The sequence below is a fragment of the Myxine glutinosa genome, chromosome 1 (genome assembly GCF_964187855.1).
Source record: "Myxine glutinosa chromosome 1, kmMyxGlut1.1, whole genome shotgun sequence".
Lineage (NCBI taxonomy): Eukaryota > Metazoa > Chordata > Myxini > Myxiniformes > Myxinidae > Myxine > Myxine glutinosa.
In genome coordinates this window covers 433,942,408-434,086,586 of record NC_136261.1, presented here as the reverse complement: position 1 = coordinate 434,086,586, position 144,179 = coordinate 433,942,408, and the positions used below count along the sequence as shown (strand labels likewise).

At 45.1% G+C, this 144,179-nt stretch overlaps 1 protein-coding gene and 1 long non-coding RNA gene across 2 annotated transcripts; both read right to left on the bottom strand.

Moving 5' to 3' along the window:
- Positions 1–57,275: 57,275 nt before the first annotated feature.
- Positions 57,276–123,623, bottom strand: LOC144888374 (uncharacterized). The gene is made up of 2 exons (XM_078766107.1): positions 122,745–123,623; positions 57,276–58,957 (listed from the first exon to the last, which is right to left on the bottom strand). Exons 1-2 carry the CDS (start codon positions 123,586–123,588, stop codon positions 57,276–57,278), a joined length of 2,526 nt encoding a protein of 841 aa, XP_078622233.1. The 5' UTR covers positions 123,589–123,623.
- Positions 123,624–123,702: 79 nt separating this feature from the next.
- On the bottom strand, positions 123,703–140,138 carry LOC137419070 (uncharacterized). The gene is made up of 3 exons (XR_013621963.1): positions 140,004–140,138; positions 123,936–124,076; positions 123,703–123,803 (listed from the first exon to the last, which is right to left on the bottom strand). It is a non-coding gene; the product is annotated as an uncharacterized LOC137419070 (long non-coding RNA).
- Positions 140,139–144,179: the final 4,041 nt, after the last annotated feature.

Here is a 144,179-nt window from a genome sequence, read left to right as displayed (position 1 = left end):
CCAAGTCGTGTCCATTTGTTTTAGACCATTTTTTTATTTATACCGTAATTGATTGATTAATTGTGAAGAAAAAAAATAAATATAATAATCGTAAAAGAATTAATTTCTTAATCTAATGACGAACAAGTACAGATACATTTGAAGTACACCGCACCCATGCCAAATAAATAAATAACATCCTCTAGCGCAGCATTGCTGGGGCGCCTTTGGCACCCGGCAATACCGCCATGCAGTGCATAGAGACTGTATGGGGAGGAAGAGGCGTACAATAAATTGATTGATGAATTGCATAATTAAAATAAATAAATAATGATTAGAAAATATTTTCTTAATCAATTGACTAATAGCATACCTAAACTGCCAGTGCTTCATCACAAGCTGCAACTTTTTGAGAATTAATTAATTAAGTCGTTAATCAAAAAAAATATATAACTAATTGATTAATCAATAAATTATTAATCGAGTGATTGATTAATCATGAAATCCAAAATATCCTTTATGGTAAATCACTTGGTCACTATTGTGTCCAAATGTTAACTTCCGAGATCAAAAAGTTCCTGAGATATTGCCCAGATGAGAAAGAAAATAAATAAGTGATTAATAACGAAAATAAATAAATAATAATGGTAAAATAATTAAATTATTAATCAATTGGCCAATAGAATACCTAAACAACCACCGTTTCATCCCTATCTCAAACTTTAAAACATAGGGGTGTTGTGGAATTTTGGACAGTATGTAATTGATGAATCAATAATTCAATGTCCAAACCTTTTGTCAGAAGAAGGATTGACAAATTTTAATTCCCGAGGAGGATATCACTTTTTGTTTACAAGAAGATACATATTAAGAAACAATAAACCCTTTCTTAACCAAGAAGATCATACTGCAAATCACGAAAAGCACATTGCAAGATAAAATACAAAATCCTGGTACAGTATAGATGTACATCAAAGAAAACATCATAAGGATACACCAAATACAGAGTAGCATGCACTGTATACAATATCGACATACAGTATCGACAAACCAAGTGAACAATATCAACATACAGTATTTACAAAATAAGTGAAATCCTCACAGCTGAATTTGTCAGCATGTCTTTTATACCGGCTGGAAACAAAGAAATAAATTGGGAGGAGCAAGTGAAAGGAGGAGCGAAGATGGGATTGGTCGCATAAAGAAAGGGGAGAAGGTATGGGTATGGGTGGGAAAGGTAAGCGTATAGGTGGTAAAGGTGTGGGTGGGAGGGATGAGAGCAGTGAGGATTGATCGAATGACATATGGGTGGGAGGGATAAAGAAATGCAATCTGATAGGTCGAGTGAAATGTTGGGATGGGCAGACTTCCTGCCGAGTGAGTTGGAGATGAGGTCTGCATATCAAATATTCTTAATGAGGCACATCTGTTTCCCATTGTCTTTTGTCAGACCTTGCGGAGCCATAATTCTTTTAATTATCCTTGAAGACTGAGAACATTTGAAGGTCATTCATTGACTATACATTCTTTGTCAAACTGCAAACTCATCTTTCCCTCATAAGTCAAAAGATAATTATAATGAATATACATATTATATAGACCATATGGATATATTGTGTAGTATAAGAAAAAGTATAAAAAGTATAATATATATATATATATATATATATATTGTTGCGGTTTTAGAACCCACACTTTCTTGTAAATATCCCATCACTAAAAGGTTAAAGGTTGCACCCCAAAGTAGGCCACAAGCAGCACGTCGGTCACCATAGGACTTCAGTTATTTCTTAGTATGTGTTAGATAAGGCCGTGTTTCCAATAGTAGAATCTGCGTTGTGTGAATGAAATAACTTGGGTCCCTTCCATCTATCCATCCATCAATTCATCAAACGATCATTCAGCCATCATTTCAACTTCCACTTCAGAGGAGACTTTTCCATTTATTGCGCCATTTTGACCCTTTTGCAATTGACCTTCGCTTTGTTAGCAGCATTCGCTGCCTGTTGAGCAGTTTGCCGTGCCTTGCCCCTGACCTGGCCAGAATGCCACCACCTGGCCAGAACGCCGCCATAAGCCACGAGGTAAGGCCCGAGAGGAAGGGCGGGGCATGAGGCAAGGGAGTGGCCCGTCACCCAGCCGTCAAGGCGTGGCCGGTAAGCCCTCACCAGCCAACCAGGGCTGAGGTAACATCACCAACAGGCGTGGCTTTGGGGCCTGCGGAGAGATATAAAAAGCGAGCGCAAAGCCCTTTCACGGACTTTGACGGGAGAGCGCTTATTGTACGGAACTCGTGCGAGAGTGGCGCTATTGTTGTGGATATGAGGATTGTTTTTTTTGATTGTTTTATTCTGGACCCTCTTGCCTCCAGTCTGTGTATAAAGGTCAAAGGTCGTTCCGTAGTTATTTCATAAACAATCACGTTAGCCAATCATAGATTTCCTCCTTGTTGACAGTTATTTCCTTATTCTGTGTAGTAGGCTAAGGATTTGTTTTCCATTAATTGACACTCCATTGCACAGAATTCAAATAAATAGATCCCCTTTCATTCCCATTCCCAAAGCCTTTCCTGCCAACCGCATTTGCTGCAGCTGTGGGTTGTTGTTTTCACCGCGACTCCATGAGCCACGAGGTAGGCTTGGAGAAGAAGGGGGAGGAGCTGCCGAATCCTGGGCGTGCCCGCCCATCGTCATCAAGGGTGGAGCCAGAGGGCCCGTGCCGACCAATCAAGGCCGAGGCGAGCTCACCGATGGGCGTGTTCTAGCGGCCGGCGGCTTGATCGCCCGCGGCGTTATAAAAAGCGCGCACGGAAGCCTTTGAGTGGTGTCGGTGGAGAGAAGTGCGCGGGAGAGATGAGTTTCTGAGTTCCCCAGAGAGTTGCGCCAGAGACGGCAGAAGAGTCCAGACTGATTAGAAAAGGAGTCCTGAGAAAGCACACGACGTCCCCACGGCAGCAGTTTGAACCACAGGAGCTTGAACCACAGGAGCTTGAACCACAGCAGCTTTGAACCATCGCAGCTTTGACCGCCGCAGCTTGAGCGTTGACGGCAGGTTGCTGTTGAGGAAGGGCGGCGGCTGCTCCCTCCCGGCCCGGCCGTCCTCTGGTCCGAGCTGAAACTTCCTCCCGGTCCAGCCATTCACTCCTGCCTCCATTCCCCATTCGTGTGAGTCTGTCTTTTGTTTGTTCTGTCCTGGGTTAAGTAAGACTGCATAGGTAAGCTAAGTTTTCACTGTGTCCTTCTGGTCCGTCCCTCTTTCTGTCTTTATTTTGTTATCCTTCCTTCTTCCTTGGTTTCTTTCAATCCTGTAAATAGTAATAAATAATAATCGTATTTCAAACCTTTTTGTCTCCTTCTTCTTCTTCACATCCGCGTTGTCTTTGTCTTTTCCCAATTGAACATCTGTGGCACGATTTGGCCAACGTTCAGAATCGGGTCTTAGTCATTGTTAACGGTTTGGGCCGCGGCGCCATCCGCTCGGCAAATCCAGTAACATCTTATCCGCGGTCCGTAACAATTGGTGCCAGGAGCGAGATTCGGACCTGAAGTGCGAATAGCGCGCTCAAAATTACGGGTGGCCCAGAATTTTGTTTTATTTAAAATCTTAAATTTGGAAGTCGTGCCATGGATAGTCAAGGTGGCGGGATGCCGGTGGGGGAACTAGAAGAGGGGTTAGGGGTAACCCATCACCAGAGGGAGGAAATGGAGGAGAGCAATGGTGAGGTGGTTGAGGAGGTGTCAGGTGCACAAAATGGCGCCCTCGTGCACGTGATTACAGCGGCACCAAATTTTGCCGCGCCCATGACCGTAGCAGCGCTGGCGATGGATTGGGGCCTATTCATGCTGCAAATGCGGACCCTCATGGAAGAGAACAGGGGGCTGGGAGACCAAATTGGGGCAATGAGGGACGAAAGGAGGGCTCAGGGAGAAATGTTGGGAAATCGAATTGAAGGGTGTTGTAATAGAATAAAAGGGGACAGATTTAATGACATAACTGCCCAGGCCAAACAAGTAAATGAGGGACTGGCGAGGGACAAGGCCAGGTATGAGGCAAAGCGGGTGGAAGGGGACAGAGACCGCAGGTTGGGCGAGCAGGTCCCACGGGTGCACGAGGAGGTAATGCTGGTCGAGAAGCGCTGGTTGAGCGAGGCGGAGGAAAGCGCGGGTACAATGACGGGTATAGAGATCGTGACCCGGGGTATGGGGCAGCCGGCCACTGCTGAGGTAGGAGAGAAAATTTTATTAAAGCCAGCGGTTGTTGCGGCGAATAAAGAAAAAGCAGTAGTGGGTATAATTAAAATTGAAGAGACGACGGAGGTAGCCCAGGAATCGGAGGAAGGAATGGAAATTGCTCAAAGTCCGAATACACATCACGATGCTGTGCTCATTAATCCTTATTAAGATTTGCAGGTGTTGGTGCAGGGAGGAAGAAGAACCCCGAAGGTGAGACGGGCTGCATGTGGTGCCGGGAGATTTTGTAAGAGGGGGTTTGGCGCGAAGACAATTGTCGCGCGATTGGGGTCAATATGGCACCCGGGCATTGGTGAAGGGTCCCGTGTGAGTGGAAATGGCACGCGGGTGAAAAAAAAGTGTGCGTCAAGGGGTGAGCGTGTTACGAAGCGTGAGTGTGAAACCGAGTGCGAGCGAGAATGCACGTCGGGGTGTACGGAGTGTGACACGGAGAGTGAGTTGGTGATGGCGCAGGTGCGAGAGGGCACATCGGAGCGTGAGTGTGAAACCGAGTGCGAGCGAGAATGCACGTCAGGGTGTACGGAGTGTGACACGGAGAGTAAGGTGGTGGTGGAACGTGTGCGAGAGTGTACACCTGAGTTGGTAGTGGTGCAGGTGCGAGAGGGCACATGGAAGCGCGTGATGGGGTGTGCAAAACAGTGCACACCCATGGTTGTCACAGAGTATGTGACCGAGGAGCGGGTGCGAGGATGCACGCTTGGAATGAGTGTACGAGGAAGCACACCTGAGTTGGTTGTGGTGCGGGTGTGGGAGAGCCCATTTAAGCGCGTGAGTGGGTGGATGCAAGAGTGCACGCCCATGATGAGTGTTACGGAGGATGTAACGGAGGAGAGGTGTGGAACGAGGTGTGTGAACGGCGAGTGTGCGTGAGAGGTGTGGTGTGCAACAGGGAGTGCGGTGGTGGAATGGACGGAGTGTGTGGGATGCACTGGAGGCATTGGAACGCCAGGTTTTGTAAGTGTGAAACGGGTCGCGTATGCAAGTAAAGCATCGACATTGAATGGGTTAGCGTTTAGGGCAACAGATAGCCGACGTGGGCGCTCGGTGCGCGTTGCACTTTGTTGGATGCTGAGCTGCGTGCGCGGCACGCTTTGTTGGATGCTGGGCCTCGCACGGTCGAGTCCGGGCCTTGTCGGGCGAGGCGACCGGTCCGGTTCAAGGGCGAGTAGGAGGAGGCGGAACGGTGCCCCCTGGTAGGGATGTGGTTCCGACCGGGCGAGCCTCAGTCATCGGCCCCGGGACCGCAAGGTACCGAGCCGCGATGATGCGTGGAACCTCGGCCCGAGCATGCCTCCTCCCCAGATTCGTGAATGCCGGACGGATCCAACTGCAGGCGACCAAACCACCCGAATTCATTGCTCGGCTTTGTGAAGCCGAGTTTAATGTCATGACGCAACGAGGCTAGGATATAGCGGACTGTGATGATGGTGATAGTGTTTTTGGATTCGAAATTTTGGGATAGAAAATTTTTGATTAGCTGGAATTTGGTGTGCAAAATTGGTAGTAGAAGATGCCCGATGTGGTGGGATGGCAACTTTGCCATCTCTCACAGCGGGGGCAAAGGAGCACTACTTATGGGGTTTGGCAGTGAAAACTAGCCCGGGAGGGTTAGGATATCGTGTGTAGGGACCTAGAGATGACAATAGGTAACGGTAAGGTTTAGGTAGTGACAATGATACCTGTAGTGGGGACGCAGGTAGATTAGTTTGGATTTTAATGACGAGGGAGCGCAATAAAGTAAGCGACGACTGGGAAGCGCGAGTTTCAGAGGGGAGTAGTTAAATGAGATGATGCCGTGTGGGTGAGGATCGAACGTGTATTGAGCAGGGTATCAGTAAATGATTGTGATTGTGAGTTGTATTGTGATTGCACAGGTGTGCAACTGGACAGGTGTATGGAGCAGTGTTTGAGTGAGTGATAGTGATGTGAGTTGTGCTGACCAAATGGTCCAGGAAGGAAGGAGGGTGCAGGTGGCACCAGGTGATTGCACAGGTGTGCAACTACAGGTGAATGGAGAATGGTTGTGTGGAAGACATGGAGTGTGGAGTATATGGAGTATTGGAATGGATGGTCGTGGAGTGAGTATGGTGGAAACTGTGGAGTGGAGTGGATGGTGCGAAGGTGTGGATGGGAGAAACGAGGATGGATCTCATCACGAATACCCGGGGAGGGTAGTGTAAGTGTTAGGTAGAGGGTACAGGTAAATTGTGGTTGGATATTGGCATCTGTGGTGTGGGTAGTTGCACAGGAGTGTAGTGATGGGTGCATTAGTGTCGTGGAAATGGCTGGGCGTGTAGCCTGTTAGTCTGTGTGTAGCTAAATGGGCACTCCACCACTGTGAGGATGTCGGCCAGGTGAGGCCGCAGGTGGGCTCTGGGAGCCGGTAGAGTTGTTGTGGATGGGTCCCGAGGATCCGGAGGACGGACCCGGGTAGCCCAGTGCCAGAGGGCACCAAGGGGTGACAGAGCCAGGAGGGGCCTTCCCTAATAATTAGATAGGTTAGGTGAGGAGCAGGTAAGCTCGGAGGCAACTACAGTGGTGGAGGTGTGCAGGTGGGTAGACCTGCTGGGAGAGCTACACGACTCAGGCCGGAAATTGTGCAAGGGCCCCGGGAGATGAATCGGGGGAGTGAGACCCCAAATTGAGAAGCACCACAGTTTGGTCAATGGGAATTGGTTTTTAGAACCCATAGTGTAAGTTGGCCAATGGATTGGCAGGGAAGACCCCGGGTAGTGTAAAGTGTGTAATGTCAGTTAGAGGGTAGTTAGGATGGAAATCTCCTCGCACCATCTGCATCCACTCACCTGAGATGACGTACCTCCACACCATGCCAAGGTTGTTTTTATTATTTTTGGTGCAAATGTTTTGGATTGAGAAAACGCATCATGACGTGGGTGTGACATTGTGCTTTGTTGTTCCATCTCTTCCTCCTTATGAGGATTGATGATGAATTCGGTGATGGCAAATTTTGGTTAGAGGGATTATGGTGACGAATTTGGTATAGAAGAGATATGGGGAGACGTGACAGTAGTGACGAATTTGTAATGTGTAGATTGTTGTAAATATGGGGTAAGGGCAAGTTTGGAGTAGGTGACGGGGGGGTGACGTATGGTAGGGACGAGCTTTTCTCTGCTCCGTATCCATACGCACCTTGCCTTGCATTGCCTGTATTGATGTGTACCCTTGTGACCTTACCCCTCGCTCATCTGTCTTTTCCCCCCTTGTCTCCCACATGAGGACTGTGCGCCACTGGGCGCCGAGGGGAGCGTGCGAGAGTCCGCCATTGGGTGCCCGAACCTCTCGCAACCACAGCTGTCTGCATCGATGCACCACCTTATGGACCACATGTCTGTGGCTGAGCACCACTTATGGACCCCATGGGTTGGGGCATGGCCCCTCTGCTGGAACCGGCCATGAAGGCCCGAGATCTTGCTGGCAGACCTTGGTCACAGGGCACCGATGCCCCACAGGTGAAACACACGTAGTCGGCCCTGTGGGCCATAAATAAATAAAATAAAAATGGACACGTTTTGTGCAAGTTTTATGTCCAAATAGGCCGCCAGCAAAGAAGATGAGAACGACTGGAAGATAACATGGCCAGCAGAGGGAGCCGATGAGCAAGACACCACCAAGGGTTTGTTGGTTTATTTTTATTAAGAACTGTGGTGACTGTGCACCGATTGGTGCTTGAGGGTGCTTTGGTGCATTTTTGGGTGCTTTCATGGTGCATCGATGCAGGGCAGACTGTCTCCCCCCCCCCCAAAAGAACGATCACAGGTCATGGGTTGCGTTTTGTAAATAAAGTAGAGTCGTTGCAAATAATGCGCCCCCACCGTAAATGTATAGTTTGAAGACAATTCCGCAATTCGGTTAGCTGTGGGCGTTAGTCTGTTAGGTAGGGTGCAATGGAGCAGCGGGTCATATTTATTTATGTTTTAAAACTGTCACACTCAGGGTCAGGTTAAATGTAGAGGGAACTACACCTACGTGCCACACTAAAAGTAAAGATAAGAGGCCCGGGATGTGCCTAAGAGGAGGAGGGTGCAGTGTTGTGGATATGAGGATTGTGTTTTTTTTATTGTTTTATTCTGGACCCTCCTGCCTCCAGTCTGTGTATAAAGGTCAAAGGTCATTCCGTAGTTATTTCATAAACAATCATGTTAGCCAATCATAGATTTCCTCCTTGTTGACAGTTATTTCCTTATTCTGTGTAGTAGGCTAAGGATTTGTTTTCCATTAATTGACACTCCATTGCACAGAATTCAAATAAATAGATCCCCTTTCATTCCCATTCCTAAAGCCTTTCCTGCCAACCGCATTTGCTGCAGCTGTGGGTTGTTGTTTTCACCGCGACTCCATGAGCCACGAGGTAGGCTTGGAGAAGAAGGGGGAGGAGCTGCTGAATCCTGGGCGTGCCCGCCCATCGTCATCAAGGGTGGAGCCAGAGGGCCCGTGCCGACCAATCAGGGCCGAGGCGAGCTCACCGATGGGCGTGTTCTAGCGGCCGGCGGCTTGATCGCCCGCGGCATTATAAAAAGCGCGCGCGGAAGCCTTTGAGTGGTGTCGGTGGAGAGAAGTGCGCGGGAGAGATGAGTTTCTGAGTCCCCCAGAGAGTTGTGCCAGAGACGGCAGAAGAGTCCAGACTGATTAGAAAAGGAATCCTGAGAAAGCACACGACGTCCCCACGGCAGCAGTTTGAACCACAGGAGCTTGAACCACAGGAGCTTGAACCACAGGAGCTTGAACCACAGCAGCTTTGAACCATCACAGCTTTGACCGCCGCAGCTTGAGCGTTGACGGCAGGTTGCTGTTGAGGAAGGGCGGCGGCTGCTCCCTCCCGGCCCGGCCGTCCTCTGGTCCGAGCTGAACCTTCCTCCCGGTCCAGCCATTCACTCCTGCCTCCATTCCCCATTCGTGTGAGTCTGTCTTTTGTTTGTTCTGTCCTGGGTTAAGTAAGACTGCATAGGTAAGCTAAGTTTTCACTGTGTCCTTCTGGTCCATCCCTCTTTCTGTCTTTATTTTGTTATCCTTCCTTCTTCCTTGGTTTCTTTCAATCCTGTAAATAGTAATAAATAATAATCGTATTTCAAACCTTTTTGCCTCCTTCTTCTTCTTCACATCCGCGTCGTCTTTGTCTTTTCCCAATTGAACATCTGTGGCACGATTTGGCTAACGTTCAGAATTGGGTCTTAGTCATTGTTAACGGTTTGGGCCGAGGCACCATCCGCTCGGCAAATCCAATAACATCTTATCCGCGGTCCGTAACAATGGCTTTGGGGCCCGCGGAGAGATATAAAAAGCGAGCGCAAAGCCCTTTCACGGACTTTGAGGGGAGAGCGCTTATTGTACGGAACTCGTGCGAGAGTGGCGCTATTAACGGACTTGGATGAGAGAGCGCTGTTTGTACGAGACTTGTTGAAGAAGGGCGCGTTTGACTGAGAGAACATTGGGGAGGGAGAGAGAGAGAGAGAGAGAGAGAGAGAGAGAGAGAGAGAGAGACTTTGACTTTGACTTTTACATCCTTTTATTACAAAAATATCAAAAAGTATATTTTGTAAAACGTATAAATACAACCATTTCACAAAGCATTTCACAAATCAGAGGTAAAAAAACAAGCAAAACCATTTAAAAGGGAACATTTACATGAAGACCATTAGTACATCAAGAAAGGGAACAGGAAAAAAAATAATAAAGTGTTTTGCTCCTCACAAAGAAATCATATCGTGCTTGAGGAGTGATCAATCTGTGATCAGCACACCATTTTGCACAGAGCAAAGTGCATTATTCAATGCCCATATACTTTTGAAGATCAATACTTTATCCATATATGTATAGAAACAAAATTCTGTTTTAATCCGGGCAAAAACAAGTCCTTTAAAACAGGCCGGGAGGTTATCTGTACATCTTGTAGGATTTTCAATTTGCATTTTCCTCGTGCGATATATTGCTTTCTTTGCCATGGCAACGAGAAAGTTCGCTAGGGCCACTTCTATTTGGTGTGTGTTTGAGACAAAGCAAAAAATGAAAGAATTCAAAGTAAAGTTTAAAGAAAGCTTCATGCACATTTCATGCAGCAAACCAAATAAAGGAATCAAGCGCGCACATTCAACATAAGCATGTGACACGGTCTCAAGAGCACCACAGAAGGGACAATGCTCAGATATTTCCGAAGAAAAAACATGCAAGAGCTTATTGGTGGGTAATACCCAATGTGCCAGCCTCCACGACAGGTCGGCAGTTTTCTTTGGAATAAGTATGTGATAATAGGCTTTCCAGTTAGGTTGGAAGGGGTATTCTGTAGGCAAGCAATTGTGCCACTTCCTTGACTGCCAAGTTCCTAAGGAGGGCCGGATTGCTTTGACACAGGCCTGGTATATTGCACGATTTTCCAGACCTGCAGATCCAAAACGTATTTTTGGTAAATATTTTATTATTGTGCCACAATTCATTACAGTGGGGGTGACTTCTAAATTTGGGAAACAGAGGCTTGGCTCACAAACAATTAGGCCATCACCAGTGCGAGGAGATTGCTCCCAGTGCACCTTAACTTTGCGGTATACGCTAAGTATTTCGCATAGCACAGCAGATATTATGCGGTTTGACCGCATGCCAACTTTATTTGCAAGTGCTGCAGCACTTAACCATGTCCTTGTCTCAATCATTAGATCAGCAACGTGATGGACACCATTCTGAACAAAATAATCAATAAAAGAGCGTTCCGTTCTTATTCTTTTGAAGAGAGAGTTGTAGAAAAGAGGCTCTCTGAAAAACATCTCTTGGGTGTAGGAAACATAATCACGGTCGACCATGAAAACACGCCAAGCATTCAGAATTATATTGTAAAATGGTGGAAGCAAGGACAGATCAATACATTTCATGTTCATTAGGAATAGACCAAATGAATAGTCTAGCATGCCGGCTTGACGGAGGAGGAGGAGAGCAGTGGACCTCCAGGCTAGGTCTGATGGACCATAGAGAAGCCGCCAGATTGAGGCAATGCCAAATGCCATAGCCCTGCATACGATGTCCACAAGACCATGCCCACCTTCCTCTAAGGGAAGATTCAAGATCTCTGGACGAAGCCAATGTTTTCCACTCCAGAAGAAGTTTATTATTGTCTTCTGTATATTCAGCAGAAAGCGTTCAGGAGGTGGAATGGCTTTGATTCTGTGCCACAGTATAGATGCTGCTAGGTTGTTTATGACCAGGACTCGTCCCCGGTATGAAAGCAAAGCCAGCAAACCTTTCCATTTCCGCAGCTTTTGTTCGAGAGAGTCAGCGAGACCCTCCCAATTTTTCGCTTGTGTTGCTTCATCACCGATGTAAACACCAAGGTACTTCATTCCGTTGAGGGACCAGGTGAGGTGTTTCGGGAGGACAGGCATAGGGCGCTGGCATGGGCCCATCCACATCGCCTGGCACTTGTTCCAGTTTACCAAAGCTGAAGAAGCTGAACCATAATAGTCCAAGCAATCCACCAGTTTCTTTATCTCATCACTATTATGTACGATGGCGCAAATATCGTCAGCATATGCAGAGACTTTCACAGGCCTTGTGAGCAAATTTTTGCATCCGGTTAGGATGCTGCGGACTTTGATTAAAAGAGGCTCAATGGTTAAAGAGTACAGAATACCAGATAAAGGACATCCCTGACGGATACCCCTTCCAACCTTTACAGGTGAAGTTAGCTCAGAGTTTACTCTGAGTATTGAGGAAATGCCATTATAGAGCAGTTTTACCATGGAAAGAAAAACAGGACCAAGTCCAAAACACTCTAGCACCTTGAAAAGATATACATGACTTACACGGTCAAAAGCCTTCTCTTGGTCAAGCACAATCAAACCAAGATTGTCATTTTTTATTTTACACACATCCCAAAGATCTCTTAATAAAAAAATGTTATCGTGTATCTGTCGGTTAGGGATACAGAAAGACTGATCACTTTGAATCAACGATTCTAGGAGTGGGGCGATGCGTCGAGCTAGAACTTTAGAAAATATTTTATAATCTGAAGTTAGGAGAGAGATTGGACGCCAATTATCAATGAGCTGAGGGTCTCCTTTCTTTGGTAATAGACTAATGACTGCTCTACGGCAGCTCATCGGCAAGTCACCACAACGTAATGAACTATTAAAGACCTCCAATAGTTCTGGGCCTAATAAGGGCCAAAAGGATTTATAAAACTCTATTGGGAGGCCGTCCAACCCAGGAGATTTACCCGTAGGTAAAGAAGCAAGGGAAAGTGTAAGCTCTTCCAAGGAAAGTAAGGAGCCAAGCTGATCCCTTTGAGCAGCACTTAGCATGGGTAAGTCAGATGTGAAGTAACTTATTGAGCCATCGTCAACATCATTTGCCATAAACAGGTCTGAAAAGAAGTTATAGACCTCCCTCTTTATATTATCTTGTGACGTCACAGTGTTACCAGTTGAGAGCTTTAAGGTTTCAATTTGCCTTTGATTGGTAGTCTTTTTATCAAAATGGAAAAAAAATTTGGTCGGTGCATCTAAATTATATAGCTGATCCATCCGTAGACGGACCATTGCACCTTTTGCTTGGTATTCGACCAGGCTGTTTAGTAGAGTCTTCTTTTCCATAAGCAAATGATTATTTGTTCTATTGGGGCTATTTGCCACATCAGTTTGCAACTTCATTATTTCCTTTTCTAGTGTGAACCTCTCCCTTTTTACACTGAAAGAAGAGAAGTAATTAAACTGTTGGCAAAAGACAGCGATCTGCGCCTTTGCGTAGTCCCACCACAATATCGGGTTATCAAAATTATTCTTTCTTTCTTTGAGGCTAATCCAAAACACTTTGAAAGCTTCACAAAAAGCAGCATTTTCCAGCAACATGACATTGAACTTCCAATATGGGCTGCCATGTTGCTGCAGAGCAAGCTTAAAGGACAAGGTTACAGCCAGGTGATCAGAAAAAAGAGAAGGCACAATATCAAATTTCAATATCTTGTCAAGCATTACAGTATTGACATAAATTCTGTCTAACCTGGCTAGTGTGTGCATCTGAGACGTACATCTAGACCAAGTAAACTGCCGTTGCATAGGGTGCTGAATACGCCAGACATCTATTAATCCCGTCGTCTTGATGATTTTCTCCAAAGGTATGGCAGATCTAGGATGTGGCTCCGCACTGTTTCTATCTAACGCAGGGTCAAGAGTGCAGTTGAAGTCGCCACTCATTATAAAAGAGCAATTTAAGTCAATTGTACTCAGAAGATCCTCTAGCTTTAGAAAGAAGTTTTGCCTTTCAGCATTCTTACAGGGGGCATATATGTTTACAAAAACAAAGATTTGATTATTGGCAGTGAATTGAAGACAAGCCAGATGTCCGGGAATTATTTCATTATATTGAACTTGTGTGAGTGTTAATGAGGAGGAGACAAAGAAAGCAATTCCAGCAGTGAGACAATTGATATCACTGAAGAACCACTGGCCCTTCATTAGCCTTCTCCATTGGGCTTGGCCATTCAGATCTCCATGCGTTTCTTGCAGTAACAAGACATCCAGGTGCAAACGCCGGGTCAGATCTTTTACCTGAACTTTGCGTTCTAAACTAACACCACCGTTAATGTTTAGACTACCAAAACTAACACTCATTCTTTCGGAAAAAGAAAGAAGATAAATAACTAAATAGATCAAAAAACCCATGGGGACCTCATTTACGAAGCTCCTGCCGAGCTTTCTGGATCATTTTTCTTAGCCGGTGCTTCTGAACATCAGTGAAATTTGGAGTGTCAGGGTTGTGCACAATTTCCTTCAATTTAAAAATCAACATCTGCAGATCAGGGAAATGATCTTTCAGTTCAATGTTCCTTTTCCGATAGGAATCTCTCAAAAAGTCCTGAAGCTCGTCATCCGTAGGGCTGTTTACAGCCTTTAGAATCTGAGAGGACTCCTCTTGACCCTCACCATCAGATTCCTCATATGGGGAATCAATTGGTGTTTCAGCTTCCTGGCGCACATCACATGATTGCTCAGTTTCAATAAAGTAAACTTCTTCAGGAACGTTTTGTGCCAGAGTCACATTTGAAACTTCTTCGGGATGCGAGGTGGGGGGCTCCAAGCATGTTTGTGACATGACCACCATGCTCGATTCAAGGATGTCACTCTCCTCCAGTGGATTTAAATTATCCTCTTTTATTCTCTCTGTGCCCTTATTTTCCTCATTTATTCCTTTTTTAGGGGGAGATTTTAAGTGCTTTTCCTCCTCTTGCGATTGACAGGAGGAAGCTGCACAATGAACGTCCTCGTGTGAGATGACACTGTCTGAAGGATCAGCGACACTCACTGGGATTGGAAAGTTAGAATCCACTTTTTCCTTGATGATGTTTGTACTAGTGGAGGTGTCCTTTTCCTCCAATAAGGCAAACCTGTTTTCACATTGAAATCCAGTGATGGAGTTTTCACTGATTTGCCTTTTCCCAGAAGGTGACGCACTTCTTACAGCCGATTTACGTTTTTTTACTTTGGAAACGGTGACAAACCCCTCATTTGCGCTGTCCATTGATTCAACGGGAGGGGGCGTGTCCACTTGTTTACCTGGTTTATCCTGCACATTTGTCGAGCAGGAAACGTTAACATTAATCTGCGAGTCATTGTTTCCCGTTTCGACCATGTTAGGCTGTTCCTTCTGATTGCGGCAAAACCGTTTCATATGTCCCACTGCACCACAACCAAAGCACTTTAGGGTGTCGGTGGTGATGTATACTTGATAATCGCGGCCATTTGTCGTGAATTTTAAAGCAACATTCAAGGAGGGATATTCCTTTTTGAGAACCATAAAGACCTGCCTACGGAAACTCATCACGTGACTGACACGTTCATCCTTACAGCCCAAAGGGAGCATTATTAATGGGGACACACATTGCCCATATCGCTGCAGCGCTGCAAGGATTGTATCGGTATCGAGAAATGGTGGTGCATTTGAAATAACCACTTTCTGAGCAGGAGTATCCAAGGGATAAACCATAACAAAGTGTCCGGAGTCGAGGGACAAACCTTGTTGTACGATGAGAGCAATGTGCTCTACATCGGACACAAACACGATAACCCGTTTGTTCATACGCGACGCCGCACGTACCTTATCAAACCCGATCATGTTCCCGATCGTGAGAACAATAGCTTCGACTGTAATACCCTCGGGTGGAGAACACGCAATGCCATGCTCACGTGATAATTGCTCAAACGCTGCATATCGCTGCGAGTGAGCAGCCGCCATGTTTGGACACACGAGGCTCGACCTCGTCCTCCCAGCTCGGGAAGAAGAAGTTAGTAATGTACTCCGACTTTCCCAGCTTAGGGAAAGGGAGCGTTAAAAAAACAAACTAAGGAAATATAAGCGGGAAAAAAAGGTTTGAAGTGAAGAAAATAAGTCGGGGGAAAAAACAACAGGGAACCGCCCAAAAACGGCGATTACCTTAACCTGCACAATAAGTGTGCTCTATGGCTCTCTCTCTCGTCTCAACATAGAAGGGGAAACACAGGGAAGCTTTATAAATAGAAACAAGCACACGAAGGAGCGAAATGGGGGGGAGGAGGGGTGGAACAAACAGCCAAGACAGAGCACTCACGACACGAAGCGAGCAGACGCCATGACACTGCACCCAGCGCACCGACATCCGATAGGTGGCGACAGAGAGAGAGAGAGAGAGAGAGAGAGAGAGAGAGAGAGAGAGAGAGAGAGCGTTTGGCACGAGCGTGCATTTATTACGTACGCCATAGGACACCAGCTTCCCCCCGTTATATAAAGTCCGGTCGCGTTCAACTATACGTGGAACTGCCTGCTGGGTTTCGCCGCTGGACCGGAGCCTGGACTGGAGCCCACCCGAGCCCGGTTGCGCTGGTGTCCACCGCCAGACCTTCCATCCACCATCTACAACCCCCGTGTGAGTGTGTATGTTTGTCCTGGGTATTAAGCATAAGACTGTCTAAGGCTGCCCTGTGTCCTGCTTCTTCCTCTTCCTATCTAGTATATTCCTTTCATTTCCTCTTCTCCTTCTTGTACAAATGTAAATAAATTACTTGTTCTTCCTGGTTTTCCTTTCATCCGATCGCATTAGTCTTTTCTTCCATTGAGTAAACGTGGCACGATCGCAACCGCTTAGAATCGGGTTAGTCATTGTTAACGGGCCAAGTCGGCTCGCATCGCTCGGCATATCCACCAACGCCGCGGATCGGGCGGGAGTTATTTCCCTGCTTCGCGGTCGGTATTCGTAATTAGGTATTTGGGACTAAATTGACCAATCACCCTACCTAATACCGACCGGAAGTAACGTATAACTTCCAGGACTCGGGTCGGCCAGATAACAGACAAGGGGATTAACCCCCTCTTGGTAAGGGGAGAGCCGACGTCTGAGATCCGCAACAATTGGTGTCTGGGAGTGGGATTTGGACCCGAACCAAATTTTTTTATATATCTGAAAAATTTGGTCAAAATTACGAGTGGCCGAAATTTTGTTAACATCCAAATTTTAGATCGTGCCATGGATAGCCAAGGCAATCGGATGCCGGTGGGGGTAGATGGAGGAATTGGGGTTAGAGTCAACCCAGGACCCCAGGGAAGAATTGGGAGGAATGGAGGAGGAAATTGAAGAGGGTGCGGCAGTAGGGGTTGCAGGCGCACAAAATGGCGGCGCACAAAATGGTGGCGCCTCGCACATGGCGACGAGGGCCGCGCCCGCTGCGCAAGTGGGAGGGATGGACATGCAGGCCCTCATTGCGCAGCTGCAGGCAGCCATGCAAATGGGGTTGGGAAACCAAATTGAGGGAATGAGAAATGAATTGGGAAACCAAATTGGGGGATTGAGAGATGGGTTGAGTAATTTGGAAAATAGAATGCGGAATGATATGGAAAACCAAATTGGGGGGTTAGAAAGCAAATTGGGGGGCTAGAAAGCAAATTGGGGGGCCAATTGGAGGACGTGGTGGCCAGATGAAAGACATGAAAGAGGGGTTAGTGGGGTTGGAAAATAAGATGGCCACCCAAGAGGATCAACTGGGGAGAATGAAGGACGGGTTTACCAGGTTGGAAAACAAAATGGGGCGCCAATTTAGGGAAATGGGGGATAAATCCGCCCGAGAAATAAAACAAATAGGGGATCAGAAAGAGGAGGTAAGGATTGGGCTCGAAAACAAATTGGACGCCCACAAGGGGGAGCTAGAACAAATGAGGGTGACGTCTGGAAGGGAAATGGGAGAAATGGGGGAGGATATAAGGCGAGGTGTGAGCAAAGAGGTCGCGGGGGTACGCGACGAGGTAAAGCAGTGTGAGGAGCGTGTGGAGAAAGAAGTGAGAAGGAGTACGGCTAGGTTACAAGGGGAAATAGAGGAGTTGATGCGGGAGGTAGTAAAATTGACGGTGGGACAAAAGGAGGTGGGGGAGCAGGTGGACAAGAACACGGCCATAATAGAACTTAAGTCAGCCCAAAAAGAAATTAGGAAAGAACTTGTGGCCACAAAGAAGGAGTGCCAGATGGTGCACGAGGGCCTGACAAAGAGGTTGGACGACGTGGTAGAGACATTGGGGGTAAGGGAACGCGAGGTCAGGACCCATATAGAGACGACAAAAGTGGCTTTAGAAGAAGAAATTGTCGGGGCGCACCGAGAAATAGAAGAGGTGAAACAAAACTTAGAGGAGGTAGAAGAAGGGGTGAGTGAAATTAAAAAGAGACGAAGGGAAACTAAGAAGGAGATAAAGGAGGAGGTGATGGAATTGGTGCAAGATCTGTGCTCACATCGTGATGACGTGCTTGCTAACCAAATAAAGAGTTTGCAGGTGGCGGATGAAGAGCGAAGAGGAAGAAGCACCAAGGTGAGTGGCGATATGCTCGGAAATGTATATTAGTCCTGCGGCATAGCAGACCAATTGTTCAAATTGTTCTAAAAGCACCAAAATTGGCACACATGTAGATTAATATATTCTAAACATTTTTGGATATGGAGGCATTCAAGATTAGCCCTGTGGAAGATATGGCGGCCATTGTTCAAAATGGCCGCCATTTACCATTAGCGTCATTACATAGACTTCATTATGTGTCGTTAGTATGGTGCTAGATGGGCCAAAATTCCTTTTTTTTACATCAGAATTAACATCAATAAGTGTTTAACAGATATTTAGATACAAAATATCTGTTATCTGTTAAATTTAAATATCTGTTAAATAACAGATATTTAACAGATATTTAGTTTAACAGATACAAACCTCTCGATGACATGCATTGTATCCTCTTGGATGCTTGTGGGTGCATTTGCCAGACTCAGCAGGGCATCAGTGAGTTCTGGCAGCGTGTTCCATGTTGCCCAGGCAGATTTCTTCCCATGTCCGACGAAGGCTGACACAGTATCACACCCTGTGATGGCATGAAACATTGGAAGAGTGCATTTTGAATGAATCTTGAATGAATGAAAAGAGAAAGAAAAAAAAAAGAGAAAAAAAAGAAAAAAAAAAGAAAGAAAAGAAAAGAAAAAAAATGAAAAGAGAATCTTGAATGCCTCCATATCCAAAATTGTTCAGAATGTATTAATCTACATGTGTGCCAATTTTGGTGCTTTTAGAACAATTTGAACAATTGGTTTCGTATTTTTTACTATGCCGCTGGGCTATATGGTGTGAGGGGAGGTTCAGCGAGCTTAGGGGTTGGTGTAGACCTGGGCGTTCGTGAGAGGCCCATGACAAGGTATGCGACTGGTCCGGAGTGCATGGAGAAAGAATGTGTGCAGGGGTGTCCGACCGTTGGGAATGCGGTCGGACACCCCTGCACGAACGGTTTGGGGCCGCGTTAACCCATCGGGCGCGACGCACGGGGTCCGACCTTCGGGCACCCATACGGTCCCACTTGCGCCATATGATGGCAAGAGTGATCTGAGGGCGTACATGGCGCAGTTCGATCACGTGTGTAGGAGTAACGGTTGGAACCCGGACAAAGGTGGAGTACACCTTGTGGGGGCACTGCGCGGCGTGGCGGCGGAGGTGCTGACAGCCTTACCACCAGGTGCTATCACCCTGCCAGTCCTCCGTGCGGCCTTAATTAACAGATTCGGCATCGAACAGCAGAGCGAGCTTGTTAAAGCTCAGCTCGCGCAGCGAAAACGCAAGCCCCAGGAGACCATCGGGGAACTTGCATACAACATTCGCCGCGCAGTGGGGATTGCACACACGGACATGGCAGCAAGCTTCCAGGAAAGCCTGGTGCTGGATCATTTTATCCAGGCCTTTCCGGACCCAGAGCTCAGACAATAGCTCGCCATGTGGCGCCCGTAGACCTTGAGCCAGACGGCTGATGCTGCGGCCCGTTGGAAGCAGCGAGGCCCCAGGCCCGGTAAGTGATCGCCATGCAGTGGTGGTGTGCCAGGTAGGGCCTGTGGCTGGTGGCGGCCCCCCAAGGGGGTCTGCCCCCAAAAGGGGCCCTGACCTGGAGAGCATGGTCCAGAGGCTGGTGGACCAGTGCCTGGTGGGACCTGGACCATGGCCGGCGGCTCCAGAGGTGGCACACTGTGAGCCACGATCAAATGCCCCAATTAGGACTTTCAGGGGGGGAAACTTGGAATTTCGGAGGCAAGCACCTTACCAGGTGAGGTGCTATAATTGTAGTCGGCTGGGTCACCGTGCGTGGGAGTGTCGAGCTCCGCGCCAGGATGGACCCCGGCAGCCGAGACCAACAACTCCACCTCTAACGGGTCGGACTAGCGCCCCCCCCCCCCCCCGCCAGGGCCCAGAAAACTAGAATGTGCCGGACATACAGGGCCGTGTTCGGCAGTAGGGGATGGAGAAGTGCCCTCATTAACGCGACAGGTCATTTATTGTGTCCAAATTGGTACAGGTAGTTTGACGATTCGGTGCAAAATTGCCGGCGTGGGGGTAGATGCCGTAGTGGACACAGGAGCTAGCGCCACGATCATCAGCCCTGTGATCCTTGATTCGAGTGCAGATGGCTGGGATAAAATCCAGTGTCTGGAAAATTATAGTTTGCAGCTGGCTACCGGGGTAACGGCCCCGATCACAGGGCGGGGTTTTGTAACCCTCAAGTTGGGGTCGGTAAAGAGGGAAATAGAAGTTTGGGTGGCGGAGGTGTGCAACCCATGCCTAATCGGTTTGGATTTGTTGACTGCCAGCGGTTGTAAAATCGATTTGTGCCGGGGGACTCTGCAAGTGGGAGTAGAAGAGCTGCCATTGGATGGGATGAGCACGGCCGAGAGGACGGAGCTGGAGGCTTCTGCGGCCGTGACCATTCCTCCAAGGGCCGAGGCCGTAGTGCCGGCCCGAGGGCTAGCTCGCCCAACATGGTAGGAGTCCTGCGGCCTGGTCGAACCGGTGGCAGCGCAGTCCATTCCGGGTTTAGTCATGGGCCGCACCCTCGTAAAAACGGGTGGGCCGGTGGTGGCCGTCCGAGTAATTAATATTAGTGCAGAACCACGCACTATAGTAAGGGGAATGAAGATAGCCGGCTGCACCCCAGTTATCGAAGTCGTGCCAGTGAGGGACGGGAACGTCCAGCCGAGCCGGCCCCAGAGGGAGCCTTCAATAAGTATTAGGAATTGGCCCAATCCCATTTGTGAGATGGTAAATCGGAGTAGCGTAGAGTTGGAAGGTACCCAGAGGGAGGCCTTGCACAAATTAATTGAATCCCATTTGGATATCTTCTCCTTGTCCTCCGAGGATATTGGACGTACGGGCCTGGTGAAACATCAGATCCACACCGGTGAGGCCCGGCCTATTCGTCAGCCCGACGGCTCCCTTGGACCAATAGGGAGGAAGCTGATGAACAGGTAGACTAGATGCTCAATGCAGGTATCATTGAGCCCTCGGGAAGTCCTTCGATGTCACCTGTTGTGCTGGTTAAAAAGAAAGATGGGACCATGCGTTTCTGCGTGGACTATCACCAGCTGAACAATGTGACACACAAAGACTCATATCCCCTGCCAAGAATTGATGACACCCTCGATGCCGTTGCGGGCTCAAATTGGTTCTCAACCTTGGACCTCAAGAGTGGGTATTGGCAGGTGGAAATGGATAGGGCGGGGTAGGAGAAAACGGCATTTTCCACAGGTAAGGGGCTGTACCAGTTCACTGCGATGCCGTTTGGTTTGTGTAACGCCCCCGCCACCTTTGAAAGATTGATGGAGCATGTACGAGGCGGCATGCCATGGCAGTCATACCTGGTGTACCTGGATGATGCCCTGGTACACGCTAAAACATTCCCCCAAGCCATAGCTAATTTGGACCAGGTGTTTGGGTGCCTCAGACAGGCAGGGCTGAAATTGAGTCCGAGCAAATGCAAATGCAACTTGTTGCTAGAGAGGTGGCCTATCTAGGTCACGTCATTGGTCTCGAGGGGGTAAAAACAGACACAGGCAATGTGCACAGGTGCACTTTGTTAAAGTGCACAGGTTAAAGAGGTCGGGTCTACAGAGTGTTGTTTACAGAAAATGGGACTAGGGAATGGGGGATTGGGGAGAGTTGGGAAGTATTGAGGAAATAGGGGAATATTTACAAGCGGATATGGATGGATGCAAATCCCATATCCGCAACAATATATATATATATATATATATATATATATATATATATATATATATATATATATGTATGTATGTATATGTATATATATATATATATATATATATATATATATATATATATATATATATATATGGGTCAGAATTTTGAACTAGGTACATTTGGGCCTCCCAGGGGTCCAATTTTTTTTTTTGGAATAGCTAAAAATCACCTTGATATCCTTAAAGCCCTAAGCCTGGGCTATCAAACGCAGCCAAACTGACACCGATCGTCCCAGAGGTTCCGTTTTTATTCATGGTCAAATTTCCCTTCCTTGTTAGCATAAAGTAAGAGATCAAAATAAGATATATGAATTCCTTCCTCTTCTTCCCGAAGATGCTGTTTCGGCTAGTTTTGCGTACTTAACGCACCAGGAGCGTCCCGATCTTTTGAAATGGCATAGAATTCAAGCTAATGTGATGGTCTGATGGTATTTTTCACTTCGATATGCACTTACCTGGCTTACAGGGAGCATGACGTGCGTAATGTAAGAGACCGTTATGGTTTCTAAATTCACACTCTAGCTTGTTGTGTCTCAGAGAAACAAAGGAGGTCAATGATTTTTACAGAGTTAATACATACGTATAAGTGCTGTTTGTTGCGCCCTAAAGAAGAACTATGGAACACCCTGATATGTGTAAAACAGGGCTTATATAAATATATCTTACGTTACGGTTCATCTGCTTCATCCTATATGAGGAGGAGCTGTGACTCAGGAACTGACATGAGTAACACAAAAACACATTCAGTAGAGTAGTTATATAGATCTACTTTTATTCCAGCTGTGAAAAGTATCTGAAAAAGGCTTTTATAATGAATGCATGGCTTTGAAGGGTAACTAAATACTAAAGTAAATGCCCTTTTTCACCATTTTTTGAGGTTCAGAGGCTTATAACATGTAGATAATTGATAAAACGTATATAACACTATAGATTTTCTGAAAGCCGTGATTGTGTTCTACAAAATGACACCTAAATGTACTAATTCAGAACATTTGGGACAAAGTTATATAGGTTTAAAGCAATCAATGTGTGTTTTTTGGGATTTGTACCTCGTTCAAAATTCTGACACATATATACAGACTTGGCATTTAATATGGAATTTTTTTTTTTCTTCACTTGGGTTTACTTTCTGGATTCAGTTTTTTTTTTTTTTTTTTTTGTACACAAGATCGAGGCTCGTGAAAGAGCGAACATTAATCACACAGAAAGACAAACAGACACATAAAACAAATAACATCGGGAGCGGTAGACAAGATGGGGAGAGAGGGGGAAGGACACAAACACAACATTTGAGAGCAGGGACCGAGAGACATGGAGACATCGAGAGATCTGCGGGAGGGAGAGGGCTTTGGGGGGAGGCATGTGAAGGGGGGGAGGCATGTGAAGGGGGGGGGGGGGTGGGAGAGGTATAAACATATGGACACTGCCAGGATTTCCAGGAAAGAAGTTGGAATTTCAAACAAGGTGGATCTGGGGTGAATTAGTGTGGGTAGAAAAGATCACGGTTATGGATGGGGGAAGATAAGAGATGGTGGTGAACAGCTGTTTTAAAGACCTGGAGGGAGGAGAGGGATTGAAGGGAGTGTGGGAGTTTGTTCCACAGGCGGGAGAAAATAGGAATGAAAGAGTGAAGGTGAGCAGAGAGCCGAGATTTCGGCAGTTTAACCATCAGAGGGTTGCTGGCAGATCTTGTGCGACCTGTACGAATATTTGGGGGACAGAGCACAGAGAGAGCTGGGGGAGCAAGGCCGGAGAGGAGTCGGTAGAAGACAGAAAGGCCACCTACCTGCCTGTGGTGAGTGAGTGAAAGGCCCTCAGAGATAGCTTCATCGCGGGAGATTCCAATGATTTTGAAAGCTTTGGATTCAACAGCGTGAAGCCGAGCCAGGTGTGAGGCAGGAGCACCAGCCCCTAGGGGAGAACAGTATTCCATTGAGCTGCGGATGAAAGCCTTGTATGTGGTGAGGAGCTCAGGTGTGCCGAGGAAGGACTTCGCATGACGGAGGATGCCCAGTCGGCGACTGGCTTTGGAGGCCAGCTTGGAAATGTGGTTTTCCCAAGAAAGATCATGGCAGATAGTGAGACCCAAAAGCTTGAGTGACAGAACTTCTTGGAGAGGATTGTTGAGAAAGTAGATGGGAGGGTTGTCCAGTCGATCTTTTCGGAGAGACATAGTAAGAGAGTGAGATTTGTCAGGATTGAAAGACATGTTCCACTTGTTTGACCAGTCTGTGATTTTGTCCAGGTCTTCAGAGAGTGAAGTCTATTCTAGCTTGTTGTGTCTATATAACTAGTAGACAAAGTAGATCTATATAACTACTCTAGTCTTCAGAGGTCTTTGGTAGTACCAAAAACAGTATATCAATCTGGTGAGTTTATTTTACGCTTCGGTGATTTCTTTGTTAAAAGAACCATGTCACTGATTGTCTGTCACAGCAAGAAGTCAATAACAGGATTATATCACAGGTGGCGTGACAAAATGTATGGACAGGTACATTTGACGATTGGCTTCACAATCGGGTATATAAGGGTTGCTGCGTTCTGTATTAGTGGAAAACAACTGCTGCACATCTACAAAAGTTATTGCGGCTTCCTCTGGAGATGGTCCGTCAACTTGACAATGCTGTTTGTCATGGAGTGGTGGCTTTACGAAATTCCGGCATGGAACAGCGTGCTATTGTTCAGCAGTATGGCATCACTCAAGGTCAGGTGTCAAAGATCCTGAAACGAAATGCTCAGAGGGGTGTCCCTACTCCAATACCGAGGCCAGGACGTCCCCGCAGAACCACAAGGAGGGATGATCACCAGCTGCACCGGTTAGTCCGCAATGTTCGTACCAAGTCATCTAATCGGCTTAGGGTTGAGTGGCAGCAACTGACAAATGTGCCTGTATCCAGAAGGCTAGTCAACCAACGACTGGTTCAAGCAGGCTATCGTGCCAAGCGTTCCCTGAGAAAGCCATGCCTGACCAGACAACACAGCCAGCGCCAATTTCAGTGGGCCAGGGAGCACCGTCAATGGCAGCCAGGACACTGGAACCACGTGATCTTCAGTGATGAGTCAAGATTTCTGGTCTATCGTCGAGATGGCCATGTCCGAGTGCCCAGACAAGTGCATGAAGCCTACAATGAAGATTGTATAGTGCCAAGAGTCCAAGCTGGAGGTGGTGAGGTGACCGTTTGGGCTGCTTTTCATGCTGGTGGCAAAACTGACCTGGTTGTTCTGAATGGAAACCTGAACCAGTTCAAGTACAGGGCCATTCTGGAAAAAACATTGCTTCCATTTGCTCGTGCAGCCTTTCGAGGAAACTTTCTCTTCCAAGATGACAATGCACGGCCTCATCGTGCTCGCATGATCCAACACTTTCTTGCTGACTGTGATGTAGAGCATATGGAGTGGCCTGCTAAGTCCCCGGATATGAATCCGATAGAGAAATTGTGGGCAGAATTATCGTGACAAATCGACAACTTGGACCAGCAGCCCACCTCTGTGCATGAATTGCAGCAGGCTATTGTCACTGCATGGCAAGCGATTCCTGTCCAAACCTTGGCAAATCTCGTTAACAGCATGACTCAACGTGTACGTGCTCTCCTGAATGCTCGTGGGGGTTACACGAAGTACTGAACTGTCATTTTTACTCTCCGTAATCCCAGTCGTAATTTAAGTTTTGTTTTTGTTAAAAAAATTTTTGGCTGATGTGCAAAATAAAGAGATACTTCTGGAAAACGTACAGAAGTTTAACACAGTACTGTCCGTGAATTGAGTTCGATATCAGTTTACATCACTTTCAAGGATCAATTCATTTGCTTCGAAATGTCAAATGTGGTTTTTGTTTCTTTTAAAGGTCACGTTAACAAAATCTCTAATAATTTCAACATAATTCCAATGAACTTTTTGTTCTAAGTCATCTTGAAAAGTAAGTTCACCCCCACAAAAAAAATATTCCATATTAAATGCCAAGTCTGTATATATATATATATATATATATCTGTGAAGAATCAGCTCTTCGTTTGCAAAAGAAGTCCACAATAGCCTGGAATGGCGCAGCTTTATTAAAAACCAACTTATACAGATCCGGAGGAGGCCAAGACATCTATAGCAAGAGCCAGTCTCATGCCACGTCAAGCCTTCCTGAAAACGCATTGATTCTCATTCACTTATATACGAATACGATTATCAGAAAATCTCCGAGAGAACGAAGCGACTGGCGAGAGTCCCTCCCACCGTTATCATTCGGGGGAGTCAGCCCTTCCTTATCATTTGGACCAAATGTTTCTCTGGGCTCCGAGAAAACAGAAATGTAACTCACAACGAGGAGAGTGTATGCTTAGCCAAACAAACCCATATATTTTATGGGTTTGTGTACATGAGTAATCCAAAGCATGTTTATACAGAGTCATGCGTTGCTGAGATTAAAACAAAATACATATGGTAAAAACAACAGGTTTATGTTATCTAGCCTTGAAAAAGCACACGTATACAATTTGTTCAGCATGACCTCAGCGAGCCTCTCCTCATCCAAAACTAAAACGAAGCAAAAACCCTTTATTAACTTCATGAAAATAGCATTTTTAAACCAGATTTAAATCATAACACATTAGCAACCAACGTCTATAACTGAACTTTAGGCAATAACAAATCTACTACTTGACATTCCTTCCTCTTGTCTCGTCGAGACAAAGTATCTTAAGAGACAACGTGCCACATTGGGCTTTATTGAAAAATAATTGTGTAATGCGGGTATTGAAAAAATAATTGTGTAATGCGGGTATCTCCCAAGGGCATATCGTGCGCCCAAAGCGCCTCGCCCGTGCATTTGGCGAACGTGTCGTGTGGTGCGTGCTCGGAGCCTGAGGGCTCAGAACATGAAAGTCCATTAACGTTTCGGATCCACAACGAAGGTGTCTGGTCCAGATGAGGTTCTGCTCCGCCAGAGGGCCCATCACCTCCCCTGCGGAACTTGCTCCCCCCACCCTTTGCAGACCCAGTCCTTGCAGATCTTCGAAGTTAATCAACGATCATGCCCATGAGGTCCCTCACGTGCTGCTGTTCTGGGGAATACATAGTATTGTCAGTATCTTGTGTCTCAATTTCCTGGTCAGGGTACAGAGCGTAAAAATCCGATTCACTTGAAGCATTTGAACTTAAAACATTTGGAGAAAAGAGAGGGACTTCCTTTATGTCAAAGTCTCCCTTGGGCGCCTGGTCGGCTTGCGGGTCTAGGATATCCACGTCGGGTCCCTCGACCGCCAGACCCAGTGTCGCAATCAGATCCATAGTTGGGTCAGAAGGGGGCGTGCAGCTGTCAGCTTGTAATACATAAGCAGCGTTAGCCAGTACACGCAAGGGGTTTATAGCACAAGTATCACAGTCATCACATACACCGTTACAGGCAGCAGCCAGTTCCCACATGGGATCCGCACAAGTATCACAGTCATTACATACACCGTTACAGGCAGCAGCCAGTTCCCACATGGGATCCACACAAGTATCACAGTTGCCACAAAATTCAATGCAATTTTCTGGAGCGCCGGTCGCAACTGCCTTGTTGAAGGACCCGTTCAGGTCGACGGCCTCTGTGGTCAGAGCCATAGTTGTTGTCGGCGGCTTCTTCACTTTCCATCCTGTAAAATACTTTCTCATACAGAGGAGGACTAGAGATTTCATTAGTGCCCCCCAAATTACTACCCCGATTATCACAGCCAGTGCGGTCAATAACCACTTCACTATGGTGCCCGTCCATCCCTGGAACCAGCCAGTGAGCCAGCTAAATGTATAAGAATTTTCGCGCGCGATCCGATCGATCCAATAGTATGTCATGAGCCATAGCGGTGTCGTTTGCCACCTTTTCTAGGGCCAAAGCCAATTTGTCTATCCGGAAACTATCCATGACTGTGCCCGCTCCTGGGAAGAAGAAACCAAACACCTTTTCCCATAGACTCCCGTGTAGTTTAGTGGTTCCATCTTCGTTCATGACTGACCTCTTATAACGCCTGTCCAAGGACTTTGGGTCTAGCTCATCCAGTATCTCAACGTCAGGAAGGACTGAACCCAGATAACATGTGCCCCCCCAATTATTTGGTAAATAGGGGTAAGCCTTGTCGCCGCATATAAACATTGTCCCATGGGGTGGGACCAGGTGGGTGGATAAGCACTGGAGTCCCTTTACCACCCCATTAATCCTACTAACCCCCCTAGAGAATGTTATAGCCGTTATGTTGTGGTTGTGTTTATCTTGCAGTACTATTCGTAATGTAATCCCCGAGCTCCCTTGTCCCAGCTTCCCGGGGAGAGTGTAGGCGCATTCTGATTCTCCCATACGCAAGTGGCCGGAACCCTGGAGGCAGACCCTCCCTTTCTGTGGTTTGACCCAGACGGGGGCAGGCCTCTCGGCCACATGGGCAATCATTGACGGGCGATAATTAAATTGTCGATTGCAACTCTTGCCGTTGTCAACCCCTTCTCTTTCCAGCGTGGTGACTAAACATGGGGAATCGATAGGTTGTGAGCAGAGGTCATTGAGGGACAGAGGTAGCACTATCATGTGTATTCCTGTGGTGCCTGCTTGGGGAAAGCGCATGCACGACCAGCAGTGTGTCCTATTTTGAATTGTTGCCACCTCCCTGGCCACTTTCCAATATGTGTTTTCCCCCCTCTTTGGGGCCTTATCCTGGGGTTGCTGTGGTGTAGTGTCTGGTGCTTGTATGGCCAACTTACAGTGCGTGGCGTGGATCCACGAAGTCTTGCCCTCGCAAAAGACTGCCGTTGGTGTAGTCAGCAACACCTGGACTGGTCCCTTCCACCTTGGTTCCAAGGCGTTCTTGCAGGTGAAGTGCTCCACGAACACCTGGTCTTTTTCCTCTGGTGGAACACCTGGTCCACAAGTCTCCTGGGAGCGCCTGGTCTACAGGTCTCCAATTCATAGATTCAATTCATTCAATTCATAGTTTCATAGAACACCTTTTCTCCAATTTCCTAATCCACTTTTTTCAAGTGGATCCAATTTTATCCAATATTCAATTTTTAAATTCAATCCCATTTAATCCAGTCCAATTCAAATTAAATTCAATCCTTCTCTCAGCATCCCATTACCTGTTTCCAACATCAATAAAATAAAATTATAAAATTAATAAAAAATCAATCATCTCAACTCTCAAATCGAATCAAAAAATAAAAATAAACGAAAATTACTTCAGCGAGAGTTTCAACTAGAATTAACACAAACAAACCACCATTAACCTCCATTAACACAAACAAACCACCATTAACCTCCCCCTATTATTTATTTATTTTCACGAATAAACAAATAATAGAAATAACCTGGTCTACTTCCAATTTCAATTCTGGTCAGTTCTGGTGTCTGGTCACACACAATGTTTTCCTCACCCACTGTGATTCGCTCAAAATAGATTCTCACTGTTATGTCTGAAATTCGTCTCATGAAAACCCATTCAAGAGTCCGGTGTGACAGACAGCCAAACACATAGACACGCCGAAGACCCCAGGGTACCCATCAAACTAGCTTGTCCGCAGATCCACAACACAGCGAAACATGTAACTTTACTAAAATAATCACTTACTCATAACTAATACTCATACCACTAATTACTCATAATAACTCATAATTACTTATGTAATTACTCATGCCAATACTTACTCAAAATAATGTAATATCCCAATCTTCACCCTTTATGCAAATCGAAGCACCCCGGACAACCCACAACCAATATCAACCACTGTAGCCGCCTTCCCCTCCAGGCAGCCACACACAGCCACATACATCTCCCTCCACGTCACACAAGACAACAGCCAACGAGTGTGTCCACCACACAGAAACCTTTGGCAATGCAACAACCGAACACCCAGACAACCAACAACAAAACCCAATCCATCTCCATGGCTCATCAAGCAGTTCCAACTTAATCCAGCTTCACATACCGATTTCCCCAAAACTCGTGAAACTTCACCCCCATTCTGGAAAAACCCTGGACTAAACCCTGACACCCTAAATAACTTCAGACCCATCTCCAACCTACCCTTTCTGTCAAAAGTTTTGGAACGTGCTGTGGCCACTCAACTCAAACATCACCACTCTGCCAATAACCTGTATGAAACATCCCAATCCGGATTCTGCTCCAGCCACAGTACTGAAACTGTTCTCCTCAAAATCACCAGCGACCTTTTCTCTCCTCTGATGCCGGCAACCTCAACATTTTCATCCTCCTCACCTCAACGCCTCCTTTGACATCATCAATCACACCATCCTCCTCACCCTGTTTAGACCAGCTTGTGCCTATTAAACCCAAATTAGTTCACTCCCAAGCCCACAAGGACCACCTACAGCACTGCAAAGATGTCCTCTACTCCACCTACTACCCTCAAATTATCCACTCTGGCTCCGGAATCCCAAAAGCACTCTTCTCTACAATAAACAAACTAAATAAACAAACTTTACAACGTGAACAAACTCCTCAGCGCCCTGGATACCGCCACCTGTCATTCAGAGTAGACAACAGCATCTCCTTTCTGGCTTTCAGCATCTCCTTTCTCCTTTCTGGCATCCAAATGAAATTCTGGCTTCAAATCAACTTCCTCGAACTTAACTATGATAAATCTAAATTAATCTTCGTTTGCCCACAACCACTCACCAAATTCACCCATAACTTTGCCCCCAACATCGATGGTCATTTGAACACAAATTGACCAAAATTAATCGAACAAAACACTTCCATTAACTCGACATTCTTTTCACAGCACCAAGTTCACTTGAACATCTTTTCCTGGATACTCCCTCTTATCCAACTTTCAATAAACTGGAAAATGCTTCGCCATGGAATAGTCCACCACTCATGTAAATAATCATAAGAGTTCTGCGAAACATCTCCATCTTTAAAACTTAGCCAACCAATTTTAAACCACATGTTTTCCCCCCAAAAAACAAGTCACATTCTTTGTATATTGCCAACATTGTTCATCGTTTAAGTATCATCCAGAACTAAATTTTTTATAAACCATCAACTTGTAGATGCATTTATTTATATCCCATTAACCCAAGAACTCTCAATTGCTTGGTTATATTTTAGTAATGTCATATATCCATATTTCTTTTCCAAATTGTTCCTGATATACACATTAATCCCATCTGTCTTTGTTTCCAGATGAACTCAAATCAGGAAATCAACACAAATCCTTATTACCTCCAATCAATTCAAAATTAAATCAAACAATTCAAAACCAGATCGGATCAGCGATCAGAAATCACTTTTCCAATCAACACATTCCAAGCAACAATTCATTCAAAGACCAAGCTTAAAAACACAACTCTCATCTTACTGTGACAAATAAGCAACCAACCTACTTCACACTAAAACAAATAACTTTTCATCACCCCTTTCTTCTCCACCGCCTCTTACACTTAAACAGATCATAATTACTCACTCATACACTGTTGCCCATCACCCAGTTGCCCCAGACCCAAACACAGGTTTGAAATCCCAGTAGGTTGTTCTTCAATCCCAACCATCATGTGATCCCAACATCTCTCCATTTATTTCGTTCCTCATGGGGTTGGTGTTTTATGGCCTTTACCTCTTACCCAATCACACTGCACATTATTCCCCGTCCTTGATGGATAATTTTACATCCAGATGGGCACAGCATCCCATTTTTGGCGACCCAGCCCTAAAACAAGCCCCTGGACTCCTTGTAGGCTGGACCAAAACCCCCGGACGAAGTTGCATCCCAGTACTGACTCTGCTGCCTTCTTGCAAACGACTTCAACTCCATGAATTTTACATGTTTCGTGAACGGAACAAAGCACTCTGTAATCGTCAGATTGAAACTGCCCCAAACCCGTCCATATAAACTCCATTGTTGTCCTGTCCATCTCTCTGTGTTACATTTACATTTTGTGACTCACAGCTCCTGCCTCCATGGAACAATGACGCCTGAGCACTCAATTAGCCCTCCCAGTACCAAAGACTTACAATCAGACCGACAGACAGACAAATAACAGAGGCATGTCGCCAGCCCCAGCACAGGACATCACCTTTCCGGGCAGGCACGATATAATCCACAGCATCGAAATGCCAATTTCTATCCGGAGCCTCGCAAAGCCAAAATCCATGCATGCGTGCTCCATCATGCAACCCGATCTGTACTCGGTGCGCCCGGCGCCCCCTATAATCAGTGAGTTATAATAACCACAATATCTCTGGCACCCAACTCGTGATACCACAATTTAATCCACGTTACTTGCATCTCTTCATCCTCACAAATGTCCTCCATTTAACGTGACTCAAATCCATCTCAAATCCCCACAGCTCGATCGAACACGTCACTGTATTCGACCCGGTTAAATTAAATTCCAAGCGTACTGTACCTGACTGACGCTTCCACAACAACAAAAAACTCGATATTCTCTGTCCACTAATTATGTACATGATTTTGGTTTTACCCACAATATAATGTCCCGATATTCTCCAGATTTAAGTCCTATATATCCTGTCGTTAAAGCAACACCCTGTAGACTGACTCCGCCTGTCGTTCTTCCAAGGTTAGTGAATTGCCTCTGACCTTTCCCTTGCATATCTCGAACAAAGGTCAACTAAACTTTAAAAGGTCAAACTTCGAATTGGGGTAACCAGCGCTTTATTTTTCCGCAAATAATACAAGTCCGGCGTCATTCCCTGCAAGAACCACATCCAGACAGACAAATGACCCTTATTGAGGCTCTACATCGCAAAATGCTAGCTCCTACGAATCCAACAACCGTCACAATCCGTTCAGGGACTTCCGTACGTGCTCTACAATGCAGCACCTCTCTACCTGGTGCACACCTTTCGCACATCCTTCCTCGTTCGCACAACGCTTCATCAACACACCTCCTCGCGCCCACACCTTGGCACAAGCCACACCACATACCGACAGTTGAAACCTCAACCGTCCTCCTTCCTCGGATCAGCGTTCTGTTGAAACGTGACATTTCTGCTCAAATTATTGAATTTCCTATTTTAATAACTTGACCTTACCAGCATACTAAATCTGTGTCCGCATCGATCAACACAAATGCATCGATGCATCTTCCAGCCGCCACTCCGCACTGTACCTTACTGTACGAACAAGACTTCCTGTTGGAACTTGGCTCCGGAAATTAATTACTCTGTCTTGAAATCGTTTATTTTAGCCATCTTAAATAAATCCATCCATCTATCCATCTTATAAATCCATCTTAAATAAAAATCCATCTTATAAGTAACGTATTCGTCCTGTGACATTGCCTGGCATATATGTCGCAGCCGGCCACTATTCCGACATGGCTCGTCTGACATGAACGTCCGACATCCAGCAAAGTCGAAATGACCCACAATGCATTTGGGCACACATCCTCCTCTGAGAGTGGGCGAGTTATCGCCAGCACTCTGAGCAAATCTCATACAGCACACCCGTGACTCGCGGCTCGCTCGGCTCCTGTCTGAACACCCAATATCCCTCTACCCAAACTTCCACGGAGCCGCACGGCGGAAACACAGGTTTGTACCACACTTTAGTTAAACGAACATTGCCAGGATTCTCGGATAGACGTTTAATTTCACAACACACATGACAAAAATCCGATTTAAATTCAGAGATCGCCGATCGACCTGGCACAACCATCTCAACGCGACGACGCCACGCCGCCCCCCGTCTTGGCGCGCACCCTCGTGCCTCCACACGAATCCCAACACTCCCTGCACGCCGCTCTATTCGCGTTCGCGGCGGGGTTTACCTCGCGTTGGGACATGCAGTCAGCTGTCATAACAAAGTGCGAAAAGCTGTCATAACAAATCTGCGACCTGACATGTGAGCTGTCAGAACATTGAGCTGTCAGAACTCATCCCTAGCTAACAGGATCTCCGACGCTTGACCTCTCTGACCCAAAATGCACTATATGACACCAATTCCAAAGGTGAGCTGCCTCAGCGATACATCCCACACATACAATACACAATATCTGCCATTGAATGAACTCTTCAATTCAAGTAAAACACACATATTGATTCGAATTCTGCAACCATCTCCAAGAAACCGCTTCATATCAACAGTAGATCGACAAGGGCACTCCGGGTGCTTTCCTGACCCGATTTATATCAATTCGCTTCCCAAACAACTCCCAAACAAATGAAAATCCGGACTCAGTTCAGGACCTCGCCTGTTCTCTCGGATAGACGCTAAAATGGACATTCCCGGCCTGAATTTCCCGCACGTCGAGCAGATCACTTACAAAGCTTCACACCGAAACCCTCTGCTTTGCATATGTCATACAGACAAACACATTGGCCAGACACACACGTCAATTAACATCCCAATATACATTCATTCCTCATTCATATACGAGTGAGTCTCCCATTCTTCGCGCGAAACTCAGATCGACTCAAATCATGCCTTTCTCCAGCCACTCCCAAACAATCTTTGCTCATTCATGTTACGTCTCTCATTCAAGGAAAAGGATTTTTGGGACTGGTTGGACGGGGGGTGGGTTGAGGTGAAAAAAAAAAGGGAAGGCAGGGCGGGGTGTTGGGGTGTTGCCTAGAGCCCTGGGACTGAGCTCAGGTCTTGGGGGGGTGGGGGGTCTTGGTCTGGTATCTGGTCCAGCGGCATCACTCGCTGATTTACTTGTTTAACTACCTCCTTAATTGTTTTGTCCTGAACTTTGCTTCCTGAACTTGCTTCCTTTGGCTCTGAAGCTTCAAATTCCTACAATGCAGCTCCTGCTTCAATTTTCAATATTTCAAAACCTAACCTGTCCTTCTCACCCTGTGGCCACCTGGCCCATTTCCTGTGAGCTTATTTATTTTCTCTTGTCCACCAGATCCTGGCCTGCTTTATCTGGACCTCTTGTCTAGAACTTAGTCTAGAGCTTCCTGGCTTGACCTCGTAGTTGTCACTACCTTCTTGTCAAACCTACCTGGTACCTACGCATTTCACCCTTCCTGGCCATGTCCCTTTGGCCGTCTAAGTTAACCACAGCCCTCCTTCCCTGGCATGCAATGGCATACCCCAACTTGTCTCTGGGCTGTTCCTTCCTGGAAAGTTCTCGGCCTGGCTCGACCTATATGGCTGTCCGACCTCACTTTCCCCCCTTCCCTTGTACCGAACGTTATCTTCACCGATATCCTGCGCAAATCCTTTTACTGGCCATGTTCCTATGGCCTTCTATGTTCCTATGGCTTTCTATCTAAGTTTAGCCACAGCCCTTCGTTCCCTGGCATGCAATGGCATACCCCATCTTGTCTCTGGGCTGTTCCTTCCTGGAAAAATCTTGGCCACCTGGTTTCAACCTATATGGCTGTCCGACCTCATTTTCCCCTCCTGGTGCTAACTGTAACTTTAAGCTTACTGTTAAGTCCTTACTTGTATCCTTACTTGTTTATCCTGGCTTTAACAAAGCTACGTCATTCTGAGGCCTAAATGAGCCTTTACTTACAATTTCTGTTCGAGTGCAGACAGCGCGGAAGACAAGGAGACTGAACCCGCTCGAAGGAGGAAGGTACGAATTTGGAATAATAGCCCTCTGATATAAAACAACTCCCACCTTTAATCAAATCAACGTGCCGGCGCCGGCCTCAGGTCAGCCTTCCTCCTGTCCCTCGGGCTCCGTTTCCCGTCCTCCGCGTCTGTTGACACCCCACTCCTGGTACCATCTGTGAAGAATCAGCTCTTCGTTTGCAAAAGAAGTCCACAATAGCCTGGAATGGCGCAGCTTTATTAAAAACCAACTTATACAGATCCGGAGGAGGCCAAGACATCTATAGCAAGAGCCAGTCTCATGCCACGTCAAGCCTTCCTGAAAACGCATTGATTCTCATTCACTTATATACGAATACGATTATCAGAAAATCTCCGAGAGAACGAAGCGACTGGCGAGAGTCCCTCCCACCGTTATCATTCGGGGGAGTCAGCCCTTCCTTATCATTTGGACCAAATGTTTCTCTGGGCTCCGAGAAAACAGAAATGTAACTCACAACGAGGAGAGTGTATGCTTAGCCAAACAAACCCATATATTTTATGGGTTTGTGTACATGAGTAATCCAAAGCATGTTTATACAGAGTCATGCGTTGCTGAGATTAAAACAAAATACATATGGTAAAAACAACAGGTTTATGTTATCTAGCCTTGAAAAAGCACACGTATACAATTTGTTCAGCATGACCTCAGCGAGCCTCTCCTCATCCAAAACTAAAACGAAGCAAAAACCCTTTATTAACTTCATGAAAATAGCATTTTTAAACCAGATTTAAATCATAACACATTAGCAACCAACGTCTATAACTGAACTTTAGGCAATAACAAATCTACTACTTGACATATATATATATATATATATATATATATATATATATATATATATATATATATATATACATATATATATATATATACATATATATATATATACATATATATATATATATATATATATATATTGTTGCGAATATGGAATTTGGCCTCCATATCCGCTTGTAAATATTCCCCTATTTCTCCAATACTACCCAACTTTCCCCAATCCCCCATTCCCTAGTCCCATTGCATGTAAATAACACTCAGTAGAGCCGACCTTCCCCTTATTCCCCCATTAAATGTCGTGCCCAGGTCCACCGCACCACACGTAGACAACTTTCGGACAGCTTGCTAGTTATTCTTAATCTATGTCAGTTAAGGCCTCGTTTCCATTAATTATGACTCTTCGTTGCACCAGAATGTGATTATATGGCATCAGTAGTGAGTTTAGGACCTTTCCCATACCTCCTCCCATCTTCTTCCCCAAACAACAACAATAACAACAACTACAACAACAATTACAACTACAACTACGACTACAACAACAGAGGGGCGGGGAGTGTGCGTCCTCACACCGGCTCGGTTACCCGCCATGACCATGCGCTCCACGGCGTTACCCCGAAGGGGCTGGCTGTCAGCTCCTCGTCAGGGGCGGAGCCAGTAACCCCCCCACGCACCCAATGAGAAGCAACGTGCCGATTCCATCTGGGGCGGAGCTAACGAGCCGAGGGCGTGTCACTCCCCGCCGGATATACGCGGCCCCGCGCCGGATGTGACGTGAGATGCGCCTCAGCTTGGAGAGAGAAGCCACCGCCACCCCCAGCGCGACGATACCTCCCCGCATCTTTGGACCGGACCGGACCGTACTGTACCCTGCCCCGAGCCCAGGAGGACCTGGAGCCATCGATACCCGCTTTCCTGTCATCAACCCCCGTGTGAGTCAGCCGTTGTCCCGTTTGTCTGTCGTCTGTCCGGGGTTAATATAAGAGTGTGTCTAAGTGCCTGTCTTTCTATGATTATACCTCTAGCCCCTGTAATCTGACCTTTCCGTACGAATATAATCTCCTCCGGAGGTCTTGAGAATTGAAACATTGGTGTCGTATTGTGTTATTGTAATCCAGCCGGGTGTCTTCTTTTTCTTATTGAGCCAGCATCGCGCGACTAGTCAACGTTCGGGCACAATCGGGTAACTTGTGCAGACGTGGTCATACCATAAAACCGCTCGGTAAATAACATCCAAGCCACGTCTGTAACAATATATATATATATATATATATATATGTATATATCGGTAGATTTATTTAATTGGTGACATATAAAAGAGTAAAATTAATTCCAACCGACCACATAAATAATTATAAAAACATGGAAATCGAAAAGTCTTGTTTAAATGGCCCAGCAGGGGCTAATGTGGAGTTTAATGGTAACAGCCAGTCCGATTTCCTTACACCAACAAGTTTAATTTTTTGGGATCAATTAAGCAGCAATTTGCATTGTTTGATCATAATTGGCTCCATTCCCACAGTCCACAAACACTTCAGTCATTATTACTTGAACCAAATACACAATGTTGACCAGCCTGACCACACCTGCATACCTGATACTTAACAAAGATATATTGATTGACGGCATCAAAATTTGCGCTAATTGGGGGTGGGGGGTGGGTGGGGTTGGTTAGCTCCGCCCAAAATAGGTATTTACTTTCTTCTCCGAAACTACCATTGGTGGGCACCGGTCTGTTTCTCCGTTACTCTGTTACTAACGAAATTACTTTTTTGAGCAACGGAGTAATGGACCCGTAACTTTTTTTTACTGTAACGGACCAAGTAACGGAAGTTAATTTTTGGTCTGCTACTCCGCTACTTTTTGCTCCGTTACTCCGTTAGTTCGCTACTTTTTGCTCCGCTCGGCTTCATTTCTATCGGCGTACGCTATTGGCCGCTTGAATAGCCAACAGCCAATAGCGTGCACCGATACTAATGAAGCCGAGCTGCTGCGATAGCTGACTTCCATTTCCGTTCCGTGTTCAGAACTTCAGTTCTGCAGTGTTCTTAGCAGCAGCAGCAGCATCGTTTCTCTATCGTCCAACTTAACTTGTCTTGACTCTTGCTTGAAGTTATTTAACATTAACAATGTCCAGCCAAGACCAAGACGTGTTCATAGGGGCGCCGCCGGGGATTTTGGGCCCCATGAAAAGACATCACAATGGGCCCCTATGAAGCACGCGCGCACATTTTTACCCGACATTTTTGCCAGGAAGTTGAAACAATGCTTATATTTCTGCCTACAGTATGGAATTCGCTATTTGATGCAAGACTGATACCCACACAATAAATGTGCTAAAGGCCATCTTTTACAGTCTAAATGTAATTTTAATGGTAAGAATTACAACATACATTCACCTCTTCAATTAAAATAAATTAACATTATCATCTGAAGAATGATATAACAAACAAAATAATAAAATCAGCAGCGGAGTATACATACAAGTATACATACAAAGTGTAGTGATCCATAGCCATGCCATTTAGTTATCACTGGTCTATTAAAGATGATAGGTTAATAATTTCATATTGAGAATTTTTACCTAATGTTATAATAATTGTTAGGGGCCCTGGCAGTGCAGGGCCCTTGGAATCATCCCAACTTTTCCCCCCCTCACAGCGCCCCTGCGTGTTCACGCCGCCGCTGGAGGTCGACGACACTGACAGTGGAGCTTCCGAGGCCGAGGACCAGCCCGGTCACCCGTGGCCCCACCTGGAGAAGTACTTCGCCTTCAAGTACTGCGAGGAGATTAACGCCGTCTTCACGTGTGTGTTGTGCCGGCCGAAGGACGTCGTCATCAAGAGCACATGAGCAGTCTGTCGAACTTGAAGGCGCACGTCAGGAGGAAACATCACCCGGAGTGCATCCAGGTAAGAGAGCGCACAGTACTTGTCTATATAAATATAATTATGAAGATTATTGAGTATTAATTGAATTATTTACTTAAGATAAAGTGAATTTAAGCAAATTAAAACTAATGACGTTTATATAAAGTATATAAATATTATAAAGTAAAGATTTAATCATTATTTTATAACCTACCCTGACTCAACTCCTAAGCTATCCTAACGTAATCTAACCTAAACTTATCTAACCTAACGTATAATTTAGTAATTTTTGTTCGGTGAGTTTATCTCGTAGCACTGTTAAATCTCCATCTGTAGCACTGTTCAATTTCCAAGTAGCATTTCTTCATATAAATTAATTGAACAGATGTGGAGGCAAAGAGATGGGCTGTATTGTAATACAAATGTTGAAATGTATTTAAATACTTATTTTATTGCATTTATGTATTTGGGTTAGTATTTACAAATACTTTATTTTTGGTGTATCTATAAATACTCTAATTTAAATACAAATGTATTTAAATACTCTGAGCAGAATAATTTCTTAAAGTTAAATATTACGAAATTTACATAGCTTTGTTGATTTATTACTGAAGTTACTTTTATTTGTTATTGCAGATTTTTTTACTGTTGATTTTATTGTAGTTACTAGTTAATTTAAATACTTAAAGATTTTGATTTAAAGAAATTGATTGACGTCCCTTATTTATTTGCAACCAGTTCGACGAGAAGGTCAAGGCGGGCTCTGGCCACGGCAAACAGTGGCAGAGGCAGTCGTCTGCCTCTTCCAGCCGCAGCCAGTCAGCCACAACTGCACCCAAGAGGGCTCGCCAGCCCAGCATCGGCGAGGCCTTTGGCATCACCTCCTCTGGCGCAGGCGTCCAGCAGGGTGAGGTGGACAAGAAGATCGTGGACTTCTTCGTATCCAACATGCTGGCCTTCAAGATCGTCGACTCTCCATCTTTCGCCAGCCTCGTCACAACGCTGAACCCCAGCAAGATGGTGATGTCCCGCCGCATCCTCGGCTGGAGGATCATCGACAGCCACAAGGAACTTGAGCAGCGTGTCGTCAGGTACCAATCCATACCATATTATTATTGTTTATTTTTCTGAAGTATTGTTTTTTACTTTTACCATATTATTATTGTTTATTTTTCCGAAGTATTTTTTTTTCTTTTTTTTCTGAACGTAAGTACCACTGTCCGGTGCTTAATAAGTACTATGTTCAATTAAATGTGTACGTTAATTACAGACTCCTGGAGAAAGTCCCCTGGGTGGCCACCACCGCGGACTGCTGGTCGGCGCACAACAAGGCCTACCTGGGGATGACGGCGCACTGGGTGGGACCCGAAGACCCACGCCAGACAGCACGCCATCCTGGCCTTCTGTCGGCCCCGAGGCCATCACACATTTGCGGTCCTCGCCCAGGCCATGGTGGACGTGCATGACAAGTTCAACATCCAGGACAAGGTGATGATGATGACGACAGACAACGGCAGCAACTTCGTCAAGGTGTTCATAGAGTTTGGCTCTGAGAGTGGTGTCGTGCCAGAGCTTCCTGCTGGCGAATCTGACAACGACGATGACAGGTTCAACATGGAGGGCCAGGAAGTCGAGGTCGAGGTCCCAGTTGATGAGGCTGAGGCTCTGCAGGTCGTCTCTGTTGCTGAGACCATCGCTCCGTCCTCGTCTGATGGTGGCGACGGGTACGACATGCCCAAACACATGAGGTGCGTGGCCCACATGTTCAACTTGGTGGTGACTACGGATGCTGGCAAGGCCATCAAGCCTCAGTCCACCCTCAGGTCCATGTACAGGAGGGCCATGAGGAAAGCGCAGGGTCTGTGGAACCAGCAGGGCCACAGCACACTGGTGGCAGACGCCATCCAGAAGGAGCTGGGGAGGAGGTTGGTGGACCCCAACGCAATTTGCTGGAACTCCATGTACGACTCCGTCAAACTTCTGAACGACTTCTTTGATGGAGGGAAGCGGGCAGCGCTTAACAAGGTCATGACACAGCTGAAGCTGCAGAGCTTCAGCGAGGCCGACGTCTCCTTCCTCAAGGAGTATGGCTAGGTCATGGTCTATGTCGCCAAGGCCGTGGACGCCGTACAGGGAGAGAGCTGTGCGTACCTCAGGTGCCTTCTCCCCACTCTAGCCATCACCCTGAAGAAGCTGAGGGAGATGAAGAATCGAGGACTCCAGTACTGCGAGCCGCTGGTGGACGCGATGCTGGAGGGCATTGAGAGGAGGGTTGGGCCCCTCTTTAAAGACCTCGACTGCCAGCTGGCCACCGCCTTCCACCCTATGTTCCATCTGACCTGGCTGGAGCAGCACGATACCAGCCAGGTAAGCAATGTGAAGAAGGCCATGGGCAGCGCCGTGGAGACGGCCATGAGGGTGATGTCCGACGACGCCAGCAGCGTCAGCAGCACCGGTGAGGTGGAGGACGATGAGGCAGACTTCTTCAAGGGCATGACGCACTCCCAGAAGCATGCCAGCAGCCACAAGTCGACCACGTCCAAGGCGCAGGCCCTGGTCATGGCCTGGCTGGAGGATATCTGGAAGAAGGGTGACAAGCTAATGGACATGGACGTCCGCAAGGAGCCAGTCCTGATGCGCGTCTTCACCAAATACAACACGGCCGTCCCTTCCAGCGCCTCCGTGGAGCGCCTCTTCTCCATGGGCAAGGACGTCATCAGGGCACAGAGAGCCACCCTCTGCGATGCCAGCTTGGAGCGTCTCATGTTTCTCAAGGTAAATAACGTAAAAAAGATTATATTTAGTGTACTTGCTTTTTAAACGTTTCTTTGTACTTACATTAACTACTGTGCACGATCGCGCAAGTCACACTTAATTCAATGGATACATTTATGCTTTAATTGCAGGGCAACTGCCACCGACAGCATGCCGATAACATGGAGGACGTCAAGGACAAGAAGAAGGAGTGATTCGGAGGAGCAGGACGTCAAGGAGTGAACGTCGTCACCGATAAGCTCCTTTTTTTAACCTTTTTAAGCGCTTTTTTTTTTCTTCCCTTTGTATAATAAAAATAAGATGCTTTCCTGCGTTTCTTGACTTTATTTAATAACAGTGGCAGAGTAACGGAGTAACAGTAACTTCCGTTACTTTTTGTAACGGAGTAACGGATAACAAAGTTACTTTTTTGAGTAACGGAGTAACAGGTAACGAAGTTACTTTTTTGAGTAACGATGCCCACCTATGGAAACTACACACACAATTTCGATGAAACCTGATAAGAACCTTCATCACCTGTAATGTACCAAAGTTTGTTCAAGACGTAAAAAAGAAAAATCCTCGCTAGGTATAAGGCAGGGGCACCAGCCCAGAGGGAATATCAAGACTCCATCAAAGTGCGGATGAAAGCTTTGTCGGTGGTGAGCAGCTGAGCAGTGCCAAGGAAGGACTTCACATGATGGAGAATGCCCAGTTGGCGACTGGCTTTGGAAGCCAGCTCGGACATGTGGTTTTCCCAGGAAAGACCACGCCTAATAGTGAGACAAAAAAGCTTGAGTGACAAAACTTCTTCAAAGAGGATTGTTGAGAAAGTAGATGTGAGAGACAAGGTGACAGTGTGAAATTTGTCAGGATTGAAAGACATGTTCCATGTGTTTGGCCAGCTTGTAATTTTATCAAAGTCTGCAGAGGGTTAAGAGACTGCTTTTTCCCCGGAAATGTCGATCTGCAGGATGAGAGATGGAACGGCAGAGGGTGGAGTCATCAGCAAAAAGATAAAGATTTTCCATAAGGTCAGATCATTGATGAAGATTAGAGAAAGCACAGGGCCCAGAACACTGGCCTGAGGAACTCCAGCCTGGTCAGATAAGAGGAGATGAGATGATTCCATTTCGAGCCCCACAATGGAAACGACAGGAGAAAATCCGTGAGCCATGCGTGGAGATTTTCATAGATGCCACAAGAGGAGAGTTTGATGAGTGAAAACATATCGAAGGCATGAAATATGTCAAGGGAGACCGCTCTGATTTCCTGTCTGGCGTTGAGGACATCCATCCATTGCAGAGACAGCCAAAGCAGCATGTCCAGAGTACAGTGGCCTGGTCTGAATCCACATTGATGATCTAAGATCAAGCCGTTGGAGAAGAAAAAGGATTTGTCAGAAGTGATGATGGATTACATGACCATGCTGATGATTGGGAGCAGACCGATTGGTCTGCAGTTGGAAGGATCCATTTTTTGTAATGTTTTTTTAAAATTACTGCTTGGTCTGGCCAGTGGCCACATCGAATTGAATCTCCACCTTTTAATCGGGGAGGGGTGCGTTCTCCTCTTCTTTTATTTGGAAGTCTGTGTTTAAAGGTATTCCCTCCATTAACAATGCTTTATCATTGGTGTTGAGAAAAATGTGGTGGCAACCAGCTGAGTGGCCTTCCACGTTGGGACCTGTGTAACTAAACTGCTCGTCAGCAATCAGTGATGGCAGGAAGTGCAGTCATGCCATGCTGGTAAATGGTGTGCAAGGCTTTCAACTGGTTTGGTGAACAACTCTCGGTTTGATCAGGATTGCTTAGGGAGATATGGACAACTCCAAAGTCTCCACTGACTGATAAATTGATCATAATGTGCCATTACATATTCACAACTAGATGGTATTCATAGAATACGTACCCTGTGCAGTCAACTTGTTGCGAGCCAACTCTTCCGTTTTTGAACATTTTTTTGTTATTTGATCCAATATGGCCTGCCAAACCACGTGAGCAATGACATCATCTATATTATAATAGCCGTAGATGATTCTGTCTGTCTGTCTGTCTATCTGTTGGGTGTCTGTCCGGGGTGTGGCTTACTCGGTTTGCAGAGTAGCTCCACCCATAGCTCCACCCATTCTGGGAGTGGCTATAAACAAATATCCACCATTTTATTAACTCGCATAGCTTTGAGTCCTGTTTTGTAGGCCCGTGGTGTCTTGCTCTCCCCCAGTTTTATTTCAAATCAAATTCGATAAATCATTTCATTTTTCACAGTCGCTAACATAGTTTTAGACTCGGTTGAAAAAAAACGGGAAGAAAATCCGATGAAAGTTGCCGTTTATAGAACGAAATGAATTCTCAAAGGCCTGTAACTTCAAGGCCATTGAGTCTCTCTCACGCCTTTATCTCCAATCTAACTCACCATATGATTTCATTTTTATCGATGGTTTTACTTTTAGACTCGGTGTCAGCAATAATTGAGAACAATCCACACACGCGGGAAAATGCAGAGATATATTTTTTTAAATCGCGTCATGGTGTATCATACACCGCCCAACATGACACCGCCGGCAATGTGTCGATATATATTAAAAATTCGCTTTTGCTTTTCCGTTATGATATATTACTATTTCGTTTGATGATAGTCGTCACAAAAACGTCAACAATGATGCCGACATATATTTCTTCGTTTTTATTTCATTCAACATATTAGCCGGAAGTAAAATATGTTTCAGGAAATTACCGAGAGATATTTCTTCGTTTTTTTTATTAGTTATGTGCGCATACACTTTAAATAGGTTTATTTGAAATCTTTAATTTTCCACAAACATTCCACACACGCGGGAAAATGCAGAGATATATTTTTTAAAATCGCGTCATGGTGTATCATACACCGCCCAACATGACACCGACGGCAATGTGTCGATATCTATTTTAAATCGATACGAAATTCGAATTCGATATATCATTTCATTTTTCACAGTCGCTAACATAGTTTTAGACTCGGTTGAAAAAAAACGAGAAGAAAATCCGATGAAAGTTGCCGTTTATAGAACGAAATGAATTCTCAAATGCCTGTAACTTCAAGGCCATTGAGTCTCTCTCACGCCTTTATCTCCAATCTAACTCACCATATGATTTCATTTTTATCGATGGTTTTAGAGTCGGTGTCAGCAATAATTGAGAACATTCCACACACGCGGGAAAATGCAGATATATTTTTAAAAATCGCGTCATGGTGTATCATACACCGCCTAACATGACACCGACGGCAACGTGTCGATACATATTAAAAATTCGATATATCATTTCATTTTTCACAGTCGCTAACATAGTTTTCGACTCGGTTGAAAAAAAACGGGAAGGAAATCCAATGAAAGTTGCCGTTTATAGAACGAAATGAATTCTCAAACGCCTGTAACTTCAACTTCAAGGCCATTGAGTCTCTCTCACGCCTTTATCTCCAATCTAACTCACCATATGATTTCATTTTTATCGATGGTTTTGGACTCGGTGTCAGCAATAATTGAGAACATTCCACACACGCGGGAAAATGCAGAGATATATTTTTAAAAATCGCGTCATGGTGTATCATACACCGCCCAACATGACACCGACGGCAACGTGTCGATATATATGAAAAATTCGCTTTTGCTTTTCCGTTAAGATATATTACTTTTTCGTTTGATGACAGTCGTCACAAAAACGTCAACAATGATGCCGACATATATTTCTTCGTTTTTATTTAATTCAACATTATTAGCCGGAAGTAAAATATGTTTCAGGAAATTACCGAGAGATATTTCTTCGTTTTTTAAAATTAGTTATGTGCGAATACACTTTAAATAGGTTTATTTGAAATCTTTAATTTTCCACAATATAATTTACTTGCCATTTATCATTTGATGATTACGAGACAAATTCCTCTTGAGGATCGTGACAATTCATGCGCTGCGTGGAAACTTCTATTTCCAAAATGAATGAGACGATCGATGAAGAACGCAGACTTGAACAGGATGCAGCAAGAAAACGAATGAGACGGGCGAACGAGTCCATCGACGAACGTCAATGCAAACTTGCGGGGTCACCCGTGGGAATCCCACGGGTGACCCCGCTAGTACATTTATATTCTCTAATGCACAGTGCATTCAGAAAGTATTCAGACCACTTCACTTTTTTCACATTTTGTTATGTTGCAGCCTCATGCTGAAATCGTTTAAATTCATTTTTTTCCTCATTTCCCCTCCTTTTTCCTCGACACTCAATACCCCGGTCTTGCTGGCGAGGGTTCGTTTTTTCACAGCTCCACACGCTCTCCATCGAAATCGAAGTTAAGTAATTGTTCCCATTTGTATTTTCGTTATAACTGTATTTATTTTATGGTGTATGTACGTATATTGTCCCGACGAAGATTTTCGGTGCAAATCTTTCATACCTGTATTGAAAATCGTGTTAATTTCGTGTCGTCTTGAGGCCTTGTACAGTGTACACTGTACAACCTTGAAGCTTTGTTTTTCTCTCAGCGGTCCATCGTTTGTGATCCAATAACTTTCGTTCTCTGTTTTCCCAGTCTTTCCACCTCATAGCCTACTTCCTTATGTAAATCTCAACTCAAAAAAAGAAAAAAAAAAGACATTACCTTCTCTGTGCTCATTCGTTTATTCATTCTTATTCGTTCGTTCGTTCTTCGGCCACGTGTTTCTCCCCCATTTTCCCAGATAGATTGTCAAATTTCAACTCGTTATTTTATCGTCCATGCGATATTGTTTGATTATAGTTAGTTTTGGTTTGAATTTCCTGTAACTCGTAATTAATTAATCGTGTTCTGCTCCTCGTGTGTGGCCTTGGAGTTGTACCCCCGTCGGTGTTTTGTTAACTTAAGCGTGTTTTACTTGGCTCTTAGTTTTTTCCCTTCTACCCCGAACATAATACTCTGTCTAACGTGCTAAATCCCCCCCCCCCAAAAAAAAAACAAAAAAACAAAAACATTTATTTTATTTTCTCCACGTGTGCTGTTGTCTCATCCTGTATTTTCTGACCAGGTGTGCTGTTCGCCCCGCCCCCATTATCTCCTTGCCATCCACCGTTTGCCCTGTGCACGTGACTCATGGTGGTCCCTCTCGGCTCTCCCCCCGTTGGTATTTTTGTGCATATAAGATTGTTCACAGTTCTGTTTAAATATTATTTAAATATGTTTAACCTTTCCCCTTCTGTGTTTTATTCAGTGGTATATTACAACACGCTGTTTTTCTTCCTATTTAAAAGGCTTTTCTCAATTTCCTCTCCAACTCATTCCACTTAAAAAAAAAGAAATTCAATATCTTATACGTCTCCCTCACTACATGGTCTAAATTCACATTCATTCCATCCCTCCTCCATCGTTCTGAATCGGATTGCTAACTTGAAAATCACAACAAACCCAATTTGTTATCAATGTTCGTCTTTCATTAATCATCCACTTTCTAAAATCCCCTCTTGCCCCTCCCATCCAAATCCCCCCCCTTTGCACCTATACTCCTAAACTCCCCCCTTGCCCCTCCACTCCTGAACTCCCCCCTTGCCCTTCCCCTCCTAAACTCCCCCCTTGCCCCTCCCCACCTAATCCCCCCTTGCCCCTCCACTCCTGAACTCCCCCCTTGCCCTTCCTCTCCTAAACTCCCCCCTTGCCCCTCACCTCCAAATCCCCCCGCTTGCCCCTACACTCCTAAACTCCCCCCTCACTCCTCCCCTTCAAAACTCCCCCCCAATCCCTCCCATTCAATTCTCCCCCCATACCATTCCTCTCCAATTCTCCCTCCTCCCCCCTCCTCCTCCAAGCTGCCTCCTCCCCACTTCGTCTCCCTTCTATCTCATACCTCCACCCCCCAAACCTTCTACTTTCCTCTGCCCCCCCTCAAACAACCCCTCACTGTGCCTCATCCCCTCACCATCAAACCGTTCATCCTCCTCATCCTTCCCTTTCTTGGAACTCTTCTGCAATATCTGACACACTATCAACTGCTCTCCCCACCTCCCCCTCTCATCCTTCATCTTACCCTACTCCTCCCCTCCCCTGTCCTGTACCCAATGCTCCCCCTCTCTCTTCATTAACGGTATGGACCTCAAACATCCGGGGCCTTCGCTCAAACCTGACTGATCTCTCCATACAGGTTGCTTCTGACAATCCAGACTTGATCTGCTTAACAGAGACTTTCCTCCTTCAAGATGTCTCTGATTCCTTAATATCTCTTCCTGGTTACTCCCTCCTCCGGTATGATAGACCTGAGCCTTGGCCTGGTGGTGGGGTGGCTATCTTTCTCAAAAACTCTCTTCCTCACTCTCCTTGCACTGCCCTCTCTCCTCCTCACCCCCAGGAGTACCTCTGGCTACGGCTTCCTCTCCGCTCCCACCTTTTGTTCATATGTGTTCTGTACCGTCCCCCAAACAGTGATGACTCCATCTACATTTCACTGTCTGACAACATGGACCAACTTCTATCCACTCATCCCAACTCTCTCTTCCTCATATGTGGTGACTTCAACTGTCATTATGCCACCTGGTTGGGTGTGGGTTCCTCTCTCACCAGTCATGGCACCTCAGCAAAGGATTTCTGTGACTCACTGGGATTGACACAATCTGTCAATTTCCCGACCCGGATCTCAGCCAATGGAGTATCTTCTCTTCTAGACTTGGTTATGACAAACTTCCCTGCTAATGTCTGCTGCTCTTCTTCTGCTCCAATCGGTTCTTCTGATCATGTGCTTGTCAAAGTGGACATCTCTCTGGCCATTCTCAGAGAGCCTCCTCAGCGTCGACGAGTCTGGCATTTCACTCAGGCTGACTGGGACGGTCTTCAAGCAGCCATCAATCGTCTGGATTGGTCTCCCATCTCCACTGCCTCTGACATCAATTCTTCCTGGGAATTCTTCCAAAGCAAACTGATCTCTCTCATGCACAGATTTATCCCATCTCGCCTTCAGTTGTCGTACCCTTCCTCCCGTCCATGGTACACTGAATCTTGTGGTGAGGCAGTTGCCCTGAAACAACTTGCCTTTGCCTCTTGGAAGGCTAATCCAACTGAAGGCAATCTCAGTTCCTTCCACCAAGCTCGGAACAAGTGTGTGTCTACCCTCAGGAGTGCCAGGAAGCACTATCTCTCCTCACTCAAGAATGAACTCTCCACCCTGTCTCCTTCCTCCAAATCCTGGTGGCGTCTGGTCAAATCTGTTTCTGGTGTTTGTTCCCCCTCCATCCCCTCCCTTACCTCAAATGGCCACACAGTTGACATCGCACGTGACAAAGCCGAATGCCTCAACTCTGTGTTCGCCTCAAAATCCTTAGTCCCAAACCCATCTCTCTCTGTTCCCACCTTTCCCAGTCGAACCCAACTGCTCCTGGACTCTGTGTCCTTCTCTCCTGACAAGGTGGAGGAGTTTTTGTCAAACCTCGACTCTGATTCTGCAACTGGACCAGACGGCATCAGCGCACGGGTCCTAAAATCCTGCTCTGCCGCTCTATCTCACCCTCTCTCTGTTCTTTTCACCCTATCTTTTGCTCAAGGTCATCTGCCAGCATCCTGGAAATCAGCTAACATTACAGCTTTACACAAAAAAGGTGCAAAAACAGATCCTTGCAACTACAGACCAATCAGCCTGCTCCCAATTATCAGCAAAGTCATGGAATCCATCATTGCTTCGGATATGAAATCTTTCCTCTTCTCCAATGGCTTGATCTCTGATCATCAATTTGGTTTCAGACCAGGTCACTCTACTCTGGACATGCTGTTTCTGCTGTCTCAACAATGGATGGAGGTCCTCAATGCCAAACAGGAAATCAGAGCTGTCTCCCTTGACATATCACGTGCCTTTGATACGGTCTGGCACCCAGCTCTGCTCACCAAACTCTCCTCCTATGGTATCCATGGAAATCTCCATGCATGGCTTGCGGACTTCCTCTCTGGTCGTAGTCAACGTGTGGCCCTGAATGGATTTCTCTCATCTCCCCTTCCTGTTCAGGCTGGAGTTCCCCAAGGCAGTGTGCTGGGCCCTGTGCTTTTTCTGGTCTTTATCAATGATCTCTCTGACTCTCTGGAAAATCCTCTCTATCTCTTTGCTGATGACTCCACTCTCTGCCGCTCCATTCCTCTTCCCTCAGATCGGCAGTCTGCAGCCTTCTCACTCTCTGAAGACCTGGACAAAATCACAGACTGGTTAAAACAAGTGGAACATGTCTTTCAATCCTGACAAATCTCACTCTCTTACGATGTCTCTCCGAAAAGATCGACTGGACAACCCTCCCATCTACTTTCTCAACAATCCTCTCCAAGAAGTTCTGTCGCTCAAGCTTTTGGGTCTCACTATCTGCCATGAACTTTCTTGGGAAAACCACATTTCCAAGCTGGCCTCCAAAGGCAGTCGCCGACTGGGCATCCTCTGTCGTGCGAAGTCCTTCCTTGGCACACCTGAGCTCCTCACCACATACAAGGCTTTCATCCGCAGCTCAATGGAATATTGTTCTCCCCTATGGGCTGGTGCTCCTGCCTCACACCTGGCTCGGCTTCACGCTGTTGAATCCAAAGCTTTCAAAATCATTGGAATCTCCCGCGATGAAGCTATCTCTGAGGGCCTTTCACTCAATCACCGCAGGCAGGTAGGTGGTCTTTCTGTCTTCTACCGACTCCTCTCCGGCCTTGCTCCCCCAGCTCTCTCTGTGCTCTGTCCCCCAAATATTCCTACAGGTCACACAAGATCTGCCAGCAACCCTCTGATGGTTAAACTGCCGAAATCTCGGCTCTCTGCTCACCTTCACTCTTTCATTCCTCTTTTCTCCTGCCTCTGGAACAAACTCCCACACTCCCTTCAATCCCTCTCCTCCCTCCAGGTCTTTAAAACAACTGTTCACCACCATCTCTTATCTTCCCCCATCCAAAACCTTGATCTTTTCTACCCCCACTAATTCACCCCAGATCCACCTTGTTTGAAATTCCAACTTCTTTCCTGGAAATCCTGGCAGTGTCCATATGTTTATACCCCCCCCCCCCCTTCACATGCCTCCTCCCCAAAGCCCTCTCCCTCCCACAGATCTCTCGATGTCTCCACGTCTCTCGGTCCCTGCTCTCAAATGTTGTGTTTGTGTCCTTCCCCCTCTCTCCCCATCTTGTCTACCGCTCCCGATGTTATTTGTTTTATGTGTCTGTTTGTCTTTCTGTGTGATTAATGTTCGCTCTTTCACGAGCCTCGATCATGTATTCAAAAAAACAAAAAACAAACAAAAAAAAAACCCCTTAATGACAATAAGAAAACAGGATTGTAGAAAGTTTTGCAAATTTATTAAAAAGAAAAAACTGAAATATCACATTGACATAAGTATTCAGACCCTTTGCTATGACACTTGACATTTAGCTCAGGTGCCTCCCATTTCTCTTGATCATCTTTGAGATGTTTCTGCACCTTGATTGGAGTCCAGCTATGGTAAATTCAATTCATTGGACATGATTTGGAAAGGCACACACCTGTCAACACAACCGGTCAAAAGTTTTAGAACGCGTCAATTTTTAGTTTTTATTGAAATTTAAGCAATTCAAGTCCAGTGAATAACCTTGAATGGTACAAAGGTTAGCAGTAAACTGCTCGAGGTTAAAAAAAAAGTTTAGGTTCGCAAAAACAGGAAAATAAAGTAAATTACACAGTTATATTGTAAAAATAAAAGGCCTTCTTCAGGGAACAAATAATGGGTGAACAACTTACAGCTGTTCTGCAGCAATGTAAATAAATTAAGCCTTGAAAGTTGATGCAAATAATTCCTACAGGTGTCCCAACCTCTGCTAATTACTTGATTACAAACCCCCTGTCTGTATAAAAGCAGTATTGGAACAGACTGTTGTTACATCCTTTGAAGCATTATTTGGACAATATTGCACTGCAGGAAGTAGTATATTGCAAACTGGAGGAAACTGACAAGAAGAGGTCTGGCAGATCCAAAGCCACAACAGAATCAGAAGACAAGTTTCTAAGAGTCAACAGCTTGCATGATAGGCGGCTCACAGGAAAACAGCTTCAAGCACAGCTTAACACTGGTCGAAGTACTTCCTCTCTGGAAGTGAAGTACACTGGTCGAAGTACTTCTGGCTGGCGGACTTCCTCTCTGGTCGTAGTCAACGTGTGGCCCTGAATGGGTTTCTCTCATCTCCTCTTCCTGTTCAGGCTGGAGTTCCCCAAGGTAGTGTTCTGGGCCCTGTGCTTTTTCTGCTCTTCATCAATGATCTCTCTGACTCTCTTGAAAATCCTCTCTATCTCTTTGCTGATGACTCTACTCTCTGTCGCTCCATTCCTCATCCCTCAGATCGGCAGTCTGCAGCCTCCTCACTCTCTGCAGACCTGGACAAAAGCACAGACTGGGCAAACAAATGGAACATGTCTTTCAATCCTGATAAATCTCACACTCTTACGATGTCTCTCCGAAAAGACCGACTAGAAAACCCTCCCATCCACTTTCTGAATAATCCTCTACAAGAAGTTCTGTCACTCAAGCTTTTGGGTCTCACTATTTGCCATGATCTTTCCTGGGAAAACCACATTTCAAATCTGGCCTCCAAAGCCAGTTGCCGACTGGGCATCCTCCGTCGTGCGAAGTCCTTCCTTGGCACACCTGAGCTCCTCACCACATACAAGGCTTTCATCTGCAGCTCTATGGAATACTGCTCTCCGCTCTGGTCTGGTGCTCCTGCCTCACACCTAGCCCGTCTTCACGCTGTTGAAACCAAAGCGTTCAAAATCATTGGAATCTCCCGTGATGAAGCTAACTCCAAGGGCCTTTCACTCACTCACCGCAGGCAGGTTGGTGGTCTTTCCGTCTTCTACCGTCTCCTCTCTGGCCTTGCCCCCCCAGCCCTCTCTGGGCTCTGTCCCCCAAATATTCCTACAGGTCGCACAAGATCTGCCTGCAACCCTCTTATGGTTAAACTGCCAAAATCAAGACTTTCTGCTCACCTTCACTCCTTCATTCCTCTTTTCTCCCGCCTCTGGAACAAGCTCCCTCACTCTCTTCAATCCCACTCCACCCTCCAGGTCTTTAAAACAGCTGTTCACCACCATCTCTTATCCTCCCCCATCCAAAACCTTGATCTTTTCTACCCCCGCTAATTTCGGTCCCCTTGTGTTTTATACCTCTCCCCCCCCCCCCCCTCCCCCTCCCCCTCCCACGCCTCCTGCCCCCAAGCCCTCTCCCTCCCACACTTCTCCCTGCTCTCAAATGTTGTGGTTGTGTGCCTCCCCTTCTCTCCCCAACTTGTCTTCCGCTCCCTCTTTTTGTATATTTTGTTTGTCTGGTTTGTTTTGTTTGTTTGTTTGTGAAATAAATGTTAGTTCTTTCACGAGCCCCGATTCAGTATACAAAAAAAAAAAAAAAAAAAAAAAAAAGTAAGCAAGTCCCAGTTTCAACTGTGAAGAGAAGACTTTGAGCTGCAGGTTTGACAGGTCGAGTGGCAGTAAGAAAGCCATTGCTAAGATGGCGAAATAAGAAAAAGAGGCTTGCCTGGGCCATGAAACACCACCAGTGGACTACTGAAGACTGGAAGAAGGTCTTATGGACCGATGAATCAAAATTTGAAATCTTTGGTTCATCACGCAGGGTTTTTGTACACCGTCGAGTAGGTGAAAGGCTGGTTCCTCAGTGTGTGACACCAACTGTCAAACATGGAGGAGGAAGCGTGATGGTCTGGGGCTCTTTAGCTGGATCCAGAGTCGGCGATGCACAGAGTGACTGGCACCCTGAACCAAAAGGGCGACCACAGCATTTTTCAGCGCCATGCAATACCCTCTGGTATATGCCTAGTTGGTCAGGGGTTCATCCTACAGCAAGATAATGACCCTAAACACACCTCCAGGCTATGTCAAAACTACCTTCGAGGAAAACAAGATGGTAGGCTTCAAATCATGGAATGGCCAGCACAGTCTCCAGACTTAAACCCCATCGATCTGGTTTGGGATGAGCTGGACAGAAGGGTGAAAGCAAAGCAACCTACAAGTGCAACACATTTGTGGGAACTTCTGCACAGTGTTGGGAAGAACTTCCCGAACAATATTCGATTTCCATTGCAGAAAGAATGCCACCAGTCTGTTCGGCGGTTATGTCTGCAAAAGGTGGCTACTTTGCAGAGTCAAAAATGTAAATTAAATTTTGTTAGATAAAATGATTCTATGATTTCTTATTTATCTCCAATTATTTTTTGTTCTATGCTTAATTTCAGAGTACATCGAGACATAAAATTGCGTAAATGTTTCAAAACTGGAAAAATTGAGGTGTTCTAAAACGTTTGACCGGTAGTGTATACAAGGTCTTACAGCTGACAATGCATATCAGAGCAAAAACCAAGCCATGAGGTCGAAGGAACTGCCTGCAGAGATCAGAGACAGGATTGCGTTGAGGCACAGATCTGGGGAAGCCGACAAAAAAAAATTCTGCTGCATTAAGGGTTCCCAAGAGCACAGTGGCCTCCATAATTCTTAAATGGAAGAAGTTTGGAACAACCAGAACTCTTCCTAGAGCTGGCCGCCTGGCCAAACGAAGTAATCGGGGGAGAAGGGCCTTGGTAATAGAGGAGACCAAGAACCCGATGGTCACTCTGGCTGAGCTCCAGAGATCCTGTGTGGAGATGGGAGAAACTTCCAGAAGGACAACCATCACTGCAACACTTCACCGATCTGGGCTTTATGGCAGAGTGGCCAGAGGGAAGTCTCTCCTCAGTGAAAGACACATGAAAGACCACTTGGAGTTTTGTAAAAAAGGCACCTCAAGGACTCTCAAACCGTGAGAAACAAGATTCTGTGGTCTGATGAAACCAAGATTGAACTGTTTGGCCTCAATTCTAAGCGTCATGTCTGGAGAAAACCAGGCATCGCTCATCACCTGACCAATACCATCCCAACGGTGAAGCATAGTAGTGGCAGCATCATGCTGTGGGGGGGGATGTTTTTCAGCAGCAGGGAGTGGGGGACTGGTCAGGGTTGTGGGAACAATGAACGGAGCAAAGTACAGAGATATCCTTCATGAAAACCTGAAACAGAGCGCTCAGTACATCAGACTTGGCCAACGGTTCACCTTCCAACAGGACAATGACCCTAAACACACAGCCAATACAATGCAGGAGTGGCTTAGGGACAACTCTGTGAAGTTCCTCGAGTGGCCTTGCCAGAGACCTGACTTGAACCCAATCAAACATCTCTGGGGAGATCTGAAAATGGCCTTCCACCAACGGTCCCCATCCAACCTGACAGAGCTTGAGAGGATCTGCAGAGAATGGCAGAAAATCCCAAAATCCAGGTGTGCAAAGCTTGTCACGTCATACTCAAGAAGACTCGAGGCTGTAATCACTGCCAAAGGTGCTTCAACTAAGTACTGAGTTAAGGGGTTGAATACTTATGTCAATGTGATATTTCAGTTTTTTCTTTTTAATAAATTTGCAAAACTTTCTAAAATCCTGTTTTCTCTATGTCATTATGGGGGTATTGAGTGAAGATTGATGAAGGAAAAAATGAATTTAAACGATTTCAGCATAAGGCTGCAACATAACAAAATGTGAAAAAAGTTAAGGGGTCTGAATACTTTCTGAATGCACTGCAATTGTTGCATCGATCACGCTCAATACATTTCAAACTGATCAGACTGTGTTGTCCCTGTCGAATGACGTCATAATTATGGCACCAATGACGTCATCGTTAACACCTATTCCCCATATGGAGTTCCTTACAATGAGCCATGTTTCAATTTTTTCCATGCAGCGGTTTTGGAGATATAGAGGCGCAACATTTTTCGGTTTTTCCAAGATGGCGCCTGTACCACATGGCCCATGACATAATGAATATCATTAAAATATTTTACATGAGGCGCTCCTATGGTGAAAATTTCGTGCCCATCAGACCAACAGTTGCTGAGAAAAAAAATTCACAATGATCGGATACGTGTTGTACTTGTCGAATTATGACATCATAACAAAGGCACAGATGACATCATCATTAACACATATTTTTCCCCAAAGGGAGTACTTGACAAAGAGCCATGTTTCAATTTTTTCAATGGAGCGGTTTCGTAAATATAGAGGTGTAACGTTATTGCGAGATGGCGTCCGCACCACGTAACCGATGACGTCATAATAATCATTGCAATATTTTACAGGAGGAGGCACTCCTGTGGTGAAAATTTAATGTCAATCGGACAAACAGTTGTTGAGAAAATAATTTTTTAAAATGCAGACACAGCGCACACACACACATACATAACTGAATGCTTGACCCTGGTTTTTGCTTCGCCAGCACAGGATAACAACACAGACAGTGCATTTGTGCCTTGTAGACCTCTCTTTATTGCCAAACCCTTCACAAATTCAAGTTTCATGAAAAACATCGAAAGGAGTCTTCTTCTGATCAACAATTTTACAACAAGGGTGTTGTCCCCATATCACACATGGGAATGAAACATGGACAACTACAAAGATTGAGTAAAAATTGATGTTCAAACTGCCATGGAAAGATGCCATCTGAGCATAACATAAAAGGGACAAGAAAAACAAATCAATCAGATAGAAAACAAAATTCCTAAACACGAGTCACAATCAAAAAAAGAGAACAAAAAATAAACAAACAAAAATTTTTTTTTCCACAACTCAAAATTTCCACCTCCTTTTATAGTAAAGTATCATTCATTATTCATGATTCATGAACCAGTTTGCGAAACCTCATTCTCATGGCTTTGTTCCAAGGGCTCGTTTTAAAATCATCAAGGGCTCCTTTTAGAATCAAGGGCTCGTTTTAGAATCATCGTATTAGAATGTCTTCCACCGACTCCTCTCCGAACTTGCTCCCCCAGCTCTCTCAGTGCTCTGTCCCCCAAACATTCCAATAGGTCACACAAGATCTGCCAGCAACCCTCTTATGAGTAAACTGCCAAAATCAAGACTCTATATTCACCTTCACTCTTTCATTCCTCTTTCCTCCTGCCTCTGGAACAAACTCCCCCACTCTCTTCAATACCACTCCTAGGTCTTTATAACAGCTGTTCACCACCATCTCTTACCTTCCCCTATCCAAAACCTTGATCTTTTCTACCCCCGCTAATTCACCCCAGATACACTTTTTTGAAATTCCAACTTCTTTCCTGGAATTCCTTGCAGTGTCCATATGTTTTATACCTCTCCCACCTCCCCCCAAGCCCTCTCCCTCCCACATTTCTCTCGATGTCTCTGTTCTCAAATGTTGTGTTTGTGTCCTCCCCCCTCTCTCCCCATCTTGTCTACCACTCCCCTTATTTTGTGTTTTATGTGTCGGTTTGACTTTTTGTGTGATTAATGTTAGCTCTAACGAGCCTCGATCTTGTATACAAAAAAAACAACAAAAAAACACTGAACCTCTGACAGCATCCACTGTAATTTATTTGTCATGATATTCCCTGGAATGTTTTTTTAAAGTACTTGGGAAGGGTTTTCTTGTTCATGCGGATTCCATGTTGCTCTGACTATCACTGGTATAATTTCAGGTTTCTTCAATTTCGAAATCCTCTTAACCTCATTTTTCATATCCTGGTATTTCAGATTTTAGCTCTCCTGTATGGATCCTCATATGCGTTTCCAAACTGACTTTATGAGAGAAACCTTTATCACATATCGAGCATTTGTGAGGTTGTTCTCCTGTATGGATCCTCATATGCGATTTCAAACTGCTGCTACGAGAGAAATCTTTATCACATATCGAGCATTTGTAAGGTCGCTCTCCTGTATGGACCCTCATATGTGATCTCAAATAGCCTTTTTGAGAGAAACGTTTATCACATATCGAGCATTTGAAAGGTCGTTCTCCTTTATGGACCCTCATATGTGATCTCAAATAGCCTTTTTGAGAGAAACGTTTATCACATATCGAGCATTTGTGAGGTTGTTCTCCTGTATGGATCCTCATATGCGATTTCAAACTGCTGCTACGAGAGAAATCTTTATCACATATCGAGCATTTGTAAGGTCGCTCTCCTGTATGGATCCTCATATGCGATTTCAAACTGCTGCTATGAGAGAAACCTTTATCACATATCGAGCATTTGTAAGGTCGCCCTCCTGTATGGATCGTCATATGCAATTTCAAATCGCCTTTTCGAGATAAACCTTTATCACATATCGAGCATTTGTGAGGTTGTTCTCCTGTATGGATCCTCATATGCGATTTCAAACTGCTGCTACGAGAGAAACCTTTATCACATAACGAGCATATGTAAGGTCGCTCTCCTGTATGAATCCTCATATGCAATTTCAAATCGCCTTTTCGAGATAAACCTTTATCACATATCGAGCATTTGTAAGGTCGCTCTCCTGTATGGATCCTCATATGCGATTTCAAACTGCTGCTATGAGAGAAACCTTTATCACATATCGAGCATTTGTAAGGTCGCTCTCCTGTATGGATCCTCATATGTTTATTCAAATCGCCTTTTTGAGAGAAACTTTCATCACATATCGAGCATTTGTGAGGTCGCTCTCCTGTATGGATTCTCATATGTAATTTCAAACTGTTGCTATGAGAGAAACCTTTATCACATATCGAGCATTTGTGAGGTCGCTCTCCTGTATGGATTCTCATATGTAATTTCAAACTGTTGCTATGAGAGAAACCTATATCACATATCGAGCATTTGTGCGGTCGCTCTCCTGTATGGATCCTCATATGCGATTTCAAACTGCTGCAATGAGAGAAACCTTTATCACATATCGAGCATTTGTAAGGTCGCTCTCCTGTATGGATCCTCATGTGTAATTTCAAACCGCCTTTTTGACAGAAACCTTTATCACATGTCGAGCATTTGTGCGGTCGCTCTCCTGTATGGATCCTCATGTGTAATTTCAAACTGCTGCTATGAGAGAAACCTTTATCACATATCGAGCATTTGTAAGGTCGCTCTCCTGTATGGATCCTCATGTGTAATTTCAAACCGCTTTTTTGACAGAAACCTTTATCACATGTCGAGCATTTGTGCGGTCGCTCTCCTGTATGGATCCTCATATGTAATTTAAAACTGTTGCTTCGAGAAAAACCTTTATCACATATCGAGCATTTGTAAGGTCGCTCTCCTGTATGGATCCTCATGTGTAATTTCAAATGGACTTTTTGAGAGAAACCTTTATCACATGTCGAGCATTTGTGCGGTCGCTCTCCTGTATGGATCCTCATGTGTAATTTCAAACTGCTGCTATGAGAGAAACCTTTATCACATATCGAGCATTTGTGCGGTCGCTCTCCTGCATGGATCCTCATATGCAATTTCAAATCGGCTTTTTGAGAGAAACCTTTATCACATATCGAGCATTTGTAAGGTCGCTCTCGTGTATGGATCTTCATATGTCTATTCAAATTGATTTTTGTCAAGAAACCTTCATCACAGGCAAAGCACTTGTGGGGATGTTTACCGGTGTGGATTCTCATGTGCATTTCGATGTTACTCGTTGAAGCAAAATCCATTCTGCACACAATACACTTGTAATGTATTCCACTTTCTAGAACCTTTTTGTGTTTGTTTAGTTAAATATTAATCTTGGTGTTGCAATGCCCAGACATGCACTTATATTTTATAGAAAGCGAGTTGATTGTTTCTTCAAAAAGGCTTCTTCCTTGCTGTCAAGCTGCGACTGGACCTTATTTTTCCCATATTACTTCTTGATTGTTCTGCAGAAGAAAGAACACAACAATTTTTTTTGTCAAAATTTAAATGCATAATATTACCACATTTCCAAAAATTATACATTTTCTCAACACAAAAGATTTTACGTTAATTTTTTACATTTCCACTCACCAGTTGCAAATTAGGAAGCACTTCCGTTGGTTATGTGAATATCATCTGAACCTTCCTTTGCAGAAGCACATTTTCAATCTTCTGTGACAGATGAATCGTTGTTGTGTTGTCTGCCTTCCACATTTAGAGGATGGACATCACCTGTGTACAAATCAGCATCAGTCTTTTGCAGGTGAATGAGATTGAGAACCATCTTGAGAGTTCATAGATCATGTTACTCCATGGAATGTATACTCCAATTTAAATATAATAATGAAGTTGAAGATCGTTGTAAAGAAAAAATGCCGGATGTTAAGCGTGATTGCAGCGGTCTTCTACATCACCCTCATACATCACCCAATTTAACATGTCCATGTGCTACTAAATTGGAGGTGAGTGTAAATAACAAGAAGGCGATTTGTGTTCAACAATGTTCAAGTATTTAATTAAATTTAAATAAAATAAAGATTGCAAAATTCATCCAAAAAAATTCTGGAATTTATTGGCATTAAAATTCTCTCAAAATTTCCTTTAACAAAGCTCAGAACAGGTGTGTGTCCACACACAGGAACGCCAGGAAATAATATCTCTCCACCTTCAAGACTGACCTCTCAAACCTGTATCCCGAGTTTCTCCCTCCTCCAAATCCTGGTGGTGTCTGGTCAAATCTGTTTCTGGTGTTTGTTCCCCCTCCATCCCCTCCCTCACCTCAAATGGCCACATGGCTGAATCCGCACGTGAAAAAGATGAATGCCTCAACTCTGTGTTTGCCTCTAAATCTTGTGTCCCAAACCCATCCCTCTCTGTACCCACCGTACCCAGTCGTACCCAGCTGCTCCTGGACTCTGTGTCCTTTCCTCCTGACAAGGTGGAAAAGTTTCTGTCAACTGTCGACTCTGATTCTGCAACTGGACCTGACGGCATCAGCCCACGGGTCCTAAAATCCTGCTCCGCCATGCAATCTCACCCTCTCCTCTCTCTGTTCTCTTCTGCTCAAGGTCATCTGCCATCTGCTTGGAAATCAGCGAACATTACCGCTTCACACCAAAAATGTGCAAAAACAGATCCCTGCAACTACAGACCAATCAGCCTGCTCCCAATTTATCAGCAAGGTTGATGGAATCAATCATCGCTTCTGACATGAAATCCTTCCTCTTCTCCAAAAGCTTGATCTCTGATCATTATTTTGCATTCAGGATAGGCCACTCATATCTGGACATGCTGCTTCTGCTGTCTCAACAATGGATGGAGGTCCTCAATGCTAAACAGGAAATCAGAGCAGTCTCCCCTTGACATATGTTGTGCTTTCGAAACGGTTGGGCACCCTGCCTTGCTCAACAAACCCTCCTAAAATAGTATCCATGATAACCTCCACACATGGCTTGCGCACTTCCTCTTTGGTCGTAGTCGATGTGTGATCCTGAATGTAATTCTCTCATCTCCCCCTTCCTGTTCAGGTTGGAGTTCCTTGAGGCAGTGTTTTGGGGCCCTGTGCTTTTTCTGATCTTCATTCATGATCTTTCCGACTCTCGAAAATCCTCTCTGTCTTTTTGCTGATGACTCCTCCCTCTGCCATTCCATATCTCAACCCTGAGATCGGAAGGCAGCAGCCTCTCTCTCACCTCTCTGCCGACCTGGATAAAATCAGACTGGTCAAACAAGTGGAACTTGTCATTCTATCCTGACAATTCTCACACCCTCACTATTTCTCCTCGTAAAGACGGTGTAGAAAACCCTCTGCCACTCAAGCTTTTGGGTCTCACTATCTGCCATGATGTTTCTTGGGAAAACCACATTTCCAAGCTGGCCTCCAATGGCAGTGGCCAACTGGGCATCCTCTGTCGTGCAAAGTCCTTTCTTGGCAATACTGAGCTTCCCCCCACAAACAAGGCTTTCATCCACAGATTGATTGAGTCCTGGCCTCCCCTCTGGGCTGCTGCTCCTGCCTCACACCTAGCTCAGCTTCACGCTGTAGAAACCAAAGCTTTTAGAATCATTGGTATCTCCCGCGATGAAGCCGATTTTGAGGGCTTTTCACTCTCTCATCACCAGCAGGTTGGTTGTCTTTGTCTTCCACCGACTCCTCTCCGGCCTAGCTCCCCCTCCCCCCCCCCCCCAAAAAAAATAGTTGGTGGTTGAATTCAGTCAGCTGATATGTAAATCCTATTCAAGTTTTCAAGTCAATCGGATGAAAAAGGATTTTAGAAATTTGAAAAAAGTGGTTGACCTTTCGCTTATGTTGACATTTAACCTCAAAAATAAATAGAATCCTGTCGGCCCACCAACTCTAGCATTTGGGGGAAGTTTTGTGAAGATCGGTTTAAAATTGTGACCTGAAGGCAAGTATAAGTGAGCCGACACAAACCGGAGTTATCAACATACTTGTCAAAAAAAAAAGAATTTTTGCCGAGTAACAAACAGCCAGACAGACAGGGGTGAAAACATAACCTCCATTAACCTTCGGTGGCAGAGGTAAAAAAAAAAACGTCTGTAAAGACAGAGGTATTGCTCGTTCAGGAACGCAAGTCGAAGCTGAGATGAACTGAGTAAGGTCATGTGACATGGCAAAGTTAAATGCACCAACACTACGAGGTACTGTGCTGTGAGAATGAACTATGTTAGAGAGAACCCATATCTCTATTTATTACATATGGTTGAGCAGAACGTGAGTGCATGATGGCCAGTGGCATGAGCCATCGGTGAGGCAAAACATCCTGTCTATCTATTTGTACACACTAAATCGAGCCATTGAAGGAAATGCGACAAAAACGGGCAGGATGGAAAACCACATACCAAAGAAAAGGCAGGTATTTACAAGCACACAAGATTCAATAATAATGGGGCACATATTTACAAGCACATCAAACAATAACCAAACATCAAGAAAGGCACAAAAGAGCAGATCTTACCCATAGCACTTATTTCCCCCTGAGGCATTCTTACTTATTTATTTATGCACAAGATATGGCTCCAACAGAATCATGAAAGAGAAAATGTAGAGAGGAAGTAAAGAGGATAAAGAGGGAGGGCACCGTATATGGTAAACCTCTAACTCACCCTCGGGACACATCTACGGACGTGTGACAACCCCATAATGGGAAACCAAACAAGTAAAAAGGGAGCGGTAATGTGAGCAGAATGTCGTGACCATGAATAACAACAGTGTGTGCAGTGTAAGCTTTAGCCTTTCGAGGAAGAGTGTGACATGCGAATGTAAACCTCGAACAGAAGGATCAAGAGGCCAATCGTTGATTGCTCTTTCAATCATGATACTCCTTGTGCGTCTGCAGGAGATGAATTAGCAGTTCTTTTGAGGAAAGCAAGAGAAGGATCATGTATATCAGCAGTGGAGATATCTTCACACGCGAAGAACCTTGTGGCTCTCTTGCTCTCGTCCCTTGGCCTGGTGCTCGACTCCTCACAGCGCAGTCTGCCCAGCACTGTCTGGCTCAGCTATGGAGCAGCTCGTTCCAGCTTCAGCGCAATTGGTCTTGGCAAGCAATCCTTCGATGGTACAAACAGGAAGACAGCTTCTCCTCGGGTCCCTAGAACATTCAAACAGCAGCAACTCTGGCATTCTGGCTTTTAAGCCAATTGGGTTGGGCGGATATATGAGGGAGTAATGTGCATGGGAAGAGGAGTTCCTGGAAGGAGAGGTCGTGGTGTGCCCTTTGACTCAGTGCAGAACATACCAGCTGACTCTCCCGCGACAACAATCATTCTGAATATCCAGATCATCCCCAGGGCCGGCTGCTCCTTTGTCATGATTTTTCCCATACAGACAACGATCATTCCCACATAGCGCTTTTGAGTGAGCACAGTGTTTTTATCTGCAATGTGATTGTGCTTGAAAGATGTGAGATCATCATGTAATAGAATTGGAGAGAATCGAAAACCAGATCAGGTAATAGAATTGGAGATAAGGGGAAAACATAACTAAACCCACCCAACGCATTTGACCCGTTTCCCCCTGGACAACGGGTAGAAAGAAGTTTATCTGTGCGCGTAAACTAACAGCATAACTGATTCTGGAGAGCTCGACATGTTCATAGATGTTCTCATCCCGGGAGGAGGTTTCACAACAATCACAACATTATCTCAGTCTTCTCCGTGCATGTGCTGTCGGTAAAGATTTACAGCCAAAATACTGTTAAACGACAGGTTTGTTTACAGATTTGTGTTCAAAATATAACATTGAATTTAAATAACTTGTCCACGTTTGTAGACAAACAGACATAAACCAAATGCTTAACCACACTTATCACTTTAGGTTCGCGGAGTAATTAAACACCTACCTCCAAGCACAACTTGGGAATCCAAAAGTCTTTTGCGTCGAAGACACAATAAATGCCATTATGGACTGCCTGTTCCAATTTGCAGCAACCCTTGCTGACACCACAGTTAAACTGAGATTTTTTTTTCCCCAGAACTTTTATACCGTCTGAAAGTACCACAAACACCGCAAGGCAGTTTCGGTCAGGTATGGTGGCTCATCCCCACGCCCCCTTTCTGCAGGTACTCCACGGGCCTCCATGCCACCATACCCCAGACAGCACGATGCCCAGCCCCTTCCCATCTCCTTGAGATACCGATCAACCTACTGCAACCACAAGGCATGTGGTCGGCCCTCGGGCTCAAACATCTCAATGACATGTGGAAACATTATTATCACTGCCAAGGTAAGTGAATCTCGATGTGATCTCAACACCCTCGCCACAAAGAGCTACAGACTGGATTGCAGCATCCAGGATGCCATTGAAAGTCTGGATCTTAGTATTGACCCTGCAGTCCCATAATCACAGGGGCCGTGACTCCTCATTCATCACCTTAATGGACCTACCCCAAAAGGATGTTGACTGGATCAAAAGGACAAAAGAAAGACGACTGGATCATCTGCAAAACAAAGGCCACAGATTTTGACGATTTCAAACTGCAGTAGAGCTAGATCTCCAACATCTTATTAATCCCCTACCGGTGTACACCGGAGGGGACTATAGGTTTGCACTCCGTCCCTCTGTCTGTCAGTGTGTCAGTCAGTGTGTCAGTCAGTGTGTCAGTCAGTGTGTCAGTCAGTGTGTCAGTCAGTGTGTCAGTCAGTGTGTCAGTCAGTGTGTCAGTCAGTGTCAGTGTCAGTGTGTCAGTGTGTCAGTGTTTCAGTCTGTCACGCAAAGAACAGTTTTCAGGACTTTTCTTTTCTAAACTCTTAATGCTAATGATTTCAAACTTGGTACATGGTTTCCTCATGATAAGTTACAGATCAAGTTGGAACATCACGACGTTTCGATCATTTTTGACAAAGTTATGGCACTTTGAACTTTGGTAATTTCCCCAACAGTTTTCCGCACGACTGACTGCCGGTAGGGGACAGGTATTGCAGCGTAATACTCCGAATGCTTGTTACATCTTATTATAAGAGAGCAAACTCACATGGTTATGTATGTCGTTATGTATGTCGTTATGTATGTCGTTATGTTTACATGTGACGAAATCGTCTTTTTCTTCTTCCAATAAAATTACCACCCTCTTAATTGCGTTAAGACTGCTGTGACTACACAGACCCTTTAATTCCCTCAAGACCGTTAAGACCACGAAGACCCAAAATACCCTGAACACCCCAAAGACCCAAAATACCCTTCAAGGCACTGAGGCTCAAATAGACCCAAAATACCTTCAAGGCCCTGAGGCTCAAAAAGACCCAAAATACCCTTCAAGGCCCTGATGCTCAAAAAGACCCAAAATACCTTCAAGGCCCTGAGGCTCAAAAAGACCCAAAATACCCTTCAAGGCCCTGAGGCTCAAAAAGACCCAAAATACCCTTCAAGGCCCCGAGGCTCAAAAAGACCCAAAATACCCTTCAAGGCCCTGAGGCTCAAAAAGACCCCAAATACCCGTCAAGGCCCTGAGGCTCAAAAAGCCCCAAAATACCCTTCAAGGCCCTGAGGCTCAAAAAGACCCAAAACACCCATCAAGGCCCTGAGGCTCAAAAAGACCCAAAATACCCTTTAAGGCCCTGATGACCCAAAAGCCCCTGATGACCAAAAAGCCCCTGAAGACCCAAAAGCCCCTGAAGACCCAAAAGCCCCTGAAGACCCAAAAGCCCCTGAAGACCCAAAAGCCCCTGATGACCCAAAAGCCCCTGATGACCCAAAAGCCCCTGATGACCAAAAAGCCCCTGAAGACCCAAAACACCAAGAAGACCCAAAAGCCCCTGAAGACCCAAAACACCCTGAAGACCCAAAACACCCTGAAGACCCAAAACACCTTGAAGACCCAAAATACCTTGAAGACCCAAAATACCCTGAAGACCCAAAACACCCTGAAGACCCAAAACACCCTGAAGACACAAAACACCCTGAAGACACAAAACACCCTGAAGACCCAAAACACCCTGAAGACCCAAAACACCCTGAAGACCCAAAACACCGTGAAGACCCAAAACACCCTGAAGACACAAAACACCCTGAAGACACAAAACACCCTGAAGACACAAAACACCCTTCAAGGCCCTGAGGCTCAAAAAGACCCAAAATACACCAAGACCCTGGGTGTTTTGGACCAAAGACCCCAAAAAGACCCAAAATACACTTCAAGACCCAAATATCCTTCATGGCCCTGAGGCTCAAAAAGACCCAAAATACCCTTCAAGGCCCTGAGGCTCAAAAAGACCCAAAATACCCTTCAAGGCCCTGAGGCTCAAAAAGACCCAAAATACCCTTCAAGGCCCTGAGACTCAAAAAGACCCAAAATACCCTTCAAGGCCCTGAGGCACAAAAAGACCCAAAACAGCCCAAAGGCCCAAAACAGCCCGAAGGCCCAAAACAGCATGAAGGCCCAAAACAGCACGAAGGCCCAAAACAGCACGAAGGCCCAAAACAGCACGAAGGCCCAAAACAGCACGAAGGCCCAAAACAGCACGAAGGCCCAAAACAGCCAGAAGGCCCAAAACAGCCAGAAGGCCCAAAACAGCCCGAAGGCCCAAAACAGCCCGAAGGCCCAAAACACCCCAAGGCCAAAAACACCCAAAACACCCCGAAGGCCCAATACACCCAAAACACCCCCGAAGGCCAAAAACACCCAAAACACCCCGAAGGCCCAATACACCCAAAACACCCAAAACACCAAGAAGAACCAAAAGACCATTAAGACCCTTAAGACCCAAAAGCCCCTGAGGACACAAAATACCTAAAACACCAAGAAGACGCAAAACACCCCGAAGACCCAAAACACCCTGAAGACCCAAAACACCCTGAAGACCCAAAACACCCCGAAGACCCAAAACACCCCGAAGACCCAAAACACCCCGAAGACCCAAAACACCCCGAAGACCCAAAACACCCCGAAGATCCAAAACACCCCGAATACCCAAAATACCCTGTATACCCTTTATACCCAAAAGACCCTTAAATAACCCAACTAACCAAAACACCCCAAAGACTCTTAAAGACCCAGAGGAAACAAAAGGCCCTGAAGACCCAAAACACCATTAAGACACAAAAATGGTCAAGGATGCCTACCCCTCTGAAACGACGTGTGGTGAGGCATGCGGAGGGCGCCGAGTCCCGCTGGTGCTCCCAATAATACAGTCCATACAAGTGCTGAAAGTGTGGTGGCCAGTACACACTCATGACGAATTCAATTAACAAATGGGAACCAGGCTGAACAGTTTACATTTTTGTATCCCACTGATAAGGTCCGGATTCAGATCAGGCCAAAATAAAATCTAATCGGCTTGTTCATGGCACCTACCCAAATAATCCACCAAGTTTTATCACAATCCATCCACAACTTTTTGAAAATACACCTCCATATATCATTTTTGGCGCCATTTGTTCCGTCAATGTTGATCAATCACTGAAGCAATTCTCAGATCCGCATTCAATTGAATCACTGAAAAGATTCTCAGATCCTGGCTGAGAGCATGGATGTGCCACTGATGCAGCACACCATTTCCAATAAGCTGGCGCTCATTTTGACAGGCATCTCGGAAAGATGACAGGCTGAATAAGCCCACCTGATGTTATTTAACAGCATGGCTGGGGCTCAAATTCAAGGCCCTAAGATCTTAAGCCAGCCATTTATCCACTAAGCCAACACCGGGCTTCTTTCAAAAGTGAAGACTCACTTTAAAAAAACTAGGGTAAAAAAGAAAGAAAAGCATGTACTTTGCATTCACACTTTTTCATATTAGTCTTCAGTATGTGAAACATGACGAAAATATCCACCAAAAAATTGGCAATTTTAGGCAACCTCTGCATTTTGACCACAAAAGCAATAGGCTTCAGCAACCCAATATGCAAACGCTGCTCAAATTTCAAGTCAATCGGATGAAAATTGATGATTTTATGCAACATTGACATATTGTTCTGGAAAAAATCCCCCCCCAAAAAAACAATCGGCTTCTGGCTTTTGATTGGTGAACCAAGGCAGTGCTCCAGCATGCACATTCTTAAGATTTGAGGTCAATTGGATGAAAATCGAACATTTTATGCGACACTGACCTTTGACCTTTTCACCAACTTATTAATTTGTCTTCTCCATAGTCTCAAAATAAAGTCATGTTGAAAACTTGATGACAAAGCTCAAATGGTACAAAAAAAGTTTGGGAACAGACACAGACAAACCTCCTTAATGAATAAGGACACAGATATACCATCTGGATGAAGTGGGACAAATCGTTGTGGACCCAGATGGAATTAAAGGAAGATGGAAGAGATATATGAAAATGCTGTTGAATGCAGAGAATGAATGGGATGGCAACATAGAGAGTAACCCAGTTTTAGGACCGGCAGAGAAGATAACTGAGAAGGAAGTTGAGGAAGCGATATAAGCAGTGAAGAGTAGAAAAGCGGGAGGGCCGACGGGAGTTGTGGGAGATATGTTGAAGGCAGCGAGAAATTGGGGTGTGAAGAGAATGACAGAGATCTGTAATCTGGTGGTGAAAGAAGGCCGCATTCCAGGGGATTGGGAACTGAGTACCCTCGTCCCTCTATACAAGGGGAAAGGTGACCCTCTGGACTGTGGCTCGTATCGAGCGATAAAGTTATTGGAGCATGGAATGAAGGTATTGGAAAGGGTGTTGGAGAGGAGGATAAGGAAGAAAGTGAAGATCGACGAAATGCAGTTTGGATTTATGCCAGGAAGAGGAAGGACAGATGTGCTTTTTATTGTAAGGTAGATGCAGGAGAAGTACATGGAGAAGAGGAAGAAGTTGTTTCTTGGGTTTGTTGATCTGGAGAAAGCATTTGATAGGGTTCCACGCGAAGTAGTGACATGGGCATTGAGGAAGTTAGGAGTGGAGGAATGGTTGATCAGAGTAGTGATGGCAATGTAGAAAAGAGCACGCACAGCTGTAAGGATGAAGGACGGGAACAGTGGTGAGTTTGAGGTGAAGGTGGGAGTGCATCAGGGGTCGGCACTAAGTCCACTTCTATTTGTATTGTCGCTGTGATGGAGGTGCTGGCTCAGAACGTAAAGGAGGGTTTACCGTGGGAGTTGTTGTCTGCTGATGATCTGGTGTTGATTGCACAAAGTAAGGATGGACTGAAGGAGAAGCTGAACAAGTGGAAGGAATGTATGGAGACAAAAGGTCTGAAGGTGAATATCGGAAAGACGAAGGTGATGGCACGTGGTAAAGCATGTGGTGAGGTGGAAAGAACTGGGAATTGGCCGTGTGATGTGTGCAGGAAGGGTGTCGGAGTGAACTCCATTCAATGTACAATGTGCGCTGAGTGGGTTCATCAAAAATGTAGTGGTCTGAGAGGGGCATTAACCAGTGTGGCAACTACATTCAAATGTAAGGTGTGCACAGAGGGAGCTGCAGATGGTGGAAATGTTGAGTTGGATCTTGGAGACGGCATGAAGCTGGAAGGTGTGAAAACATTTTGCTACCTCTGAGACATGGTGAATGGAGACGGTGGATCAGACTCGGCAACGGTTTCTCGAGTGAGATGTGCATGGACGAAGTTTCGGGAACTGAGTGGCGTGCTGATGAGGAGGGGAGTGTCATTGAAGCTGAAGGGAAAGGTGTATGCTGCATGTGTGAGAAGTGTTATGATTTATGGGAGCGAGACATGGGTAATGAACGTAGAGCAGCAACGAAGGCTGGAAAGGGTGGAAATGTGAATGGTTTGGTGGATGTGTGGAGTATCATTGAGAGAGAGGAAGACAAATAATGAATTGTGAAAGATGATGGAAATAGAGCCTGTGATGGATGCTGTGAAGAGAAACAGTTTGAGATGGTTTGGCCATGTGTTGAGGAAGGATGAAAGTGACTGGTTGAGAAGAGTGATGGAAATGAATGTAGAAGGAAGTAGAGGACGGGGAAGACCAAGTAAGACTTGGCTAAAGATGGTGGAAGAAGAAATGCGGGCAAGGGGTTTAACAAGGGGAGATGCAGAAAATAGGGCAAAATAGAGAAGATTGTCATGGGGATCGCAAGGCTAACCCTCGATCTTGCAGGGAAAATGGCCTTAAAATGCATGTTGTTGTTGTGTGTATACACCATGACATACACACACAAGATGGCATCAAAGAAGCTGGCACATGATCTCCTTGTCAAACCATCTCACTTGGACTCACGGCTTACACCCGCCAATGTCAGTCCCAAAACCAGGACCCTGGTGACGAAGGGAAGGAAAGAAAGGAGCTCCACTGGAGAGAGGGCTGGTGGTGTGAGTGGGACAGAGAGAGTTATTTAAGGAGTGGAGATGAGGCTCGACATGAGGTGCATGTAAATTGCAGACCCACAACCCCTCTTCCCCTCCTCCCACCCCGAGTGGACACTCCGAGGCAGATCATGGCTCTGGAGAGCCGTGTGGATCCCTCAGCGTCGAAGGGAGATTCCAGGACGAAGTGGGTGGAAATTTGAGAGGGGGAGAGAGCATAATCAAGGAGCAGAGATGAAGCCTGACACGAGGCACGTGTGGATTACAGGCCCACATAGCCCCACTCCCATTCCCAGTGTCGACGCTCCGAGACTGTTCTTGTCTCAGTAGAATATGAGAACGACCTGGCTGGGAAGGAAATGCTGAGAAGGGCAAGGAAAACACTTCGCTGACAAATACAACACGCTTGGAGGTCTGCGAACCCGAACAAGGCCTTGGGTTTGATTGCGTGCTGCATGCAGTCTCGGATGAACGTTATGCAGAGATGCTTTTGACAAACGTAATGTCGAGTCACCAACTCGGGGATTCCTGAGGTGAGAAACTACTTGTGATGGGACAAAGGATGGTGGCGGAAGGTAAAAGCCTTTGACAAACTAAATGTGTGTTGGAAATGAAGGAAAATAAAACAAATTATGGGACACAGACCACAGTGTGGTGTTGGACTGTGTGGCGGCACTGAGCTCACTTCAAATAATGAAGCCTGCACCTCCTCTCGTGGGAAGAAAGACCAACTCACAATTGCGTAGAGATTTGCACAAGCGTAGTGGCTGTGGAGGTGATACCCATCTCAAAAACTAAACTCAAGAAAAGGAACCTTGGAGCATTGAGGAGAATGAGTCCATTTACTACTGTAACGTCTATTCAAGACATCAAAAGTGGGGATGGCCAGTGGAGGAGCTAATTTAATGGACCAGCTGGAGAAGACCAGAGTGACCACCAGAGCAGAGACGGTGCCATTGAAATAATTCGAAAAAGCTGTGTCAACAGCACATAAGTCCTAAAATAAAAATAAAATAAAAGAGAGAACGGCAAAAGCCAGAGGACAAGCAGGAGAAAAGAGGAGGATGGGAGCCACGCACTCACAGGGGATGGACAGAGGAGAGGCAAACACTGGAACAAGAGCTGGCAAAAAATAGTGGAGAAGAGATTGCACCATTCGTGGAAAGACCACAACTATACGACAAAACAACTGACGGACAAAAGTGTGGTTTGGGCAACACCCAAATAAACAAGGAATGTGGAGTAATGCACTAACCCATCTGCAAAAGTCTCAATAGTCCAGTTGCAGAAAACCCATGGACACATTATCCAAAAGCAATCACTGAAAACTATGAAGGAATCCCTGGCTCAGGTACTACCTAATTATCCCATAGAGCATGGAAAATAAAGCAGTGACTGGATATCATACTTGGGTACAAAAAAAGAAAAGAAGGCACTGTAATTGAGGTGTGAGGACCCAGCCAAATTGGCCTCAACAGTACAGGACTCAAGAAAATGAAGAAATACCAAGATCACAAACATGAAGTGAAAAGAAAAAGAGCGCTGACATTGTACTAGTGATTTATTGGAGCAATGGAAATGATTTTTAAAAAGATCCATGCAGAGTTCTTTAAAACGACCCCTTGGAATATTACAACAAACAAACTGCAGTTGAAAGCTGTCCGTGGGCTCAGTAATGATCCTCAAAACAGCCCTCGAAACAAAACTTTGACACCAAGAAAACTTCACATCTTGGTCCGTGAAACTTGGTTTTGGTTTCCTGAAGGGTTGAAAACAGGATAATCATGATAAATGGGATTTATATGCACAGGGGGCGTGATTATCTACAATTTGGAATTATCTGTATATATCTCGATTAAATATTAGTGCCTGTATGTAAAATTTTCACAAATTTAGAAATATCGCAAATCACGTGCATGACGACTTGACGAGCCATATTAATATGATCACAACTCGTTTGTGTAAACCTTCAGATAATGACAATGGTCATTTCTAGTCCCCAATGGTCCCTTCTGTCAAATAAATAGCTTTAAGGAATAAAATCACAATATAAGCCACTTTTGTGAAGTTGCTTCTCACACTATTACTGAAATAGAGGTGAATACTTCGAGACTGGGAGGCCTCCATTCCACCTCCTGACACCCGCATATGGAAACAAAAGCCGATCACACACACACACACACACACACACACACACACACACACACACACACACACACACACACACACACACACACACACACACACACACACACACACACACACACACACACACACACACACACAGTCACCTGTTGCACAGTGGAAGGGCTAATTATATAGGATCCACATCCGAATCTTCACCAAAATCTAACCAATACGTCCTAGTCAGCACACGCAACCTGTCCACCAAGTTTCGTCAGAATCCATCCACAATGTTTTTATATCCTGCTCACAGACAAACGGACAGACTCAGTACAAGCTCGCGACACCTTCAGATTCCCAATTCCAAGCTTATCGATCACTGCTTGGGCTGTTTCTGCTCTCAGGCCTTGGGCCTTGAGCCATTCCAAGAAGTTCTTCCTTTCAACAATGACCTGCCAAGTATTGTTTTTTTGTATACAGAATCGAGGCTCATGTAAGAGCTAACACATTGAACATTAAAACATGCACAGACACATAAAACATACAATGAAGGGAGAAAATGATGAAATACTGCAGTACACAATGCTTATGCTAATCACAGAAACGTTCCATATGTTATTTCCTTTACTCAGTTTGGAATGTTTTGTTAGTTATTATCTTGTCCAATTTGATCATGTATCCAGCAAAACGGTGAATGTATTCAGTTTGATAAGCACATTTAGATTGGCAGTACACCTAAGACACAGTCACACTCGCCTTTGAGCTGTGAAGCATGGTCACAAATAAATTATTTCCCAGTACGTTATCCTGGTGAGCCCAAAATAAGGGGGTAAGCTGCATCGGCCACTCTAATTCCATGTATTTGTGACCAAAAATCTCCATCTTCAAAGACCTGAATAACACGTGGATGCTATCCTAGTTTGAAGGTGATATGTTGGTATAATTTATGCATACGACATCAGCATCATGTCAAGTTCAGGGTCAGAGTTGATCCTCTTGTTTTATACACACGAACATGTAAAACCTGTTTATATTTTCCTCACTGCAATTGTCTCACACACCTGCACCAAGGAGTCTCCACTTTGCTGGAAGTTAAACTTTTCATGTTCAACACGCATAATCCTGTCATCTCAGAAACTTAGCTATATGTAGCTGTCTGCAGCAATGGATTAAATAAAATATAATAAGAATTGAAATACATTTGCTTGGTTTCTTCGTCAAGATATTCAAGCCTTCAATATAGAGTGCTGCTTACATCAGTGGGATACTTGCTTTGCTTCTGAGAACCAATCATCAAGCCGAGGTGGGATGGGTGAGAGGCCGACTCGCAGAGTATCATTCAAAGTTGCTTTCAGTTTATTCCTGGTCTTTGATTTTGTGCCAATCACAAGTGAAAACGCTGACTCACACAGGTATGTGGTGGTGAAAGGTAACAGTGACTTGATTGCCCACGCTGACTGAATCCCCTTCCACTGTAAATGCAAACTTAATATATTCGGGGTCGTATTTTCTGACCATGCGTTTCAGCACCTTTTAGCAAATCCTGAAGTTTCACCACCATCATCGGTTTTTCTTTTCAGTTAACGGTCCATGTTTGTCAAAATAAAATACAGTAAAAGTAAAAATACAGCAGCTTGCCTATTCGTGCGAATACGAAATTACTAAGACGTTCTCCATTCCGGAAACACCTTCGATCAACCAAAAATAACCAAATATTAATGGCGAAACTGCAAATACTGAATCCGCGAATGTTACGGATGGAAACCTTCACGTCATTTCCTAAATCACCTTTAAACTCGATCTCTCTACATTTTCATTTTATCATTCCAATCACAAATTAATACAATAGCATTAATATAATTAAATTTTACAAACACTCGTGAGGTAAACTAATCAACTGCCTTCTCAGGTTAGTGTGATGTCCACGGACCATGAGGTTGCACCTACCGGCCCACTGATGGTCGCGGCCCACGGTTGAGAATCTCTGGTCCAAACGACTTTTTAGAGAAGATATTCCAACTTTCGTTTTCGATGTAGCAGATGGGACTGACATTTTTTTCCCGTACCAACGCGAAGTAGATCCCTCATCCATCCATCATCTACAACCTTTTTAACACCTCCTCATTTCGAGGTGACATTGGATATACAAGTTAATTTTAAAAAAAAAACGTTCTGCCTGCTTTGTAGTTAAAAGGAAGAATGAGGTTTAACCATCGTTGTATGAAGTTTAGTGATAACGTCATATAAAACAATGCAGTGAATAAAACAAAACAAGTGAAAAACATCTCATTAAGGGGCCATTATACCATTGAAGGCAAAAAAAAATTTTTTTTTATATACCCCATATATAAAAAAAAATAATATATATACCCCATCTTCCTAGATCTGCTTACCCCAATCTTTGAAAGATTGAGCAATGAACATCTTTTAGCTAGGTGTTTACCGGGTTATTCCCAAAATCAAAATGAAAGTATAAACAGTTTGATTTGGAATCGAGCTCCAAAATCAAGATGGCGGGGTCCAAATGTTGTTCGAACGGCTGCTAACTTGGCCGTCATTCAATATAACTAGGGCATGCCCGTACTATATCTATATCTAAAATTATATCCCCCCCTCTATTTACATGAAATGGTTTGGTCCATGAAATGTTTTGGTCCATTCGCAACGCCAAAGCGAACGGCGAACGCTTTACATGAAATGGTTTGGTCCATGAAATGTTTTGGTCCATTCGCAACGCCAAAGCGAACGGCGAACGGCTTGCGAGTACAGTGACAATCCCCCCCCCCCCCCTCTATTTACATGAAACATGACATGAAATTTGTCCGTTTAATTAGTTTTAAAACATAGTTTAACGCCAACATATGGCATGCACGTACCCGTACTATCCGTAATGGCGCACGCTCTCACAGGAGCTCCGGAAGGTCGTATATCGCAGTTACGATGAATCGCAAATTCGTTTTTATTAGTTTTATTATTAGTTTTAAAACATAGTTTAACGCCAACATAGCGCCAACATAGTTTGCAAACGTGAAATAAATGAATACGCTCTCAAATGTGCCATCCGAGGCAGAGTGTGTTCGCCACGTTCGGCACACGCGATAGCTCGCTGCTCTCTGATTGGTTGAATCGTTTTTTGGACATAGCTCGGTAAGTAATTGTCCGATTAATATGAAACCTTGAAAAGGCACATCCTCGGGTCCCCAGCAATATACCTGGCAAGTTTAAAGTATATCGGACCCGTGGTTGTCGAGAAACAGCGGTCACAGACAAACAAACATACAAACGTACAAACAAACAAACACACAGAGATTACTGGAATTATAGATAGATGAGGGCCAGGAGGGCCTTTTGAGGCTAATGGAAGGATTAGGCATTCCAGGTGGGCAACACACACAGGCAGCAGCAGAAAAAAAAGACAAAAAACGTTTGTACGATGCTGCTAGGAAAGCTTCCGTTCAGGAAAAAAAGATACGGGAAAATATTTCAAAGGCAAAAAGAAAAATGGAGGAAAGCTTTATTGAAGAAGAAGGCCAAACATATGGTAGTGGGGAGTTTGGAGAGGAGTTTGTCCATCAACATACAAGTACAAGGGTTAAAAGAATGAAAAAACTTGCAAAGTGAACTCCAGATTCATGAAATAATGGAAAAACATTGTACGCAATTGTAATTTCAATGTATAGGAAACGGAATCCTGATTTCAATGGCCACTTACAGCAAATGTGTGTTTACATAATATTAGTTTACATTTTCCCCTATAACTTTGGAATTCTTAATTCTTTTCACTTCAAATTTGGCACAGATATTGATAATGACCCAACAAAGATATTAATAGAGTTTTATTGTATTATGACCTTGGGTTTTTAATTGGACGATTAATGGTTGCCATGGCAACACGAAATGCCAATTATACAAATGCATCAATTAAAATGTTTGTTTCCTAGTATTGTATATATGTACCAAGTTTGAACGTAAATGGACTTGTCATAGAGAAGATATAAGCTGAAAAGTGGTAATTCATCATTTGTATGCATCTGGTTACCATGGTAACCATGCATAATATAATGCTATGTAATGTATACCAATGTAATGTTCATATATCAAGCAACATGTACATATATAGTTTTGCATATTTTCAATCAAGACATTTTATCAAAAAGTGCATTACTGTGATTCAGTGTTGTTTTTACTGTGTTCAGTGTAATGCTCCCTTAAATGAACAATCAAATACCTCAACATACATTAAATAAAAACTCGTTTAATGGATCTTAATTGCCTTCATGAATAAACCAAAAAATATTTGATCATCAAATAAACGTTTAACAGATCTTTCTCAGGATTAATAATAAAATGAGAATCGCCGAACAAACCTCCTCAGATTCGACCCGATCACATAAACCTTCGTCAGTTACAGTCCGAGGCCTACAAGATCACCCAGAAGTTCTTCATCGTTGTTAAATACTTACTGTTTACGCATGGCATTATTTTTCCTTTGTAAGAAGATTGTTTGTGACGTCAACAATTTGTGTGTCCACACCACATTACAGTGCGAAAATAAAAGCGAAGATAAAGAAGTCTTCTTCTTTTTTTGGTTTAAATGGCGTTTCCAGAGCCAGAACCAGTTTTCAGATTAAAGAAACAGGGCTGGCAATATAATTATAAGATTCCAGTATCCATATCCGATGTGTTTAGGTGTGTGGCGTATCTAGAGCCTTGCGCCTCCGAAAACGTCATTAAATCCCAAAACCAAGAAGAAGAGGAAGCTGAAGGAATCTTATTATTATTATTATTTTGTTTCTCATGGCGTTTTCAGAGCCACACTCGATATACGCCACTCGCCTCGGTTAATCACCGGCTGAAGCAAATAATTATGGGAGACTTTATCTTGTTTAACCCATTTATTTTATAAATTGCAAAAACGATTTGCAGAGTCTTTAGCTTTGTCAGCTCAGTGTATCTGGTACACCTGACCAGAATCCAGGTGATCCCTGTTGTATACTGGAGAAGCACATATACCGTGTATCCCAGTCTATTATTCCAGTATTCCTGTCAAAGTACTTCTCATTGTATGTTTATCACATATATTTACAGACTTGGCATTTAATATGGATTATTTTTTTTTCTTGACTTGGGTTTCCTTTCTTCACTCAGTATATCAATCTGGCGAGTTTCTTTTACACTTTGATGATTTATTTGTTAAAAGAACCGTGTCACTGATTGTCTGTCACAGCAAGAAGTCAACAACAGGATTATATCACAGGTGGCGTGGCAAAATGTACGGACAGGTGCATTTGAGGATTGGCTTCACAGTCGGGTATACAATGGTTGTTGCGTTCTGTATTGGTGGAAAACAACTGCTGCACGTCTCCAAAAGTTATTGCTGCTTCCTCTGGAGATGGTCCGTCAACTCCACAATGCTGTTTGTCATGGAGTGCTGGCTTTACGAAATTACGGCATGAAACAGCGTGCTATTGCTCGGCAGTATGACATCACTCAAGGTCAGGTGTCATAGATCCTGAAACGAAATGCTCAGAGGGGTGGCCCTACTCCAATACCGAGGCCAGGTCCTCCCTGCAGAACCACAACGAGGGATGATCGCCAGCTGCACCGGTTAGTCCGCAATGGCCGTACCAAGTCAGCTAATCGGCTTAGGGCTGAGTGGCAGCAACTGACAAATGTGCCTGTATCCAGAAGGCTAGTCAACCAACAACTGGTTCAAGCAGGCTATCATGCCAGGCGTCCCCTGAGAAAGCCACGCCTGACCAGACAACACCGCCAGCGCCGATTGCAGTGGGCCAGAGAGCACCATCAATGCCAGCCCAGACACTGGAATCACGTGATCTTCAGTGACGAGTCTAGACTTCTGGTCTATCGTCAAGATGGCCGCGTCCGAGTGCGCAGACAGGTGCATGAAGCCTACAACAAAGATTGTATAGTGCCAAGAGTCCAAGCTGGAGGTGGTTGGGTGACTGTCTGGGCTGCTTTTCATGCAGGGGGCAAAACTGACCTGGTTGTTCTGAATGGAAACCTGAACCAGTTCAAGTACAGGGCCATTCTGGAAGAAACATTGCTTCCATTTGCTCGTGCAGCCTTTCGAGGAAACTTTGTCTTCCAAGATGACTATGCACGGCCTCATTGTGCTCGCATGATCCAACACTTTCTTGCTGACCATGGTGGAGAGCATATGGAGTGGCCTGCCATGTCCCCGGATATGAATCCGATAGAGAACTTGTGGGCAGAATTAACGCGTCAAATCGACCACTTGGACCAGCAGCCGATCTTTGTGCGTGAATTGCAGCAGGCTATTGTCACTGCATGGCAAGCGATTCCTGTCCAAACCTTGGCAAATCTCGTGAACAGCATGCCTCAACGTGTACGTGCTCTCCTGAATGCCCGTGGGGGTTACACGAAGTACTGAACTGTAATTTTACTGTCCGTAATCCCAGTCGTAATTTAACTTTTGTTTTTGTGAAAATGTTTTTGGCTAATTTGCAAAATAAAGAGATACTTCTGGAAAACGTACAGAAGTTTAACACAGTACTGTTCATGAATTGAGTTCGATATCAGTTTACATCACTTTCCAGGATCAATTTATTTGTTTCTAAATGTCAAATGTGGTTGTTTTTTTTCTTTTAAAGGTCACATTAACAAAATCTGGAATAATTTCAACATAATTCCAATGAACTTTTGGTTCTAAGACATCTTGAAAAGTAAGTTCACCCCCACAAAAAAAAAATTCCATATTAAATGCCAAGTCTGTATGACAATAAATTCATTGCAGAAATATTTTTCCTAGTGGAGAGTTGATCATCCATATTAAATTTCACATTGATCCATTCTGCAGTTTTGGAGAAATAAAAATGATTAAATGTGTTCCTTAACCCCTGGCTAACCCCACGGAGTTATAAATAGAATCTGGAGAGCCAATGAAGCCTCTCTTTTGAAGCAGCCGGAAGTAATGAGATGGCCATCTTGGAGGGCCGATTGTCTGCTGCTTCAAACTTTTTGACAGACAGCTCTACAAAAGTCTCACAGTACTACATACTACATACAGTACTACATATAGTACTACATATAGTACATGGAGGGCTGCATAAGTCTCACAGTACTACATACTACATGCAGTACTACATATAGTACATGGAAGGGATTTCAAGATGGCGATGGCGCATTCTGGCGTGTGCTGAGGAGCTCCCGTGGAGTAAGGAGAATTAACTGTAACGCGAGCCTGAGGAGAATTAACTGTACCGCGAGCCTGAGGAGAATTAACTGGTCCGCGAGCCTGCGGATAATTAACTGTACCGCGAGCCTGAGGAGAATTAACTGTACCAAGAGCCTGAGGAGAATTAACTGTACCACGAGCCTGAGGAGAATTAACTGTACCGCGAGCCTGAGGAGAATTAACTGTACCGCGAGCCTGAGGAGAATCAACTGTACTGCGAGCCTGAGGAGAATTAACTGTACAGCGGGCCTGAGAATTAACTGTACCACAAGCCTGAGGAGAGGAGCTCACGTTTTTGGTGAGAACTGGTATTCTGAGGAGATTGGTCTGCCTAAGAAGGAGAGCTTTAAGGAGGTCATCCTGCCTGCCTGCTTTGGCCTTGGTGTTATCATCCTCCACCATTGCCTGTTTATGGTCCTGTTAGTCTCCTCATCATCTCTTCATCATCCTGCTCATCTCATCGCCTGCTCCGTGCCCATCCTCTCATCGCCTGCTCCGTGCCCATCCTCTCAACCGCTGCCACCAGAGAAGTCGCCATTTTGTGTCCCTTGCCCCATCTGTGCTTGTGACTTGATGCCTTAGTTTTTATCGGATTTATTTTACTTCATTGTATATAGTTATTATCGATTTCATTCTCCGTTTATTTGTTCGGGATTAAACCCGTTTGGTTTTATTCAAAGCTTTATCCCGGAGTGTACCCTGGTTAGAATAGGTACACCGTATCCCTGCATGTCGTAGGAGGCAACTAAGAGGGTTAGCGTCAGGAAGGGCATCTGGCCATGAAAAACATTGCCTCAAAAAGAGAACCATGACAATTACAACTACATGTGGGCAGGGTACAGCCCGAAGTGGAGATCGGTTTCTGCGGTTTGGGACATGGAATGTCGGGACAATGACAGGGAGATCAGGACAAGTGGTGGAAGTGTTGATCAGAAAAAGAGTGGACATATGTTGTGTGCAAGAGACGAGATGGAAGGGAAGTGGTGTGAGAATGGTGAAGGGTAGGCAGGGACAGAAATACAAGTTTGTGTGGCAAGGGTGCCCGGAGGACGTGAATGGTGTTGGTGTCCTGTTTTCTGAGGAGTTTGTAGACAGTGTGGTGAGTGTGACTAGAGTGAGTGATAGGTTGATGACGGTGAAAATGATGATTGGAAAGCTCTTGGTGAACGTCATCTCGGGATATGCTCCGCAGGTTGGTTGGAGCATTGAAGAGGACAAGTTCTGGTGTGCGATAGAGAAGTTGATGGAAAACGTGAAAGATGAGGAAGTTGTTGTGGTAGGAGGAGACCTAAATGGACATGTGGGAAGGAATATGGACGGTTTTGAGGGAGTTCATGGGGGTACGGATATGGTGTGAGAAATGGAGAAGGTGAAAGGATTTTGGAGTTTGCTGATGGAGCTGATTTGTTGATTTGTAATACTCAGTTCCAGAAAGAGGATAATAAGCTTGTTACATACACGTCAGGTGGGTCGACGACAACCATGGACTACCTGATGGTGCGTAGGCGAGATAGGGGGAACCTCCGGGACACAAAGGTGATCCCGGGGGAGGAGGCTGTTTGACAGCGCCACTTTTTTGTCTGCGACATAAGGGTGAAAGGTGCGAGGAGAGCTCGGCGGGTGAAGTACCAACCGAGAATGAAGGTGTGGAGGTTGAAAGAGGTGACAGCAAGGGAGGCATTAAAAGAGAGGCTGAGTAGGGTAGAGGATGATGTGGTTGAGCTTGAACGTGGTTGGATGTCAATGAAAGATAGTCTGTTGGGAGCCGTTGGTGAGGTATGTGGATGGACAAAAGGACCACCGAGGCACTCGGGAACATGGTGGTGGGATGAGGAAGTTGGAAAGAGGATTGACGAGAAGAGGAAGAACTTCAAGGAGTGGCAGAAGGCGAAGGGTAAGGGAGCAGAAAAAGCAGAGCATGAAAGTTATAAGGCAGCCAAGAAGGCTGCAAAGAAAGAGGTAGCAAAGGCGCAGGAGGCATGGAAGGAAAATGTTCGGAGAAAGCTTGGATTCGGAAGAGGGTCAGACAGCGGTATTCAGGATTGCAAAGCAGATAGCGAAAGAGAGGTGTGATGTGATGGGGGTGAGTTGCTTGAAGGATGAAGTGGGACAAATCGTTGTGGGCCCAGATGGAATTAAAGGAAGATGGAAAATATATCTGGAAATGCTGTTGAATACAGAGAATGAATGGGATGGCAACATAGAGAGTAACCCAGTTTTAGGACCGACAGAGAAGATAACTCAGAAGGAAGTTGAGGAAGCGATAAAAGCAATGAAGGGTAGAAAAGCGGGAGGGCCGACGGGAGTTGTGGGAGATATGTTGAAGGCAGCAGGAAGTTGGGGTGTGAAGAGAATGACAGAGATCTGTAATCCTGTGGTGAAAGAAGGCCGCATTCCAGTGGATTGGGAACTGAGTACCCTCATCCCTCCATACAAGGGGAAAGGTGACCCTCTGGAGTGTGGCTCAAACCGAGTGATAAAGTTATTGGAGCATGGAATGAAGGTATTGGAAAGGGTGTTGGAGAGGTTGATAAGGAAGAAGGTGAAGATCGACGAAATGCAGTTTTGATTTATGCCAGGAAGAGGAATGACAGACACGCTCTTTATTGTGAGGCAGTTTAGGAGAAGTACACGGAGAAGAGGAAGAAGTTGTTTCTTGGGTTTGTTGATCTGGAGAAAGCATTCGATAGGGTTCCACATGAAGTATTGACATGGGCATTGAGGAAGTTGGGAGTGGAGGAATGGTTGATCAGAGTAGTGATGGCAATGTACAAAAGAGCGCGCACAGCTGTAAGGACGAAGGACGGGAACAGTGGTGAGTTTGAGGTGAAGGTGGGAGTGCATCAGGGGTCGGTACTAAGTCCACTACTATTTGCAGCTGTGATGGAGGTGCTGGCTCAGAACGTAAAGGAGGGTTTACCATGGGAGTTGTTGTATGCAGATGATCTGGTGTTGATTGCGGAAAGTATGGATGGACTGAAGGAAAAGATGAACAAGTGGAAGGAATGTATGGAGTCAAAAGGTCTGAAGGTGAATATAGGAAAGACGAAGGTGATGGCAAGTGGTAAAGCATATAGTGAGGTGGAAAGAACTGGGAAGTGGCCATGTGCTGTGTGCAGGAAGGGTGTCGGAGTGAACTCCATTCAATGTACAATGTGCGCTGAGTTGGTTCATCAAAGATGTAGTGGTCTGAGAGGGTCATTAACCAGTGTGGCAGCTACATTCAAATGTAAGGTTTGCACAGAGGGAGCTGCAGATGGAGGAAATGTTGAGTTGAATCTTGGAGACGGTGTGAAGCTGGAAGGTGTGAAAACAATTTCCTACCTCGGAGACATGCTGAATGGAGAAGGTGGATCAGACTCGGCAACGGTTGCAAGAGTGAGATGTGCATCTGGAAGAAGTTTCGGGAACTGAGTGGCGTGCTGATGATGAGGGGAGTGTCATTGAAGCTGAAGGGAAAGGTGTATGCTGCATGTGTGAGGTGTTTTTTTTTTTGGTTGTTGTTTTTTGGATATTGAATCGAGGCTCGTGAAAGAGCTAACATTTATTTCACAAACAAATCAACCAGACAAACAAAATATACAAAAAGAGGGAGCGGAAGACAAGATGGGGAGAGAAGGGGAAGCACACAACCACAACATTTGAGAGCAGGGAGAAGTGTGGGAGGGAGAGGGCTTGGGGGCAGGAGGCTTGGGAAGGGGGGGGGGGGGAAGAGGTATAAAACACAAGGGGACCGAAATTAGCGGGGGTAGAAAAGATCAAGGTTTTGGATGGGGGAGGATAAGAGATGGTGGTGAACAGCTGTTTTAAAGACCTGGAGGGTGGAGTGGGATTGAAGAGAGTGAGGGAGTTTGTTCCAGAGGAGGGAGAAAAGAGGAATGAAGGAGTGAAGGTGAGCAGAAAGTCTTGATTTTGGCAGTTTAACCAAAAGAGGGTTGCAGGCAGATCTTGTGCGACCTGTAGGAATATTTGGGGGACAGAGCCCAGAGAGGGCTGGGGGGGCAAGGCCAGAGAGGGGGCGGTAGAAGACGGAAAGACCACCAACCTGCCTGTGGTGAGTGAGTGAAAGGCCCTTGGAGTTAGCTTCATTGCGGGATATTCCAATGATTCTGAACGCTTTGGTTTCAACAGCGTGAAGACGGGCTAGGTGTGAGGCAGGAGCACCAGACCAGAGGGGAGAACAGTATTCCATAGAGCTGCGGATGAAAGCCTTGTATGTGGTGAGGAGCTCAGGTGTGCCAAGGAAAGACTTCGCACGACGGAGGATGCCCAGTCGGCGACTGGCTTTGGAGGCCAGATTTGAAATGTGGTTTTACCAGGAAAGATCATGGCAAATAGTGAGACCCAAAAGCTTGAGTGACAGAACTTCTTGGAGAGGATTATTCAGAAAGTGGTTGGGAGGGTTTTCCATTCAGTCTTTTCGGAGAGACATCATAAGAGTGTGAGATTTATCAGGATTGAAAGACATGTTCCATTTGTTTGACCAGTCTGTGATTTTGTCCAGGTCTGCAGAGAGTGAGGAGGCTGCAGACTGCCGATCTGAGGGATGAGGAATGGAGCGACAGAGAGTAGAGTCGTCAGCAAAGAGATAGAGAGGATTTTCAAGAGAGTCAGAGAGATCATTGATGAAGACCAGGAAAAGCACAGGGCCCAGAACACTACCTTGGGGAACTCCAGCCTGAACAGGAAGAGGAGATGAGAGAAACCCATTCAGGGCCACACGTTGACTACGACCAGAGAGGAAGTCCGCCAGCCATGCGTGGAGATTTCCATGGATACCAAAGGAGGAGAGTTTGGTGAGCAGAGCAGGGTGCCAGACCGTATCGAAGGCACGTGAAATGTCAAGGGAGACAGCTCTAATTTCCTGTTTGGTGTTGAGGACCTCCATCCATTGTTGAGAAAGCAGAAGCAGCATGTCCAGAGTAGAGTGACCAGGTCTGAAACCAAATTGATGATCAGAGATCAAGCCATTGGAGAACAGGAAAGATTTCGTATCTGAAGCAATGATATGACGAAGGTGATGGCAAGTGGTAAAGCATATAGTGAGCATATAGTGACGTATTTTTGACTCGAAGGTCTCAAACTCATTTTGCAAAAAATGTTCGTTTCCCATGAATCGTACACTTTTCAAAATCCAATCTCACCCCTCCCCTCCAAATCCTCCCCATCACCCATCCCTTTCAAATCTCCCCCCTTGCCCCTTCCCTCCCCTCCCTCCTAAACTCCCCCCACACCCCTCCCCTCCGAGACTCTCCCTCGCTCCTCCCCTCCTAGACTCCCCTCTCACCCCTCCTCCTCAAAGCATCCTCCCTGCTTCTTCCTCCTTCCAACTTTCACCTTCATCTCCCCAAACCTTCTGCCTTGCTCTTCCCCCTCCTCAAATAACACCTCACTGTGCCTCACCCAATCTCCATCAAACCTTTTGTCCGCCCCATTCTTCCCTTTCTCCAAGCTATTCTGAAATCTCTGACACACCTTCAACAGCTATCCCTACCTCTTCCTCCTCTTCCACATCTTACCCTACCCCTCCCCCCCCCCTGTTCTGGACCCGATGCTCCCCCTTCCTCTTCATTAACGGTATGGACCTCAAACATCCGGGGCCTTCGCTCAAACTTGACTGACCTCTCCATACAGGTTGCTTCTGACAAACCAGATGTGATCTGCTTAACAGAAATTTTCCTCCTTCATGATGTCTCTGATGCCTTGGTATCTCTCCCAGGTTACTCCCTCCTCCGGTATGATAGACCTGAGCCTCGTCCTGGAGGTGGGGTTGCTATCTTTATAAAAAAACTCTCTTCCTCACTCGCCCTCCACTGCCCTCTCTCCACCTCACCCCCAGGAATACCTTTGGCTACGGCTTCCCCTTCGCTCCCACCTTTTGTTCATATGTGTGTTGTACCGTCCACCAATCAGCGATGACTCCATCTACATCTCACTGTCTGATAATATGGACCAACTTCTATCCACCCATCCCAACTCTCTCTTCCTCATATGTGGTGATTTCAATTGTCACCATGCCAGTTGGCTGTGTGTGGGTACCTCTCTCACCAGCCATGGCTCTTCAGCAAAGGACTTCTGCGACTCACTGGGACTGACACAATCTGTAAATTTCCCGACCCGGATCTCAGTCAACGGAGCATCTTCTCTTGTGGATTTGGTTATGACAAACTTCCCTGAAAATGTCTGCTGCTCTTCTTCTGCTCCAATCGGCTCATCTGATCATGTGCTTGTCAAAGTGGACATCTCTCTGACCATTCTCAGAGAGCCTCCTAAGCGTCGACGAGTCTGGCATTTCACTCAGGCCAACTGGCACGGTCTTCAAGCAGCCATCAATCATCTGGACTGGTCTCCCAACTCTACCGCCTCTGACATCAACTCATCCTGGGAATTCTTTCAAAGTAAATTGCTCTCTTTCATGCACAGATTTATACCATCTCGTCTTCAGTTGTCATACCCTTCCTCCCGTCCATGGTACACGGAATCTTGTGGTGAGGCTGTTGCCCTGAAACAACTTGCTTTCGTCTCCTGGAAAGCAAATCCAACGGAAGGAAATCTCATTTCCTTTCACAAAGCCCGAAACAAGTGTGTGTCCACCCTCAGGAGAGCCAGGAAACAATATCTCACCATTCTCAAGACCGAACTCTCTTATCTGTCTCCCTCTTCCAAATCCTGGTGGCGTCTGGTCAAATCTGTTTCTGGTGTTTGTTCCCCCTCCATCCCCTCCCTCACCTCAAACGGCTTAACGGCTGACTCCGCACGTGAAAAAGCTGAATGCCTCAACTCTGTGTTTGCCTCTAAATCTTGTGTCCCAAACCCATCCCTCTCTGTACCCACCGTACCCAGTCGTACCCAGCTGCTCCTGGACTCTGTGTCCTTTCCTCCTGACAAGGTGGAAAAGTTTCTGGCAACCTTCGACTCTGATTCTGCAACTGGTCCTGACGGCATCAGCCCATGGGTCCTAAAATCATGTTCTTCTGCACTTTCACTCCCTCTTTCTCTTTCTGTTCTCTTCACCCTCTCTTTTGCTCAAGGTCATCTGCCATCTGCTTGGAAATCAGCCAACATCACCGCTTTGCACAAAAAAGGTGCAAAAACAGATACCAGCAACTCCAGACCAATCAGCCTTCTCCCAATTATCAGCAAAGTCATGGAATCCATCATTGCTTCAGATATTAAATCTTTCCTCTTCTCCAATGGCTTGATCTCTGATCATCAATTTGGTTTCAGACCTGGTCACTCTACTCTGGACATGCTGCTTCTGCTTTCTCAACAATGGATGGAGGTCCTCAACGCCAAACAGGAAATTAGAGCTGTCTCCCTTGACATTTCACATGCCTTCGATACGGTCTGGCACCCTGCTCTGCTCTCCAAACTCTCCTCCTTTGGTATCCATGGAAATCTCCACGCATGGCTGGCGGACTTCCTCTCTTGTCCCTGCTCTCAAATGTTGTGTTTGTGTCCTTCCCCCTCTCTTTTGTGTCCTTCCCCCTCTCTCCCCATCTTTTTTTTTTTTTTTTTTTTTGTATACAAGATCGAGGCTCGTGAAAGAGAGAATCTTGTCTACCGCTCCCCTTGTTTTTTGTATTTTGTGTGTCGGTTTGTCTTTTTGTGTGATTAATGTTAGCTCTTTCACGAGCCTCGATCTTGTATACAAAAAAAAAATAATAATAATAATAAAAAATGATGGATTCCATGACTTTGCTGATAATTGGGAGAAGGCTGATTGGTCTGTAGTTGCTGGGATCTGTTTTTTGCACCTTTTTTGTGCAAAGCGGTGATGTTGGCTGATTTCCAAGCAGATGGCAGATGACCTTGAGCAAAAGAGAGGGTGAAGAGAACAGAAAGAGGGAGTGAAAGAGCGGAAGAACATGATTTTAGGACCCGTGGGCTGATGCCGTCAGGACCAGTTGCAGAATCAGAGTCGAGGGTTGACAGAAACTTTTCCACCTTGTCAGGAGGAAAGGACACAGAGTCCAGGAGCAGCTGGGTACGACTGGGTACGGTGGGTACAGAGAGGGATGGGTTTGGGACACAAGATTTAGAGGCAAACACAGAGTTGAGGCATTCAGCTTTTTCACGTGCGGAGTCAGCCTTTAAGCCGTTTGAGGTGAGGGAGGGGATGGAGGGGGAACAAACACCAGAAATAGATTTGACCAGACGCCACCAGGATTTGGAAGAGGGAGACAGATAAGAGAGTTCGGTCTTGAGAACGGTGAGATATTGTTTCCTGGCTCTCCTGAGGGTGGACACACACTTGTTTCGGGCTTTGTGAAAGGAAATGAGATTTCCTTCCGTTGGATTTGCTCTCCAGGAGACGAAAGCAAGTTGTTTCAGGGCAACAGCCTCACCACAAGATTCCGTGGACCATGGACGGGAGGAAGGGTATGACAACTGAAGACGAGATGGGATAAATCTGTGCATGAGAGAGAGCAATTTACTTTGAAAGAATTCCCAGGATGAGTTGATGTCAGAGGCGGTAGAGATGGGAGACCAGTCCAGATGATTGATGGCTGCTTGAAGACCGTGCCAGTTGGCCTGAGTGAAATGCCAGACTCGTCGACGCTGAGGAGGCTCTCTGAGAATGGTCAGAGAGATGTCCACTTTGACAAGCACATGATCAGTTGAGCCGATTGGAGCAGAAGAAGAGCAGCAGACATTTTCAGGGAAGTTTGTCATAACCAAATCCAGAAGAGAAGATGCTCCGTTGACTGAGATCCGGGTCGGGAAATTGACAGATTGTGTCAGTCCCAGTGAGTTGCAGAAGTCCTTTGCTGAAGAGCCATGGCTGGTGAGAGAGGTACCCACACCCAGCCAACTGGCATGGTGACAATTGAAATCACCACATATGAGGAATAGAGAGTTGGGATGGGTAGATAGAAGTTGGTCCATATAATCAGACAGCGAGATGTAGATGGAGTCATCGCTGTTTGGTGGACGGTACAACACACATATGAACAAAAGGTGGGAGCGAAGGGGAAGCCGTAGCCAAAGGTATTCCTGGGGGTGAGGTGGAGAGAGGGCATGGAGGGCGAGTGAGGAAGAGAGTTTTTTAATAAAGATAGCAACCCCACCTCCAGGACGAGGCTCAGGTCTATCATACCGGAGGAGGGAGTAACCTGGGAGAGATACCAAGGCATCAGAGACATCATGAAGGAGGAAAGTTTCTGTTAAGCAGATCACATCTGGTTTGTCAGAAGCAACCTGTATGGAGAGATCAGTCAAGTTTGAGCGAAGGCCCCGGATGTTTGAGGTCCATACCGTTAATGAAGAGGAAGGGGGAGCATCGGGTCCAGAACAGGGGGGGGGGAGGGGTAGGGTAAGATGTGGAAGAGGAGGAAGAGGTAGGGCGAGCTGTTGAAGGTGTGTCAGAGATTTCAGAGATTTCAGAATAGCTTGGAGAAAGGGAAGAATGGGGCGGATAAAAGGTTTGATGGAGATTGGGTGAGGCACAGTGGGGTGTTATTTGAGGAGGGGGAAGAGCGAGGCAGAAGGTTGGGGGAGATGAAGGTGAAAGTTGTAAGGGGGAAGAAGCAGGGAGGATGCTTTGAGGAGGAGGGGTGAGAGGGAAGTCTAGGAGGGGAGGAGCGAGGGAGAGTATCGGAGGGGAGGGGTGTGGGGGGAGTTTAGGAGGGAGGGGAGGGAAGGGGCCAATGGGGAGGGTGATGGGGAGGATGGGTGATGGGGAGGATTTGGAGGGGAGGGGTGAGATTGGATTTTGAAAAGTGTACGATTCATGGGAAACGAACATTTTTTGCAAAATGAGTTTGAGACCTTCGAGTGATTTATGGAAGCGAGACATGGGTAATGAACGTCGAGCAGCAACGAAGGCTGGAAAGGGTGGAAATGCGAATGGTTCAGTGGATGTGCAGAGTATCGTTGAGAGAGAGGAAGACAAATGATGAATTGTGAAAGATGATGGGAATAGAGCCTGTGATTGATGCTGTGAAGAGGAACAGCTTGAGATGGTTTGGTCATGTGTTGAGGAAGGATGAAAGTGACTGGTTGAGAAGAGTGATGGAAATGAATGTAGAAGGAAGTCGAGGACGGGGAAGACCGAGAAAGACTTGGCTAAAGATGGTGGAAGAAGAAATGCGGGCAAGGGGGTTAACAAGGAGAGATGCAGAAAATAGGGCAAAATGGAGAAGATTGTCATGGGGACCGCAAGGCTAACCCCCGCTCTAGTAGGGAAAATGGCCTTAAAATGCATGTTGTTGTTGTGTTGTATATAGTACATGGAGGGCTGCATGGTCCACCAATGTGCAGCATAGCACAACATATAGTACAGCGTGGTGCCGATTAGTACAACATAGAATACAGTGTGGTGCTGATTAGTACAGCGTGGGGCAGGTTAGTGCAGCGTAGTGCATCGAGGCTGCATGGCACACCATTGTGCAGCATAGTTCAGGTCACTGCAGTATGGTGCAGGTTAGTACAGTGTGGTGCTGATTAGTGCAGCATGGTGCTGATTAGTGCAGTATATTGATGGTTAGTGTTGTGTGGTGCCAGTTAGTGCAGCGTGGTGCTGATTAGTGCAGCTTGTTGATGGTTAGTGCCGCGTGGTGCCGGTTAGTGTAGCGTGGTGCAGGTTAGTGCAGCATGGTGCTGATTAGTGCAGCGTGTTGATGGTTAGTGTGGTGTGATGCAGGTTAGTGCAGCATGGTGCTGATTAGTGCAGCTTGTTGATGGTTAGTGCCGCGTGGTGCCGGTTAGTGTAGCGTGGTGCAGGTTAGTGCATTGTGGTGCTGATTAGTGCAGTGTCTTGATGGTTGATATAGTGTGGTGCAGGTTAGTGCAGTGTGGTCCTGATTCGCGCGGCATGTTGATGGTCAGTGTAGTGTGTTGATGGTCCGTGTAGCGTGGTGCAGGTTAGTGCAGCGTTGGCGTGCAGGTTAGTGTCTATTACTAGTATTAGTCACCGATGGGCGCAATTGGTTTGTTGACAAAACATTTGGCCCGCCAATATGGCCGCCGCTCGGCTTCACGGCTGCTGATGCTGCGCCGCATCTCATTGGCTCTCCAGGTTCCATATATACCTCGGTGGCTAACCTGCGCTCTGGCAGGGAAAATGGCCTTAAAATGCATGTTGTTGTTTTGATGTCGTTTTCCTTAACTCCAAGATGGCCGCCATATTACGTGGCTGATGCAGTCATAGTTCACAAATATATTTGCCACATCAGTAGTTAATCATATGTATGACATTTTGCATTGATCCATCAAGAGGTACTCTGGAATATATTATTACCTTCGAAAATCAAAGATCTTTCAAGTATATTGGTTGGTCTTGTGCATTATTCTGTCTGTCTGTTTGTATGTATGTATGTCAGTCGCCTACAGGTCACATTTTTCAACTGATCTTTGCCAAACTTCACGAAATGGTAGAGTTGGTCATAAGCAAGATGCCCATTGTTTTTGGGGTCAAAAGATCAACATAGGCCAAAGGTCACCAACTTTGTTAAATTTTTAAAATCCTCAATTTTCATCCAATAAACTTGAAATTTGTAGAGGATTTGCATATCTGGTCACAGAATTCAACCCCCAACTTTTTTTGAGGTCTACCTCGGTGAAAAGATCAACAGACGGCCAGATTTCTAAAATCCTCAATTTTTATTCGATCGACTTGAAATTATGAGAGGATTTGCATACTAGGTCAATGAATCCAACCACCAATTATTTTTGAGGTCATCATAGGCCAACTACTTATTTTAGGGATTTCGCAAGTATCGTGCGATGCACAACATACTTTATGTTTAATTTCAAGATGGCGGTCAACCCAAATGACTGATGACATAGTTTGCAAATATTCCCCCCCCCCACTCCCCACTGGTATATTAACTTGCATATCAAGTTTTGTATCGATCTGATAAGCAGTTTCGCATAAGTGGTTTTTATAAGTTATATTTTTAATCCAAAACGGCCATTAAATCACATGACCCATGACTTCTTTTTTTTCGCACAAACTTTTATCCCCATGCGCAGGTGATCATATTTTTCAAATTTAGCCTTGACCTTCGGTTCAGTACTTCTGGAGAAGACGTTTAAAGTTTATGACGTAATAGGCAATGGCAGCCAATGTGTCAAAATTGCAAAAACAAAATTCATGATGCACCGAGTTAAATTGGTTTGTACAATGAGTTAACGTTTCGTAGAGCTAGCTAGAACAGTTTTGTCTGAATAGTCTCCACAAAACGTGTTCCACACAAGAACAATATGCTTCCAGTGGGAACCTCACAGGAAGTCTGGTTATCCCAATACCGTAACTGGTAACTTGATACATTCAACAAAAAGAACCAATTCCCTCGTACAACGACGCAAAGTTATGTTATTGTACAATCAAAATTCAGAAAACTTATCATAAAATACAGTGTCTGAAATGGTGGAGCATGACGCTTCAGTGTCCAGTTCCATAACAATGTCTGTGACCTACCGACCGTCACACTGAGTGTGACCGCTGGGGTTCAACTGTTGAAGAAGAGGGGCCGCTAGGGCTCGACCTGTGAAGAAGAGGAACACCGTGCAAATAGGATTACAGGAAACCATGGGTCTCGTACAGAAGGCGTTTTATTCGTTGGCTCCGTGAAACCACAACATGAGAAACAAACAGCAAATTACTAACTAATCTCCATAATTGCAGTTCACACATTCGGCTTCAATACAAACAATCATGCAGCAGTTTGTTGTTCTGCACGAGAAATCAGCAATGGCGAAATACAAACTGTTTGCAAAGCATTTACCTCACACCAATTTCTTGCAGCTCAACCCTCTGGAGTCTATTATTATTATTATTATTATTATTATTATTATTATATATTATGCACTTCGAATCCAGGAGGCGGTAATTGCGCGGTAAATTTGAATGCGGTTAGAGCCGATAAAATTATAAATTCGGCTTGTAGACATTTCGGCGCATGCGTGAAGCCGATAGAATCGGCTTGCAGACTCCAGAGAGCAAATATATTATGTATCAAAGAAACATGAAATTACATACCAACTTTGGATCCTCAGCTAATCTTTTTCAGAGTTCAATGTTTAACCTCTTCACACCGTTTCATGCGCTCTTCCTTTCCGCGCGCTCCATCTCGCCACAACATAAAATGTCCTCATCCTCAAGGCTTCGATAGTTAAAAGATAAAAGATAAACTAACTATGAAGCCTAATGGTGTTGGTGGACGTTACAAAACCGAGATACAAATTGCTGTTAGGAAAAGAACGATGTAAACCACCGATAAGAACACTACTCACACAGCTGCTACACCGCCACAACCACCAACCCAAACCCAAAACCACCCAAACCAACGCAAAAAATTAGATTGCCACGAACGAAAGTGGTCGGCAGCCAATGCACTCAGTATTAATAATAAAATGACAATCTTCGAACAAACATCATCAGATGGGATCCGATCACGTCAACCTTCGTCACAGTTATAGTCCGAGGTTTACAAGATCACCCGGAAGTTCTTCATCGTTGTTGAACACTTCATCTTCACGCGCATCATTCTTCTTCCTCTTTGTTAAAGATTGTTTGTGACGTCAGCAATTTGTATGCCGCGCCACATTACAGTTCGAAAATATATGTGAAGATAAAGAAGCAGGGACGGCCTCCAGGTTACCAATGAACCACATGCGAGTGAACGCTGCTCTGGTCGCAATGGCGGATTAACGCACGTGCATATGATCACGTGCATATGGTCACGTGCCCAAGGCCCCCAAATGCAATGACGTCATGCAATCAATACAACCCAGATCAGCAGAGATGAGAGATATCGTGAGACCGATCGTGGTCCACAATGTTTCGAGATGAGACCGAGGGTGAGTCTCTTTTTACCCACAAAACACCTCACCTTGTGAGTGGTGATAAACACAGCGTGAAGGGAATGAAACATCTCGAGGAAAGAAAACATTGTCACATGATTAATCGATTTTTAAAAAACGTTTTTCCCTGGTGTTTAACTGGACCAGACATAAAATGAAGGGATGAAGTTGGTATTGGTAAAAAAACAGGTTTCGTGGAATAATGAATAACTCATTGAATGTATAAAAATGTATCAATAATCACATTAATATTCTATAATTTCTATTGTTTTAAATACATATCGATATTGTTTGTCAAATGCACATTATAATATATTGTAAAATGACAAAAGAAGGTTCATGAGTAAATGGAAAAACCCGCGAGTTCGGCGGAACGTTGCGGGGTTTTTTAAATCAGAACTCCTGTCCTGAGGATAATGATGCAACCAAACTACCTGAGGATGATGTGGCAACCAAACTACCCGAGGATGATGTGGCAACCAAACTACCTGAGGATGATGTGGCAACCAAACTACCCGAGGATGATGTGGCAACCAAAATACCTGAGGATGATGTGGCAACCAAAATACCCGAGGATGATGATTCAACCAAACTACCCGCGGCTGATGATGCAAGCAAGCTACACGAGGATGATGATGCATCCAAACTACCTGAGGATGATGATGCAACCAATCTTATCGAGCCGTGATAAAAAGCGAAAAATAGCTCAACTTGAACAGCACTCGGTAGATATCACACCTGCACCAGGTGAACAGTTTCTGTTTTGTTATGAAGCTCAAATCTGGATCCCACTTGAAACAAAACCGAATCGCTTGTTCTTGTCACTTCTCCAACTCATGAACCAAGTTTTGTTATAATCCGTCCACAGGTTTTTCACATCTCGTGCTATATATCGGTTTTTCTCCGATCTCTCATTGGTGAAGAATCTCTGAAAAAATGCTCAGATCCAGAACCGGATCCAGATATTCACCAAAATCAAATCATTTCTTTCACAATAACGCACAAGATCAACCAAAATAGTTCAGAAATCGTCGATTTGGCAAGAACTAAAAAATTTCTAATGAACACACCAATGAAAGTTCTGGGGTGTGTTCATTACTAATCAGCTCTTCCTATTCCGAGTAGATGTATTCCTTGCCCCTTTCCCTGAAGATCCCCAAGTCAAATTATTGGTTGGGTCCTAATAATCCTATTAAGTTGGCAGAACTTATCAAAAAAGAATTCGGCGACGTTTCAAGTGCTAAAAGTTGAGATCTGGCGATTTATTAATTGAATTGGGAGAAATGTTAGGGGCATAGAAAAAGCCACTTAATATGGTATAGAAACGTGACAAAGAGACATTGTATAAATGTCTCTTTGTGTCACGTGCCACGTAACAAAGTATAGAAAAGAAGGGACATTCCATGGCTTGTATAAAATGCCAAACAATAGAAAAGCAGGGACATTCCAAAAAAATCTCTTGTGCATGCTGGACTACTTTTGTGTTCTTAGTAGGAACCAAGTCACGCTCAAGGAAAGTTCAATTAAAGGGTTATACATTTACATTCATATAAAGGGGTAAAGTATAATACATTTACTTCTTCATGCAGCTCTGTGAATTCTACTTCATGCTTCATGCTTCATGTATGAAACTTCCTAAAAGATATCCACTTCATGCAATCAAATTGGGAGGGGGGGGGGGGGGTAAGAAGGGGCATCGAAAAAAATTCACATGTTCACGCCAATTTTTTTGCAATTGCTTCCACATTTGAAACAAAAACATCTTGCCATTGGTTTTTGTGCAGTAAAAAGGCAGATTGATGTATGAATATACAGATAATCGAACTCTCCATATCAGAATGGTTGTCTGTTACTTTCAGTGGTGCAGGAGAAAAGTATTTAATTTCTGCAGACAGGCCTTACTCATTCCTCATGTTTCGGCCTACCTCAAAGTGCTGCCATACCTGTACCGCACTTTCAGCAGATATTTGCGTTCTGCAGTGTTCACATACATAATTCAATTGAAATAAAGTAAAGATTTTAAAGATGTAGAATTTTGTTTTCTGGTATTTTACCACCCACTGATGCAGCGTCTTTTACAATTTACACCACCTTATTTCACAGGTTACATTCGTTTTTGTGGCCGTTGTTTGTGTCCTTCATGACATCCTTAAAAACAGGTAAGTTTCCTGTTTGGAATGATTTTAAGTTTTCCTTGACTGCCAGACAGTAAAAAAACTTCTCCCTTCTCTGCGAATGCATGATCGGGACAAATTCAGAGCCAAAGTTCTGCTAAACTTGCAGGTTTGTTTACAGATTCATGTTTAACATAAAACATTCAATTTAAATTAAGTTGTTCCTCAATCATAAAGTGACGTCTGTTGACAGACAAAGTGAACTGATTGATTAATCCTGCTTTTGGCTTTAAACGTGTGAGGTAAAAAAAACTTGGCTAAAACCCAGAAAAGTTCCAGGATCTCTGAGGACCCTGGACTAGATGGGATCCGTCCACATGGGAGCTCCCCGTGGATGCCCCGGGATCTCTGAGAACCACAGAGGAAATGGGGATCCATCCACGTGGAAGCTCTCCGTGGATGTGGAGAGCACGTCCGTACAACCCACGACCTCTTCGCGAATCCCCTTTTAATCAAAGAGACACTTTTAACGAAACTCATTCTTGCATATTGGCAAAAAAATAATAATAATAAATTTATACAGTTTTGATGAAATATATTAGTGTCATTATAAAAGAAAAGACATAAAAGACAATGGAGAAAATAACATTTATTTCATGGTAAACTCGACCACATTAGAAGTCTGTATTTTATGTTGTTTGTAATCTCAATAACATCAACTAATCACAGATTTAGTGTTGAGTTATTTTTATGTAAAAGTAATCAGGCTGCAAATTCGGTTGAGCATCACAGTCAAACAAAATATAACATAACCGTATAGAAATAAAAGAACACGATTAACAATAACACAGGTAATCATAATACAACCTGTAATGTCACATTTCAAAATGAATGTCGTGTGCAGTTTTCAATTCCAGCACCAACACATGAAGTGGAATTCAAAACAAGCAAAGAAATTCCAAAATGTCAATAACTCCAAACTGACAGTATGAACTCCTTTTTCATTCATTGTCCTTGCTCAGATCGAGAGGGTGTTCTTGTCAGACATCTACTTCCGGATCCTCCAGGTCCTGCATAGTCACTGAGTGAGCTTCAGACATCTAGTACTTCTTTATCCTGAAGTCAAACGCCAGTCTTTCTTTCATGGAGCACCACTCGATGAAGGCCGTCTCATAGTCAAAGTCTTGGAAGTTAGAGGTTTCGGAGTTCAAAGTTATCAACCAATCAACATTCTCAACTCTCAATAAATTCCCATTGTCTGTATTTGTTGCATTGTACTTCAGAATACCACGTTCACCATTAAGTGGAACATGGTCAAACATGGTCATGGTCAGACTGGTCAAACAAGTGGAACATGTCTTTCAATCCTGACAAATCTCACACTCTTACAATGTCTCTCCGAAAGGACCGACTGGACAACCCTCCCATCTACTTTCTCAACAATCCTCTCCAAGAAGTTCTGTTGCTCAAGCTTTTGGGTCTCACTATCTGCCATGATCTTTCTTGGGAAAACCACATTTCCAAGCTGGCCTCCAAAGCCAGTCGCCGACTGGGCATCCTCCGTCGTGCGAAGTCCTTCCTTGGCACACCTGAGCTCCTCACCACATACAAGGCTTTCATCCACAGCTCAATGGAATACTGTTCCCCCCTCTGGGCTGGTGCTCCTGCCTCACACCTTGCTCGGCTTCACGCTGTTGAGGCCAAAGCTTTCAGAATCATTGGAATCTCCTGCGATGTAGTCAACTCCGAGGGCCTTTCACTCACTCAACGCAGGCAGGTTGGTGGTCTTTCTGTCTTCTACCGACTCCTCTCCGGCCTTGCTCCCCCAGCTCTCTATGTGCTCTGTCCCCCCAATATTCCTTCAGGTCGCACAAGATCTGCCTGCAACCCTCTTATGGTTAAACTGCCAAAGTATAGGCTCTCTGCTCACCTTCACTCTTTCATTCCCCTTTTCTCCCGCCTCTGGAACAAACTCCCCCACTCCCTTCAATCCCACTCCTCCCTCCAGGTCTTTCAAACAGCTGTTCACCACCATGTCTTATCTTCCCCCATCGAAAACCTTGATCTTTTCTACCCCCGGTAATTCACCCCAGAGTCCTTGCAGTGTTCATATGTTTTATTCCTCTCCCACCTCCCCCCAAGTCCTCCCGATGTCCCTGCTCTCAAATGTTGTGTTTGTGTCCTTCCCCCTCTCTCCCCATCTTGTCTGCCGCTCCCCTTATTTTTTGTGTTTTGTGTGTTGGTTTGTCTTTTTGTGTGATTAATGTTAGCTCTTTCACGAGCCTCGATCTTGTATACAAAAAAAACAAAAAAAACAAACAAAAAAAAAACAGAGGTGACTGGAACGGTGAGACCGACAGCCACAAGCCGATTCACATTGGGATAATCATCTGGATTCACCTTCACGAACCGTGAATAAAACTCCTGCGCTCACGTGTACTTGGAAACAACGTCTTACAACAATGTCCACTCCAGTCTTACTGCCTCGAGATCAATCGGTCTGTCGGCATTTTTCCAATTCAAGATGTTCCCTCTGCCGTAAAGTTCAACAAGTCCGTCAAACTTGATTCTCCAGCTTCTTCTCCGATTCCTTGACTCCGATTCCGATTCTCCTTGGTTTCTTTTCCATCAACTGTCATTGGAGAAAAGACGTGAAAAGCATTCATTATATATTTGTCTGGAAAAGTCGTTTCCATCCAGGTTAAAATGTCACCCAGAAACAAGTCCCTTTCGGATTGAAACTTGGTGCGCTCTTTGGCAGAGTCTTTGAAATTGTGCATTCACCATTCCGTTAAACCGGAGTCTGGTGGCAGAGCAGGGAAGATGTTCTTCAGCTGCCTCTTGTAGGCCTCATGTAGGCCCCATTCATGTGATGCAAGGACTGCAACACAAATATCCACATGTCGATCTGCTTCTTCAGCTGCGGGCGACTTGGATTTGCCACATGCGTGCTCTTTCTCTAGATGCCAAGAAAGCGGATTGCATTGGTCAAGAAGTGCATAAGCATGGAAAATTTGTAAGTTGCGATATCCTTGGTCAGGTCGATGAATAACGTTTTCCATAATTGATCTGAATGATCCTCTATAGCTGCACGAAGGGCGATGATTATTGATGGGATGAACCCAGCGATGGTCTTTGTGCTGTCGCAGAACGACAAACACCTGCAGCAGATGTGTTTGCAAAAAAAATCATATATTTTCATTCTTTTCATCCTCTGTTTTTCATCGAGTTGCATCCTCTGTCTTCGGCAAGAACCAAGAAGTCTTTTCATCCTCTGTTAGCAGTTCATTAAGGAATTCCAAGTTATGAGACTCTTCTGCTCATCAGTTTCCAAAGGCTCTCTTTCTCTCAGCTTCCGTATGACATTTCTGTAATCACATTAGTCGCTCTTGGTTCTTGTATAAGTTTCCGGCCGAACAAGGAACGACTTTGCTGTCGAGGTCTCAAGGTTGGACCACTCACCTTAGTCTGGAAGTACTGAATTCCTGCCCATGGAGCTCTTCCAGGTGTTTTGGTTCATGGTCCTGATGTAGCAGCTTTCAATACCTCATCATTGTTACCTGAATATTGGTAGATGTTGTGGGTAGTGCCACACGTTGTTGTACCTTCCAGTGTGTGTTCATGGAAGTCCAAGTTATCAATGGCACTTTGAGTGAAAATCGTAAAATCTGAGATTAAAAAGAATTAAGCTTGTTCTTTCAAAGGAAAAATCAGAATAATTGAATTGGTAATCCAGTGTAAAAATGCTTAAACCATTAAAAAACATCACGAGATCCATCTCTCGATATGTGTGCACTGTATTGAAAGATGGAACAATGGTATTTTGCAAGCAAGTAATTGTCTCGGGGTGAAAAGGAAAAAGGAATGAATTAAATCGTAGTAATTGGTGTGTTCATTACTGAGCTTTCATTCCTTGCAAAATTTTATCTTCATGAAATGGACAATTTGATGTTTCCATGGCAAAAATTGTTTTTGAGTGTTTGGAAATTGATTTTTCAAGTATCGTGCTCTGCACAATGGTTTTCTTTTGTTTTGTATACACTAGCATGACTCGATGCACTCCACGCGCCTCACCACACGTCGTTTCAGAGGAATTGGCATCGTTGACCATTTTGGTGTCTTTTGGGTCTTCAGGATCTTTTAAATCCTCTGGGCCTTCAAGGCTATTTTGGGTCTTTGGGGTATTTTGGGTCTTCAGTGTCTTCTTGGGCTTTTGGGTCGAAAGGGTCTTTGGTGTCTTCAGAATGTTTTGGGTCTTCGGGGTATTTTGGGTCTTCGCGGTATTTTGGGTCTTTGGGGTCATTTGGGTCTTCAGGGTATTTTTGACCTTCAGGGCCTTCAAGGGTATTTTGGGTCTTTGGGGTGTTTTGGTGGTTTTAGGGTCTTGGGGGTACTAAAGCGTCGTCAAAGGTCGACCCTTTAATATCAGATGTCAAAGGACTGAGGGGTTTCAGTAGTCTAAACGTAATTAAGATGGTGTTAATAATTTTATTTGAAGACGTTTTGGTCCCAGACAAAAACATATGCGTTTGCTCTATCATTATAAGATAGATGAGACGCAAGGAGGGAAAAATAAAGTTTATTGTCGAGTGCTCAAGTGGCTTAAGTACTCAAGCAAGCACTTCAACAAAACCATTAGTAAGGAACGGTTGGCTTGGCAAGCGATAGCAAGCCGATTGGTAAATGAACACACCCCAAGGTGTGCTACAGGTTGAGGACTATTTTTCTAGTTTGGTAGCTCGTGTAGTGGGAAAAAGTTAATTTTGGGGGGAAAAATGATATATAACACAATAGTTTACAACGTTGTAATTATATTGAGGTTCTATGCAAATCTGACCTATCAGTTGAATGCAGAACAGACTTTTCGGCCCGGTGGAGGTATGCGCTCTACCGAGTGCCGTTCTAGTTACCTGTGCAAGGCCCGAAGAGAGCTGGATGCGCGTTAACGGGATGCGAGTGCGAACCTTCTTCGGGAGCATGGTTAGTGTGTACTCGCATGAAACCAGAGTATTTGCGCAATCTCGAGGCGACAAAGTTACAACAGTACGAAGCTTTCGTGAATCGAGTGAGATCACGTGATGTGGCGGATGGTAATCTATCTGAGGAAGTAAAACTTCATTCGGGCCGGCCAAGGTGTGTGCCCCGAGGGTGATTCCCAGGTGCAGCACCAAGTCGTTCTGGCGGGCTGTGTGCTCGGTGCACGATGAGTCGAAGCGATTATGACGTCACAGCCTACCTGGGGTGTCGTGAAAATCAAGCTCAGACACGACTTGACCTCTGGGTAGGTTTAATGTCATTTAGATCTGTAGTACATCCTGTAAGAATACATGCATGCAACAGGCATTAAAATCAGAGTATTTCATGAGCAATGGTCGATTCAATATAGCAATGGTCCAACAGAGAGGACAGACAGTCAGCGCAGCATTTAGGGGTGTACATACCATTCAAACTACAGGACTATGTCACAGTGAGTTCCGCTGGAGTGTCCGCGCGCCCCGGTTGTCCCGGGTCTTATAGACGCCCCTTCTGTAGCGAGCACACCCTGGGTTCACCTTGGTATAATTTCACTACATTCTCCCCGCCGTTAGTACTATACTGCCGCTCGGCAGGTTGCAAGCAAGCATCAGCAATAAACGAATGGGTCACGTCAATCCACGTCAGTCGGTCCACCCGTAGTGGTCGGGGCGGTGAACTTCCCTGCCAGTTCGTGTTTGGAATCTACCGGGCACGGCGTCCCCAAGCCCGGAGTCCCCCGCGTCGGAATAGCCGCCGGAGGTGGGAGTCGGAGGGGCGCCCCTGTGCCTTCGGGCATGGGAGTGGGGGACGACGGGAGTAACGGTGGTAGTTCCATAGGGGAAGCTTCGGTAGAGTCCATAGACTCGTAGACGGGTTCGTCGATATCCCTGTCGTCGTCCCCACATGGGGCGAGATGGCGTACGGAGAGAGTAGACTCACAGCCATCTGCCGTTAACACGCGAGCATGCTCGGGATTAGCCTGGAGGAACTGCACCTTGTCAACAAGGGGGTCGTACTTGCTAGCGCGAACCGCTCATTTGAAATAGGCGGGCTCTGGTTCAGCGAGCCAGCTGGGTAAAGATTGGATACTGCCGGAGCTTCTAGGGTGGTGGAACAGTCGTTCGTGAGGAGTCTGGTTGGTGGCAGTACATAGGAGAGCCCGTATCGAGTTTAGAGCGGCAGGTAGTGACCACGCCCATTTATTGAGGCCTCGGCCGAGGGTCCGAAGGCTTAGCATGACGGCCCTCCATATAATCCCATTAAAGCGTTCGATCTGCCCATTCGCTTGGGGCCGGTACGGGGTGGTGTAGCTCGAAGCGACATTATGCTGGAGCAAGTAGCCCCTCACCTCCTGGGACAGGAACACCGCACCCCGATCGGTATGCACGTAGGCCGGATACCCAAACATAGAAAACAAATTCTGCAGGCACCGAATAACCGTGGCAGCCGACATATCCCCGCACGGGTAAGCAAAGGGGAATCGGGAATACTCATCGACGATAGTGAGCAGATAGCGAGAGTTGCTCGACATTGGCAGCGGCCCTTTGAAGTCCATCGCCAAGCGCTCCCACGGTCTAGTAGCCCTAACGAGTGTCCCCATAGGAGGGTTATAAAAACGCGGTTTGAGTTCCGCACAGATCGCGCAATCACGGCAGATGCGGCGGATGTCCTCAATCGAGTACGGCAGATTGCCCTCGCGCACAAAATGCGCGAAGCGCGTTACCCCAGGATGACACATAGTGCCGTGCAAAGTGCGCAGCCCCTCCAAAGTTACAACCCCCGCGCAAGTGGCCGGCCTCGATAAGGCGTCAGCGACCAGGTTATCCTTCCCCGGGCGGTATTTGATGGTGTAGCAGAAGTCGGCGAGTTCGATACGCCAACGGGTGATTTTCTCATTCTTAATGCGCTGAGCATGTAAGGTGTCGTACATAAACGCAACACTCTGTTGGTCCGTGATGATTTGGAAACTCCGCCCAAGCAGATACGGCCGCCATCGCCGAATTGATTCGACGATCGCGTACGCTTCCTTTTCGACAGACGAATGCCTCCGCTCGGCGGAGGTGCGAGTCCGTGAGAAGAAAGCCACAGGGCGGCCTCCTTGGGAGAGAGTCGCCGCTATCGCATGATCCGAGGCATCACTCTCCAAAACGAAAGAGGCACTCTCGTCAATCGTCGTGACAGCGGCGCCAGCGATGTCGACTTTAAGGCCCTCGAAGGCCGCCAGGGCAGCCGGGCCCATGGGGAAAGTGTCGCAGGCCACGAGGGGGCGGAGCTTCGCGGAGAAATTTTGCACCCACTTTGAGTAGTGGGCGAACAGTCCTAGAGCGCGTTTCAGCGAAGCCCGATTGCTAGGCGGAGCCATATCGAGCAAAGGGCGCAGACGCTCCTTATCCGGAGAGACGGAGCCATGGGTCACGGTGTACCCCAAAAGGTCTACCGTGCGTAGAGAGTATCGACACTTAGCTGCATTCATGGTTAGGCGATATTTCCGTGCGACCTCGAGGAAGCGTTTCAGATTAGCGTCGTGATGCTCCTGGTCATACCCACAAACCGTAAGATTGTCCAGATAGACAAAGACATCGGTCAAATTCTCCTTCGCAACGAGGTCATCCATAGCCCTCTGAAAACAAGCGACTCCGTTAGTTACCCCAAAGGGAAGTCTCGTGAACTGGTACAACCGCTGACCCGATTCAAAGGCTGTAAAGACGCGATCAGCCCTAGAGATGGGGACTTGATGATACGCACTACGCAGATCGAGAGTGCTATAAACGGAATACAGGGCCACCTGGCGTACCAGGGCGTCCATCCCCGGTAAGGGGTAGGCATCCAGCTGTGTAAAACGATTAATCTTCTGCGAATAGTCGATTACCATGCGCCGGCGGTGGGCCTCACTCCGCAACACTAAGACTAGGGCCCGCCACGGTGACCTACTGTGTTCTATAATACCGTCCTTTAAGAGCAGGGCCGTTTCTTCCGCAATGAATTGCGCGTCCGCGCGAGAGTAGCGCCGCGATTTGACGGCTACAGGGGTACAATCAGTGGTCAGGTTGGGGAACAGTGAGAGTGGCTCCATGTCCATTTGAGCGAGGGCGCACACAGCGAGCGTGTCCGGCCCACCGAAGTCTATTTCCAAACGTCCATGCCGCTTAAGGAATTCAAGTCCTAACAGAACGTCAGCGCATAAAGCAGGTAATACCATGAGATACACGTCCGGGAACGTGCGTCCCTTTATCACAAGTTTCAATTGACACGCCCCTTTTGTGCTCAACCGAAGTCCCTGAGAGGCCATGAAGATCCGGCGGGTGGTCCCGAGAACCGGCCACCCATGTTGATGCACAAGTCGCTGATCGATAAAACTATCCATGGACCCCGTGTCAATCAAAGCTTGCGCAAAAACGCCCGCAACCGTGAGCGGAATGATGGCCTGCGCAAGGCCGGCAGACCCGGCAGGTATTGCACCGGCCGGGCGAGAAGATCGCGCCTCGCGGGTGGATCCCACGCCGGCTGCAATCCTTCGGGCAGCGTCGGCAGGTTGGGCCTCAGCAGGAGCATTGAAGTCAGTTGACTCATCAGCAGTTTCATTTGCCAGAGTGGGTGTGTGTAGGTCGTAAGAGCAGCCGCCAGATGGCGCTCGAGTCACGTGAGAAAGATCTCTGCCGTCTGCAGATTCATATGCCAAAGTGGGTGCATGTAATTTGTAAGAGCCGCCGCCAGATGGCGCTCGCGTCACGTGAGAAAGATCTCTGCCGTCTGCAGATTTATATGCCAAAGTGGGTGCATGTAATTCGTAAAAGCCGCCGTCAGATGGGGCTCGAGTCACGTGCTGCGTTTGCCGCACATCGAGAGGAGTTTCCAAAGCAGGAGCATGTCGCTTGTTTGAAGTAGGCGTTCGAACGCCAGTCAAGGTCGGTCGCGCTGTGGCCGGTCGCATTCGCGCCATTTGTTTCGGCGGCCCGGTGTATCTCACCAAGGTCGGGCGTGTAGCCAGAGGCCCGCGAGAAGGAGAGCGGCTCTTCAAAGCCGAGTGAGGCGCCCCGTCCGGCGCTCGATCCATTGGCTCCGTGATGAGCCCATTCAAGGTCGCGTGGGGACGCGTGCCCCGAGCGGCCTTCCTGCAGACCTTTGCAAAATGGCCCTTGGTGGAGCACAGGTGGCATGTAGCCTCCCGGGCCGGGCATTCAGAGCGAGCGTGCTGCCGATTCCCGCAAAAATAACATTTTGCATACCGGTCAGGCTGTGGCAGGGCAGCGGCGGCAGCAGTGAGGCCGGAAGCGGAGTCCGCTTCAGGAGCTCCCAGAGACTTGGCCGTAGTGGTCGGGTCCTCCTCCGTATCCTCGGTAGTAGCCCTCTCCGGTCGCGCGAGTTGCGAGGTCCCCGCCACGACTCGTGGGTGATCATATGCGGTGGATTGTTCTCGGGCATCTGTGTATACGCGTGCCAGCCATAGTGCCTCTGTAAATGTCAGATCCGCGACCTCCAGGAGCCGGAGCCGCAAGACTCCAGAATTAATTCCAGAGATGAATGAATCTCGGAGCAAGTCGTCCTGCACTTGCTCGTGGGTCCGGACGTCCTGCACGCAGTCTGCCAACAGGTAGCGCAACTCCTGCGCGAAGCGATCGATCGATTCAGATGGTTGCTGTCGCCGCTGAGAGAGTTGATGCCGGCCATGCACAGCGCTCCATGTCTTTACGTAGAGGCGCTTCAGCTCGGCTAGAGCTGTAGCGTACGTCCCAAATCGAGAAATGTTCCGGAAAACGGTGTGATAGACCTTCGACTGTAACACGGACAGCTTCATCGCTGCGGTGGGCTCTGTTTCGTGAGCAGCAAAGTAATTCTCCAGCGTTTTGAGCCAGTGAGTGAACTCCGATGCTGATCCCTCAGCTTGAGGGTCGGCTCCGAGAATCGGTACCACGATCATCTTGTGGTCAGCCATTCCGGCGATCTAAATGATATTAAATGTCGTGAAAATCAAGCTCAGACACGACTTGACCTCTGGGTAGGTTTAATATCATTTAGATCTGTAGTACATCCTGTAAGAATACATGCATGCAACAGGCATTAAAATCAGAGTATTTCATGAGCAATGGTCGATTCAATATAGCAATGGTCCAACAGAGAGGACAGTCAGCGCAGCATTTAGGGGCGTACATACCATTCAAACTACAGGACTATGTCACAGTGAGTTCCGCTGGAGTGTCCGCGCACCCCGGTTGTCCCGGGTCTTATAGACGCCCCTTCTGTAGCGAGCACACCCTGGGTTCACCTTGGTATAATTTCACTACATGGGGTATGTTGAAAGATCGGGGGATGGTCCGATTGTGGGGATTAAAAAAAGGATTTTCAAAGATGTTTGAAAGTGGATGTGCATTTGTAATTAATATCCACGCAGATCTAACATGAGATTTGAATGAATCGTGTGAAGGAATCGTAAAGATCGGATAATGCATTCAAGAGATATCGCTTAATACGAAAAATATTACATACGCAGATTCAAAAAGTTCTCGGATTACGATGGTTGTGTCGATCTATGAGAGCCAAGATTAAAAGTGTCCGTTAAGACCTCAATACAATCGTGATTTAACACAGTATTTTGTTATCTTACTATAATTCACCAAATGTCTGTCCGTCCGTCCGTCTGTTCCCAGGTACCACAAAAACGACTGAACCGATCGCAACGAAATTTTGGGTGGGTATTCCTGGGAGCCCCTGGAGTAAAATAGTCTATATTGTTTTTCCAAGTTTTCCCCAATTTTCCAATTTTTCAAATTTTCAAATTTTTTCCAAACACGATGGAATAATATTTACCGATATGAACAGTGGTGTGGCTTTTATTGAAATTCTACAAATTCTGTTTAGATTTTGATGATTTGCGTGTGATATGATTTAACGGATGTTTATATAAATCGTTTAAAATAAAAAATACCTTCAATTTCTGATATTTTGCCTTTTCATTTGGGCCTCCCAATTGAAGCCCCGCCCATAGGGAGGTACTGTTGCTAGTAGTATCAATTTATAATTGGAATAATGCTGTAGAGATATTAAGGATAAATATGAAGGAATGGTGTGAGGGTTTCTCTGTTCTGACTCTGATATTCGTGAATTCGCCATGTGCAGATTCGCCTTTGACTGGGGATGGAACCATTCAGATGGGTACCTTGCTCGGCCGCTGGTATAATTGAAAAATTAAATAATAGGAGTTTTTCCACTCCTCGGCTTGATCTGTGGATCTTGTGTGAGCTGAACACCTGGACAAGGTTGGCGCATTGTGCGGCTTTTAGGTTCGGGGTGTGCCAAGGGTGGTGAAGTATCAATTCAAACCAGTTGTCTTGTGTGTTGTCAAGAGCTGGCTACCGGAGATGAATCGCAAACCATGGAGTTCAAATCAGTGCTTGATGGAGGAAAATCTGTGAAATATGTTTCAAAATAAGGTAGAAATAGATTATTGGGGTTTCCTCTCATAGGTATTATTTATGTCTACGAATGGACAGATCTGTTGAGACAACAAAGGTTTTTCTTGTGGACGAGTAGGGATCGAGACCGTTTCCTACTCTCCTCTGTTCTTGACCATCACTGGGTGTGCTGTCTCTCGAATGGTCCTGTCTGCCGTTGTTGGTTGTTTGAGATAGAGAGAAGGCAAGCTATCACTGGCATTCTGGGCAATAGACAACGCAAGTAATAAACAGGATGTTACTGACTTCAAACAGTAAGATGATTCATAGATGACTGGAGAAGACCTTTTCAGATGACTGGAGAAAAAGAAGAGGGAGGAGGTTTTTCTTTTCCCAGGCAACGACAATTCCTGGCTGCTGGACTGCGGGGCCAATCATTTTGGGATTTTGGTGCGTGTTCTGCTTCACGACTGTTGCATTGCCTGGGAGTTTTGCATTAATCAATGAAGCGGTTTAAGAGATATAATTTTAAGGGAAAATGTTTGTTGGAATTGTAGCGACCAAACCACATGACCTAAGAAGTCATAATTATCATATAAGATTTTACAGGTGGAATTTCGCCTGTGGTGAAATTTTTTTGTTAATCGGACTAACAGTTGCAGAGGAAAGTGTACTCGTTCTGTGTGGACAAGCAGATAGACAAACAAACAAACGGGCCCGAGTGGGTTAATCTCTCCTCTGGCAAGGGTGGCAAATAATTTCATGGTCATACGAATAATAAATTCTGAACATCTGTGTAAAAGTATCTATTGAGGTGCGGTTTCCCAAATTGATGTGGGTCTGACCCTTCTATGGGCCATGGATGTGGAAGGTGTTGAGAGAAGACTCGATTGCGTGCAGATCGGTGAGATTGGTGTTTTAATGGTCTGCGAGCTTAATTGTTGAGAAGGGATCTTAGTCAAACTTGGTGCAGGAAGGTTTAATGAGGTAAACATGAACCGATTAAAATCTGGGGTCAAGAGGCCAAGAGTCAGAGGCCATGTCAGGTAAACATGTGATAACTTGAGAACAGCTGAATGGGTTTAAATCAAATTTGGCACAAGTATTATAATGACGTAATAATGTGGGCCGAGGCATAATCATCGTGACGTCAAAGAGTGTCATTATGGATGTGTGTTGTGACAGCATGCATGTCCAATGGAGTTATTTGAGATATTTTCCAGATGGGTTGAGATGGGTCCATGTAAAAGGCAAATGCAATCACCGTAGCAAAGTAATATGTAAATGTGGGACACCTAGTAAACTTTTGAATGTTTGGGGAACACATTTTAGGGGTAGGTGGTGCGGGCGTTGCGAAACCCCACAAATAGAAACATTTTCGGTGTCCCTGGGGGCACGCACCTGTTGCATAGGCAGAGACATTGGGAACTGCTGTCTGTAATTTGAGCGTGTGGGTTGACACGGATGGGGGGGGGGGGGGGGTAAAATAATATGGGAAGGATTGATCATAGACATAAAGGGTGTCCGGAAGGGAAGCTGCACACCCAAACAATTATAGATCAGATGGTTAAAAGGGATCAATGGGGGAAATGGGGAGCATGGATACTTAATTGGGTGTTCATAGGATTGATGATATTTGTGGCCATCTTCTCATTATAATAGAGCAAACGTATATGGTTATGTCGTTATGTTGACATGCGAAGGAAACGTCTTCTTCTTCTTCAAATAAAATGAACACCCTCTTAATTAACCCTCTTAATTACGTTTAGACTGCTGAGACCCCTCAGACATTTGACGACCCTTTAATTCCGCCAAGACACTTAAGACCACAAAGACCCCTGAAGACCCAAAATACCCTTAAAGACCCAAAATACCCTAAAGACCCCAAAGACCTCAAAGACCTAAAACACCCCAAAGACCCAAAACACCCCAAAGACCCAAAACACCCCAAAGACCCAAAACACCCCAAAGACCCAAAACACCCCAAAGACCCAAAACACCCCAAAGACCCAAAACACCCCAAAGACCCAAAACACCCCAAAAGACCCAAAACACAACAATGACCCAAAACACCCCAAAGATCCAAATACCCTTGAAGGCCCTGAGGCGCAAAAAGATCCTGAAGACCCAAATGGCCCTGAAGACCCAAAAGACCCTGAAGACCCAAAATACCCTGAAGACCCCAAAACACCCCAAAGACCCAAAATACCCTGAAGACCCCAAAACACCCCAAAGACCCAAAATACCCCAAATACCCTGAAGACCCCAAAACACCCCGAAGACCCAAAATACCCTCAAGACCCAAAATACGCTGAAGACCCAAAACACCCTGAAGACCCAAAACACCAAGAAGACCCAAAACACCCTGAAAACCCAAAACACCCTGAAGAACACAAAGACTCTTAAAGGCAATGAAGACCCAAAACACCACAAAGACCCAAAACAACCCAAACACCCAAAACACCACAAAGACCCAAAACACCCCAAAGACCCAAAACACCCCAAAAACCCAAAACACCCCAAAGACCCAAAACACCCCAAAGACCCAAAACACCCCAAAGACCCAAAACTCCCCAAAGACCCAAAACTCCCCAAAGACCCAAAACACCCCGAAGACCCAAAAATACCCCAAAGACCCAAAACTCCCCAAAGATCCAGAAGATCCACAAAACGCTTAAATACCCAAAGAACCAAAATACCCCAAAGACTCTTAAAGACTCAAAGGAAACAAAAGACCCTCAAGACCCAAAAGCCCTTGAAGACACCGAAGACACAAAATACCCCAAAGACCCTGAAGACCCAAATGGCCCTGAAGTCCCAAAACACCATGAAGACTCAAAAGACCCAAAAGACACCAAAATGGTCAAAGATGCCTATCCCTCTGAAAAGACGTGTGGTGAGGCACGCGGAGCTCGCCGAGTCATGCTCGTTGTTGTAATAATATCCTGCTGTAAAGCTTTGATCGGAGTGTGTATGAAAAGGTTTGCTACAGCAATGGTGGTACATGAACCTCTACAAGTAATAGTACGACACACGCTACGTGCTGTGGAAGTGATGATCGAGAATCCAGAGAACCGGGAACCTGTTCCAGGCAACAATCAAGCTGCGATGGGAGCGAATCCCCCTGAATGATCCCTAACGCCCAAACTTGTAATGCCCCCAACTTATATGGAACGACTGTCGAAGATGCTCAATGGCATAGATGTGTATGATACGTCAACCAGAACCTGCACAAGGCTGTGGGCTCACTGTATGTGCGTGAGGCCTTTGCTGGAGAAGGCAAGCAAATGGTGGAAGTTACGATTTCTCAGATACGAGAGGTTTTCATCAAGAAGTTGGCTGAGATCAATTGGATGGACCAGGAAACAAAGAGCAAAGCTCAAGAAAAGGCCGAAGCCATAATGGAATGGATTGATTATGCAGACTACATCCTGCTCGATGATAATCCAAAACTGGACGACGACTTTGCACAAGTTTCTTATGAAGAGGATACTTACTTTGAAAACATTCTGGTGAATAACAAAGCTGCAATGCAGAAAAATCTCGTAAAACTTCGACAACCTGTCGACAAAGAGGCATGGGTTGGGAACACTGCAGAGGTCAACACATTTTATTTGCCCAGTCGCAACCATATAGTGTTCCCAGCTGGAATTCTGCAATGACCTTTTTTCAAAGGGACAACCAAAATCTCTGAACTTCGGCGGCATTGGTATGGTGATTGGGCATGAGGTTAAGCATGGCTTTGACGACACTGGACGTAATTTTGACAAGGAAGGAAACATGTTTAATGAGTGGAGTAATTCAATTCATCGGCGGTGGGCTTCAAGAAGGAATCAAAATGCAGTAGGAGATATGGAAAGTTCATCAGGAGGAGATACCGAACCGAAAATTGCAGAATAAATGCAACGTCCAAATGTACTTCTCGAGGGATATACAGAGACCTATGGCGTGCTTGAAAAGGGACAGGAGGAGGTCGATGTTGATATGCACGAAATTGGGTAATTACCCTTGGTGGATGGAGAGTCTCTTCTCTGGTGGAACTTCCAGGCATTCCAACTCCATGGTTCATTCTTTAATAGAGGATGTGGTGGCACCCCAAAGATCTAGAGGTTGCATTCATCTGCCAGAATTGACAGCCTCACATGGAGCGCTGGTCTGGTTTGACTAAGACCGATGTAAATTAACAATTTCATTGCAGACAGGGATTTGTCCTACAGAACAAGCATAATTGTCCTGCAAGGACAAAATGGACGAATTGTGGAGCAGACATTATTTACTAAGCAGAATAAAAATAATTGTAATCAGAACGAAGATAATAAAACTGAACTTTGAACGTTTAAACTAAATAAATATATTTCCTGCTCGGCAACAGTATATACTAACCAAGCTGTGAGTGCAGGTACAGTAATTGGAGCTAAGGCATATCACAGGCCACGTCGAGAATGTTGTTGCTTGAAGCAAGAGAAAAAGTTGTAAGTCCACTCGTGTGGCACTGCTGCGACGATGTTTATGCTTGAGGCTATGAGAGTTGCAGGTCCAGTTGTCTGAGTGACCCAGCCTGGAATGTTACAGTTGTAAAGAAAGTTTGCAAACCCCACAAGATGTTGTTTTCAAGCTGGCACGCAAACCATGGATTAATGAACATTATCATATGAACTGTGTTTGACATTTGACACACAAAGGGAATAGGGATGATAAAATCTGAGCTGTCCTGAGATGACAATCTGGGCTACGTAACACCTGTCTTGAGTTCTGCATATACAGTCACGTGAAAAAGTAAGTACACCCCATGCAAATTTTAGACTTTTTCAACATATTTCAACATTTCAACATATTTCGAAAAGATCTCGCGAGATCTTGGAGACGGCGGCAGGGATTTTCGAAGCTCCACACGGTCTCCACGTTTTTCGAAGTTAAGTCTGTTCACAATTGTATTTTGTCGAAACTGTATTTATCTTTCGGTGTGTGAAGTTATTGTGTGCAACTTTGGTTGTTTCTCGGTGTTTATCTTTCATAAATTGATCGTCTGTTTGCCGTGTCGCGAGCAAGGCCTTGTACAGTGTGCACTGTACAACCTTGAGGCTTTGTTTTTCTCTCAGTGGTCCGTCGTTTGTGATCCAATAACTTTCGTTCTCTGTATTCCCAGTCTTTTCACCCATAGCCTACTTCCTTGTGTAAATCTCAACTCAAAAAAAAAAAAAAAAAAAAAAAAAAAAAAACATTTCCTTCTCTGTTCTCATTCGTTTATTCATTCTTATTCGTTCGTTCGTTCTTCGACCACGTGTTTCTCCCCCATTTCCCCAGATAGTTTTCACTCATTAACCTTCAATGTTTACACTTTCCCCTCAAGTTATGTATTCCGTCATATTTTATAACACCTTTTTCTTCTTCTTCTTTAAAAGGCTGCTTTCGACTTGCTCACCAAATCAATTCATCCCAAAAAAAATATCCATCTCCTATAGTGCCTTTTTTCTACATTCCCTAAACTCTCCTGCACTCCATCCTCCATCCAGCGTCCTTAAACGTATTTTTAACTCGAAGGTCACAAGAAACTCATTTTGCAATAAATGTTCGTTTCCCATAAATCGTACACTTTCAAAAATCCAATCTCACCCCTCCCCTCCAAATCTTCCCCATAACCCCTCCCCTCCAAATCTTCACCATCACCCCTCCCCTCCAAATCTTCTCCATCACCCATCCCTTTCAAATCTCCCCCCTTGCCCCCTCCCTCCTAAACTACCCCCTCACCCCTCCCCGCCAAGACGCCCCCTCACCCCTCCCCTCCTAGACTCCTGCCTCACCCCTCCCCTCCAAATCTCCCCCATATCCCATCCCTTTCAAATCCCTCCCCTTGTCCCTTCCCTCCCAAACTCCCCCCTCACCCCTCCCCTTCAAATCTCCCCACCCTCATTGCTTCTCAATTTCCCCCCGCTCACTCCCCCTCCTCAAAGCGTCCTCCCCGCTTCTTCCCCCTTCAAACTCTCACCTCCATCTCCCTCAACCTTCTGCCTCGCTCTTCCCCCTCCTCAAATAACACCTCATTGTGGCTCACCCAATCACCATCAAACCTTTTGTCCGCCCCATCCTTCCCTTTCTCCAAGCTATTCTGAAATCTCTGACACACCTTCAACAGCTCTCCCTACCTCTTCCACCTCTTCCACATCTTACCCTACCCCTCCTCCCCCCTGTTCTGTATCTGATGCTCCCCCTTCCTCTTCATTAACGGTATGGACCTCAAACATCCGGGGCCTTCGTTCAAACTTAACTGATCTCTCCATACAGGTTGCTTCTGTCAAACCAGACGTGATCTGCTTAACAGAAACTTTCCTCCTTTATGATGTCTCTGATTCCATAGTATCTCTCCCGGGCTACTCCCTCCTCCGGTATGATAGACCTGAGCCTCGTCCTGGAGGCGGGGTTGCTATCCTTATCAAAAACTCTCTTCCTCACTCGCCCTGCACTGCACTCTCTCCACCTCACCCCCAGGAATACCTCTGGCTACGGCTTCCCCTTCGCTCCCACCTCTTGTTCATATGTGTGTTGTACCGTCCACCAAACAGTGATGACTCCATCTACATCTCGCTGTCTGATGATATGGACCAACTTCTATCTACTCATCCCAACTCTCTCTTCCTCATATGTGGTGATTTCAACTGTCATCATGCCAGTTGGCTGGGTGTGGGTACCTCTCTCACCAGCCATGGCTCCTCAGCAAAGGACTTCTGCGACTCACTGGGACTGACACAATCTGTCAATTTCCCGACCCGGATCTCAGTCAACGGAACATCTTCTCTTCTGGACCTGGTTACGACTAACTTCCCTGAAAATGTCTGCTGCTCTTCTTCTGCTCCGATCGGATCATCTGATCATGTCCTTGTTAAAGTGGACATCTCTCTGACCATCCTCAGGGAGCCTGCTCAGCGTCGACGAGTCTGGCATTTCACTCAGGCCAACTGGCACGTTCTTCAAGCAGCCATCAATCATCTGGACTGGTCTCCCATCTCTACCACCTCTGACATCAACTCATCCTGGGAATTCTTCCAAAAGTAAATTGCTCTCTCTCATGCACAGATTTATCCCATCTCGTCTTCAGTTGTCATACCCTTCCTCCCGTCCATGGTACACGGAATCTTGTGGTGAGGCTGTTGCCCAGAAACAACTTGCCTTCGTCTCCTGGAAAGCAAATCCAACGGAAGGAAATCTCATTTCCTTTCACAAAGCCCGAAACAAGTGTGCGTCCACCCTCAGGAGAGCCAGGAAACAATATCTCTCCATTCTCAAGACCGAACTCTCTTATCTGTCTCCCTCTTCCAAATCCTGGTGGCGTCTGGTCAAATCCGTTTCTGGTGTTTGTTCCCCCTCCATCCCCTCCCTTACCTCAAACGGCTACACAGCTGACTCCGCACGTGAAAAAGCTGAATGCCTCAACTCTGTGTTTGCCTCTAAATCTTGTGTCCCAAACCCATCCCTCTCTGTACCCACCATACCCAGTCGTACCCTGCTGCTCCTGGACTCCGTGTCCTTTCCTCCTGACAAGGTGGAAAAGTTTCTGTCAACCCTCGACTCTGATTCTGCAACTGGACCCGACGGCATCAGCCCACGGGTCCTAAAATCCTGCTCTGCTGCTCTATCTCACCCTCTCTCTGTTCTCTTCACCCTCTCTTTTGCTCAAGGTCAACTGCCATCTGCTTGGAAATCAGCCAACATCACCGCTTTGCACAAAAAAGGTGCAAAAACAGATCCTAGCAACTACAGACCAATCAGCCTTCTCCCAATTATCAGCAAAGTCATGGAATCCATCATTGCTTCTGATATGAAATCTTTCCTCTTCTCCAATGGCTTGATCTCTGATCATCAATTTGGTTTCAGACCAGGTCACTCTACTCTGGACATGCTGCTTCTGCTGTCTCAACAATGGATGGAGGTCCTCAATGCCAAACAGGAAATTAGAGCTGTCTCCCTCGATATATCACGTGCCTTCGACACGGTCTGGCACCCCGCTCTGCTCACCAAACTCTCCTCCTTTGGTATCCATGGAAATCTCCACGCATGGCTGGCGGACTTCCTCTCTAGTCGTCGTCAACGTGTGGCCCTGAATGGGTTTCTCTCATCTCCTCTTCCTGTTCAGGCTGGAGTTCCCCAAGGCAGTGTTCTGGGCCCCGTGCTTTTTCTGGTCTTCATCAATGATCTCTCTGACTCTCTCGAAAATCCTCTCTATCTCTTTGCTGATGACTCCACTCTCTGCCGCTCCATTCCTCTTCCCTCAGATCGGCAGTCTGCTGCCTCCTCACTCTCTGAAGACCTGGACAAAATCACAGACTGGTCAAACAAGTGGAACATGTCTTTCAATCCTGACAAATCTCACACTCTTACTATGTCTCTCCGAAAAGATCGACTGGACAACCCTCCCATCTACTTTCTCAACAATCCTCTCCAAGAAGTTCTGTCGCTCAAGATTTTGGGTCTCACTATCTGCCATGATCTTTCTTGGGAAAACCACATTTCCAAGCTGGCCTCCAAAGCCAGTCGCCGACTGGGCATCCTCCGTCGTGCGAAGTCCTTCCTCGGCACACCAGAGCTCCTCACCACATACAAGGCTTTCATCCGCAGCTCAATGGAATACTGTTCTCCCCTATGGGCCGGTGCTCCTGCCTCACACCTAGCTCGGCTTCACGCTGTTGAAACCAAAGCTTTCAGAATTATTGGAATCTCCCGCGATGAAGCTATCTCTGAGGGCCTTTCACTCACTCACCGCAGGCAGGTAGGTGGTCTTTCTGTCTTCTACCGACTCCTCTCCGGCCTTGCACCCCCAGCTCTCTCTGTGCTCTGTCCCCCAAATATTCCTACAGGTCGCACAAGATCTGCCAGCAACCCTCTGATGGTTAAACTGCCGAAATCTCGGCTCTCCGCTCACCTTCACTCTTTCATTCCTCTTTTCTCCCGCCTCTGGAACAAACTCCCTCACTCCCTTCAATCCCACTCCTCCCTCCAGGTCTTTAAAACAGCTGTTCACCACCATCTCTTATCTTCCCCCATCCAAAACCTTGATCTTTTCTACCGCCGCTAATTCGCCCCAGATCCACCTTGTTTGAAATTCCAACTTCTTTCCTGGAAGTCCTGGCAGTGTCCATATGTTTTATACCTCTCCCACTGCCCCCTTCCCACGCCCCCCCCCCCCCCCCTAAAGCCCTTGCCCTCTCTCAGATCTCTCGATGTCTCCATGTCTCTCGGTCCCTGCTCTCAAATGTTGTGTTTGTGTCCTTCCCCCTCTCTCCCCATCTTGTCTACCGCTCCCTATGTTATATGTTTTATGTGTCGGTTTGTCTTTCTGTGTGATTAATGTTCGCTCTTTCACGAGCCTCGATCTTGTATACAACAAAAAAAAAAAAAAAAAAAAAAAAAAAAAAAAAAAACATACAGCTATTTGATCTTCATTTCAACAATATTGATAGATAAAGGTGATATAATATAACAAATATCATGAAACATTTACATTTTGTAGTCCATTGCATAATTTAAATAAGCATAAATGCAAATTTCGCATGTGGAAAAAGTAAATACACCCTTGGCTCTAATAGGTAGTATTGCCCCATTTGGCAGAAACAACCTCAAGTAGGCGTTTCTTATAACTGTCTACCAGTCTATGACATCGACTGGGAGAAATTTTTGCCCACTCCTCCATGCAGAATTCTTTCAGCTGTGCGATGGTTGAGGGGTTTCTTGCATGCACAGCTTGTTTCAAATCCCCACACAACATCTCGATGAGATTTAGATCCAGGCTTTGACTTGCACATTTCAGAACCCTCCATTTCTTTGTTTTCAGCCATTCGTTGGTGGATTTACTGGTATGTTTAGGGTCATTGTCATGTTGCAAGGTCCACCTTCGGTTGAGCTTCAACTCTCCGACAGATGGCCTCACATTATCGTCAAGCAACCTCTGGTAAAATGAAGAATTCACAGTGGATTCATTGATGGTGAGCTGCCCAGGACCCGATGCAGCAAAGCTGCCCCAAACCCTAATATTTCCACCACCATGCTTTACAGTTGGTATCAGGTTCTTGTGGTCAAATGCTGTCTTTGGTTTTCGCCAAACATGTCTTCTGGTACTGTGGCCAAATAGCTCTACCTTTGACTCATCTGTCCAGAGCACATTGTTCCAGAAGTGCTGGTCTTTGCCTATGTGTTCATTGGCAAACTTTAGTCTTGCCCTGATGCTCTTTCTGGACAGCAAAGGTTTCCTCCTGGCACACCTCCCATGTAGATCAAATTTGTGCAGCCTCTTTCTCATGGTAGACTCGTGCACTTTGACATCAACAGTGGCAAGAGCTACCTGTCGGTCCCGTGATGACATTCTGGGGTTCTTAGAGACTTCTTTCAGCATCTTGCGGTCTGCTCTCGGGCTGAACTTGCTGGGGCGGCCTGGCCTGAACAAGATGGCAGTTGTTTGGAATCTTCTCCACTTGTGGATGATCTTCCGGACAGTCGAATGATTGATATCAAATTGTTTGGAGATCTTTTTAAATCCCTTCCCAGACTCATAGGCATCTATAACCTTTTCTGAAGGCTTCAGAAAGCTCTTTTGATCTCGGCATGGTGACGCCACACACATGAAAATCAAAGAGCGAACCAAACTAAATGGCTGAGGTTTAAATAAGACAGGTTCCTCCAAGATCCTCTCTAACGATGTTCTAATCATTTGCACCTGAGCTGGTGCATCTGCTTCTAATTTTAGGTATTTGAAGTAGTGATAAATGTCTTCTAGCTTGCAGGTCCAGTTGTCTGAGTGTTTGGCCATTCCAGTCGGTATTTGTCCATTCGTAGGGGTGTACTTATTGGCCATTCCCCTACTTATATGTAGGCCCCCCTACTTATATGGAACTGTTGAAGATTCTCAATGGCACAGATGTGTACAATACTTCAACCAGAACCTGCCCAAGGCTGTAGGCTCACTGTACGTGCGTGAGGCCTTTGCTGGAGAAGGCAAGCAAATGGCGGAAGTTACAATTTCTCAGATACGAGAGGTTTTCATCACCAATAAGACTTATATAAGTTTTCATTTCAATACGTTTTCATCATATTTATACACCAATAAGACTGAAGGCCCAAAATAATAGAAAAGTGGTTTACCTTTGGCCTATGTTGACCTTTTGGCCTATGCTGATCTCAAAAATAGTTGTTGGTTGAATTCAGTTAGCTGATATGAAAATCCGATGCAAATTTCAAGTCAATCGGAAAATTGAGGATTTTAGAAATCTGGCCTATGTTGACCTTTTGGCTTCTGTTGACCTCAAAAATAGTTAGGAGTTGAATTCAATGATTAGACATGCAAATCGTCTTCAAATTTTAAGTTAATCGGATGAAAATTGACACTTTTAGACATTTGGCCTATGTTGACCTTTTGGCAGTTGTTGACCTCAACAATAGTTGGTGGTTGGTTTCAGTAAACTGATATGCAAATCCTATTCAGATTTCAAGTCAATCGGATGAAAATTGAGGATTTTTTAATTTTTAAGAAAAGTGGTTGCCATCCGGCCTATGTTGATCTTGTGATTTACGTTGACCTCAAAAATAGTTGTTGGTTGGACTCAGTTTGCTGATATGAAAATCCGATTCAAATTTCAGGTCAAATCGGATAAAAATTGAGGATTTTAGAAATTTGAAAAAAAAAAGTGGTTGATCTTTGGCCTATGTTGACCTTTTGACATGAAAAATATTGCCGCGTGAATACCCTCTTGGTTAAGACCGTGGGATCACGGATAGCCTGAACGTGCTTTAACTCCGAGGCGATGATCAATTGCGGATTTGACTATGCAAGCACGGGCAAAAAGGAGGAAGAAGCAGCGAGCTCTTACCTCATGGCTCGCGCGCACCAGCGTCTTCAACCTGCAAATTAATAACTCAAACGAACGTGGAGGTAAAATGTACAAAAATAAACAGGTTTATGACACAGAACCCGATACAAAGGATATGCGACGGAAGAACTAATTCTAAATTGGGACGTCCCCACACACATTTCAAATACGAGACAAAGGGAGATTGAATAAAATAATTGTCTTGTCGAGTGTTTGTGAATGTGAGCTTATCTCCATCTGGCAGTGTGAGGGATTGTCTGGCTCGAGCACGTCGTCCGACGCAGCTCTGTTTGGCGCAAACTGCCTGGTCTTTGGCACGGAGCGGCCCTTGACGCGCCGGCTCGTCAGCGCTCCAACGCAAGCCTCGCTCGTCGTTCGTACACCAAGGCAAGGAAGAGAATAGACGGCGTTCCTTCTCTCCACCGTTGTCCGAACTGCTTGTTCCTCCACCAGGACCAAAGCAAGAGAAGGCCCAACATGAAGGAACAGTCAGGAGCAAGAGGCCAAGGGAAGAGAAGAGGGGAAAGAGAGAACCAAAATGCCGGCGAGCAAGTCGTTTTGTCACTCGCGGTGTGACAGCCGCTCTCTCCCTCTACCAACCAGTGCCTCGTTTACTTCTCACCTTCTGACATCACCGACGCTTGTCCTTCAATCAGCGACCTGCTTCTAAGTCATCGTTTTGCGCCTTCCGCACTGATTGGCCAAATGTTTGCGTCTTCCGCACTGATTGGCCGAGGTGTCAGTGGTCGGTGGCCAATCAGTGTGCTGTTCCTTTACCTTTCTTACACCCCAATTACGGGGAAGCTTTTTGTCCCTTCCCCGACCAATTACACATTCTCCTGGGCGTGGCTCTCAGCCTGCCTGGCACGATGTTTGTCACCCATGGTGGCATACTGCGTGGCTGCTGCCTGTTGGCTCTTCCAAAGTCATTGTGGCGGTGGGGGAATTATTTAATGTGTAGTGCGCTAATGGGCCTATCTAATGTCTATGCCTATGGGATATATTGCCATAAGGGACACTGGGATGCTCACAGAGGGAACGACACACACGGGAATTTTACCCATAATCCCCGTACTAATTAGCATGCCCCACCCCCTCATAACAGGGATGAAGATACAAGCTTAATCCAACATTCGGGCTACACAGAAATTATAAGTGAGGTTCCCCATCACGACAGCCGGACACCTATGTATGCAGATCTAACTGGATCTAGATATTCCTCTACCCCAAAATCATAACAATATAGAGGATTTTGTCAGACCACGAACTCCACCACTTGGTGAAGTTTCCTGAAGATCTGTTTGAAATTACCTGTAGGCAACTATAAATGATCAGACAGACAAGCAAAAAAAATATGTCACCCACAGGGTGAACCGTATCTTGCCAAAATGTGAAAATTCCGTTTTTTCGTCATGACGTCATCAAATGACGTCATAGCGTCAAACTGTTTACAGATCTGGGAAGCACTCATCAAGGGCATTCATATGAGGTATTACTCGATATGGTACCTACGATTTCAAAATTTGACCTTGGGGTCAATAATTTTCGACCTCCAGCGCTAACCATGAAGGTCAAGGCCGATCGCCACCAAAAACTAATCAGCTGAGCGCCGGACCATATACTAGATTCCCATGAAGTTTGGAGACGATCCGATCAAAGTTACTCAAAAAATTAGTGTTTCGTCGACCTCCATGATTGACCACAAAGTGACCTTGACCTTTGACCTTGACCTTCAAAATTTTGTGTGCTGAAGGGTATCTCTATAGGACTCTGATATGCGAAGTTACAGGAGTTTCCAATAATAACTGTGGTCTACAGAGTGATCTAAACGTGAAAAAAAAATGATTAACCACAAACAAAAAAACAAACATACAAGCTGACTAATACATCTTGCAAAAACTTCGTTTTGGCAAGATAACAAACACACAAACAAACACACAAACCAAAGAGATCAACATACTTGTCTTAAAAAAAAATTTTTTGCCAAGCAACAAACAGACAAACAGATTGAGGTGAAAACATAACCTCCTTCTACCTTCAATGGCAGAGGTAAAGATACCTGTTTTCAGTAACTTGTTCAGGAACTCAAGTTGAAGCTGAGATGAACTAAGAAAGGTCATGTGACATGGCAAAGTTAAATGCACCAACACTAGGAGGAACTGTGCTGTGAGAATGAACTATGTGAGAGAGAACCCATATATGTATTCATTACATATGGTTGAGCAGAACCGCGAGTGCACTATGGCCAGTGGCATGAGCGATCGGTGAAGCAAAACATCCGGTCTATCTATTTGTACACACTAAATCAAGCCATTTAGGAAATGAGACAAAAACGGACAGGATGTAAAACCACATACCAAAGAAAAGGAACGTATTTAGAAGCACACAAGATTCAATAATAAATGGGGCACGTATTTACAAGCACATCAAACAATAACCAAACATCAAGAAAGGCACAAAAGAGCAGATCTTACTCATAGCACTTATTTCCCTCTGAGGCATTCTTACTTATTTATTTATACACAAGACATGGCTCCAACTGAATAATTAAGGAAAAAATAAAGAGAGGAAGTAAAGAGGGTAAAGAGGGAGGGCGGCAATAAAGAATAAAGCAGCAATAAATAAATAAAGTAAAGAGGATAAAGCAGCAATGCCGCATGCTGGAAGATGTTATTTATTTATTTGGCAAGGGGGCTGTGTACTTTGAATGTATCTGTACTTGTTTTTTTAGTTTGTGGAATAATTCTTCCTGCTTGGTCTAGCCGGTGGCCACATCGACTTGAATCTCAACCTTTTAGTCGGGGGAGGGGGTTGTCCCACTTTTCTCTTCTTTGGAAGTCTGTATTTAAAGGTATGCCCTCCATTAACAATGCTTTACCATTGGTGTTGAGAAAAATGTGGGAGCAACCAGCTGTGTGGACTTCCACATTGGGACCTGTGTAACTGAACTGCTCGGCAGCAATCAGTGATGGCATGAAGTGCAGTCATGCCATGATGGTAAATGCTATGCAAGGCTTTCAACTGTTTTGGTGAACAACTCTCGGTTTGATCAGGATTACTTATGGGGATATGGACAACTCCAAACTCTCCACTGACTGATAGATCATTGATGATAATGTGCCATTACATATTCAAAATAACACAGACAACAATTTGTGTTTTGAGGACCTATCTTCTCTTTATTGTGAAACTCTTCACAAATTCAAGTTTGATGAAAAACATAGGCAGGAGTCTTCTTCGGATAAACAATTTTACACAAGGGTGTTCTCCCCATATCACACATGGCAATGAAACGTGGACTACAGCAAAGATTTTTTTCAAAATTGCTGATCAAACTGCAATGGAAACACGCCATCTGAGCATAACCAAATAGGGACAGGCAACTAAATTAGACATAAAACAAAATTCCGAAACGCTGATCATAAAAAAAAAGAGAACAAAAAAAATCGAAAAAGAAAAAAAGCAAAAAGGAAGTTCTCCCAGAATTCAAAATCTCCCCCTCCATTTTCGGTAAACGATAACAATTCATGAACCAGTTTGTGAAAATTCACTCATAACTTTGTTCCAAGGGCTCTTGTTAGAATCCTCACTGAACCTCACTGTACACTGTCAGCCTCCACTGTAGTTTGTTTGTCATGATATTCCCCAGAATGCTTTTGACGTACTCAGTTTGAGTTTTCTTAATCATCCGGATTCCCTGTTGCTCTGGTTATCAGTGGTACAATTTCAGATTTCTTCAATTTCGAAAATCTCTTCTTTTTTTTTTGGTATACTGAATCGAGGCTCGTGAAAGAGCTAACATTTATTTCACAAACAAATCAACCAGACAAACAAAATATACAAAAGAGGGAGCGGAAGCCAAGATGGGGAGAGAAGGGGAAGCACACAACCACAACATTTGAGAGCAGGGAGAAGTGTGGGAGGGAGAGGGCTTGGGGGCTCTTAACCTCATTTTTCATATCTTGGTATTTCAGATGTCTGTTCTCCTGTATGGATATTCCTATGCATTTTTAAACTGCCTTTTCGAAAAAAACCTTCATCACACATCGAGCATTTGTGCGGTCGCTCTCCTGTATGGACCCTCAAATGTAATTTCAAATTGTCTTTTCGAGAGAAAGCTTTATCACATATCGAGCATTTGTAAGGTTGCTCTCCTGTATGGACCCTCAAATGTAATTTCAAATTGTCTTTTCGAGAGAAAGCTTTATCACATATCGAGCATTTGTAAGGTTGCTCTCCTGTATGCATCCTCGTATGTAATTTCAAATGGTCTTTTCGAGAGAAACCTTTATCACATATCGAGCATTTGTAAGGTTGCTCTCCTGTGTGGATCTTCATATGCCTTTTCAAATGATTTTTATGAGAGAAAGCTTTATCACATATCGAGCATTTGTAAGGTCGCTTTCCTGTATGGATCCTCATATGTGATTTCAAATCGCCTTTTTGAGAGAAGTCTTTATCACATATCGAGCATTTGTGGGGTCGCTCTCCTTTATGGATCTTCATATGCCTTTTCAAATCGCCTTTTTGAGAGAAGTCTTTATCACATATCGAGCAATTGTAAGGTCGCTCTCCTGTATGGATCCTCATATGTGATTTCAAATCGCTTTTTTGAGAGAAACCTTTGTCACATATCGAGCATTTGTCAGGTCGCTCTCCTGTATGGATCTTCATATGCATTTTTAAACTGCCTTTTCGAGAGAAACCTTTATCACATATCAGGCATTTGTGAGGTCGCTCTCCTGTATGGAGCTTCATATGCATTTTTAAACTGCCTTTTCGAGAGAAACCTTTATCACATATCGAGCACTTGTGGGGACGTCTTCCAGTGTGGATCCTCATGTGTATTTTGACGTTACTTGTTGAGGCAAAATCCATTCTGCCCACATTACACTTATAACGTATTCGTCTTTCTGGAGCCTTTTTGTATTTGTTTAATTTAATGTTCGTCTTGGTGTTGGGAGGCCCAGGCATGCACTTGTATTTTATCGGAAGTGAGTCTTGATGTCGTGATTGTTTCTTCAAAAATGGCTTTTTCCTCACCGTCAAGCTGCGACTGGACCTTATTTGTCCCATATTACTTCTGGATTGTTCTATGGAAATAAAGAACACAACATTTTATTTTTTGGTCAAAATCAAAATGCAAAATATTTGACACTTTTCTAAAAAAGATATATTTTCTCAACACAAAAGATTGCATGTCAATTTTTTACATTTCCACTCACCACTTTCTAAACAGGAAGCACTTCCATTTTTCATGTAAATATCATCTGAACCTTCCTTTGCAGAAGCACATTGTGAATCTTCTGTGACAGATGAATCGTTGTTGTGTTGTCTGCCTTCCACATTTGCAGGATAAATATCACCTGTGAACAAATCAGCATTGGTCTTTTGCAGGGAAATTAGATTGAGAACCATGTTGAGAGTTCTTAGAACATGGTACGCTTTGGAATGTATACTTCAATTTAAATATAATAAGGAAGTTAAAGATCGTTAATTTGAAAAATTCCGGATGTTAAGCGTTATTGAATTAGTCTTCCACATCACCGTCATACACCACCCTATTAACATGTACAGCACTGCTAAACTGTAGGTTAGTGGAAGTAACAATTAGGCGATTTGTGTTCAACAGTTTTCAAGTGTGTAATTCAATTTAAATCAAATAAAGATTGCAAATTTCATAAAAAAATAAATTCTGGAATTTACCGGCATTAAAAATTCTCCAAATTTCCTTTCACAAAGCTCTGGTCAAATCTGTCTCTGGTGTTTGGTCCTCTTCCCTTACCTCAAACAGCTACACATCTGACATTGCACATGAAAAAGCTGAATGCCTCAACTCTGTGTTTGCCTCAAAATTCTGTGTCCCAAACCCATCGCTCTTACCCACCATAACCAGTAGTACCCAGCTGCCCCTGAACTCTGTCACTCTCTCCCAACAAGGTGGAGAAGTTTCTGTCAAACCGCGTCTCTCATTCTGCAACTGTACCAGAAGACATCAGCCCACGGGTCCCAATATCCTGCTCTGCCGCGCTATCTCAGCCTCTCTCCATTCTCTTCACTCTCTTTTCCTCAAGGTCATCTGCCATCAACTAGGAAATCAGCGAATATTACCGCTTTACACAAGAAAGGTGCAAAAACAGATCCCTACAACTGCAGACCAATCAGCCAACTCCAAAGCCTACCACAGCAAGGTCATGAAATCCATTTTTACTTCCGATATTAAATCCTGCCTCTTCTCCAATAGCTTGTGTTGTATAAATCAAAGTCTCACAACTGCTTCTCATTTCGAGTTTAATCAGAATCGATCTCAAACAGCATCTAAGAAAGAATACAGGACAGCAATCATTCATAAACACTAATAAGCATCAGGGGTATATACAGTCATGTGAAAAGAGTAAGTACACCCCATGTAAAGTTTTGACTTTTTCAACATATTTCAACATACAGCTATTTGATTTTCATTTTAACAATATTGACAGATAAAGGCGATATAATATAACAAATATTTTCGCTCTTTCACGAGCCTCGATCTTGTATACAAAAAAAAAAAAAAAAAAAAATCATGACACATTTACATTTTGGAGTCCATTGCATAATTTAAATTAACATAAATGCAAATTTCGCATGTGGAAAAAGTAAGTACACCCTTGGCTCTAATAGGTGGCATTGCCCTCTTTGGCAGAAACAACCTCAAGTAGGCGTTTCTTATAACTCTCTACCAGTCTCTGACTGACTGGGAGAATTTTTTTTCCCACTCCTCTATGCAGAATTCGTTCATCTGTGCGATGTTTGAGGGGTTTCTTGCATGCACAGCTCGTTTCAAATCCCCACACAACATCTCGATGGGATTTAGATCCGGGCTTTGAATTGGCCATTCCAGAACCCTCCATTTCTTTCGTTTCACCCATGCCTTGGTGGATTTACTGGTATGTTTAGGGTCATTGTCATGTTGCAAGGTCCACCTTCGGTTGAGCTTCAACTTTCCGACAGATAGCCTCACATTATCCTCAAGCATCCTCTGGTACAATGAAGAATTCATAGTGGATTCTCTGATCGTGAGCTGCCCAGGCCCTGATGCAGCAAAGCTGCCCCAAACCATAATATTTACACCACCATGCTTTACAGTTGGTATCAGGTTCTTGTAGTCAAATGCTGTCTTTGGTTTTTGCCAAACATCTCTTCTGGTACTGCGGCCAAATAGCTCTACCTTTGACTCATCTGTCCAGAGCACATTGTTCCAGAAGTGCTGGTCGTTGACTAGGTGTTCATTGGCAAACTTTAGTCTTGCCCTGATGTTCTTTCTGGACAGCAAAGGTTTCCTCCTGGCACACCTCCCATGTAGATCAAATTTGTGCAGCCTCTTTTTCATGGTAGACTCGTGCACTTTGACATCAACAGTGGCAAGAGCTACCTGTAGGTCCCGTGGTGACATTCTGGGGTTCTTAAGAGACTTCTTTCAGCATATTGGGGTCTGCTCTCGGGCTGAACTTGCTGGGGCGGCCTGGCCTGAACAGGTGCGCAGTTGTTTGGAATCTTCTCCACTTGTAGATGATCTTCCAGACAGTCGAATGATTGATTTCAAATTGTTTGGAGATCTTTTTAAATCCGTTCCCAGACTCTTAGGCATCTATAACCTTCTTGCTGAAGGCCTCAGAGAGCTCTTTTGATCTAGGCATGGTGACGCCGCACACTTCAACAACAAAGAGCAAACCAAACTAAATATCTGAGGTTTACATAAGACAGGTTCCTCCAAGAACTTCTCCAACGATGTTCTAATCATTTGCAACTGAGCTGGTGCACCTGATTCTAATTTTAGGTATTTGAAGGAGTGATAAATGTAGGGTTGTACTTACTTTTTCCACATGCAAAATTTGCATTTATGTTTATTTAAATTATACAATGGACTACAAAATGTAAATGATTCATGAAATTTGTTATATTATATCACCTTTATCGATCAATATTGTTGAAATGAAGATCAAATAGCTGTATGTTGAAATATGTTGAAAAAGTCAAAACTTTACACGCGGTGTACTTACTTTTTCAAGTGACTGTATATTGCTACGGTTTTGAGATTGTACATATGACTTCAATAAATGCTAAGGGTTGCCCCTCATAGTTATTTCCACGAGCAACACGTAGGCCCACTTGTAGTATTAGTTATGTCATAGTATGTGTAAGTATCAGCCATTTCCCCTATTAATATCTGCGTTGTGTAAAGACATGAGATTAGGTCCCGTTCATTTTGCGTCCACCCTCCAATTCCACCTCTATTGGCGGAATCCATCCCGCGCCCCATTTGGCTGTCCCGAGTCGAGTTAACACGAGGCAGGGCCTTGAAATCCAAAGGAAGGTTGAGATCGGCCACAGCAGTAGGGGGATGGTAAGGGTCATCAACCAATCAGGGCTCGGGCGGTATGGCATGAGAGGGCGTGGTAAAGGAGAGATCTGGTGAGTTCCAGAGAGTTCGTGGGGCGGGGCTATATAAGTCCATGCAAACAGCCCTCGAGAGGACTTTTACAGTGAGCGCATATCGAAAGGACTGGACTTGAGGGGGCGAGCGCGTTGTGAGCACTTGTTGGAGCGCATCGAAAAGGACTTGTGGAGAGAACTTTTGCGATAGCACTTTGAGGATTTGAGGAGTCGCTCGCTTTGAGGCTTTGAACTGTAGCTCGCCATATTACGTATGCGCCAGAGGGGAAGAAGAAGAGGCATTGGCGGTATGAGTACGTGGCCACAGCCAAACGTGCCGGTGGCGAATAGCGAATATTCCAGCCACGCGGGTAAACACGGCCATAGCTGCCAGTGATTAACCACCAACCGCACCAGAGCCCGCCCCCCTACCGTTCGCCCCATAATAACCCTCTGCGTCCAAACAACACGCGGAGAGCTCCTACCTTCACCTACTCCAAGGGACGTGCCGGGGACCGGAGAGAGAGCTGCATGGAAGCCATCGCTGGACGCGCTGGTGAACATCAACCTGCTCATCAGCAAGCCCCGTGTGAGTGTGTGTGTGTGTGAGACAGGCCCGTTTGTCCTGGGTATTAAGTAAGACTGTATAAGGCTGCTCTGTGTCCCCTTTTTATTGAACCATTGTGTAGTGCAAATAAACCTGTTATTCCTTTGCTTCCCAATTTGATTGCCTTTGTGATTTCTCCATTGACTAAGCGTGGTACGAATAAGAACCGCTTGAATCCTGGTCTAGTAAGTGATAACGGCACGGATCGCGTGCACACAACCGCTCGGCGTATCAGCACACGTGGTTCGTGCGGGGCTTATCGCCTCGCTTCAGGGCAGCGCGAGTATTTAGGTAATAGCGAATTTGGTCTGAATACCCTATTTCGCGCTGTCCGGAAAGGACGTCATAAGTCCCGGGTCGCGCTGGTCAGTCAAAGACAAGGGGACTAATCCCCCCTTGGTAAGGGGAGAAGGCCGGCGATGGATCCGCAACAATATAATATCGGGTACATGTAAGCAACCCTCATTCGAATATGATTTCCTCACCTTCCTAAGTAAGCACGTAATGGTCACAGGTCTGCCGCTCACTTTCAGGGGACGGATATTTATGAGAGCACTTTAGTGGGCAGGAGATGTTACTACACCTGGGTTATGACATGACTTAGAGTTCCTGCGTTTCACTACAGCTTGATCTCTGATCATCAACGCTCGGCGTATCAGCACACGTGGTTGATGCGGGGCTTATCTTCTCGCTTAAGGGCAGCACGAGTATGCCGCCATACCTGTATGTATCTATCCATAGCAGCGCGAGTATGCCGCCATAGCTGTATAGGAATTCATCAGTCATCATCAATTGAGAGGACACATTCCTTCGAAGCTGTCCATCCGATCATGCTTTCGAAGTTAAGTAATTTTTTCACAATTGTGTTTTTGTCATAACTGTATCTATCTTTCGGTGTGTATACTTATAGTGTATCTTTAGTAAGATTCTCGGTGTTAATTTTTCATACCTGCATACAAAATCGTCGGTTAATTTGTGTCGCGTATTCTGAGGCCTAGTAGGCTTCCGTGTCCAACCTTGAGGCTTTGTTTTTCTCTCAGTGGTTCGTCGATTGCGCTGCAATTACTTTCGTTCCCTGTTTTTTGTCCCAGTCTTTCAACCCATACTTCCTTGTTTAAAATCTCAACTCAGAAAAAAAATTTTTTTTTTCCTTCTCTGCTCTTATTCGTTGTTCTTATTTGTTCGTTCGTTCTTCGACCACGTTGTTCGTGATCTCATTGTTAAAAATGTTTAAACTTTCCCCTGAAGAACTGTATTCTGTCATATATAATAACACCTTTTTCTTCTTCTTCGATAAAAGGATGCTTTCGACTTGCTCACCAAATCTATTCATTCCAAAAAAAAATTCAATCTCTTACAGTTCCTCTTTTCTACATTCCTGAAACTCTCCTGCACTCCACCCCTCCTTCAGCGTCCTCAAACGTATTTTTGACTCGAAGGTCTCAAGAAACTCATTTTGCAATAAATGTTCATTTCCGATTAATCGTACACTTTTCAAAATCCAATCTCACCCCTCCCCAACAAATCTTCCCCATCACCCCTTCCCTCCAAAACTTCCCCATCACCCGTCCCCTCCAAAACTTCCCCACACCCCTTCCCTCCAAATCTACCCCCTTGCCCGTCCCCTCCAATTCTTCCCCATCACCCATCTTTCAAATATTCCCCCTTGCCCCTCCCCTCCAAATCTTCCCCATCACCCATCCCTTTAAAATCTTCCCCCCTGCCCCTCCCTTCCAAATCTTCCCCATCACCCCCTTCCCTCCAAAACTTCCCCATCACCCCCTTCCCTCCAAAACTTCCCCATCACCCCTCCCCTCCAAAACTTCCCCATCACCCCTCCCCTCTAAATCTACCTCCTTGCCCCTCCCCTCCAAATCTTCCCCATCACCCATCTCTTTCAAATATTCCCCCTTGCCCCTCCTCTCCAAATCTTCCCCATCACCCATCCCTTTCAAATCTTCCCCCTTGCCCCTCCCCTCCAAATCTTCCCCATCACCCCTTCCCTCCAAAACTTCCCCATCACCCCTCCCCTCCAAAACTTCCTCATAACCCCTCCCCTCCAAATCTACCCCCTTGCCCCTCCCCTCCAAATCTTCCCCATCACCCATCTCTTTCAAATCTTCCCCCTTGCCCCTCCCCTCCAAATCTTCCCCATCACCCATCCCTTTCAAATCTCCCCCCTTGCCCCTTCCCTCCTAAACTCCCCCCACACTCCTCCCCTCCGAGACTCTCCCTCACTCCTCCCCTCCTAGACTCCCCTCTCACTCCTCCTCCTCAAAGCGTCCTCCCCGCTTCTTCCCCCTTCCAACTTTCACCTTCATCTCCCCCAACCTTCTGCCTCACTCTTCCCCCTCCTCAAATAACACCTCACTGTGCCTCGCCCAATCACCATCAAACCTTTTGTCCGCCCCAATCTTCCCTTTCTCCAAGCTATTCTGAAATCTCTGACACCTTCAACAGCTCTCCCTACCTCTTCCTCCTCTTCCACATCTTACCCTACCCCCCCCCCCCTGTTCTGCATCCGATGCTCCCCCTTCCTCTTCATTAACGTTATGGACCTCAAACATCGGGGGCCTTCGCTCAAACTTGACTGATCTCTCCATACAGGTTGCTTCTGAGTCTGACAAACTAGACGTGATCTGCTTAACAGAAACTTTCCTCCTTCATGATGTATCTGATTCCTTGGTATCTCTCCCAGGTTACTCCCTCCTCCGGTATGATAGACCTGAGCCTCGTCCTGGAGGTGGGGTTGCTATCTTTATTAAAAAAACTCTCTTCCTCACTCACCCTGCACTGCCCTCTCTCCACCTCACCCCCAGGAATACCTTTGGCTACGGCTTCCCCTTCGCTCCCACCTTTTGTTCATATGTGTGTTGTACCGTCCACCAAACAGTGATGACTCCATCTACATCTTGCTGTCTGATAATATGGACCAACTTCTATCGTCCCATCCCAACTCTCTCTTCCTCATATGTGGTGATTTCAATTGTCACCATGTCAGTTGGCTGGGTGTGGGTACCTCTCTCACCAGCCATGGCTCTTCAGCAAAGGACTTCTGCGACTCACTGGGACTGACACAATCTGTCAATTTCCTGACCCGGATCTCAGTCAACAGAGCATATTCTCTTCTGGACTTGGTTATGAGTTATGACTAACTTCCCTGAAAATGTCTGCTGCTCTTCTTCTGCTCCAATTGGCTCATCTGATCATGTGCTTGTTAAAGTGGACATCTCTCTGACCATTCTCTGAGAGCCTCCTCAGCGGCGACGAGTCTGGCATTTCACTCAGGCCAACTGGCACGGTCTTCAAGCAGCCATCAATCATCTGGACTGGTCTCCCATCTCTACCGCCTCTGACATCAACTCATCCTGGGAATTCTTCCAAAGTAAATTGCTCTCTCTCATGCAGAGATTTAACCCATCTCGTCTTCAGTTGTCATACCCTTCCTCCCGTCCATGGTACACGGAATCTTGTGGTGAGGCTGTTGCCCAGAAACAACTTCCTTTCCTCTCCTGGAAAGCAAATCCAACGGAAGGAAATCTCATTTCCTTTCACAAAGCCCAAAACAAGTGTGTGTCCACCCTCAGGAGAGCCAGGAAACAATATCTCTCCGTTCTCAAGACCAAACTCTCTCATCTGTCTCCCTCTTCCAAATCCTGGTGGCGTCTGGTCAAATCTGTTTCTGGTGTTTGTTCCCCCTCCATCCCCTCCCTCACCTCAAATGGCTACATGGCTGACTCCGCACGTGAAAAAGCTGAATGCCTCAACTCTGTGTTTGCCTCTAAATCTTGTGTCCCAAACCCATCCCTCTCTGTACCCACCATACCCAGTCGTACCCAGCTGCTCCTGGACTCTGTGTCCTTTCCCCCTGACAAGGGGGAAAAGTTTCTGTCAACCCTCGACTCGGATTCTGCAACTGGACCTGACGGCATCAGCCCACGGGGCCTAAAATCCTGTTCTTCTGCTCTTTCACTCCCTCTCTCTGTTCTCTTCACCCTCTCTTTTGCTCAAGGTCATCTGCCATCTGCTTGGAAATCAGCCAACATCACCGCTTTGCACAAAAAAGGTGCAAAAACAGATCCTAGCAACTACAGACCAATCAGCCTTCTCCCAATTATCAGCAAAGTCATGGAATCCATCATTGCTTCAGATATGAAATCTTTCCTCTTCTCCAATGGCTTGATCTCTGATCATCAATTTGGTTTCAGACCTGGTCACTCTACTCTGGGCATGCTGCTTCTGCTTTCTCAACAATGGATGGAGGTCCTCAATGCCAAACAGGAAATTAGAGCTGTCTCCCTTGACATAGATCATGCCTTCGATACGGTCGGGCACCCTGTTCACCCCACCCTGCTCACCAAACTCTTCTCCTATTGTTATCCATGGAAATCTCCACTCATGGCTCGTTGACTTCCTCTCCTGTCATAGCCAACATGTGGCTGTAAATTAAATTCTCTCATATCCTCTTCCTGACCATGCTGAAGTTCTGCAGGGCAGTGTTCTGAGCTCTGTGCTTTTTCTGGTATTCATTAATGATCTCTACGACTCTCTGGAAAATTCTCTCCATATTTTTGCTGATGACCCCACCCTCTGCTGCTTCTTATCACAACCCTGAGATAGGCAGGCAGTTGCCTCTTCACTCTCTGCAGACCGGATAAAATCACAAACTGGTCAAACAAGTTGAACATGTCATTGAATCCTGACAAATCTCACACCCTCACCCTTTCTCTTCGTAAATACCGGCTAAAAAACCCTCTGTCACTCACGCTGTTGGGTCTCAATATCTGCCATGATATTTGCTGGGAAAAAAACTCATTTCCACGTTGGCCAACAAAGCCAGTCGCGGACTGTGCATCCTCCGTCATATGAAGTCCTTTCTTAGCCCCACTGAGCTTCTCACCACATCCAACATTTTTATCCACAGCTAAATGGTGAACTGCTCTCCCCTCTGGGCTGGTGCACCTTCCTCACACCTAGCTCAGCTTCTGGTGGACTTCTACCGACTCCTCTCTGGTCTAGCTCTCCCTGCTCTCTGTGCACTGTCCCCCAAATATGCCTTCAGGACCCACAAGATCTACCAGCAACTAACTTCTGATGAAACTGCCAAAATCAATACTCTCTGCTCACCTTCACTCTTTCATTCCTCTTTTCTCTCGCCTTTGGAACAAACTCCCACACTCTCTTCAATCCCACTCCTCCCTCCAGTTCTTTAAAGCAGCTGTTCACCACCATTTCTTATCTTCCCTCATCCAAAACATGCATCTTTTCTACCCCCGTTAATGCAACCCAAATCCACCTTTTTGAAATTCCGACTTCTTTTCTGAAAGTCCTTGCAGTGTTCATATGGTAATATGGTAATCTCCTGATTTCATGATGCCATGCACACATTCAAGGCATCCAGTGACAGAGGCAGCACAGTAACCCCAAAACATCATTGAACCACCTCCATGTTTTACTGTAGGGAAGGTGTTCTTTTCTTTGAAGGCTTCATTTTGTTTTCTGTAAACATTGAGATTATGTGCTTTACCAAAGAGCTCGAATGTGGTCTCATCTGTCCACAGGACATTATCCCAGAAGGATTTTGGTTTGTTCAGGTGTGTTTTGGCAAACGCCAGTCGGGCTTTCAAGAGAGAGTCTCTCTCTCCCTCAGCATTGGGGTCCTCCTGGGTCTCCTACCATAGAACCACTTTCATCGAGTTGGTGACGGATGGTGTGAGTTGAAACTGTTGTACATTGTGTGTGAAGTTCAGCTTGAATCTGATTGGCAGTTGATCGAGGTGCTTTCTCCACCATTCGAACAATCCTTCACTGCAATGTTCGACTAAGTTTTCTCGCGCAGCCATGTCCAGGGAGATTGGTTACAGTGCCATGGGCCTTAAACTTCCTGATAACATTGCGTATGGTGGACAAAGAAACATCAACGTCTCTGGAGATGGACTTGCAGCCTTGAGATTGTCCATGCTTGGCTACAATATTGTGTCTGACCTCCTCAGGCAATTCTCGGGTTTTCTTTCTTCTCTCCATGCTCATTGCGGTGCACACAGTGACACAAAACAGCAGAATGATTCCTTTTCTCCATTCAAACTGGTTGAATGAGTGATTTTTTAAAATTGCAGGCACCTGCAACTCACTACAGGTGAGTTCAATTCCAAAGTAAAGAAGAATCACCTTCTGGAAATCTAATTATGTTCAACAACTTCTAAAAGGTTCCAGTAATATTGTCTGGCACCATTTTAGGATTTCTGTGTGGGAAAAGCTACTATTTAATTATTCCTTTCAGCTTTTTTGGTTTTGTTCCACTGCAAACCAAAGAAATACATATGTGGATACCAAAAGACTTTCATTTCAACAATTTTCTGGAAGAAATGGTGCATTATTTAAAAATGTGCAAGGGTGCCAATATTTTTGGCCAAGACTATATGTAAGCTAAATAATTCATCAAGTTGTAAACAATATTGCTAGATCATCTACATGTGGATCTTTTCTAGTAAATGAAGTAAAGGCTCTCAAAATGAGCCAAACAATGAGCCAAACAAATTATAATTGTTTGGAAGAAAATACTTTAAAATTGTGACTGCTTGATAAAGTATACATACTGTAATTATATGCATGTATAAGTTTTATAACCAGTGTTTCTACGTAACCATGGGTACAATCATAATTAGTGTGCAGGTAATTCGCAAAGCTCAATAAATGGTTGATATATTGGAAAAGGGTCATTTTGACATGTCTTCCAATATGGCAAAAGGAAGCATAGACCAAAATATTTTTTTGATGTTAACATCTTTTTCATCAAAGTAGACATCACTGAAAATAATTATGCACATTGGGGAGGATCATGGGGGGGGGGGGGTGCACGGTAGTCCACTCTAGCCCATTAACTATTAGTATTGAACCTGGAATCCCATAATCGCAGTGGCCTGACTCCTCATTCATCACCTTGAGGGACCAAACCCAAAAGGATGTCCAGAGTCTGCGCAAAGATGGCAGGATCATCTGCTAAACAATAATCCACCTACCCAAAGAATCCAGCAAGTTTTGTCACAAGCCATCCAAAACTTTTTGAAAATATACCTCTATACATCATTTTGGCTCCATTTGTTCCCCCTCAATGGTGACCAATCACTGAAGAAATTCTGAGATCCGCATTCGATTAAATCACTGAATTAATTCTCAGATATTGGCTGAGAGCATGGATGTGCTGCTAATGCAGCACCCCCTTTTTCCAGTAAGCTGGCACTCTTTATGACAGGCATCTCGGAAAGATGACAGGCTGAATAAATCCACCTGGTGTGATTTAACAGCACGGCTGGGGCTCAAACTCAAGACCCTAAGATAAGCCAGCCAACTTAACCACTAAACCAACCCCGGGCTTCTCTCAAAAGTGAAGAATCACTTTAAAATACAAGAAAGCATCTGAAAATGTAAAGCCCATCCACGTGCACTTTGCATTCGGAATTCTTCTTATACGTCTCCCACATGCAAATCATGATGAAAACTAGTATAAAGCCGATCATAAATGACGGTTGTAACAGTTTATTTTATGCTGCAACCGCGTGAGCATGCCAAAGTCTGAAGCCTGGGCCTAGTGTCAGGTGTGCTTATATCTTTATTTATTAGACATCCTACAGATGTAAATGAACACTCGGTTTACTCTGCACGTGTTGTACATCACGTGTTGCAAATTTCACCTCCCTGCCCCTTATATTTATTATGATAAAAAGAAACACCTCTGTACACTGACCTTGAGGCTTGGTTTGTAAGCCGCCATCTACAATTCTAATACAAGTGACATAATTACTCTTCTTTTGGATCTTCAGAGTCCTCGGGGGGTCTTTTGGGTCCTCTGGGTCATCTGGTTCCTCGGCGTCTTTTGGGTCCTCTAGGTCTTTCAGGTAATTTGAGTCTTTTTCCTCCTCTGGATCTTTGGGGTCCTTGGGTATTTAAGGGTCTTTGGGGCATTTAAGGGTCTTTGGGTGCATTTAAGGGTCTTTGGGGTATTTAACGGTATTTGAGGCAATTTGGGTCTTTGGGGTCCACTGAGTCCTCAGGATATTTCAGGGTCTTCGGGGTCTTTTTAATTGTTTGGGTTTTTGGGGTTTTTAAGGGTGTTTGTGGTATTTTGGGTCTTTGGGGTCTTTGTTGGGTTTTTTGTCTTTTTGGGTCTTTGGGAAAATTTGGGTCTTCAGGGTCTTTTGGGTTTTGTGGTCTTTTTGGTCCTCTGGGTCTTTGATCTTTGGGATATTTTGGGTCTTTGGGGTCCTCAGAGTATTTAAGGGTCTTTTAGGTTCTTTGGGTTTTTAAGGGGATTGGGGTCTTTTTATTCTGTTCGGTCTTCAGTGAATTTTGGGTATTCAGGGTCTTTGAGTCTTTGAGTCTTTTGGGTCCTCTTAGTCCAGGGTCATTTGGATCTTTTGGATCCTCTGGATCTTTTGGTTCCTCTAGGTCGTTTGGATCCTCTAGGTCGTTTGGATACTCAGGGTCGTTTGGGTCTTTTGGATCCTTGTGGTATTTTGTGTCTTCTGGGTCCTTGGGGTATTTTGGGTCCTCAGAGTATTTTAGGTCTTTTAATTGGTGGACAAACAATCGTATTCAAAGATTTCCCATTAAAACCCCACTCAAAGATTGCCCATTATAAAAACCCCACATAAAACCGCACTCCCTCCTAAAGCACTACTCAAAGCCTTTAAAACCCACCCTTATGAAGGGGGACAGACACAAATACACAAAACACAAATACACATTGTGTTTTTTATGGTCGATATCTACCAAAAATACCAAAACATTGACAATTTTAGGCGACCTTTACCTTTTGCCCACAAAAACAATAGGCCACAGCAACCAAATATGCAAACCCTGCTCAAATGTCAAGTCAATCGTATGAAAATTGATCATTCTATACAACCTTGACCGTTTGTTCTAAAAAAAATTTTTTATAAATAAATCGATCGGCTTCTAGCCTTTGATTGGTGAACCAATGCAGTGAACGAATATCCAAATTCTTAAAATTCCAGGCCAATTGCACGAAATTTGACGATTTTATGTGACACTGACCTTTGACCTTTTCACCAAATTATTAATTTGTCTTCTCCATATTCTCAAAATAAAGTTATGTTGAAAACTTGATGACAAAGCTCAAATTGTACAAAAACAGTTAGTGTACAGACACACAGCCAAACTTCATTAATTAGCAAGAACATGGATACACCCTGACGTACACACACAAGATGGCATCGAAGAAGCTGGAAACTAATCTCCACATCACACCATCTCACCTGGAGTCACCGCTTAGACCCACCGATGGTGGTCCAGAAACCAGGACCCTGGTGACGAAGGAAAGGAAAGGAAGGAACTGCAGTGGAGAGAGGGCTGGTGATGTGAGTGGGACGGAGAGAGTTATTTAAGGAGTGGAGATGAAGCTCGATACGAAGTTCTCGATACGCGAACCCGAACAAGGCCTTGCAGTTGATTGCGTGCTACGTGCAGCCTCGGAGGAACGTTATGCATAAAAGTGATCAACAAACGTAATGTTAAGTCGCCAGCTCGGGGATCGCTGAGGTGAGAAACTACTTCTGATGGGCCAAAGGAGGGTGTGGGGAAGAGCCGGGGGAAGGTAAGAGCCTTCGACAAACTATATGTATGTTGGAAATAAAGGAAAAAAACAAATTATGGGACACAGACCACCGTATGGTGTTAGTCTGTGTGGCAGCACCAAACTCACTCCAAAGAAAGAAGACTGCGTATCCTCTAGTAGTCTAGTGGGAAGAAAGACCAACTCACAATTGGGTAGAGATTTGCACCAAGCCAAGAAGCTGTGGAGGTGCGACCCTTCTCAAAAACTAAACTCAAGAAAAGGAACCTTGGAGCACGGAGGAGGAGTCCATTTACTACTGTAACGTCTATTCAAGACATAATCGAAGTTGGGGGTGACCAGTTATGGAGCAGACCAGATGACCAGAGCTACATTAATGGACCAGCTGAAGACCAAATTGACCACCAGAGCAGAGACGGTGCCATCCAAAAAATTCCAAAAAAATGATGGTAAAAACAATTTAAAACCTTTTTTTTCTGCTCAATTTTTTTTGCCCTTTTTCTGATCATCTCCGATCTTGCCAGAGATGGGCAAAAAAAATACTTTCATTGTTTTTTACCATCAACCGACGACTTTTTTGTTTTTACTGTATTGGTGATAATTATTTTGATACTATATTATTTTGTTACTATGTTATTTTGTTACTATACTATTTTGTTACTATGTTATTTTGTTACTATGTTATTTTGTTACTAAATATTATTCTGTTACTACATATTACTATATTATTTTGTGATGATATTACATACCTGTCCCAAGTTTGGTCAAAAAAAAACAATACATTTAACAATTTAAAAGTTAATGCAGCGGACACACGGGCGGACAACCGAAGAAAATAATACCTGCATATTGGAACATAACAAGGTTCTGGAACTTTTGTACATGTTCACAAAATGTGGGGAGTTGTTGTTGTTGTTGTTCTCCTCCTCTTCCCTTTATAAGGGGGTCCAACGGTACAAAGCTCCTGCTCAGCCTTGACCATGATACTCTTCCACTCCCCTCTGTCCTCAGCCAACTCTCTCTACCCTCCAACCACCCTCACTTTACTGATATATTTATTCACACAACCCTCCCACCTCAACCACGGTCAAGCTCTCTTCCTCCTACCTTATTTGCTCAACCTATCCGCTGTATTTGCCATTCTCTGTTCCCCCATCCACACCAAATTTCAATCCCATTTCAGCGGACATTTCACCAATGTCCCGGTCAAGCTCATCTGCACACCAATCTCTGACCTAAGTTCATCCTTTCTCCTTCTATTCACCATTTTCATTCCCACAATCCTCTTGACTCAGTTGTCTTGCAAACCTGCAGTCTCTGTTGTTGTATCTTTGTCAGTGCCACCGTCTCCAGACCCAAAAGGTAGGCTGGAGTTACACACCACATCAGAACCTTCCCTTTCAATCTCATTCAAATCTGTCTGCCATTACACACTACACCCTCCTCCACACTTTTGCAAACACCAAAATCTTCCTCCGCATTTCTGCCTCTGCCTTACTCAAACCTATTTCCTTGTCTGATCTTCTTCCCCTCCAACCTGATTTTCATTTATTTTCTCTTCTGCCCAACCCACATCCCCTCTATCTTCTCCATGCTCATTTTCAGCACATGTTTCTCAAATGCCTCCTTCCACTCTCCAAGTACTTCCTGCATCTCCTGCCCACTCCACCACCACCACAACAGTCAGATCATTCTCACACAATATCCTCAGAATATCCTGCATGTTTACCTTTCATATTTAATGTGTCCCCCAATGCTGATTGCATATACAAGGTAACCTTGAAAAAAATGTGAAATAATGTGCCTCTAATAACATTTTTTGTGATTCTACCTTTTAGTATTCCATCTTTGGCAATGTACCCAGGGGGCAGGGTCAAAATGATACTGCTCTTGCACCTTATTGCCATGTGGTGATCATAACAACCAAGTATGTGAATTTTTACACAACCGTTCAGGAGGAGACAGCATGACGGACAGACAGACGGATGGACAGGGCTGATTACAATATGACTACAATGAAGCGCCTTCATATTTTTCAAAAAGTGTGGGATAACAAGGATAATATGGGTAAAGAGAGGTAGCAAACTACTTCCTGCATGGAGACAACCTAAATGCACCAATAAACATGGAACACCGAAGTATTTAATGCAATTCCCCAAAAAGAAAAAAATAGGGGCAATAGACCCCGATTTTTCAAATGCAGTGAACAAAGTTTGGTACATCATGGGTGATGAAGGTTGTGGTCAAGATTCATCAAAATCGTCAATGCAGTTTCGGATAAGAGAGCAAATAACCATTTTAGGATATAATGCCCCAAGCCACCCCCCTCTCCCTCGCACACCCCCTTAAACTCCAACTTATTAATGCATTGTTCAAACTTGAGTTCCAACACACAAAATATAATTTTAGCCAAGAGTGGTCACAATCCCATGAGCAGTTTCGGAGAAAAAGCTGCAAGTATTTACTGACGGACTGACCACGCAACATCCCATAAGCTCCCCGGAAATATGTTCCAGATGGGGTAAAATTTACCTTGTACCCAACAACAAAAATCTATTAATAACAGACAATACAAAACTGCACCAAAAGAGATTACACAAATTAAAAGAATACAAAAAAAAACAATGGTAGAAGATCAAGATATTTGTTGACATGTGATGTTGTATTGAAAAAGTCACATACCATACGTGGGTCTTGATCCATCATCATGAGAGCAGAGGCTGCAGAAATCACTGAACCCGATTCCAGAGAAACCAGGAACATTTTCCAGCTGCACATTTTGGGATCCGAAGATCTTTTCACAGAAACTGGAAAGTTCCCGAATAACATTCTCCAAGTTGACGAAAATACTTCCCAAAAGAGAAGAACCTGCAATCTGGAAATCTTGCGGCTTCGAAAAATAATTCATAAATTTACAGAAGTCAGCATACATTGCAAATTGTAATTTCTCTTTGGAGAGGGAGAGGAGCTCGGTCCGCAACCCATCCGACTCAGTACAAGCTCGAATAACCTTCTGATTCTCAATTCCAAGCTTATCGATTACTGCTTGGGCTGTTTCTGCTCTCAGGCCTTGGGACTTGAGCCATTCCAAGAAGTTCTCCATTTCACCGATGACCTGCCAAGGATACAATGCTTATTTTAATCACAGAAAAGTTATACATGTTATTTTCCTCACCCTGTTTGTAATTTTTGTGAGTTATTTCCATTGACAATCCAATTAATTATGATCCAATAAATGCAGGCTTTTACATCCAGTTTGTTCACCGCTGTGTCCCATTTTGTAAGTTTTCTTGTCAATCATGATCTAATGAATGTGAGTTATTATATACAGAAACAAAAAAAAAACCCAGAGTAAACTAACGGAGACAAATCGGCTCATTATACTGCGCCACATCAACACCAGACAAAGTTTATCTACCAAAACGATGCAATTTCATTTGGGGAATGACGGGAGGAATGTGGATGAGACGATGTGGCACAACCAGGGATATCCAAAGCGCATGAAATAAAAATGGAGAAATACATTTATTTTAAATATTTTAAGAGAAAAACGCATTTTTTTGTGTTTTTTTATTTTCAAGTGTGGGTGGTGGGGGAGGTGGGGTGGGGGAGGTTTTGGCGATGGCGGTTCTTGAATAACAAATACACAACATCAACCATACACCACCCCTTGACGAGATCCCCCACAGACACGACACTCCACTCCACTTCACTCAGATGCACACAATCTCCCAAGCAAGCCATACTCAAGTCACAAACTCCACTCAAGTCATGACGTCTCTTCAAAGCTGTCCCCGCGCGCACGCTTTTGAAGTTAAGTAATTTTTTCACAATTGTGTTTTTGTCAAATCTGTATCTTTCTTTCGGTGTATGTACCTATTGGGGTGACTTTAATAGGTTTCTCGGTGTTGGTTTTTCATACCTGTGTACAGAATCGTCGGTTTTTTCGTATCGTGTATTCTGAGGCCTAGTGTAGTACTAGTAGGCTACAGTGTCAGCCCTTGGCTTGAGGCTTTTGTTTTTGTCTCAGCGGTTCTTCGATCACGCTGCAATTACTTTCGGTCTCTGTTTTTCACGGTCTTTTCATCCCATATTTCCTTGTTTTAAAATCTCAAAAAAAAAACCCAAAAAATATTTTCCTTCCCTGTTCTTATCCGCTTGTTCGTTCTTATTTGTTCGTTCGTTCTTCGACCACGTTGTTCATGATCACGTGATCACGTTGTTAAAAAAATGTTTCATCTGTCCCCTGAAGAACTTTATTTTGTCATATTCCAAAAACACCTTTTTCTTCCTCTTCTATAAAAGAATGCTTTCGACTGCTCACCAAATCTATTCATTCCAAAAAAAAATTCCATCTCTTACAGTGCATCTTTCATTCATTCCATAAACGCTCCAGAACTCCATCCATCCTTCAGCGTCCTCAAATGTATTTTTGAATCGAATGTCTCAAGAAACTCATTTTGCAATAAATGTTCGTTTCCCATTAATCATACACTTTTCAAAATCCAATCTCACCCCTTCCATCCAAATCTTCCCCATCACCCATCTCTTTCAAATCTCCCCCCCCCCTGCCCCTTCCCTCCTAAACTCCCCCACACCCCTCCCCTCCCCTCCGAGACTCTCCGTCACTCCTCCCCTCCTAGACTCCCCTCTCACCCCTCCTCCTCAAACCGTCCTCCCCGCTTCTTCCCCCTTCCAACTTTCACCTTCTTCTCCCTCAACCTTCTGCCTCACTCTTCCCCCTCCTCAAATAACACCTAACTGCGCCTCACCCAATCACCATCAAACCTCTTGTCCGCCCCATTCTTCCCTTTCTCCAAGCTATTCTGTAATCTCTGACACACCTTCAACAGCTCTCCCTACCTCTTCCTCCTCTTCCACATCTTACCCTACCGCTCCTCCCACCCCCCTGTTCTGTATCCGATGCTCCCCCTCCTCTTCCTTAACAGTATGGACCTCAAACATCCGGGGCCTTCGCTCAAACTTAACTGATCTCTCCATACAGGTTGCTTCTGACAAACCAGACATGATCTGCTTAACAGAAACTTTCCTCCTTCATGATGTCTCTGATTCCTTGGTATCTCTCCCAGTTTACTCCCTCCTCTGGTATGATAGACCTGAGCCTCGTCCTGGAGGTGGGGTTGCTATCTTTATAAAAAAAAACTCTCTTCCTCACTCGCCCTGCACTGCCCTCTCTCCACCTCACCCCCAGGAATACCTTTGGCTACGGCTTCCCCTTCGCTCCCACCTTTTGTTCATATGTGTGTTGTACCGTCCACCAAACAGTGATGACTCCATCTACATCTCGCTGTCTGATAATATGGACCAACTTCTATCTACCCATCCCAACTCTCTCTTCCTCATATGTGGTGATATCAACTGTCACCATGCCAGTTGGCTGGGGGTGGGTACCTCTCTCACCAGCCATGGCTCATCAGCAAAAGACTTCTGTGACTCACTGGGACTGACACAATCTGTCAATTTCCCAACCCGAATCTCAGTCAACGGAGCATCTTCTCTCCTGGACTTGGTTATGACTAACTTCCCTGAAAATGTCTGCTGCTCTTCTTCTGCTCCAATCGGCTCTTCTGATCATGTGCTTGTGAAAGTGGACATCTCTCTGACCATTCTCAGAGAGCCTCCTCAGCATCGACGAGTCTGGCATTTCACTCACGCCAACTGGCACGGTCTTCAAGCAGCCATCAATCATCTGGACTGGTCTCCCATCTTTACTGCCTCTGACATCAACTCATCCTGGGAATTCTTCCAAAGTAAATTGCTCTCTCTCATGCACAGATTTATCCCATCTCATCTTCAGTTGTCATACCCTTCCTCCCGTCCATGGTACACGGAATCTTGTGGTGAGGCTATTGCCCAGAAACAACTTGCTTTCGTCTCCTGGAAAGCAAATCCAACGGAAGGAAATCTCATTTCCTTTCACAAAGCCCGAAACAAGTGTGTGTCCACCCTCAGGAGAGCCAGGAAACAATATCTCTCCGTTCTCAGGACCGAACTCTCTTATCTGTCTCCCTCTTCCAAATCCTGGTGGCGTCTGGTCAAATCTGTTTCTGGTGTTTGTTCCCCCTCCATCCCCTCCCTCACCTCAAATGGCCACACGGCTGACTCCACACGTGAAAAAGATGAATGCCTCAACTCTGTGTTTGCCTCTAAATCTTGTGTCCCAAACCCATCCCTCTCTGTACCCACCGTACCCAGTCGTACCCAGCTGCTCTTGGACTCTGTGTCCTTTCCTCCTGACAAGGTGGAAAAGTTTCTGTCAACCGTCGACTCTGATTCTGCATCTGGACCTGACGGCATCAGCCCACGGGTCCTAAAATCATGTTCTTCCGCTATTTCACTCCCTCTCTCTGTTCTCTTCATCCTCTCTTTTGCTCAAGGTCATCTTCCATCTGCTTGGAAATCTGCCAACATCACCGCTTTGCACAAAAAAGGTGCAAAAATAGATCCCAGAAACTACACACCAATCAGCTTTCTCCCAATTATCAGCAAAGTCATGGAATCCATCATTGCTTCAGATATGAAATCTTTCCTCTTCTCCAATGGCTTGATCTCTGATCATCAATTTGGTTTCAGACCTGGACACTCCACTCTGGACATGCTGCTTCTGCTTTCTCAACAATGGATGGAGGTCCTCAATGCCAAACAGGAAATTAGAGCAGTCTCCCTTGACATATCACGTGCCTTCGATATGGTCTGGCACCCCGCTCTGCTCACCAAACTCTCCTCTTTTGGTATCCATGGAAATCTCCACGCATGGCTGGCGGACTTCCTCTCTAGTCGTAGTCAACGTGTGGCCCTGAATGGGTTTCTCTCATCTCCTCTTCCTGTTCAGGCTGG

Coding starts and splice junctions, on each gene's coding strand:
- LOC144888374 (XM_078766107.1), bottom strand. CDS start 123,588: ATGGATTTTGCCTCAACAAGTAACGTCAAAATACACATGAGGATCCAC. Junction 58,958..122,744: donor ATGCTCGATGTGTGATGAAG/GTTTTTTTCGAA, acceptor TATGTGATAAAG/GTTTCTCTCATAGCAGCAGT.